The sequence below is a fragment of the Mustela erminea genome, chromosome 3 (assembly GCF_009829155.1).
Source record: "Mustela erminea isolate mMusErm1 chromosome 3, mMusErm1.Pri, whole genome shotgun sequence".
In the NCBI taxonomy this organism is placed as follows: domain Eukaryota; kingdom Metazoa; phylum Chordata; class Mammalia; order Carnivora; family Mustelidae; genus Mustela; species Mustela erminea.
The window spans coordinates 14533541-14676877 of NC_045616.1; the positions used below are offsets into that span (position 1 = coordinate 14533541).

A 143337-nucleotide genomic window follows, 5' to 3' on the forward strand; every position below is an offset into this window, starting at 1 on the left:
TCTCTCTCTCTCTTTCTATGTCCCCCCAAATGAATAATAAATAAAATCTTTTAAAAAAAGATTACATAGCTGTCACATTTAAAGAAAAAAGATAAAAGAAAGTAAAATAGAAAAGGTAAAAAAAGTATCCATGGCTTTGACTTCATCAAAATTAAAAACGTCCTTGTTTCTAAATATTAAAACAGGGGCTCCTGGGTGGTGAAGTTGGTTAATTGTCCGACTCATGGTTTCAGCTCAGGTCATGATCTCAGTCAGGATCATGAGACTGAGACCCGGGACGCCTGGGTGGCTCAGTTGGTTAAGCAGCTGCCTTCGGCACAGGTCATGATCACAGCGTCCTGGGATTGAGTCCCACATCGGGCTCCTTGCTCAGCAGGGAGCCTGCTTCTCCCTCTGCCTCTGCCTGCCATTCTGTCTGTCTGTGCTCGCTCTCTCCCCCCCTCTCTCTCTGATAAATAAATAAAATCTTTAAAAAAAAAAAAAAAAGATTGAGACCCAAGTCAGCTCTGCTCATCAGAGTCTGCTTGAGATTCCTTTTCCCACTCTCTCTGCCCCTTACTCATGCCTTATCTCTAGAATAAGTAAGTCTGAAAAAAATAATTAAAATAGGTAGAAGGTAGAATCTTCTAGAAGATAGAAGAAAAACAGGTTTTATTCTGTTTTTCTGAAGCAAACAAAAATATTTGGGGTAGCTGTGGCTGAGGGCTGATAGATTTAATAAAATCCAAAAGATCACTAAAGAAGTCAAACTGAGGGGTGCCTGGGTGGCTCAGAAGGTTAAAGCCTGCCTTCCGCTCAGTTCATGATCCCAGGGTCCTGGGATCAAGCCCTGCATAGGGCTCTCTGCTCAGCGGGGAGCCTGCTTCCCCTCCTCTCTCTCTGCCTGCTTCTCTGCTTGCTTGTACTCTATCTCTCTGTCAAATAAATAAATAAAATCTTTAAAAAAAAAAAAAGATTATTTATTTGACAGACAGAGATCACAAGTAGGCAGAGAGGCAGGCAGAGAGCAAGGGAGGACGCAAGCTGCCTGCTGAGGAAAGAGCCGGATGCAAGGCTCAATCCCAGGACCCTGAGATCATGACCTGAGCCACCCAGGCACCCCAAGGATTTTTGTTTTTAAAGTAATCTCTAAACTCAATGTGGGGCTCAAACCCACAAGCCCAAGATCAAGACTCACATGCTCCACCAACCAAGCCAGCCAGGTACCCCCATTCTCATTATATGGAAGAAAATCCCACGAAACTATATAAAAAAATAGGATAAATACCATCTTAGGAGTGTGGCCATATTGTCAAAAGGTCAAAACATGATTTTCTAATGCATTACCAAGGGGGTCAGGTATTCCTTGGTCATTTAGTTAAGACCAGAACTCTCAACAGCTATGACCTATTAAGAAGATACCTCCGGATGTTAATTATACCTCAATTAAAACAAAAAATTAGAAGAAGAAGAAACTTCTGGGAGGTGTCTTTGTGATATCCTGGAGAGACCATCCAGGAGCAAAAGTGTTGTCCTTACTTTTGAATCACGCAGAGATCCGTGCTGGACTCTCAGTCTGCTTGGGATTCGGGAGTCCCACATCATGGTGATTTCTTCTAGCTCTGTTTTCATCCAAGGGCAGGCAGCATGATTAACCCTGCCTGTTCCTTTACAAATAGCTCCTAGTGCTCCTTTGCATTTGGGAGTTAACACCCTTGCCCAGACCTAAATAGCCGGTGAAGAGCTTTTCAAGATCGGGCCCTTCCCTACCTCTGGGATCCTATCTTGGATCACCATCCCTTTTTATTTCCCCGACATCATAACTGTTTTCGGACTCCAGACCGTTGCACTTCGGCAGGGACACGCGGCGCCTGGAAGTTTCCATGGCGGCATTCAGAGAGGCCCTCGAGAACTGTCCCACGCTACCTTATTGTTGAGCTGTTTTAGGGCCCGTGTCCATCAGGCCTGAGCGGGAGAGGACAGGCGGGTCGTTTTTCCGCAGTGCTGGTGGGACTCGCGAACCTCACTCATCTTGTGCCACATGCGCACACGAGGAGACCCGGGGTCATCCTCCCAGTGTCTCCGCCCGGGAAACGGACCGGGCGGTACCTAGTTCGACTCGAAGAACTGAGCGGGAACCCGCTGCGGCGAGCGGAGCCTGGCGCTCACGAGGCGCAGCGGGACGCGGCATCCGGCCACCCCTTCTCGTGCCAGCGCCCCGCGGCATTTAGGGCCCGCCTACCCCGGGGCGCCGCAGCAGGAGTCGCGGGGTACGAGTTCGTTAGGGCAAAAGCGGGGTACAGGACTGAGGCACGGGGACCCCGCGCGGGTCCGGGCCCCAGGCCCGACGGTGGCAGGTAAGGGGAGTGGGGGCATACGCGGCTCGGACGTGCTCCTGGTGTTACAGGCCCCCCCCCACCCCCAAGGAGAGGCCCAAGTGGTCAGGGGCTGGCTCTGCGGAGAAATGGGGTACAGGCGGCGCCAGGGCCGGGAGCGGCTGTCTCTTCAGGTCCGCCCAGAGCGCGGGTAATGGGCTAGGGTAAGCGCAGGAACACGTCCTCCTCACCACAACCCAGAGCTGGGGACTGCCTTACATACGGCCGCCGCGGGGAACTGATTGCCGCCATTCCCCTCCCCCACTCTGGCGGGTAAGGCGACAGAACGGTTTGAAAGAAGACGCATGCGCATGAAACTAAATCCTAAACCGCGGAGGCTCCAAGTTCAATAATCGCGGGTTGGCGCAGGCGCAAAAAGGCCCAGCGGGGTTTATGGAGGTGGGAGGGGAATGAGCCCAAAACGCATGTGCAAAATAGTGCGCTGGCTGGAGGGGCCCGGCTCCTGAAATTACGCATGCGTCTCAGCTCTGTGTGACTCAAGGGGGCGGTGCGGGCACCTAGCTGCGCGTGCGCAGAGCTTGTTCAAAGGGCCTTATTTAGGTTGCGCAGGCGCTTGCTGGCCATTTCTTCTCAGCCACGCCGAAGTCGTGTGTTCAGGTAAGTGTTTGTCGCTCTGTGTTTGCCGGCCAGGGGTCCCCGAGGGTGCCATTTTTGCAAGGATTGCCTGCCCCCAGAACTCTGTAGAGCCTGGGGGGCCCTGGCAAGGTGAGGGCTGCCGCTTGGAGCCAGGAAGAGCAGGCTGAGTAGCGGCGGGGCCGCCGAGGCCTGCAGGCCGCGTCGACTCTATTGTGTGAGATGTCGGAGGAGGCGGAGCGGAAGCGGCCGCCGCCATTTCCTTGCCTCCACGCTGGCGCTAGGCCAGGGCCCCCTCGGCTTGGGGCAGCGGCCCCTGGTGTCTAGAGTGGCCTCGGGGGCCCGGCCGCTGGCCGGACGGGTGTTGAGTGTTGGTATCGCCGGGGTTCGGGCGTCCGCACGGGCTCGGGTCTTCGTCGGGCCCCGCGGGCGGGCGGGCGGCTCGAGGGCGGGGGCCAGTCTGTTTTGCCCCATTTCCCGGTCTGACGCTCGTCCCCCGGCTTGCAGTTTGTGTGGACGCCAGGACGCATTAGGAGACGATGATGTTGGGCACCGAAGGCGGAGAGGGATTCGTGGTGAAGGTCCGGGGCTTGCCCTGGTCTTGCTCGGCAGATGAAGTGCAGCGTTTTTTCTCCGGTGAGTTTGAAGCGGAGGCGGGAGTTCGCTGCTGGAGCCGGCCGGCGGGCGGGAGGTAGGGCCGGGGGGCGGGCGGGCGGGCCGGGCTCGGGGCGCCCCCTGGCGGGGCGCGGGCGGCAGACGTTCCCGCTGGGTGGCTCGCGCCTGGCCGTCCGCTGTTACGCAATGGAAATTGCGAAAGCCCCGCCCGCCCGCCCTCCGAGCCCTGTGGGGGGTGGGGGGAGTACGGCCTCTCCGGCGGATTTTTTGTCCTCTTTGCCTACCCGTAAGCACCCGTCTTCCTACGGCTGTCTTTTCTGAAGGATAAATGGGATTTTTCTCCATCTTGGGAAAGTTGTCCAGTTAACTGGGCAGATAATGCTAATAACCTTTTGCGAATCCTTAAAGTTCAGCAACTTTCCAGTTTATGTATGTACCCGAAGCGGGGCTTTTGACTTAAGTTGAAATGTTACTAATTTCAAAAAATTTTCCTGATCCAGGTAGGGTAATTGTGAAGAGTTCTTGCTCCACTAGTTCTTGATCTGGCTCACAGTTGAGGACACTGCAGCCCAGGGAAGTTCACTTGTCCACGTAGCTTCTTTCCAGTATGCAGGTTTCCTGAATAATTTTTACCAAAATGTCCTTGTCCACATTGTTAGTGTGAGTTTAGAGTGATACAGCTATATTTGGTAGAAACTTACAGGTTTTGGAAGGACACTTGTAGGATTGACTTACAATCTGAATTTAGCGTTGGTAACAGAAAACGACGTGTAAAACGAGAACCAGGTACACTGGAAGCCACCTTGCAGTGAGCAAGACTGGGTTTGGCTTCAGCTGTGCAGCTTGGAGCATTTTAGCTTGCTAACATTGATCCCCTTTTAGGTGAGTATGGGCCCTGTTATTTAGATTTGCAGGAGAGATTGTATGTTGCTGCTAGTACGGTAAAACCATCAAGTGCCCCAGACCAAAACTTGAAATCAGACTCAGAAAATGGCATAAAATGAAATTCAGACTTGGATGTTCAATGGAGAGGACTTGGAGATAACTTTGATAAGAAATTGTGTGAAGAAAATCCAATACAATGGGAAGGTGTCCAGGGAATAAGAACGTTTGGGGGAAGATACGGTTTAAGTACTGGACAGCGGCCCTGGGAGTTGGTACTACAGTCAATCTAGGCTTTGTGGTAGCTTGCTTTGTAGCAGAGAAGTGAACAGGCGTTTCATCTGTATCACCCAGAGGTGGTTTTTTAGTTTTAAATTCTGTATTAACGGTTGTTTTCTTTCCAGACTGCAAAATTCAAAATGGGGCTCAAGGTATTCGTTTCATCTACACCAGAGAAGGCAGACCGAGTGGCGAGGCTTTTGTTGAACTTGAATCAGAAGATGAAGTCAAATTGGCCCTGAAAAAAGACAGAGAAACTATGGGACACAGATATGTTGAAGGTTTGATTTATGTTGCCCTAGTAACAGTAAATAAAATATTAAACACATAGAGCTCTATCTTACCCCTTCTGAATTTTAGGTATTTGACCGCATGGAAATGGTCAGCTAAGGGAGTTTATGGCAGCTCTTCCTAGATTATCTAAAGACCCAGGAAGTCTGAACTTTGTTCTCTAACTTTCCAAAATTGACTAATTCTAAGCACCTTTTTCAGTATTCAAGTCAAACAACGTTGAAATGGATTGGGTGTTGAAGCATACTGGTCCAAATAGTCCCGACACGGCCAATGATGGCTTTGTACGGCTTAGAGGACTCCCCTTTGGATGTAGCAAGGAAGAAATTGTTCAGTTCTTCTCAGGTATGTAGTTGTGTTTGATGCTGAGCAGTGAGTTCTGGCTAGCTTCTGGCAACATGTGATTTAATAGACCTTAAAGTCCATTAGCTTAGATACTTAAACAGGTATGAGTATATGCAGATGAATTAAATGTTTTCTTCTTCCTGGAGACCTTCAAATAATTTAAGCCCATCTTAAAGGTGGAAATTAAGTACTTCCAAAATGCTAACTTTGCTTGTATTTAGTGTTTGTAGTTCAGAGTAGATCTTTGAGGATTGTCCTCAACAGCTTAACTACTTTCCTCACAATGCTGTTCAGCAAGGTACTTCAAGGTAAAGGTAAGATCCCTTAACGTTAGATTAGTATCAGGTTGTTACTTCTGGCAAGTGCCTGTGTCTTAGGACACATTGGGTCATGGGCCCAGAAATCTCTAATGGTCTGATTCTATTTGTGGGAGAAAAAAAAACTTTTAGGATTGGTTTAGACAGGGAATTATATGAACTTACTAAAAGTCAGTCTAATGTAGGAGTAGTTTGAATATAGTCTAAGTATCTGAAATACATTAAGTGTTTTGAAATTATTCTGGGCCTAAAGTATTTGAATGTTTTTATGCTGAAGAGCTGATAAAATTGCATGTTTAGCAGAATGTTAAATCTTATTTTAAGTAACTATATTAATGTGATAAAGTGGAATTAAGAACAAATCCTTTCATGGTTCAGTGTAGTATGTGATAAAATCTTAGATATGTATCAAGTCCTAATATTTTGCCAGAATTTTTGAAATCAAGTCTGTTCTGATTGTTTTTGTCTAAATTGGTGAGAATTGAATGCTATCTGTCAACGTTAAATATGAACATAATTTCATATCTTCTAGGAAAGTGCTTTAAGCCCTTTTTGTAAGCTTGGGAATGTATCCACGGAAAGGATTTTTCATAGACGGAATTTCCAGAAGTGAATCATAACTACTGTTAGAGCATAAGAGTGCATGATTGTGCTGTGTAGATCAGTTGTTTGTTGAAAAGTTTAGATTGTATGTTTGTCAATTATATGACTTAAAGCAATGTTTCAATTTGTATATAAAATGTTTAAATGTGTAATTTTTTTTAAAAGTTGAAGTTCCACTAACTTAAAACATTGAAATATAAAATGAGGTAAAAGGTGTGTTTTAAGTTTAGTAACTGTTGTATTTTAATGCTTGAAACTTGATTAAATTCTTGTGTAATTCTCAACATTATTTTGCATAGATTAGAGTGTTAATTGTTGAATTCTTAATGCATCCTGTGTTTCAAGTGTTTTTTGTTTGTTTTTTTTTTGTTTTGTTTTTACATACTATGCCATGGGGTGTGTTAAGAATTGAGTTATACTTTGTAATAATGGAACTTCATATTACTACAATGCATATGTAAAGAGTACTTGTTGAAAACATACCATTCGCCTAAAGTTAAAATTCTGGTTTATTTAAAGCTATAAGAAGAATCATTTCTGGGCTTGTGATGTTAATATTGCCCCCCTACTGGGGTTATTTGTCCTTGGGTTGAAGGGTTGGAAATCGTGCCAAATGGGATAACATTGCCGGTGGACTTCCAGGGGAGGAGTACGGGGGAGGCCTTCGTGCAGTTTGCTTCACAGGAAATAGCTGAAAAGGCTCTAAAGAAACACAAGGAAAGAATAGGGCACAGGTGGGGATGGATGGTTGGTTGGATTTGTCACTTTTCTTATGGTAAACAGTTAAATCCATATTCTCTCTGCTTAGAAGGAAGAACTCTATTTTCTAGTCCCAATTAATATTTTGCCACAATTTTCAAATTTTCTGTGTAAAGTCCCATAATGCATTGAGATGAAAGTTTAGGTTTTAAAATTGTCCCCAGTTAATTTGACCTCCCTGACAATATTGCAAGATTCCTAATTCTAAACAGTAGAGTTGAGAGACTATGGCTTTAAACAAATGTTAATGCAAACCTGGCTTTAGCTGTAATAACACCCACCCAGTAAATTAATATTACCATAAGAAAATGTGATACTTTCTGATCTTGTTTTTAAAGTTGAAATGCAACAAACTTTCTTGCTGTATAAATATTCTGCATATGTATTAATAAGCATAGCTTTCAAGAAATTGTCACAAAAGGTTTTATTCTCTTTGCTTGTGACTATTTTTCATTGAAGCATGCGCTTACCTATGCTGATTCCTACTAAAAGCATAGGCCTGGGGTATTATTGGCGAAAGGAAATGTGTAGTGTGGGCTAGACTGTTGGTGGAGGCTGGCTTTTTAGCCCACTTGCTATACATACGGCCAATGGATTTAAGACCTGAAATGTTGAAAGTTGAGTGGAATTCTTTCCCTCCTAAGAAATTTATTTCTAGTACTCCTCTACCCCTAAGGTTGGGCTCTCTGCCTCCGAGGAGTGAGTTTTACTCTATGAATTTTACGTTAAATCTTACAATTGAGTGAATTTCTGGTCATTGCCTATGCAAATATAAGAAATCTGGCTTTAAATATTAGTCAGTTTCATGGCTATGACTACATTGTTTTCTTGTGTAACTAAATACTTGTATGAAATGGACTAATGTTCTCTCTCCCTTCCCCTTCCCCTTCCCTCATGAACAATGCTTTAGGTATATCGAAATCTTTAAGAGCAGTCGAGCTGAAGTTAGAACTCACTATGATCCACCACGAAAGCTTATGGCCATGCAGCGGCCAGGTCCCTATGACAGACCTGGAGCTGGCAGAGGGTATAACAGCATTGGCAGGGGAGCTGGCTTTGAACGGATGAGGCGTGGTGCTTATGGTGGAGGTACGTGAGGACATGCAGGCATCATTAGATCTGTTCTCCTGTAACTGTTTTCATTTGGTTGATTGTACTTACTGTCTTTCAGGTTATGGAGGCTATGATGATTATAATGGCTATAATGATGGCTATGGATTTGGGTCGGATAGATTTGGAAGAGGTAAGGTAAGAATTGAATTTCTCAACTGAAGGATGCTTACACTCTCGTCAATCTAGACCTCAATTACTGTTTTTCAGGAATGTCTGATCACAGATATGGGGATGGTGGCTCTACTTTCCAGAGCACAACAGGACATTGTGTACACATGAGGGGATTACCTTACAGAGCTACTGAGAACGACATTTACAATGTAAGTGTAGGATAAATTTACCAGTTGTCTGGTTCAGGATAGCAGTAAAAATGTGGTTAATCTAAATCTAAGTAAGTGAAACAGTAGGTTATAAATTGTGCTTTTTTGTAATGGTAGATCTTTGACTTCGTTCTCTGAAATACCTTGTGTTTAGTTTTTTTCACCGCTCAACCCTGTGAGAGTACATATTGAAATTGGTCCTGATGGCAGAGTAACTGGTGAAGCAGATGTCGAGTTTGCGACTCATGAAGATGCTGTGGCCGCGATGTCAAAAGACAAAGCAAATATGCGTAAGTGTGGTTTTAAGTATCTTGGGGTCTCTGTAACAGATGGTTGAGTGACCAAGGTTTGTGATAAATAGTAAGGATATATGAGAAAAATGCATTCTCCAACAATGGATTAGTTTTTTGGTGTGTGTTGAAAAAGCATGTGGGTTTTAGAAATTAGTGTGATTGTGAAAAGGGGTTTGTGATAACCTGGTCTTTGAAGTATATCCTTAATTGGCAAACTTAAAGCAATTTAGGTGAATGTTTAAATCAGAAGGCTGGTCTTTGAAACCAGTGTAATCAGCTGAGAAGCAGCTAGAATTATTATTTTTTTTTTTACCAAAAGTATTGAAATTCACATATTGTTTAAGAACTTTAAGTGCTTATCTTCTCTTTCACCAACAAACACTTTCAAACTTTTTTTTTTCTCATTTCAGAACACAGATATGTAGAACTCTTCTTGAATTCTACAGCAGGAGCAAGCGGTGGTGCTTACGGTAGCCAAATGCTAGGAGGCATGGGTTTGTGTAAATATCACTTTAGTGTCTTTTTTTAAGCTAACCTTGTATGCCTTTTCTCTCATTTCAGAACACAGATATGTAGAACTCTTCTTGAATTCTACAGCAGGAGCAAGCGGTGGTGCTTATGGTAGCCAAATGATGGGAGGCATGGGCTTGTGTAAATATCGTTAGTTTTTTTAAAAACCAAAACGTTTATATCTATATAAGTCGATTATGTAAGTTAAGTTAATTTATATTTTAATGAGTTTAGCATAATTAAGTTAAGCAAAGAGGTTTCAATTTGAATTTTGTGTCTGGCTTATTTAAATTTTTTCCAGTTAAAACTGTTTAGATAACTAGTGTTTTGGGGGAGGGGACTGCAGAAACTAGTGAATTGTCTTAAGTATGAAGTAGAAGTTTAAAATGAATATTTAGTTAAAAGCACAAGGTCAGTAAAGTTTTGGGCATGGTTAATTGGGCATAATTAGGTATTCAGTGATAGCCTGTGTATGACCTTTCAAATTATGGGGGGAAAACCCCACTAAATCCATTTAAGCAGTATCCTAAGGTGTTCTCAAAATGCCTCTACTTAGAGAATTGTGGATTTAGTCCTGCTGATGTGCATACTGTTGGCCTTTTGGTTTATAAATGTTTGTTTAGTTTATATGGGTAGAAAGGTAGTTTGGTCATAGGCAATAGGCAGAAGGAGGCAGAGGGTTGTAGTGATATCAGGTCAAGACTGGAAAAATCATAGACTTAGAATTAACAAGCCCGGTACCACCAGGTACCACATTACATATGGAACAAGGTCCTAATGTTCTCTTAACTTAACAGCAAACCAGTCCAGTTACGGCGGCCCAGCCAGTCAGCAGCTGAGTGGTGGTTATGGAGGCGGCTATGGTGGCCAGAGCAGCATGAGTGGATATGGTAAGTGTGTTTTTTTGTGTACTTGAAATAAGTTTTAGGGAGGTTTCTTTAGTTTGGGGAATATGCAGGCACCTTTTTGGCGAAACTGGGTTAATGTTTGCTTTTCATCCAAATGTAACTTTTGTTCTTGATAGCTTAATTTTCAGCACCAATCATTGGGAGGGGGAAGTGTTCTATATATTAAAACTAGTCATTGCAACTTGGAATAATGTCGAGCCAGCAAACATCTGCCTCCATTTATTTAAAAATTAAACTGTTGATTTTTTTTTTTTCTGTCTTTTGATTAGCATTAAATCCATTTTAGATGGAGGGAGACTTTTAAATAGTAGAATGGTGGTTGGGTTTAGGACCGTATTTACTAGTCAGTTTTATCCTAGGATTGCTTTTACTTTTATTTTTTTTTTCAATTGGTCTAAAGAATGGTGATTTTGGTATTATAGTCTTACCCTACAAAATCCTTTTGCAGACCAAGTTTTACAGGAAAACTCCAGTGATTTTCAATCAAACATTGCATAGGTAAATATTTTCTCAAAAAATATAATTTAAATTCCCAATAGCAAATACTGATATGTTGTAATAACACTATTTCTATAGCAGTCAATGGCTCTGACTTAACTCCATGGAGGCTGCCATTTTGGGCACAGTGAGTTGCCTTTAGTCCCAACTTTTGTCGTCTCACTCCCTGCCCACCATCAGTAGGAAAAGCAAGAGACTGCCCCTGTCCTCCCTATTCATATATATGCCATTCGATGGACACATTGTGAATGTTTATGGTAAATTTTTTTTTAAAATGCCTTGCTTAGCTTTAAAAACAACATGAAGTAATTTTGCAATTTTTGAAAAACACTAGTTTTCCTTTAAACTTAATTTTCTATGTTGATCCTGAAGCATCCAATTAAATGGTAGCACAAGAGTCTGGCAAGTTGGTACTGCAGAGAAAAGGGGTTAATTGAGACTTGTTTGGAGTCGGGAGTCCCCTTTCCCAAACATGCTTCTCGCCACTTGGACAGCAGCCATTTGTACTCGTATACTTTTTAAACTTTTTCTTGGAATGCTATATTTTATTTGGCTGATGATCTGATGGTTCTGCTGACTTGTCGCATTGCTCTCTCTGCAGGCAGCCAAGGAGCAGTGAACAGCAGCTACTACAGTAGCGGAAGCCGAGCATCTGTGGGCGTGAACGGAATGGGAGGGATGTCTAGCATGTCCAGTATGAGTGGTGGATGGGGAATGTAACTGATCCTGATCACTGACTCTTGGTCACTGTTTTTTTAAAAGAAACAAAGTTTAACAGTTTTGCAATACAAGCTTGTGATTGATGCTTACTCTAAGTGGAAATCAGGATTGTTTTAAAAGACTTAAGGTTCAGTATTTTTGAACACATCTAGGATGTAACAGCTGAGTAAACTATAACTGTTAAACAATTTTCAGCTTTTTCTCTAGTTCTATTGTAGGATGTACTTAAGCAGCAAGTGTATTTAGGTTAAAGCAGTTGAATTATGTTAAATGTTGCTCTTCTACATTACATTGAACACTGTTGGGATGCATGTTGAAAGACATGCTTTTTTTGTAAAACTCAATATAGGAGCTGTGTCTACAATTAAAAGTGAACACATTTGGCATGTTTGTTAATTCTAGTTTCATTTAATAACCTCTAAGGCACGTAAGTTGAAGTTTTTTTTTTAAGTTAATGGGGGACTTTGAGACGCAACACCATACGTTAGGATTTTGGTCTTGGTGTTTGTATGAAATTCTGAGGCCTTGATTTAAACCTTTCCTTGTATCGTGATTTCCTTTTAGGTGTATTGCGCTAAGTGAAACTTGTCAAATAAATCTTCCTTTTAAAAACTGCACTTTGTCTTGTCTGTGCTTCAGTGTCATGTGGACTGTTTCTTGGTGCTCTCTTCCTGCCTGGGGCATAGGTGACAGTGGCCCACATCTCTGGCCGTGGCAGAGAGGCTCGGCAGCCGAGGCTGTTGTGTAGATGTCGGCCGACTCCTCTTCCCTCCGGTGCGACTGAAGGTAAACGTAGGTTTTAGGGGCCCTTGTGGAAGGGCTGTGTGTTTGGCCTGGCTGCACAGGACCTAACCCAAAGTCCTTTTGACTGCTAAGCGCTTGCACAAAACCCAGGGAGAGGTGGCACTATTCTACTGCATGATCTGCATGTCCCCAGAGGCCCGTGGCAGGCATGGCTGAGAAGGGAGTGCCAGAGGCAAGGTGGGGGGAACTCACTAGGTAGGTGATCTTCCCACTCCAGTGGCGCCTCTGAAGTTTTGCTTACATGGAGCATGGGGGAGGGTTCTAGGAGCTAGCTTATAAATGGCTTTCAAATAGAGTCTTTTGGTCCTATTTTTACTAAAGAACAGGTCTACTTCGGGCAGAATTCATTCCTTACAGTGTCTGAGGTAGACTACCAAGTTGCATTTCTGAGCAAGGACTAGTTTAATTCAGTAATTGAAATCCATTTGTTTTGGTAGACCTCTGAGTAGCTGGCATGAAGCACCTTTAAAAGGTCATCTCCAAAGTCCCTTCAGTAGATCTACTAAAGACTGAAGCTTAATAAGCCAGATTAAGGATCTGAATCCGTTTTTCACTTGGACAGTACTCGGAAGATTCTCCCCTTTGATCTTGGGTGAGATTTCTACGTGTCTGTACATGGCAGTGTTGCACAAGCATGTGCCACAGGGGCCCTGCAGACCCTGCCCTGCTTCATGGCCTCGGCACGCCTGGGGGCACTGCTCTCCTGCGTGGTGGAGGGGAATGGCCTGCAGTGGGGCTGGGGGTACAGGAGGGTTAGATTTGGCACGTGTCCTTCTGGTTTAGAGCACCCGTTTTGGGAGGCACATCTGAGCGTTTGGTCTTCAGCTGTGTTCTCGACCTAGAACTGCCCCTGGGATCTTGGCAGTGTTGCTCAGGGTCTGTGGAACTGACATGTTGCATGTTGAGAAGGCCCCAGGAGGTTTCCTTACCTGGGTCCTTCAGCTTCTTTAATATCTGTGTTGAGAAAAGGCCTGTTGGTGGAAGAGGAGAAGGGACTGTTAACTAGAGGCGTGGGGAGGAAGACTGAGTGAGAGCAGAACCATGCGGCTTCTGCAGAGTGAGTCTTGGGGCCATTCTGGTGCATTGGAACCTCGTGCTCTGTGGACCTAAGAACCTCCTGGGCGCGCTTGCTAGCCAGGACCAGAACCTCCAGATGCTGCTGGGAGTTCATGTTCTCACGTGATCCCTGTCCCTGGGTAATGGCCCTGTGCATGTCCACTTGAGCAGCACTGCCCCTGGCCATCTGTGGTTCCTCAGTACTCAGAAAGATTGTCAGACCACAGCCTGAGGATTCCAAAGTCCAGGGGCATGTCTGATGTGTGAGGAGAAAAGTTCTGTCTCAAGCAGCTAAATAAATACTTGGTTCCTCGAGGCAGAGGGATACCTGTTGGCCATCTGTTGCTTGTGGGTGGGGAAGGGAGGGGAAAAGAAAACTGGTTATGATACAGGGAAGAGCACTGAGCACAGTGGTGGAAACATCCCACTTACGGAGTTGAACAGTCTAGGAGTCAGGTGTCTCCTGCTTGCTTTTCTGTGTGCAGATGAGCGCTAAGGCCCAGGGGTGAAGTGACCTGCCTAAGGCTCCCCAGCAAGCTGGAATCCAAATTGGGTGCACTGAAAACAAGGTACTGACTTCTACTGCTAGACCAGCTGGGGGCAGTGCAGCAGCACGTTTAAGCATTTTTGGAAAAGCTGGGTCCTGGATGAGATTTAAAAAGCTGCTTAGAGGAAGTGACGGAAGGGGAGAGGGGGCCTCTGGCAGCTGCTCTTAATGCCATGTTCTTCCTGCTTCGATGGGGAAACCAGCCCAGAAGGAAGATGGCTTTGGAGCTGGGCCTACAGATCCTGGGACCTAACCTTCCTGAGCCAGGCGGTGGGTCAAAGCCCACGAAGGGGTGAGGCACTCGGCAGTGAGCAAGGGGAGTTCACCAAGGCTCCACAGACGGACAGACAGACTAGTCTGGACAGCACTATGGCACTAGTTTTGGTTCCTTCACCTGAACATTCAAGACCTGGACCCATCAGGTGGGGGTGAGCATGCGTGGAGTCGGTTTCCACAGCTGACCAGTGCCTGTCCCAGCACTGCTTGGAAAAATGGCTGCCTGGCAGGTAGCTTCCCACAGGTATCTCCACCTGGAGTGCGCCAGACGAAGCTCTGTCGTCCTCTGGGTCAGCTTCCTGTGGCTAATGGAACACCTGAGCCGAGTGGAGGTAAGCTCACTTCCTCTGTGCCTACTGGTGGAGGTAATGGCCTGTCCTGACATGGGGGACATGGGGTAGGTCTGAGGCCTCCTGCAGAGACTGATATTTTCTGCACCAGAGTGAAAAATAAAGGATTTTATTGCAGATCTTGAGATGCATTCACAAGGGTGTGACATGGCCAGACTTGGAAGCAGGGAAGGCACAGTGTGTGGGGGGGGGGTGGGAAGAGGGGCACGGGGTGCTCACTACACTAGTGCACCTGCTGGAAAACCACTCAACTGTGTGAAAAATGACAGTAGCAAAATCCTGAAGTTACATGGGAGCCAAAGCTGGTGATGCGGCCAAGGGAGAAGGAAGAGTTTCGATCCAGATGCTCTGGAAGGGTGCATGCCTCCCTGGCAGACCCTGCGAGGAGTGGAGTCCTTCCTGCGATTCCCTCTGGCAGCAGACTTGCCCAACCCCGTCAGTCCCCGTCAGCTCCCGGGGACCCCTCCCACGCTCAGGAGCCAGTGGAGGAGCAGCGCTGCAGAAGCAGGGTGTGGCAGCTGTCGCAGACGCGCACGGGCCTGGGGTAGGAGGGCAGGGCCAGCTCATTGCTGGAACACGTGTTGCAGAAGATGTGGCCACAGTGGCGGCAGTGGTGCTGAAGGACATAAGACAGGCAGTCAGAGTGGGCCAGGTGCCTCTGTTTGCCTAACACCCTTAAAATCCTTCCCCAAGAAGCTGGGGTCCATTGGTAAGAGGTCCTTGTAGACTTTGGCTCCTCCATGTAGAGTGTGGGTAAAGGATGTGCAGTTAAGGCCCTAAAATGCTTCTTATCCAAACTGCTGCACAAAGAGCCCTGCTTCACTCCCTGTCATCCCTGCCCTTACTGGAAACTCAAGTTTCCGTGGCCAGTGCCTCCTGCAGGGCGAGGCTGGTTTTGTGCAGGCAGTGCAGAAGCCTTAGGCATGGAAGAGACCAGGTGGAGGCAAGCATCCACATAGCTTCTGCCAACTGGCCAGTAGCCAACAGGCAGGACCCTGGCGAGGCCATTCAGGTGCAGGGACTGTGAGGCCCCAACCTCCAGAAGCCCTTGGGCACACGCGCCTGATCTCAAGAGGCCGCCTCAGGAGGCGGTTTCCACCTCTGGACCTTCTGTGAGGCACAGGCCAGGATCGTGGAGTCTTCCTTCTTTTCCAGAGAGGCCTGACGAGACGCAGACAGGGAGAATGCACAGCCACATGGTGCGGGGTAGGGTACTTTGTGGGCTGTACAGGTTTCCAATTTTGCTAGGTATCTGTGTCCTGCTCCTGTTCTGCCCAGCTGGTCCATCAATGCCCCAAAGCCAGGTGCAAGACCTGCTCTGGAACCGGAAGGCAGAGGCTGAGGCCCTGGGGGCACGGGATCTGCCCAGGTTGCCAGGGAGCTCTAGGTGCCACATGGATGCCTGTCCTGAGACCTGTCAACCACAGTTTCTCTGGATTGTTTTTGCCTAATTTAACCAGGTTTTGGTCCTGTTGCTAACAATGAACCTTCATATTCTGTACGTGAGCAGCTCCAACTCCCAAAGAAATCTGCCCATCCTTGAAAGGACGGACAAGCTGGGAAGCCATCCATGTGGGCCGGCAAACCAGTGAGTGCCATGGTCATGCAGTGGCCCTGGTCCCACGGGAAAAGGGAAGGGTGGAAGGCCTCCCCAGAGGCCGTGTGGGAGCTGGTGCAGGGCCACCCCATGTACCTTCCTCCGGGAAATGGAGAACTCCTTTTCACACTGCTTACAGTGCGTGGCTTCATCATCCTTCAGCCAGGTATGGCCCTGTGGGGGGAAAGACCACAACAGAATTCCATTTTCCAGCTTGGCTCTTGATGGCCCCATAGCCATGTTCTGATTGCCCACCATCAGGGTCTTTGGAGGGGCTGGAGCTCTGGTGCTGTAGATCGCATGGGGGGGGGGGTGGGCTGGGAGGCCCTGGTCCACATGCTAAGCCCCCACCCCTCAGCACAATGTGGGGAGGTGGGACCGGAGGCTCTGGAGAGCTTTCTAAAGGACAGGATGGGCCATTTACTCAGCCGGAGAGACTGGGCGCCCAAAGGGGCCAAAGGCCTGATAAGCTTTTCTGGCTCCTTGGCATCTGGTGGCCATGGTGACAGAGTGATCTTAAAAGCTGTGGCACAAAGCCTGACAGCTTATCCCTGTGGTGCTGCTGGCTGTCGCTGTCTGACACATCTGGGCAGGGCAGGGATGGAAAACATGCTGCTCACAGCAGTTCCATTCAAGTTTTCCAGATACAAGGCAGGGGAAGTGAATGCAGCCAAGTTCACGTCCAGGCTGCTGCAAGTGGCTAGGACAGTCTGCTGCAAGTGGCTAGGACAGTCCACCATCCCCGACCGGGCGGGTGCTAGGGTCTCCAATCCAGCGGAGAGCGGACTTCCCTATCGCAGGTGGGCTGTCCCTCCTCTCTGAACTGCCCCCTCCTCTCCTGTTTGCTTCCCCAGCAGGCCAGTCTGGTGCCCGCACCGGGTGACCTAGTCCACACGTTCCTGCTTTCCCTGGGTGGCAGGCATCCTCACGAACGGGCCCCTCACCTGCAGGGAGAGGTCTCATGCTCCCTGCTTAAAAATCCCTGGGTTTCTTCAGCCACTTCTCGCTCCCTTCACTTGGGCACCTGTGACCTAGGCCTACTGTCCCAACTAGGGCCGAGAGGCCGGAATCAGCACCAAGGCTCCTGGCTGGGCCCCGCCGCCGTCAGTGTCACCCGTCCCCGGGTCCCATGGCTCTGAGCAGCATTTTTGGATGCCTCTGGGGCACAACCTTCCCTGACTCCGGAGAACCTGGGCACCCAGGGCATTAGCGTGAGCTCTCTAAGCCGGGGGCAGGGGTTCTGAGGCTGACAGGGTTAATAGTCCAGTACCTTTAGCGCCTTGTTCACTTCTTTGATGTCTTCCATCTTGAGCTTTGACCTTATCAAAAAAAAAAAAAGATAAAGATGATTTATGGCTGTGAGAGGCTCTCGAAATCGGCAAGCCCACTGCCACTGCCTGACTAGCTGGCTTGGGGAGGGTGACCGGGAGCAGGACAGAGCAGCCCTGCACAGGAGCTGTTCCAGAACATGCTTTCTGCCTTTTACCATCCCAGAGTCACCTCATCATGTTGGCTCACGTCTGCTGTGCTCTGAGGTGGAGCCTGTGGACCAAACAGGGTCCCAAGACAGACTGTTGAGCCTGCAAGGTTTAAAAAGACTTTGAAGTAGTTACAACCATTTACAAATTGGAAGGGATGCCTGGGTGGCTTTGTTAGGTGTCTGCCTTCGGCTTAGGTCGTGATCCCGAGGTCCTGGGATGGAGCCCCGTGTCAGGCTCCCTGCTCCGTGGAGAGTCTGCTTCTCCCTCTCCCTCTGCCGATCCCTCTGCTTGTGTTTCCTTCTTGCTGTCAAATAGGTAAATAAAATCTTTAAATATTAGGAGTAATTTCCTAAAAATCAGGTTCCTGGCTTCTCTGGGCCACCATTCCTGTGTGGGGCATGTGCCCAAAGGGGCCGCGGGGGCTCCCCTACAGCAGGCACCCGAATCTGCAGGGCTCCCCCCACCCCTTCTGGACTGCGTGCTCCTTCTAGAACAGTCCTGCTCTGACAACAGGCTCACTTGTTCTTGCTCCATTCTTGTTAGGGGAAGAACTTACTTGTCCACCTAGAACACAGGCCCGAGCATGGTCTACACTGGTGGAATTAAACCAGAGAAAATGAAAACTTTATGTATTTGCAGTCTGGGTGATGTCAGCCTAAACTGTCACTGGATCAACCGAAGGGTCAAAGTGGCAGGGGTCTGAGACACAGATGAGATTTCCAGGTGAGGACTGGGAAACTGAGCATGGGGGCCTTTGGTCCACCCCAAGCAGCTCAGAGACAGGCCTGTGGCCTGACAGGACTAGGAGCTGCCCGGGGGGAGACACTGGAGGACCCCAGGTCGAGATGGCAGCCTGAATGTGCAGGCAGGTACCTGGAGAAGAAAACCTGGGAATCTGGATGCTGCCCAGAGAGAGAAACTGGGCAGCTGCGTCTAGCTGGTGGAGGGATCTGAGGAGAGCCCTGTCCTTCTGTCACCTGGTGTTGGCTTGCAAGATCGAGAGAAGAGAGCAGGAGGCAGGGAGGACGCACCAAGAAAGCTCGTTGGGGATCCCCGCCCACGTCACAGTCCTCAACACAAGCCCAGCCCAGTCTGACTGATATGCATGCTGCTACATTGTGTTTCTAGCCACTTCTCTGTTGGTCCCCGTGTCTGGACCTCTTCTGGTCACAGGCCCCACGGGACCCCCATCTCCCTAGTCACTGTGTTTGGGGCAGAAGCCAGAACAGACTCTGCTAGGGGCCAGCCACCAGTGAGGGGGCAGCAGACAAGATGGCAGAGGAGGAGGGAGAGACTGAGTCCCGACAGCTTTTTTTGCCTTGAGACAGTCTGAGTTGGATCTCTGTCCCTCTGCAACTAGGACTCCTGACTCCTAAGGAGAATAAAGCTCTCCAGTGGCTCTGAAAACACAAGCATCAAACAAATGAGCAAATTCTACAATCTGCAGTGTGACCTATCGGACTGGCCAGAGCAACCTGGCAGGACGGGAACCCCGGGGAGGGCTATCAGGTCAAAGTAGAGACAAGGACCGAGGTCTGTGCTCCTTCAGTAGCACCCAGCAGGACAGACAGACAGATGCTGGTAGGCACAAATATCCAGAAGGGGAGGTGGTGACTACTTCCACTACAGCAGGTGGAAGCCCCCTCGTCTGACTGTGGGCTCAGCGAGCACCCTGCTGCCGTCCCCCTGACTCGCCTAGGTCCTAGAGGCTGATCTAGTGAACAGGAAGGCTCACTAGAAGGGACTTCCTAATTCATTAGTTCAACTGGCACTGTGTCTCCAAAGCCTCACTTCCCGGGGGGTGGCCCTTGAACACTTGGCCGGCCTCCTGCCTGACCACAACCCCCCACCACCCTGGAACAGCAGAACTTGGTTTGGGCAGGTTGATGTGATTCTGGCCAGGGGCCAGGTCCCGTGGTCATGACGCAGGTGGCAGGGGAGGGGGGCGGGCTTCTTACTGGCTGAGGTGCAGGCCCATTTCCTGGAGGGCTTGTTCCTGCTCCTCGCAAACCTTCTGCAACTCCACCTTCTCGTCCTGGAGATCCCGCAGCTCCTAAAATCAACCAACCAGAGGCCTGACACACTCATGTAATTGTAGCAACAAGCAGGTCAGAATGTTTTTCAAGAGCAAAAAGCAGTTTTTGTTGTGTTAATCTCATTCAAGCCAGGGTTATTTCATGGATTACTTCTCACTAGCATGTTTCTCCAGAATGGGCACCTGCAGAAGGGACAGTGACATGGGACAGGAGAACAGCTATGTGCAAAGCAGTCACCTGCACAGGACGACGAAACCCCTGCCCATCTGAGTTGCTATTAAAAGGCTGTGTAAACAGAGAACAGCTTCAGAACACACACAGAAGAGCCTTATGCAGAAGTGGGGGACACCTGCACAGTGAAGGCTCATTTGAATAAACGTTTTGGAAAGGACTGGTTGAAACTTCTTGAGAATGAATGAACGAGGCTGATGAAGGCCAGGATGTGGGAGCTCATGCACTGAGACCAGGAGCGTGTGTGGGAAGTGAAGCTCGCATGCTGATAAACACTGTAATCTGGGGCCAATGACCCTTGAGAACACAAGCTGGCAAGGGCCCTGACAAAGACCCAGGACAGCGATTTGGGGTTCAGGGCGGATGACGGGTAGCAACAGGGCTTAGGCCTGAGTGGTGGGCGCATCTCTCCCAACTGCCCCCTAAGCCTTCTGCCCCAGAGCCTGGAGACACAAGAGCACAAGGGCACCCTGACCATGTCACATGTGTTGTTTCTCGTGTGTACTTCAGAGCGGAGGCGGGGTGGGGGGTGTGTGTACAATTCAATTTGTTGACCAAAGTGGAATTTTGAAGTGGAATAAAGAAGGCAAGATGCAGAGCTTTCTAGAATTCCTCTTCTGCCCTCCATTTTTCCTCCCCTCTCATAGACTGAGAGCTCTTGAGGAATGTCTCCCCTCCCCAGTGGTCTCCACCCCTGGCCCACTGGGCTCTCCCGGGAGGGGCTATTAGACATGTTCCCACACATCTAATCATGTGGATCAAAGGCTCTTTGTGCACCCATTCAGACCACGCAGCAGTACCCACCACCATGTTCAACACAATGTAATCTCCAGCCTCCACAGGTGTGTGGATGGTGTGCCGGTCCTACCGGGAGAAGCTGCGGAGGCCAGACACACCCGGGGCAGCCCAGGCCTTAGCTGGCTCCCACCAGCACTGTGGGCACCTCCTGCCTTCAGGGGAGACCTTGCAGCCTGCCTGGGTTCCCCGGGAGGCCTAGTTCTGTGAGAAGACCAAGATCCCACTCTGGGTCCCCAACCCCCTTGCACTCTTTGAAGCTTTGCCACTGGTTCCAGGCCTCGCCTTCCCCAGAGGACTGAGGTGACTCCAGGGAGAGACAAGACTCGGGTCTCGTCTAGGGGAGAGGTAGGCTTTTGGTTTACTTGGCTTCCCAGGGGTGGCCCAGGACCAGGACTGGATGGCTCTGGGGAACCAGGATACCTGACCCTGGGCAGAGTGGCCAAGCCACTCTGAGGGAAGGTGTGGACTGGCACTCGGAAAGCGCTCGTGCTTACCGCTCCCCTCTTGTGAGCCCCCCCCCCCCACCCCCAGGAGCTGGTGGACTGTCCTAAAATGAACTGGCTCCGCCAGCTTCCTTCTGAGTTCCAGAGCAGATCCAAATCCCTTTGCATGTCTTCGGGGGTCCGCGATCAGTCTGCCCACCTGCGGCGGCAGCTCCCAATGCCTTCCTCCTGTGTCTGCCACGACTCAGCCTCACAGCCCTGCTCTTTGCTCCTTCACCGTGACAGACCCTCATGCTTCCTGCAGTCTGCCTGAGCCGTCCGTTGCTCGCCTCTCCGCACAGCTGGAGAGCTGGTCCCTCGACTCAGTCTCCCTGGCATGGTTCCCGGGCCACTGCCGCCACTGCGGGGTGTCTCCCTGTTTTATTCTCCCCATTGCACTGCTCCCTGAGTGGTTGGTGTGCACACACCATCTGCCTCAAGCAGAGGCCCACAGGGTGGCTTTGGCTGTGCTGAGGGGCCTCCATGTGGCCCGGGGCTCCTGGAGACGCCAGCAGCTCTTTCCCTCTCCCGACAGCTGCCTTACCTTTTTTAATCCTTCCACTTGCTGTAGTTCTGCTCGGAGTAGAGAAGAAGTGTCTTTCTCCTGCTGTAATTCTCGCTGAAGAGCCTGTCTCTGTTCTTTTTCTGATTTCAACTCTTTCTCTAGACTCGAGCTGTTTTCCCAAAATGAACTCGAGTTAGTCTTAGTGGGAGAGGTGTGTGGAAAATGCACAATGTCCAACCCAGTTCTCTGCCCGGGAAATGGGGCATTGACAGGAATCAGAAGTGCCACACATGCACCTAAACCTGTCACGGGAGCAGGGAACCCACACACCCTCTCTGGCAGGGCCACCTGCCCCTCCAGAGGGAAGACCAGGACCCCATCAGGGGGAGCAGTGGGCGTGCACTCGACAGCACGTGAGCAGACAAAGGAGAAGGGTCTCAAAACACTAGGTCCACAGCAGGGGGATCCTCTACCAAGGTGGAGACCTGAGGGGAGAGACTGCAAAATGTCTTCTACTTTTTCCAACGCAGGGGCGGCTCCCACTGGAAGGCCGGGAGTGGGGGCAGGAGAAAGCTCCCGCACTCCTCTCACCAGCTGAGTGGCCCTGGGACATTCCCGAACCCCCTGAACCAGCACTCTCACTTAAAAAAGGGGGACACAGGCATTTCTCTTCACAGGGCCTGACACACCCCCTGATTCCAGCCTCTGTAGGGGTAAGCTCAGGAGGGACCAGGCCTGTGCCCAAAAGGGAGCTGCCCCCTCCGCTCCCCCAGGCCCGGCCCCACCTACCACTGCTCATGCAGCTGGGAGAGCTGCTGCTGCAGCGTACACGTCCGGCTGCCCAGCTCCTGCTGCAGCTTGTGGCTCCGCTCCTCCGCCCCGCGACGCGCCCTCTCTGAGAGCTGTAACCTGCACCCCAAGAACCAGGTCTGCGTGAGAAAGGAGCTACCCTCGAGGCTGAGGACAGCACACATTCTTGTGGCTGGGGTTTGAAATACACACACAGTAAAACTGTTCCGAGTTTTTAGCGCACGGAGAGACTCGTGTAACCACCGCAGTGGTCAGGAGCGATCTGGGGACAACGGGGACAACAGCGCCAACAGCGCCGTTAGCAGGAAAGCTCCCTAGTGCTGCCCTCTGGAGTCACCCCTAAACCCTGGCAACCACTGTGATGCTCTCTGATACCATGGCTTTGTCTGTTCAAGAACGTCCTAGAAATGGAATTATGCCTCATACAACCTCTTGAGCCTGGCTTCTTTCGCTCAGCACGGTCTCTGAGGTCACTCCAGGTTTGTGTTGGTGGCTCATTCCTTCGGATGGCTGAGTTCTACTCCATGGTATACGGTGCCAGGTTGTTCTTCCTTCAGCGATGAAAGACATCCAATTCGCTTCTAGTTTTGGTAATTCAATGAAAAGACCTGATCTAAACCTCTGTGTGAACATCAGCCTTCACTCTTCTCAGGCACACACCCAGGAGAGGGGCTGTGGGGTCCTCTGGTAAGGGGATGTCTAGCTTTAAGAGACTGTTCTCCCGGGTGGCTGTACCATTTGGTAGTCCCGTCGGTACTGCAGGGGTGTTCTGGTCACTCTGGAGTCCCATCGGCATTCAGTGCTGTCGCTGAAGAGATACTTAGCTGTTCTAATAGGTGCACAGCAGCACCCACCGTGACTGTAACACACACGTCCCCTGGCGGGGGATACTGAACGTTTTTGTGTGCTGGTTTGCCATCCGTATGTCCTTTTTGGGGAGGTGTCTGTTCAAGCCTTTTGTCCACTTTTAAACTGGATTGTTTGTTGAGTTCTGAGAGCTCTTTATACCTTCTGGATACAAGTACTTTGTCAGATATGTCATCTGCAAAAGTTTTCTCCCAAACTGTAATAGGTCTTTTTATTCTCTTAACCATGTCTTTCACAGAACAAAGGTTTCACATTTTGATAAAGTCCAATTTATCAAAATTTTCTCCCATGGACCCTAGGCTTTCATGTCATGTCTAAGATCTCTTTGACTAACCCAAGGCCACAAACATTTTCTCCGACATTTTCTTCTAAAAGTTCGAAATTTTAAATTTTCCATTTAGACCTATGATGCATTTCCAGTTAATTTTTGTATAAGGCATGAGGTATAGAATGAGATTCATATTTTTTTGCTTATGAATGTCTGACTGTTCCAACATCATTTATTAAAAAGACTTTCCTTGCTCTGCTGAACTGCCTTTGCACCTTTTTAAGAAAATCAGTTGCCATATTCATGTGAGTCTGTTTTCAGACTCTTGTGATCCACTACTGACTGATGTGGAAATGTGACTGTGATAAGGACCTCACTGTATTGGTATGATCCCACCTACAATATGATACAGGAACCCAAAATTTATTACGGGAATACACACTTAGCGCTGGGAATCGGCCCCTTTCAGCAAGACTAGGATCCCAAAGGACCATCACCCCAAGCTGTCTGTACTTCTGAGAGAGGTTCCAGGTCCAGAGAATATCCCTACCTTCTAGGGAGTATCTGTCAGGGGGACTGATTACCTTTCTTCCATCTGTTTCATGCTGGACATAACTTGGTTGTTTTTTTCTTCGAAAGATGTGATGGCTTCATCCTTCTGCTGTAAACAGCTCTCTGCACTCTGCCAAGGTAAGGAAAAGGGGTCACACTCTGCCACTCCCTCACCGCCTTACCTGCTCAGGATTATGAGCAGGTGTGATTTCACCCTGTACTTTCACAGCACTTTTAGGAGTATTTCATTAGTTGCTGCTCTTCCCCACAGCCCTGGAAGACAAACTGGGTTAAGTGCCCAGTTTTATCAACAGAAAGAAAGGAGCAGAAGGAAGTAGTGAGCTCTCCTCTATGAAAGGTCCATGTTCCTTTTTTTTTTTTTTTTTAAAGATTTTATTTATTTATTTGACAAAGAGAAATCACAAGTAGATGGAGAGGCAGGCAGAGAGAGATAGAGGGAAGCAGGCTCCCTGCTAAGCAGAGAGCCCGATGCGGAACTCGATCCCAGGACTCTGAGATCATGACCTGAGCCGAAGGCAGTGGCTTAACCCACTGAGCCACGCAGGCACCCTTTTTTTTTTTTTAAAGATTTTATTTATTTGACACAGAGAGGTAGAGATCATAAGTAGGCAGAGAGGCAGGCGGGGGATGGGGGAAGCAAGCTCCCTGCTGAGCAGAGAGCCCGACACAGGGCTCAATCCTAGGACCCTGGGATCATGACCTGAGCCGAAGGCAGAGGCTTAACCCACTGAGCACCCAGATGCCCCTCTGAGTTCCTTTTCAAAAAGGAACTTCAGAGTGGGATCTGACAGCGTCACTGAGCTGTTCCCACATGCCCAGCGCACATGTGAGTTCTCCAGCCGTGGCAGGGGTCGCTAGCCCCCCTTCTCTAGGCAAAGGGAGGGTCAGAGAAAACGCCGGGTGGGGAGACTGGCGCACATGCTGGGGCAGCACGTTCACACCTGCGACAATGTGACTTCTGAATCCAGGTTTTAAGCCCTGCAGGTACTGAGGGACCAGGCAGGGCAAAAAGCACCATGTTCCTGTGTGACTACAAGAGACTCTTTTAAAAGAAAAGAGTACAGAAAGGCTAAAGACAGAAGGAAATCCTAATAAATTCCCAAGAAAACGTATTCTTGGACAGTAACGTGATACAATTAGACATTAACAACGAAAGAATGACTAAAAACAACTCGTATCTTGTTAACAAAACTAAATGGCATATCACTAAAGCTATTAAGCTAAAAACATAAACTAAAGGAAGGATTATGAAATACTCAGAAGTAAAAGCTAATGAAAACACTATGCAATACTGTATGGTACTGAAGACGCACGTAAGGTGTGTCTTAACTTTCTACACCACTAAGAAAGAAAAACCTGTTACCTGGAACATGTCAGGCATTGACTGTGAGGTGTACCTAGATTTTAGAGATGCGAAGATGTGAAAAATGTGCTTCTTAGATGATATTTTTGTTAGAATTTGAGGACGACATCTAAATTAGCATCTGTAGGTAATTTTTAACTTTAAGTAGCATTTCTGTTATTTATTTTTATTTTTATTTTATTTATTTTTTTTTAATTTTTATTTTTTTTATTTATTTTATTTTATTTTTATTTATTTTTTTAAAAGATTTTATTTATTTATTTCACAGACAGAGATCACAAGTAGGCAGAGAGGCAGGCAGAGAGAGAGAGAGAGAGAGAGGGAAGCAGGCTTCCTGCGGAGCAGAGAGCCCGATGCGGGGCTCGATCCCAGGACCCTGAGATCATGACCCGAGCCAAAGGCAGCAGCCCAAACCACTGAGCCACCCAGGCGCCCCTTATTTTTATTTTTTAAGTAAACTCTTCCCCCTGGCATGACCCTGAGATCAGGAGTCACATGTTCTACTGAGCCTGCCAGGCATCCCCAAATGACATTTTTTATTTTTAGGGGGGAAGCTAACACAGATGAGCTAAGCATGCATTTCAACAGCCAGAAAGGAACTAGAGAGAAAACCCAAAGAAGGCTCTCCTGGGTGGCTCAGTGGCTGAGCATCTGCCTTCGGCTCAGGTCATGATCCCGGGGTCCTGGGATGGAGTCCTGCTTTGGGCTTCTGGCTCAGCAGGGAGCCTGCTTGTCCCTCTCGCACTCCCCCTGCTTGTGTTCCTTCTCTCACTATATCTCTATCAAATAAATAAATAAAATCTTAAAAAAAAGAAAACCCGGGCGCCTGGGTGGCTCAGTGGTTAAGCCGCTGCCTTCGGCTAAGGTCATGATCTCAGGGTCCTGGGATCGAGTCCCGCATCGGGCTCTCTGCTCGGCAGGAAGCCTGCTTCCTCCTCTCTCTCTCTCTGCCTGCCTCTCTGCCTACTTGTGATTTCTCTCTGTCAAATAAATAAATAAAATCTTTAAAAAAAAAAAAAAAAAAAAGAAAACCCAAAGAAATCAGAAAGAATATAATAAAAGGAATGCTGGAAATCAACAGAAGACATGGATCAACAGTGCAGAGTATTAGGGAAAAAAGGTGGTTCTCTTAATTACTAGAGAAGACACACTTCCGGCAAGAATAAAGATAACAAAATGCAAGTAAGGAAACCTTGCACGAAAGAGTTTTAAAAACATTGTAAAAGAACATTATCAACAACCATGAGCTAAAACATTTGAGAACCTAAACAAGATGCATTTTGGGAAAAATACACCAAATTCTCCTGAGAAGAGAGAGAATGCACAAGTAGGTCAGTGAGCATTTAATAACCAGAAATGCTCATCAAAGACTCCCTGCTCCCAAAGCCTCAGACCCCAGTGAATCCTATAACATTGGTGGGTTCTCCAAACTTTTTGAGACTAAACCCTTGCTACCTTGTATGAATTACTCCACAGAAAGAGAGCTTTGAGACAGCATGAAAGCTCACAGTGCCAGCCCACCCTTGATTCTGAAGGCAAATAAGGTTAGTAAGAGGAAAGGTAACTAGAAGTCCATCTCAAATATAAACTAATGTATTCTAGGGCGCCTGGGTGGCTCAGTGGGTTAAGCCGCTGCCTTCGGCTCAGGTCATGATCTCAGGGTCCTGGGATCGAGTCCCGCATCGGGCTCTCTGCTCAGCAGGGAGCCTGCTTCCTCCTCTCTCTCTCTGCCTGCCTCTCTGCCTACTTGTGATCTCTCTCTGTCAAATAAATAAATAAAAATCTTTAAAAAATAAATAAATAAATAAATAAATAAACTAATGTATTCTATAAAATATTAGCTAATAGCATCAAGAGTATATTTAAATATGTCGTAATCAAGTAGGATTCCAGGAATGTTAATCAATATAAACTACAATACAAATATAAGGAAAAAGAAAAAAAGAATATGATTATCAAAGTAGATACAGTGGGGCACCTGGGTGGCTCAGTCAGTTAAGCATCTGCCTTCGGCTTGGGTCATGATTCCAGGGTCTTGCAATCCAGCCCTGCATCGGGCTCCCTGCTCAGTAGGAGTCTGCTTCCCTCTCCCTCTGCCATTCCCCCTGCTTGTGCTCTTTGTCTCAAATAAATAAATAAAATCTTAAAAACAACAACAAAATAGATACAATATAGGGGAAAAAAAGCATTTAATAAATTCAACACTCATTCATGATAAAATTTCTAAGCAAACAAGAAACAGAAGTTATGTTCCTTAACTCGCTGAGGATCACATAGCAAACATGGAGCAAGCACACAGCAAATGGAGAAACTTAGATGCAATTCTTTGAAGAGCAGGACCACAAGTTTGGTCACTGTTTCTGCCACTGTGTAATGTAGTCTTAGAAAGCCTGGCCAATGCGCTAAGGAACAAAAATTGAGCGTAAAGAGATTAAACTCTATTTTCCAATGATGTGATCAATTATACCTAAAGGCAGCAGGATCAAGTGAGGAACTGTCAGCCCCAGTGGTGTGCAAGGCAGCTAACAGAAGATCAGGCCTGCAAACACACAAGCTCTTTTCTATACCAGTCATACCTAACCAGATGATGAAGCCAAAATAAGGCACTGGTCACATGAGCAAGAAGGACTACTACACAGGAACTCACCTGGAGAAAATGTAAGACTCTTACCCAGTAAAAAGGACAAAAAAGAGAAAAAGGAATTATTTGACTAAACGAAGATCCACCCCATTCTCTTGGAAGGAATGACTTTATATGCTATAGAGGTAAACTTTTTCTCAAGTTAACCTATAAATCCAATGTAACCCCCATTTAGGAAATCCATTTGTGTTTTGTTTTGTTTTAATAAATTTAGCCTGGGACCTCCCACCCAGATCCCAGCCTCTGCTCCTGTCTGGCCTTTCCCCGCTGCTCATATTGCCCCTGTCTGGGGCCTGATCCCAGCTTGGTCCAGCTGGGTTTTTATTTTTAATTTTATTTTTTTTAAAAAAAGATTATTTATTTGACAGACAGAGATCACAAGCAGGCAGAGAGGCAGGTGGGGGAGAAGCAGGCTCCCTGCTGAGCAGAGAGCCCGATGGAGAGTCAATCCCAGGACCCTGGGATCATGAACTGAGCCAAAGGCAGAGGCTTTAACCTACTGAGCCACCCAGGCGCCCGTTTATTTTTAATTTTTATTAAAACTTTTATTTTAGGGGCACCTGGGTGGCTCAGTGGGTTAAAGCCTCTGCCTTCGGCTCAGGTCATGATCCCGGGGTCCGGGGATCGAGCCCCGCATCGGGCTCTCTGCTCAGCAGGGAGCCTGCTTCCTTTCCTCTCTCTCTGCCTCTCTGCCTCCCTGTGATTTCTGTCAGTCAAAATAAATAAAATCTTAAAAAAAAAAAAAAAAAACTTTTATTTTAGAGAGAGTGAGAGAAAGTGTGTGCCAGCCAGTGGGGGAGGGGCAGAGGGAGAGAGAGAGAATCCGAAGCAGACTCCCTGCCAAGCATGTGACTTGATCCCCGTGACCCTGAAATCACGACCTGAGCCAAAATCAAGTCAGATGCTCAACCAACTCAACCACCCAGGCTCCCCTCAGCTTGATTTCTAAAAGGAACCTTATGAACTGTTCTAAAATTTTCAACAAGAATAAAGGTTTATAAACAGATAAGTCGATCTTAAAAAGAGGGGACAAAACAGGGGGCAAGGAGGGCAGGCTTGACCTCCGTAATGGGTTGAGTTCCATCCCTCCCAAATCCGAATGTGGAAGGCCTAGCCCTGAGTACCATGCAGTGTGACTGTATTTGGGAAGTGGGCCGCTGCAGACATAATTACTTAAGATGAGGTTAGGGTGGGCCCTTAATACAGTATCACTTGTGTCCTTATGAGAAGAGGAAATGTGGACACTGTCATGCACACGGGGAGCACAGCAAGTGAAGGATTGCCAGCGGTGGCCAGCAACCACTGGGAGCTAGGAGACAGACATGCTACCATCTTCCCCACAACCCTGTGCTGACACCCAGCTGCAGTCGCCTGGCCTCCAGACTTCGAGACAATGAAGCTCTGGCAAGCCACTCAGTCTGTGGTACTTTGTTATAGTTAACTAATAGACTAGACATAAAACACACTACAAAGCTATTGTGATTAGATAACTTAAATAGACGCAGAGAACAGACCTCAGACACAGGTCCACCTTACGGACAAACGATCTAGGATCAAAGTGGCACCACATACGAGGGTAAGAAGAGTGGACTAGTTTTGAAGTGGTGAACTAGATGGAGAAAGCCACACCTAGATCCATTGGTAAGGCTGTAAAATAAATTTAACTCTAGACATGGAAATCCTGTGTCAGGTTTATAAAACTAGCGTAGAATGTCTTTGCCACCTAAGCTTGAGAAAGGGCTTCTTAAAATCCCCAAACCACAGCCCATAATCTGAAAAGTCAGCACATATGACTACACCAAAAATAAGGACTTAAGGATTCCAGAGAAAAGGGACACCTGGGTGGCTCAGTTGGTTAAGCATCTGCCTTTGGCTCAGGTCATGATCCCAGGGTCCTGGGATGAGTCCTGCATTGGGCTCCTTGCTCAGCGGGGATCCTGCTTCCCTTTCTGCCTGCTACTCTGCCTGCCTGTGTTCTCTTTCTGACAAATAAATAAATAAAATCTTAAAAAAAAAAAAAAAAAGGATTCCAGAGAAGAGAGGAGATCTACCATAGGTGAACCAATAAGGGCCCAGTATTCATGGTATACATGTAATTACTGTTATCTCACAAGGACAAGGCAAGACAAAGAGAGGGTCTAAGATGGTGACATTGGAAGAACCTGAACTCTCCTCCTCCACAGACATACCAAACCCACATTTGCACCTGCAGTGACTCTCCCCTAAGAACTGAGGGCAGTCTCCACCCCAGCAGAGGGACCACCCAGAGAGGGATAGGAGAGGTGGAGAGACAGTGAGGATGGGAACCCACCGGGGCTGCTGCATGTGCACAGGATGGGATGGCACTGTGGGGCCTGTGTGCAGATGTGTCTGCCCTGGGGCATGGGAAGAAGCTGTAGTTTAAAACGGCAACTAGACTGTGGGTGAACTAAACCGAGTGCATTTGCCAGGCGTGGGGGTAGTTGCTGGAATGTTTGCCTGGTAGGGAGGTGCTGGTGATGACCACTGTTGATGGACCCCCTCCACCTTGACAGCACAGACAGGAGCACGGTCTGGCCATTCTAGCCGGCCTGACACCTCAGTGAACCTCAGTTCCCTAGCTTTCATCAACCCCAGGCATTCCCTTGAGGCAGCCCTCCCATCTGAGTCCACGCAAGCTCCAGCTGTCCCACCAAGGTGGACCCAGTGCACCACACACTGGGAAACCCTGGATGGTGCCTACTACAGCTCCAGCTGTCTTGCCCACACAGCATGGGTGCAGAGCACCTTGGGACACTCCAGGCCCACACCTGCTTCAGCTCTACACAACCTGCCAGGACACCCGCTGCCCACCCCAAGTCTGTGCCCACTTCAGGTATCCCACCAGGCCCTCTACCACATGTGGAGCACCTTGGGAGCCCCGGCCTATACCCACATAAGTTGCAGCCATCCCACCAGGGCTTCCACTATGCAGAACACCCTGGGACCCACTAGCCTGCACCCCCTTCTCCAGCTGTTCTGCCAGGAACCCTCTGCTTTATGGAATACCTTGGGACCCCCTGGCCCCTGTCTCCCTCAGCTCCAGACTCCCATGAAGTGCCCTGGGAACCCCAGCATGTGCCTGCTACAGCTCCAGCTGAAGACACCAGGCATATGCAGACTACAGAGGGCACAGTCCTACACAGGCTACTCACTCCTTTAAGACTGGGAGAGGTAGCTGCTCTGCCTAATACACAGAAACAAGCACAGAAAGTCAAGCAAAATGAGGAAACAAAGGAATATATTCCAAATGAAAGAATAAGACAAAATTTATAGAAAGAACTAAATGAAATGAAGGTAAGTGATCCTCCTGAGAAAGAGTTCAAAGTCATGGTCATAAAGATGTTCACTGGACTTGACAAACGAGTGGATGAACTCAGTAAGAACTTCAACAAAGAGAAATTATAGAAAAGAATAAGAGTTGAAGAACATAAGAACTGAAATAAAAAATACACTAGAGAGAGGAAACAGCAGATTAAAGGATGCAGAAGGTCTGGATCAGAGATCTGGAAGACAGATGGAAAATGGAAAGCACCCAAGCTCATTAGCAAAAAGAAAAAAGAATCCCCCCCACAAAAAAAATTTTAAAAAAGAGGTTAGGTCAAGGAACATTTGGGACAGCATCAAGCATCCTAACATCCACAGTGTAGATATCCCAGAGGGAAAAGAGGGAGAGAAGGGGGCAGAAAACCTGATCTGAAGAAATAACAGCTGAAAACTTTCCTAACCTAACTTGGGGGAAGGAAGAGAGCCCCAAACAAGCTCAAGCAATAGAGGTCCACACCATGATGCATCATAGTTAAAATGGCAAAGATGACAGAGAGCTATCTTAAAAGCAGCAAAAGAAAGGCAAATAGTTACATACAAGGGAAACCACATGAGGCCACCAGTGGATTTTTCAGCAGAAACTGCAGGCCAGAAGGGAGTGGCAGGATGCATCCAAAGCACTGAAAGGCAGAATCCTATACCAAGAGTACTCTATCTGGCGTGAGAGAGAAGGAGTCTTCCAGACAAACTGAAGTGAAAGGAGTTCATCATCCCTAAACCAGTCTCACAAGAAACCAGTCTCACAAGAAATATTCTTTAGTGGAAAAGAAGAGGCCATAACTACACTAAGACAATTATGAAATGGAAATACTTTACTGGCAAAAGCAAACATAAAATAAAGGTAGGAGATCAATTACTTATAATGCTAGTAAAAAGAGTAAAAGACAAAACAGTACAATTATATTAAAAAGCAGTTAAGGAATACACAAAATAAAAAGATATAAAATATTACATCATATATAAAAAAAGGAGTAAAAATGTAGTACCTTTATTTATATATTTATTTTTAAAGATTTTGTTTATTTCTTTGACACAGAGAGAGAAAGAGCACAAGCAGGGAGAGAGGCGGAGGAAGAGGGAGATGCAGGCTCCCCACTAAGCAGGAAGCCCAATGTGGGGCTCAATCCTAGGACCCAGGGATCATGACCCGAGCCAAAGGCAGATGCTGAGCCAACTGAGTCGTCCAGGTGCCCCAAAATATAGTGCTTTTACAATGTGTTCAAATTTAACAGACCACCAACGTAATATAAACTGTTATATACTCAGAATGTTATACATGAATCTCATGGTAACCACAAATCAAAAACCTACAAGAGATATACATACAGAAAGTAAAAAGAAAGGAACCTAAGCACAACACTACAGAAAGCCATCAATCACAAGGGAAGAGAGCAGGAGAAGGAACAGAGAAGAACTATAAAACAACCAGACAACGAACAAAAAGGCAGTAAGTACACATACCTGTCAATAATTTTATTTTTCATTTTATTTATTTATTTATTTAAGATTTTACTTATTTGAGAGAGAAACAGAGTGCACGTGCATGAGCAGAATGAGGAGTGACGGGCAGGGGGAGAAGCAGATTCCATACTAGCAGGGATGCCTGACATGGGGCTTGATCTCAGGATCCTGGGATCATGACCTGAGCTGAGGCAGGTGCTTTACCAACTGAGTCAGCCACGCACCCCTTTATTTATTAAGTTTTATTTGTTTGAGAGAGAGGGAGCATGTGTGCATGTATGTGTGTGCAAACGTGCAAACCAGGAGAGGTGGAGGGAGAGACGGAGACTCTCTGCTGAGCAGGGAGAGTGACTTGGGGCTCCATCTCATGACCCTGAGATCATGGCCTGAGCAGAAATCAAGAGTTGGACACAACCAACTGAGCCACCCAAGTGCCCCATCTGTAGTAACTTTTAAATATTTTATTTGAGGGAGAGAGAACATGTGCTTGAGTGCATGCATGCAAGCAGGGGGGAGGAGTGGAGAGGGAGGGAGAGGGAAAGACTCTCCAGCAGACCCATTGCAGGGACTGATCTCATGACCCTGAGATCATGACCTGAACTGAAACCAAGAGCCAGCTGCTCAACTGACTGAACCAGCCAGGCATTCTGTCAGTAGTAACTTTAAATGTTAAATGGCCTAAATGCTCCAATCAAAAGACACAGGGTAGCAGATGGATTAAAAAAACAAAATCCATTTATATGCTGCCTCCAAGAGACTCATTTCAGACCTAAAAACCTACAGACTGAAAGTGAAGGAAGTGAAGGAAGGGGCAGGAAAACACTGCAGGCAAATGGAGGCAAACAAAAAACAAAACAAAACTGGGGTAGCAGTACCTATGTCAGACAAAACAGTATTATATAATGATAAAGGGATCAATCCAGCAAAAAAAGGTAACAATTGTAAATATCTGTGCAACAACACCAGAGCACCTAAATACATATGGCAGCTATTAACAGACATTAAGACAGAAACTGACAATGATACAACAGTAGGAGACTGTAACACCCCACTTACATCCAAGCATAAAATCTATAAGGAAACAGAGGCTTTGAGTGACACAGTGGAGCAGATGGACTTAAGAGATCCACACAGAACATTCCATCCTAAAGCAGAATATGCATTCCCTCCTTGTACACATGGGACGTTTTCCAGGACAGATCACATGTTAGGCCACAAAAGGCATCTCAATAAATTTAAGAAAACTGAAATCTTATCAAGCATCTTTACTCACCACAACAGTATGTAACTTGAAGTCAATTACAAGGGAAAAGAACAACACACACAGAGAAGAAACACAAACATGTGGAAGCTAAACAACATGCTACTAAACAACAAATTCGTCAGCCAAAACGTCGAAGGAGAAATTTTAAAAAGTACCTGGAGACAAATAAAAAGGGAAACACAATGGTCCAAAATCTCTGGGACACAGCAAGCAGTTCTAAGAAAGAAGTTTAGTGATACCTCCCTACAGAAAAGAAAAATCTCAAAGAAACAATCTAACCTTAGACCTAAAGCAGCTAGAAAAAGAAAAGCAAAAGTCCAGAATCAGTTCAAGGAAGGAAGGAAGAGTAGATATAAATGAAATAGACTTAAAAAACAGTAGAAAAGAACACATGGAAACAAGAACTGTTGTTTGAAAAGATAAACAAAACTGATAAACTTTTACTCAGACTCATCAAGAAAAAGAGGACTCTTGGGGCACCTGGGTGGCTCAGTCAGGTTCCCTGCTTGGTGGGGAGGCTGCTTCTCCCTCTCCAGCTCCCCTGTGCTTGTGTTCCCTTCCTGTTATCTCTGTCATAAATAAGTAAAATCTTAAAAAAAAAAAAAAGAGGGGCGCCTGGGTGACTCAGTAGGTTAAGTATCCTCTGCCTTCAGCTCAGGTCATGATCCTGGGGCCCTGGATGGAGCCCTGTGTCTTCGGGAATCTCTGCTCAGCGGGGAGCCTGCTCCGCGCCCCCGCCCCACCTACTTGTGATCTCTATCAAATAAATAAAATCTTTAAAAAAAAAAAAAAAAAAAGAAAGGAAGAAAAAGCAAAAGAGGACTCAAATAAATCTATACAGAAATGAGAGAGGAAAAGTAACAATCGACACCACAGAAATATGAAGGACTATAAGATATGCTATGAAAAATCATATGCTAATACACTGAACAATCTAAAAGAAAAGGGTAAATTCCCCAAATCCTATGATCTTCCAAGACTGAACCAGGAAGAAATAACCAGTTTCTAGTGGTGAAACTAAATTTGTAATAAAAAAAAACTCCCAATGAACAAAAGTCCATGACCACTTGGCTTTACAGGGGAATTCTACCAAATATTTATTTATTTATTCAAAGATCTTTATTTATTTATTTATTTATTTATTTATTTGACAGAGAGAGAGAGAGAGAGAGATCACAAGTAGGCAGAGAGGCAGGCAGAGAGAGAGGAAGGGAAGTGGGCTCCGTTCTGAGCAGAGAGCCCGATGTGGGACTTGATCCCAGGACCCTGAGATCATGACCTGAGCCGAAGGCAGCGGCTTAACCCCACTGAGCCACCCAGGCGCCCTCTACCAAATATTTATTTAAACAGAGTTAATACTTAATCTTCTCAAACTATTCCAAAAAAACAGAAGAGGAAGGAAAACTTTCAAATTCATTCTACGAGGCCAGCAGGACCCTGATACCAAAACCAGAACAAAGGCACTACAGAGAAAACTACAGGTCAACGTCTCCGATGAAGACTGATGCAAGAATCCTCAACAAAATACTGGTGAACTGAATGCAATGATCCAAGAGAAGGATCACTCACCAGAGTCAAATGGGATTTATTCCATGATGCAGAGCTGGCCCAACATCTGCAAATCAATCAACGTGATACAACATATTAACAAGATGAAGGATAAAAACCATATGATCATCTTAATAGATGCAGAAAAATTACTTGACAAAATATAACATCCATTCGTGGTAAGAACTCTCAACAAAGTGGGTTCAGAGGGAATGGACCTCAACATCATAAAGGCCATATATGATAGACGCACAGTTAGCATCAGATGCAATGTGGAAACACTGAGAGCTTTTCCTTCATGATCAGGAACAAGACAAGGATGTCCACTCTCCCCACTTTCATTCAACATAGAGCTGGACATCCTAGCCACAGTAATCAGACAACAAAAAGAAATAAAAGGAATCCAAGTTTGTAAGAAAGAAGTAAAATTTTCACTATTTCCAAATACATGATACTTTAGACAGAAAACCTGAAAGACTTTACCAAAAAAATTTTAAAACAGATAAATTCAGTCAGGTTGCGGATACAAAATTAATATACAGAAGTCTGTTGTATTTCTACACACTAATAACAATGTAGCACAAAAGAAAAATTAAGAAAAAAACCAACCCCATTTATAACTGCATCAAAAATAATAAAATATTGGGGTGCCTGGGTGGCTCAGTGGGTTAAAGCCTCTGCCTTCAGCTCAGGTCATGATCCCAGGGTCCTGGGATCGACCCCCACATCGGGCTCTCTGCTTGGCAGGGAGCCTGCTTCCTCTTTTCTCTCTGCCTGCCTCTCTGCTTATTGTGATTTCTGTCAAATAAATAAATAAAATCCTTAAAAAAAACCCAAAAGCGAACAAACAAAAATCTAAAAATAAATTTTGCCAAGGGGGTGAAAGACCTACCCTGTGAAGACTATCAGGATATGAATGAAAAAAACTGAAGATGACAGAAAGACCATGCTCACAGACTGGAAGAATTAACATGATATTCGTACAAAAACAGATACCTAGACCGATGAAAAAGGATGAGAGCCCAGAAGTAAACCTAAGCTCATATGGTCAATTAATCTACCACAAGGAGGCAAGAATACACAACGGGGAAAAGACAGTCTCTTCAACAAATGCTGTTGAGAAAACTGGGCAGCAACATGGAAAAGAATGAAACTGGACCACTTTCATACACCACACATACAAAAAACTCAATATGGATTAAAGACCTAAATGAGACCCAAAACCATAAAAATCCTAAAAGAAAGCACAGATTGCAATCTCCTGGGACAATGGCCTTAGCAACGTGTTTCTGGCAAGGGAAACAAAAGTAAAAATAAACTATTGGGACAATATCAAACTTAAAAATTTTTGCATACTGAAGGAAACCATCAACAAAATGAAATGGTAACCTCCGGAATGGGAGAAGACATTTGTAAATGACATGTCTGATAAGGGGTTAGTATCCAAAATATACACAGAACTCCTACAATAAACCACAGCAATAAGTACTCTGATTAAAGATGGACAGAGGACCTGTATAGGCGTTTTCCTATGGAAGACATCCAGATGGCCAACAGACCTGTGAAAAGATGCTCGTCACTCACCAGCAGGGAAATGGAAATCAAAACCACAGTGAGGTGTCGGTGGACACTGGTGACAAACGCTAGTGTGGGAAAGACAGGAAATAACAAGTGCTGGTAGAAGACATGGTCTCAGTTTGCTGGCCTGGAGGCTGCATTAAGGATCAGTCACAGGTTTCTTCCGGCCTGACTCATGGATTCTTTGATAATAAAGTTCCCTCAGTCATTGTCTCTGGCTTATCTCCCCTCAACCCATGTGACCAGTTTATTGCTTCATTTATTAAACACAGTTCTTGTGCCTGTCTCATTGCACAGTTGGGGGGAATGTACATTGGTGCAGCCACTGTGGAAAATAGACTGGAGGTTCCTTAAAAAAAAAAAGTAAAAATAGAAATATTTTATGATCCAGTAATTTCACTGAAGCAAGTGAAAATATGAATTCAAAAAGATATGTGCACCCCTATATTTACTACAGCATTATTTCCAAAGGGCCAAGATATGGAAGCAGCCCAAGTGTCTATCGACAGATGAATGGATAAAGAAGATGTGGGGTATACACACAATGGAGTATTACTTAGCCACAGAAAAGAATGGGATCTTGCCATTGGCAATGACACCGATGGATCTAGAGGGTAACATGCTAAGTGAAATAAGTCACAAAGTGAAAGACAAAAACTATCTGATTTCACTTATATGTGAAATCCAGAACACAAAGCAAACCAGAAAAAGACTCAAGAATAGAGAGAACAAACTAGAGCGGCAGCAGATGGAAGAAATAGGTGAAGGGGATTAGGACGTAAAATTTCCACTTAAAAATTAAGTCAGTCACAGGAATGAAAAATATAGCATAGGTAATAAAGTCAACAATACTGTAATCACATTGTATGGTGACCGATGGTGCCTGCACTTATTGTGATGAGCTCTGTGTAACAGAACTGGATTCACTAATGTTGTACACCCGCAACTAATGCCAACTGTACTTCAATTTAAAAAAGAAAACAAGGACGGCGGGCCTGGGTGGCTCAGCTGGTTAAGCGTCTGCCTTCAGCTGGGGTCATGGTATCAGGGTCCTGGAATGGAGACCTGTATCGGGCTCCCTGCTTAGCGGGGAGTCTGCTTCTCCCTCTCCTGCTGCTTGTGCTTTCTCTAATAAACAAATAAAACCTTTAAAAAAAAAAAAAAAGAGAACAAAAATATGAACAGGCAAGAACAGGAAACACAGAAGGCTAACAAACATACGAAGGGATGTTGCTGACACTCACTAGGCCAACCAGTGCACATAAAACAAGCGCACTCAGAATACAGATGTCAGCAGACAGCACTGAAGGGGGCAGCGTGTGCTGGTGCAGCCCTCCCGGAAAGAGAAGTGGCTGGGCTTCCACAAATCAACGACACAAAAGGAGGGTCTGTCCAGCAGGTACTCCAGCTTCTGTCTGACAGAGAGACTCTCCTGAATCCCCGGGGAGGTGCGGGAGGATGTGTAAACCAGCCGCCACGGGGGTGTTTGTGCTGTGTGCTGGTGGAGTGGCAGGAACAGTGTCCCCCACAGGGGAGGGATGACCCCAAACCCCAGGACTAACCATTTTGAAGCCCAAACCAGGTACACCCCCGGCTATGCGGACCTCTGAGGGGGAAAAAAGAAAGAGAAGAGAGCCATGCACAAGACCAAGATGATACGCATTTTGGAATGACAAATATCCATACAAAAATAAACACTTTACAACATGGGCCCAGAGGAACAAGGATGGGAGCAGGCATGAGGAGAAAAAAAAAACAAGGGGTGTTTTATGACATTGGGCCCCACACTGAGGGGCACTCTTGAAGCCCCTGTGCCAAGAAAAGTCCTGTATGTAGCAAGGACTAGGCAGTCCAGGGCTGGGCACCGTCAGAGCAGGGGTGACAATCATGGCGAACAATAAGCAGAATTACTTGCCCAAGACTGGATTTGGAACCACACCAACCACACCAGGGCCCCGGGGGCTATGGCTGTAAAGAGCCGGAGTGCTGCTGTGGGGGCCGTGACCGAGGGGGCTGTGGGCACAGGAGCAGAGTGCAAGGGCAGGGGCCTGACCAGGTTAGGGAAGCCACCTGCTGCTTCTGCGCCCAGAAGGAAGTGAGAGAAACTGGCAAGTGAGCCCCGGAGGCCCCAGGCATCCTGCAGCAGAGGTCAGGGGTGCGGGAAAGCCCTCTGCGGGCTGCTGAGCAGCTGGCTGGCCACTGATGTGAGGGGGTGGGTGGGAGAGGCTGAGGCAGGCACGAGAACTGCGTTTAGTAAATGGGACAGTGAACTGTGGGCACTGACACACAGACCAAGGACAAACACACACACACACACAATGACCGAGGGGACCGCATTGTCAAATAAAATCAGTCAGGCCTGAAGAACATCTGCAACCTTTTGATCCTTAAGAAAATCTCCAGGTCAGCAAACTGACACCAGGAAGGAGCTGGCCACAACAGCCATGCTCCCACCAGGAAGTCCCCAACCCCAAGAGCCCGCTTCCCAAGGCCATGGGGACGGCAGACCTCTCAGGGACCATGGAAGTCCGCAGACAAGTTCTTCAATCCACAGAGGAAGGGTAGTCAGAGAGGCTAACGCCTCTGGCGCCTTGGCTAGCCTTCATGGCTCCTGCCCAGAGACGTAGTGAGTGCCATGGCCGGCTGGGGTCTGCCTTGCGTGTCCCTCGTTTCCCTTTGCAAACAGGCATTTGGCAATCCTGTTTTGTCTCCCCCATTTTATGCTGGGCGGGATGGGTTAACATGAAAGACAGTTGCTCTTGTGGTTTAAACAGGCCTTAGAGTGCTGCCCAGCACGCAGGGACTGCGGACAATGACAACTCCGGGACTGAACCGGACTTCTAGGAGATCGGTGGGGCTGATGGGGTAGCGACAACCCCGTCTATTAACCCATATGTTCCCCTTCGTTGGGCTGGCAGCCCAGAAACGCCAGCCCCAGGCTCCTCTCGCCGCCACACCTGGCCATGCCGCCTCACGTCGCCCTTTGCTGTGGAATCGAACGTAATGTGTTTAACTTCTCTCTCACTGTCTGGGAGGAAATCCTGCCTCTGGACTTTTGTTTTTCTCTCCCCTTCCACTGGCAAGAATGGCATTGATCAGAGTGGCCTGGGTCCCTGAGGGACCGTGGGGAGGAAAAGTGCTGGTCTGGAATGCTCTGTTTTAGGGTCGACTAAATTATTATGGCAGGATGGCTTCCCCTAACATGCATTAAGATTACGTTTACAGGGCACCTGGGTGGCTCAGTGGGTTAAGCCGCTGCCTTCGGCTCAGGTCATGATCTCAGGGATTGAGCTCCACATCAGGCTCTCTGCTCAGCAGGGAGCCTGCTTCCTCCTTTCTCTCTGCCTGCCTCTCTGCCTGTTTGTGATCTCTCTCTGTCAAATAAATAAATAAAATCTTAAAAAAAAAAAAAATTACGTTTATAGATGGACCCAAAGCAGAAGAAAACACGAACAAATTAAAAAAAAGAATGTGTTGGGAAGGAAAACAGTGAGGCTATTTTCCACTTTCTCCCTACACTTTAATTTCTAACTGCTGCTATTATGATAATGTCGGTTACACAACAGTTTAAAAACAGCCGGACAAAAGAACACGCGTGTCCGCCCTCACACCATTTCTCACACAGATGCATGACAGCTAAGGAAGAGGAAGTAGGATAGTCTGGGCATTAAAAACAGAAAACAGAATTTCAAAAGAAGAAAAGTTTTGAGAAGGTCTTGGGTGCTGCCATAGCTTCTTGGCAAGAAAGCTTTGCGATTTTTATTTTAAATATTTTTCTTCATGATGGAGACTGGGAGAGAGCGCACACAGGAGCAGGGGGAGGGGGAGAGGGAGAGGGAGAAGCAGACTCCCCACTGAGCAGAGAGCCCCGATGGGGAACTCGATCCCAGGACCCTGATTTGAGCTGAAGGCTGACACTTAAATAACTGAGCCACCCAGGTGCCCAAGGTATGTGACCTCAGATGTTAGCTTCAAACTGTGGCATGACCGTTTCTTTCTGGGCTAGCTCCCCTGGACCACTCCAACATGACAGGAGACACGGCAAGCTGTGCGGCTGGAGACTCGGCAAGATGAGTGTCACAGCAAAGTTTGAAAAGACAATACTAACTTATATCACTCCATACTCCATTTCTCCAACCCCTGGGGGCAGGGAGTTAGTCACTGAAGCAGAGGCGACAGACACTGGGGAGACAGCGAAGGGAACAATAAGTCGAGACTGGGTTTGGATTCAGAAGGCACAGTTGCGTTGTCAGCTCTACTTAGGGGCTGGGCCAGCCCCAGCATGTGATGCAGTCAGGGGGTTCTGCCTCGTTACTTACATTTCCCCCATGTTATACATTTTTCTCGTAGACTGCTGGGAGGCTCAAATAAAATAAGCACAGGAACGTGTGACAGGGCCTAGGGCCTAGGGTCTAGGCCTGCCTCATGTGAGTGCCTCACAGATGTGTCCTCTTTCTCCTGAAGGAAGAATGGGGACAGACTGAGAGGCAGCCTGCAACAAGCAGCAGGAAACCAGGCTGTGGGACACAAAGCTAACTCCCACCTGAACTTTGTGGAACATCTGTAAATTAATCGCTTTGACTTCTTCCAGCTGCTGGCGGAGGGCGACCAGGGTGTCCTGCTTCTCATGGGTGTCCTTTTCGAGCAGCTTCATGGCAATTTCCATTTCTGTCTTCATTCCAATCTGTAACTCCAGTTCTTTTTCTAGTTCCTTAAGAAGGTATTAATAAGGAAAGTATTACTGAAACAGCCGCAGAGATGTGTTTACCTGGGGCTGTATCCTGGGCAGTGCCAGAAATAAAAAACCGAAGTCAGAATAGGTTAGCAAGATTCAGCAGAGTTTGTCTGGAAAGGACTAGATTAAGTTTTTCCCTTTTTCTCATTGTATAATGAATACTGGCTCTGTGTGTCAGAAAGCTGGTAGGTGGCACTCAGCCTCACACTGCAGCAACCATGTTCTTTAAGCCTGAAGACCAGAACGCGGAGACTGAAAGAATGTCTGCTCAGCAATGTGACACTGCCATATGAGTTTTTGGAATGGGATGCTAGATTATGGCAACAGGGGTGTGACCATATTGAACCAGTTCCATCTTGGATAACTCAGGACACGTCTCCACATTGGTGCAAAGAAGCAAAGAAACAAAGCAGGCCCAAAAGCTGGGTCTAATAAAAAAAACACTGGCTGGGGTGCCTGGGTGCCTGGCTGGCACCCTCGACTCTTGATCTCAGGGTTTAAGTTCAAGCTCTACGATGGATGTAGAGCCTACTTAACACAAAAAAAACCCAAAACACGGTCACTGGCATGCAGACTGGGTAGAAAGAAAAAGACCAGAGGTTGTGGGTGAGGAAGTTGTACTGGCAAAGCAACCATGAATCTGATCTCATGGTGAACCCTGACAAAGGTTTATAGAGATGGAAAAAACTCAGGGCTTAGTAGTAACCCTTTAAAAAAAATTTTTTTTTAAAAAGATTTTATTTATCTGACAGGGTGAGAACACAAGCAGGGAGAGTATGAGAGGAAGAGGGAGAAGCAGGCTCCCAGCTGAGCAGGAAGACTGATGAGGGATTCCATCCCAGGACTCTGATATCATGACCTGAACTGAAGGCAAGCACTTAACAGTGAACCACCCAGATGCCCCCCAAAACGCATTTGTTTTTAAAAGTAGATCAGGGAACGTGTTTGAAACACACCAACAAAGAACCTGGCGGGCTACCAGGGAATACCTTCTCAACACACTCTGTCCTGCATACTCACCAAACGGACTTTCTTCTCTTCTTTTAGCTGCTTCCACACATCGCTATACATTTCATCCAGACCTTGCCGAGTTTGCTTGTAAGTTTCCAGCTCAACTTTCGTGTCTTGTTTTGTTATCTGTGGATAACAAAAGGAATGGTTTGTTTATGGAAGTGAGCTAACTACAAACTATTTTAAAATATACCACTGGGATGCCCAGCTGTCTCAGTCGTAGAGTGTTCATGACCCTTCATCTCAGGGTCATGAGTTCAAAGCCCCACCCTGGGCATGGAGCCTACTTAAACTAAGAGAAAAAAAAATATTTTCAATGTCACAATTTTTAAAGATGTAGGATAATTTCTATTTTTTAGGCATAATAGAAAAAGGTTAAAAGATATTCCAAAAATACCTTTGAGCTTGAAAGACGGAAGCAAGTCACCAGACTTTTGAAAGCTGGATTCGGAAAACAATTTCTATTTAATTTTCTTTAAAGCAGAGCTGTTGTTCTCAGTAGGAAAGGCCCCCATTCAGCGCAGACTTTCCTTACCCGGCACGTTCTTCAGCACCGGGGGATTTGGAGATGAACCAGATACGGTCTCTCCGTGCTCTCAGGTCATCAGGTAGGACAGCTGCCGGCCAGCAGCTCTGCAGCACAGGAAAGGGGTTCTCTATCGCAGGGAGGTGCAAGCATCTGCGGCGCCCGGGGTGGCATCCCACAGTGGCCCCGGTGACCCGCGATGGGGAGGGCGGATGCAGCGGCACCAAACGCCGCAGCTGTGCACTACGTGCGGCCTGCGTCACTGCCGCGCAGGGGGCTCGAGGTCCATCAGGGACGCATACGCGCGAGCGTGCCTGCGTGCGGCCTACGTGCGTGCGTGCGTGCGTCCTACGTGCGTGCGTGCGTGGTGCCCCCCCGCCGCCCCCGCAGTGAGGCCAGTGTCTCGTCTCACCTCCACGCTCTTCTCACTTCTTTCGCGAATTAACTCGTTTTGTTCTCTCAATTGTTGCTGCTCTTCTTGAAGCGAACAGATCCGGTCTGTCGCAGCTGAAAGCTGGTAAAGAAAGATGTTTATGTTTCTCGACATCAGCACTACTCTTACCGCTCAAATTTAAAAGCTGACGTCCGGCACCTTCGCCGGTGACGATGGATTTCCACGTATCTGATACCTTGTTTCTCGTTTCAGTTCTGGGTTTTGAATAGGTAACGCACGGACATAGTTTTGAAAACACGAGAGCAAACTAGTTCAAGGCAAACATTCGCGGACACAAACTGACAGACGCTTGAATGTCCAACCCTGGAGAAGTGGTTTAAGGAATGGCAGTGGGGGCATCAGACGAACACGTAGTTCCTAGAATGTCTGCAGAAGCTTTTAACGACCAGAGAACATACTTAGGGAAGAACAGCGGGAGGGGAAAAACGTGGGTTATGGAGGGTGTTCTCACCTCTAATTAAAAAAAAAAAAAAAAAAAAAATCCCCTAGGTGAAAAACGCCTAGGAAAATTTGGGGCCTACATAAACACCAATGATGAAAGTGGTCACAGTAGCTCTCACTTAGCAAAGGGATTGTGGGCTTTTGTTCTGATTCTTGGTTCTTTTCAGTTTTGCCAGCCATTAAGCAAAAGGATATTTGATCCCCGAAGGGAGAGTGAAAGCCTTCTGGGGGAGGAATCAGAAGACAGGCCCTGGAGAGCCTCTTCCTGTCCTTGAGTTCGTTCCCATAGTTTAGGGCAAAGTGTATTGGAACAGGATGCCTAGGGAGAGGCAGGCAGAGGCGTGAGCACACCCACCAACCTCTCCTTATCCAGCCTCCCAACACAGCCTGGCGAGAGAAGGGCAGGCTGGGGAAGGGGAAAGAAGAGGGACACTTGGCGGTGCTCTTGGCATCACTCACCAAAGTGGGGGAGGGCCTGAAGCACCCAACTCCTTGCTCACCTTCCTCAAAAGCATCTAAGTCAAAGAGGTCTAGGAACCCATGACTGGGGCTTCTAACCATGAACTGCTGCACCCAAATAAGGAACTTCATGGCTCTAGGATGTGCTAGTTGCTACAAGGGGAAGAAGCAGGCAGATGCTAATTCCCATCCGCTCTCTGAAGACGGAGAGCACACCCTGAAGAGGGACTTTTCTCTAAAGCAGGTTTTCTATTAAAACGGTTGGCCTTTGAAGAAAAAAATAACCCAGTTGTTTAGTTTCAAAAGCTAAAATTAGACCTTCACTGAAAGTATGCCACCTAGCCAGGGAGAGCAAAGAATCAATCTGTTTGATCTAAAATCAACTGATGTCTCCACACGCCAAGTGTTGTATTAGGCAAATTTACAGAATACTAATCTAATTTCTACAGCACTGTGAGGTATGGGTTATCATCCAATCTGGAGATGAGAACTGTTGAGTCCAAAGACCTGCCTACCTAAACTGAGGCCCAGAGGCCCACCCACCCCAGGGAAACGTGGGTCCTCTAATTCTAAGTGTGGTGAAGCTGCTCCCGGGAAGCCCATCTATGAAGGTCACCTCTGAATTTCCTTCTCTCACACAAATCTGACCTCCTCTCCTTAAAGCTTTTCCGGGCTGGCCCCGTGGGAGAGAGCAGTCAGTTTAAAGTGAGACTTAAACTGGGCCCTCCATACAAAAGCATGCTCTGTCTCTCTTTTGGCCGTAACCTGCCTCCACACCGAGGTGGGGGGGGGTCACGCCTTGGCCCCTATCACAGCCCTCTTCCTCCCCAGGGAGACCTGGTGGGGAGGCCCGAGCAGCCAGGGACCGCTACCTGTGGAAAGCCTCAGAAAGGCTGAGCAACCCCCCTCCTGCTAACAGGAGACAAGATGTGTCCACCAAGGAGACTGCCGGGCAGCTGGCAGCAAGCTTTCTTCCTCGGCCTCAGCCCTCCTTCTTCCTGTCCTTTCATTCTCTCTCTTCCTAGTGAGAAAGCAGAGAAAGACCACACTGTGGGGAGACTGGTTCCATACTCCTGAGAGGCCGAAACACAGAAGGGGTGGGCGAGGGTTACTTTTACCTCATAACGGTCTGTGCCTTCTGGGCAGCAGGGGGACAGACTACATTAGAGGAAGGTGGGTAAAGAGGAAGAGAAAAGCATCTTCACCTTAGGAGCTGGGCTTTCCCAAGGAGGCCTGGTCTTCCCCGGGTGCACTGTGCAGTGGTGAAACCTAAGTCACTTAGAACTGGCTCATGATTGGCTGCCTTGGCTATGGGAAGCGCCGGCAGGGCTGAACACAGACATTCTGAGGATGCAGAACTCTGAGAACACTGACCCCCCGTGCAGCTCAACCCGAGCTTAGCAATCCCATTCTGACCAGCGAGAAGCTCTGGTCAGATACACCAACCATACCATCTCTGCACCTCGGGCCACTCTGTTCTAAGAACTTCAGAAAGTTACAAACCTCTTCTTGAAGTTTTGAATTCGTCTTTTCCAAGCCATCTATCTTGCTTTGAAGATCCCCAACTGTGCAGCTAGAGAAAACAACACATTAAGTAACAGTGAGCTTATAAAGGTTGTCTCCCCAGCCTGTGAACAATAACAGATTCCTAGGTTTCCTGTGCAGTGGATGGAAAGCCGAGGGTCTCCAATGAACTGAGACAAGAATTCTAAATATGTATGTATGTGTGTGTGTGTATACATTTACTGAAAAGGCTTCAATGTCTTTCCCCCAAAATATGCTATCCATTTCTTTTTTAGCCAGTTGGAAAGGAAACAGTTTTTTTTTTCCCTAACAGGATAGATGGGAACCAAAATGTGCCAGTGGTCATTTATCTAGATCATTATCTGTAACAAGATATTGGTACTCTGGGGTTATAGGATCAAATGAGGTTTTTAAATTGTTTTTATACTTTGCTTCATTTTTCAAATGCTCTAAGTAATCTGTACTACCTTCCTACTGAAAACCATGTCAAACTGATGTAAATTTGATAAACAATAAAAACAATGGCAACAATAACAAGCATAGTAACTTCCTCTCTGGACCATGTGCCAGGCCCTGTTTGTTTTAAGCATTTCAGTGCATCAACTCATGTGACCCTCCCCATAATTCTGTGAGTAACTCTCACTGTTACCTGTTTCATAGCTGATGAAACCATAACTTTACATTGGAAAACTCACTCATGTTCATTCCCCACTGGTGGGGCAGCGGGATCTGAACCTAGGTGGTCTCGTTCCAGGCCCTGCTGCCCCTAACTGGTGCCTTTTGCCACTGAGGCAAGGACAAAGAAACAAACCCCCGGAGACTTGTGAACCAAGGTTCAAGGATTGCTAGGGGTGGATGGGTGGGGAATGGCAGCACGGTGAGAAAATTATACAATGACACAAAGCAGAAAAAGGGAACACAAAAGATATGGAGGTAATTACAAGGTTTTTGTTTTTGTTTTAAGTGGGTGCCACACCCAGGGTGAAACCCAGTGTGGGGCTTGAAGTCAGGACTTGAGATTGAGACTTGATCCAAGATAGGCATCAGATGCTTAACCAACTGAGCCACACAGGCTCCTTGAGAACTACAAATTTTGAAAGTATACCACTTTCAGTTCTATTCCAACTATCTAACTTAGAAAATGTCACTAAAATTTATACATTTCTTAGAAAATATAGATGACCAAAAGAGAGAGATCCTCAGAAGGAAAAAATCTAAACAACTTAGGAAAAATTGAAAAGCTGAAAAGCAAAGTACTGCCTCAACAAAGGCTTTGAGCTTCACATTTTCTTTCCTTTTTTTTTAGTAATTCCTACGCCCAACAAAGAGCTTGAACTCAAAACCCTGGGATCGAGAGTCCCATCTTCCACCGACTGAGCCAGCTAGGCATCCCAAGCTTCATGTTTTCAAGGAGCAAAGAATGCTCATGAACCAGAACTAATTCATTTTCTGAAGCTGCTTAACCCTGACACCACAATGGAGAGGAATAAACCGGAGAACAATTAGATCAGTTTACATATTAAAAAATGATTATTAAGTCTATAATTCAGGGTGCGCTTGGGTGGCTCATATGGTTAAATGTCTACCTCCAGCTCAGGTCAGGGCCCCAGGGTCCTGGGATCAAGTCCTGCTCAGCCAGGTGTCCATTTCTCCCTCTCCCTTTGCCCTTCCCCCTGCTCATGCTCTCTCTCAAATGAAAAAAATCTTTAAAAAGTAAAACAAAATACAACTACAATCAAGTAGGGTTTATCCCTGTGATATAGAAATGGCTCAATATGAAGATTTCTACTAATAAATACATCCCATCAACAGGTTAAGGGATAAAAGTCATGATTGCCTCAATGAAGCAGAGGGCACTCGATAAAATCTGACACCTGTTCCTTATAAAAATGCTCAATAAATAAGAATCTATCAAGAATGTCTCACAACAGCAGCCAACATCACACCTAAGGAGAACCTGGAGCAGTCTCCCCGTATGGCAACACTGTGCCAGCTCCTTCAGCTGTCTCACTGGCGCTTGGGGCCAGAGGGGCCACTCCTGTGAAGCGGGGCCAACATGTACCACACACCCTCAGAGGGGATTCAGAGACACAGAGAACAACAGGTCTCCCAAACCCCTGAATGAGAATCTGCCCGATCCCCACCACCACCACCGCCATTGGCTAGTGCTTCAGGAAACACAGCAGCAGCTTTCCAATTAAAATGAAAAAAAATCAAAGTACAAGACGCCTGCTTTTTGCTACCAAATTATCATCAAAAGTCTAGCCCTGAAGGTTTTTTCAACCCTTTTATCCTGCCCTGGCACCCCAGAGGGATGTGTGTTGACTGCCAGCTGGAACAGGGCTTCCCGTGGCTGTGACTTCCAACCAGGTGGCTGAGGGGTGAGGGGTTGAGATTCAAGGTATAATTTGGTTGCTTTCTACATTGTCTAACCACATAAAACAAAGAACCCAAGAATTCCCAAAGCTCCTTATCGAGAAATACTTCCCCACTCTGCGTACAGAGTGTGATAACCTTCTTTCTTGGTTTGGCAAAAGCATCAGTAATGAATATATGGCAGTTGAGAAATGTTCCATGAAACAATTATTGTGTATTGAGACCGAACTGTAACACTGGAGAAAGGAGTGAGTCCTACCTTAAGTGCCGGTTAAGTTCTTCCACGTAATTTTTTTGATCAAGGACATCAGTAATTCTTTCATGCCTTTTAAAAAGAGCATAAAAAGAGAGACATTCCTTTTATTTGTGGCTAATACTTTGTAACCATCCCCCAACACGCTGATCACCTTGAAGGAGTACCAAAGTCATCAGGAAACCTAGGGACAGTCAGACCTCCATAATAACGTCTGCCTGCTCCCAATCCCGGAATAAATAGAGAGCAAAGCTGGCCAAGGGTTGGGGTGTGGCAGGGACAGCAGCCAGGGTCTTGGGAGATGCACAAACATGAGCAGACCTCTGGCAGACCCCCTCCTTCTCTGGCAGGCTGGGCACCTGGGAAAAGGAGAGAAAGTCATCTGGCACAAGGTGCCCTCCCTCGAGGTGGCCGATGAAGCGGCCCGTCATGCTGAAGGGAAAGTGGGTGGCTCAAGAAAGCACACCAGAGCCCTTTTAACACATAAAGCTGACCAGTCTGGCTTAAAAATAAACAAACAAAAAACCCCCCAAACTTCTACATTTTGAAGTTACACTTTCCTCCAAACCCCAGCTTCTTTACATATATATGTATGTTCACACAGGTGCATGTCACAGGTGCTGGATTGTTCAGAATGGTCAGTTGTTTCTTTTACCTGTTCTGCCCTTCACATAGGTGTGCAGGTAACCCACGTGAATAGTCTGCTGAGCCTATATACATATGGTCCTAATATCCCTGTGTGTCATACACATAGGTACCTACGTATAGTTAGGGTATGTAACTGAAACATAAAAATATATTAGGGATTTCTTAGGTTTGTCTACAAACATGATATACGGTTGACCCTTGAATAATGCAAAGGTTAGGGCCCTAACCCTTATATGCAGTTGAAAAACTGCACGTTAACTTCTGACTCCTTAGAAACTTTACTAATAGCCTACTATTGACTGGAAGCCTTACCAATTAGGTAATCAACACGTATTTCGAGTGTTATATATATTATATACTTTAGTCTTACAAAGAAATAAGTTAAAGAAAATCATAAGGTTGGGGGGACCTGGATGGCACAGCTGGTTAAGCAGCCGATTCTTGGTTTAGGCTCAGGTCTGATCTCAAGTTTGAGAGACCGAGCCCCACGCCAGGCTCCGTGCTCCATGCAGAGTCTGCTTGAGATTCTCTCTCTCTCCCTCTCCTTCTGCCCCTCCTCCCCTTCTCTAAAATAAGTAAATAAATCTTAAAAAAAAAAAAAAGACAGAGAGAAAATCAGAAGGAAAACACATTTAAAGTACTGTATTGTATTTATTGCAAAAAAAAATCTGTATAAGTAGACTTATGCAGTTTGAACCCGTGTTGTTCAGGGGTCAACTGTATACACCTGTCAGTATCATACTTTTCTCACTCAGGAATACCTTGTGGAAATCCCTTGAAGTCTACTATATCCAGTAGGTGAAATTTGTTCTGTCTGCATAATATATCACAGAGTGGAATATTTTGAATGTTCCATAATTTATTCAATTATCCCCTTACTGATTAATCAGTTTATTTCCATTTCTTTACATTAATATATAGGTATATATAAATTTTATTTTAAAGTAATTTTATACCCAACCTGGGGCTCAAACTTGCAACCCTGAGACCGAGTTGCATGCTCTACTGACTGAGCCAGCCAGATGCCCCAAGAATCTATTTTTGTTTAAGTCTCAACTGGGTGAATCCATGTACCCCTGAAACATTAATGGGGTTCCCACTGACAGATATGGTGTGCTGCTAGGGCACACGACCGTGAGAACCCTTCTCAGAACACATTTGAAAGATACGTGGTAAAATATTCAAACACAACCCAAAGGCTTACAGAGAAACTACCCCCCATGCCTGCCTCCCAGTCTCTTCCCCGCCAGGCAGCCCATGTTAGCCGGTCCATATGCTACTCTAGAAGAGTCCATGTGCGGGGAAGTACAGCATGTAAATATGGATGTATATTCTTTATCATAACTCAAATGGCAGCATTTTATACACAGTGTTTGCTTTGTTTACTTCTCTTCTGTCCCAGAAAACCTCCTTTAAAAGAATGTTCTTGTTAACCAGCATGAAGGAGAGCTATGGGTGGCATGAGGAGACATCTGAGACACCAGGATCAAAGAACAAGTCCCAAGGGAACTTATGTCTATATAATAGTACTGTCCCACTTATATTCAAACAAACCATAAGGCAAGTTATACAACCAACAGATATGTCTGCAGCGTTTGGAAAAGCCGTCGGAGGAGACCTGAGCAGGGTCTCTCCACTGAGGGAGGGGCAGGCAGGGCAGTGAAGGGGGGATGTGAATGGGCACATTTCACTTGTCTTCTCTATTGTGCAGAGCTCAGTTCCTTGCACGAGGGAATATTACTGTATTACTTCTGTAACTAAGACACCCGATGAGAATGAAAATGGCACACAAAGCCAACGCCAATGTAGCCTTGTCTGCAGAATTTCACGAAACCATGAAGAGCAGCAGCACACAGGGCGGTACTTACTCTTTGCCACCATCAAGCTCCTGCACATCCTTAAGGTAGAGGGAAAAATCAATCACGCCAACCTGAATGACATGAAAAGTACAAGTTTAAATAAGAGAGACTTGTCACATTCTCCACAAACCTTTTATCTTTAAAATTCAGGGTATTTACGTTCCTGTCTCTTTCCTACAAACATCTAGTTGGCCTAACCTGCTCTATAAAAGCAATCGATGGAACCCACAAACCAAGAGAAAAATAACCCTACCCCCTTCTAGCATAAAAACATATTAAAAAACCAGAATTTGGGGGAGGGGAGTGCATCAGTGTGGCTCAGTCGGTTAGGCAACCGACTCTTGATTTTGGCTCAGGTCATGATCTCAGGGCGGGATTGAGCCCTGCACTAGGCTCCATGCTCAGCAGGGAGTCTGCTTGAGAGTCTCTCTCTCTCTCTCTGCCCCTCCTGCTCTCTAAACAAATAAACACATTTTTATTTATTTATTTATTTGACAGACAGAGATCACAGGTAGGCAGAGAGGTAGGCAGAGAAAGGAGAAGCAGGCTCCCCGCTGAGCTGAGAGCCTGATGTGGGGCTCGATCCCAGGACCCTGAGACCATGACCTGAGCAGAAGGCAGAGGCTTTACCCACTGAGCCACCTAGGAGCCCCAATAAATACATTTTTTAAAAAATCAGAATTTAAGGGAATTTTCTGAAGTTTTCCTCCCTTGTCAACGTTAGTTTTTTGTATTTATTCGACAATCAAGTTGCTAACAAAGATCAATAACAATAACAACAAAAAAGAGGCCTGGGTTGCTAGACCAAAGTGGTAGGTAACCTTAATTGATATCCTGCCTCCTTCCATCCCTAAATTGTGGGTGAAATGGTCCTATTTCATTTTCCAGGGGACATTCTCTGCTGCTGTGGAGAACAAGGGAGGAACCAAACCCCTCCATCTGGATGCTAAGGGCTTTGTCCAGAAATAAAGCACTTGGAGAGAATGAGAGCCTGGTCTGCCACTGTCCACTCCAGTGTGAGTAAATGAAACCACTCTTATTTGAAAAATGGGAAAACTGGGTCCATCAGTAGCTACTTTTCATTCATGTAAGAGCCCTACCACAGATCCTTACACAACCGTAAAAAAGAACGCCATGGAGGGATGTATAGTGACATGAAGAATGCTTCAGGAGAAAATGTTAAGTCCTAGAGTGATAGGTACAGCATTAACTCTTTATAGTAACACCATTTTTTATTTTAATTTTTAAAGAAGATTTTATTTATTTGAGAGAGAGCATAAGGACGAATGGGGGAAAGGCAGAGAGAGGGAGAAGCAGACTCCCTGCTGAGCAAGGAGCCTGATGGAATGTGGGGCTTGATCTTAGGATCCTGGGATCATGACCTGAGCTGAAGGCAGACGCTTAACCGACTGAGCCACCCAGGTGCGCCATAACACCATTAAAAAAAAAAAAAAAAAGATTTATTTAGTTAAGAGAGAGAACACGTGCGCATGGGAGAGAATCTCAAGCAGACTCCGTGCTGAGCACGAAGCCCAAGTAGGGCTTGATTCCACGACCCTGAGATCATGACCTGAGCTGAAACCAGGAGTCAGATGTTCAACCGACTCAGCCACCCAGGCATCCCTATAGTAATACCATTTATGTTAAAGCTAGAGCTACGTGGGAGGGCTTCTATAACTTCTCTGTCGTACCTCCTACCAATCTATATTTCCGATGCTTGAACCTGGGCAGCCTCAGTGTCTGTCTTCAGTCAAAAGTGTCAGAAACGTGGCCATGATTTCTGCAGCCACATTAATGAAGGCAACACAAGCTTCTTCCTGGCTCTCCCTATAGGGGTATATACCTCTGAGCTTCCACAGAGGAATTCTGACCACCCTGGAGACCAAGTGGAGAAGACCATATGAGGACAGAGGTGCCTGAGAGGGCTCTGCTGTTCCAGTCCCAGCTCACTGAGTCCCTTCTCAGCCCAGAAGACAGAAAAGCAAGACAGGAAGCCTCAGTGGTTGCTGCCCTGTCACAAACCCGACTGCAATCACAGAGCCCTCAGTCAAGAAGTGCCTGCCTCTTTCAGCCCAGTCAACTCCCAGCCAGAGATACAGTGATGACTGCTGGTTACCGGGCTGGGGATTCCTTACCCAGAAATAGGAGCAAGAAATGATTCACTTTGAAACAAAACCTATGTAAACATAAATGCAGAGAAAAAAGGAGAACTGGTTCTAGAAAGACTTTCCCTTCGGTTTTTACCGTTCTCTGTGGGGATGAGTGAGATTGACAGGGGAAGGGAGAAAGGAGTTTGAATTTTACTTTTCATTTGATATGCTTCTATATAAACTTTTTTCAACAAGCGCACATTTCTTTTGCAATAAAATTAATAATAAAAAGAAATAAAGGCCACCTAGCTGGCTCAGTGGGCGGAGCAAACAACTCTTGATCTTGGGTTGTGAGTTCAAACCCCATACTGGGTGTAGAGATTACTCAAAAATAAAATTAAAAAAAAACTAAATAAGGGGCGCCTGGGTGGCTCAGTGGGTTAAGCCTCTGCCTTCCGCTCAGGTTGTAGTCTCAAGAGTCCTGGGATCGAGCCCCGCATCAGGCTCTCTGCTCAGCAGGGAGCCTGCTTCCTCCTCTCTCTCTGCCTGCCTCTCTGCCTGCTTGTGATCTCTCTCTGTCAAATAAATAAATAAAAATCTTTAAAACAACAACAACAACAAAAAAAAAACCCTAAATAATAAAATTAAATAAAAAAGAAATACATTTTCAACTGCAAAAAAGCACACACACCCAACAATAGAAAGAAAGAGAGGGATGCTAGGGTGTCTCAGTCGGTTAAAATCTAACTTTGGTTCAGGTCATGATTCCAGGGTCCTGGGATCGAGTCCCGCATCAGGATCCTTGCTCAGCGGGGAGTCTGCTTCTCCCTCTCCCCTTAATCCTCCCCGCTGCTCATGTTCTCTCTCTCTGTCAAATAAATAAAAGCTTAAAAAAGAAAAAAGAAAGAAAGAAGGAAAGGAGAGAGAGTTAACACTCAAATAGACATTAATGGATCAAAAAGCAAATAAAGCCCTTCTCCCAAAGCAAAAGTGATCAATAAAAGCAAGGGCTGATTCTTCAAACTCAACACAACAGACAAATCTCTATCAAGTATGATTGGTATTTACTGGCAAGTACACAATATTGCAAATGAGAAAGTGAGATTTTAAGACGCTATAAAGGAATACTCTCATATAACTAATAGATCTGAATGAAATAAATGACTTTTGGAAAAATATGTGACTAAAGAATCATTCCAAGCCATAGGAAACCAGTACACATACCAAGAGCTAAGTAAAAAATTAAAGTGGTCAAAGAACTATGACCAGGGCGCCTGGGTGGCTCAGTGGGTTAAAGCCTCTGCCTTCTGCTCAGGTTGTGATCTCGGAGTCCTGGGATCGAGTCCCGCATCGGGCTCTCTGCTTGGCAGGGAGCCTGCTTCCTCCTCTCTGCCTGCTTCTCTGCCTACTTGTGATCTCCGTCTGTCAAATAAATAAATAAAATCTTTAAAAAAACAAAAAAAAACCCAAAAAACTATGACCAAAAGAAAAGCATAAAGCTGAAGAGGTCATACCAGGAAGAAACCTTCAAAAAAAAAAAAAAAAAAAAATTCCTGCTCTAATAAAGTTACAGAAAACAAGAAAAGAACATTAGCCGCCTTATTTTATGAGATTAACACAATTCTGACACCGTGAAGGGACAAAGACCTGTGAAATCTAGGCGTATGCTAGAAGAATAATGCGCGATGGCCACTTTGGGTTTATTTTAGGAATGCAGAGATAATATCACAACAGGTAATATCACAAACCTATGTATGAATTCCATTATATTTATGGGATAAAAGATAAGATGTTTCAAAAGACGCCCAAAAAAGGGTATGTGATGGCACTGCATGCTCATTTTTAATAAAAACAGGAAATAAATTAGACTGGAACAGTACTTTCTAAACATAAGAGGATCCCTCAGACACCAGCAGCAAGCCTTCACACCTCCTGGTGGCATATGAGAGGCACTGAGCTGAAGAACAGAGCACGGAAATGTACAGAAGCCTCGAGTCACTACACTGTCCACCTGAAACTAATATAATGCTACATGTCTACTAGAATTAAAAAAAAAAAAAAACTCTACCCTGAGCACAGACACACATATGGAAATTCTTTTTTTTAAGACTTTATTTATTTCACAGAGATCACAAGTAGGCAGAGAGGCAGGCGGAGCGGGGGGGGACGCGGGGGGAGCAGGCTCCCTGCCAAACAGAGAGCCCGATGTGGGGCTCGATCCCAGGATGCCGGGATCATGACCTGAGCCGAAGGCAGAGGCTTTAACCCACTGAGCCACCCAGGTGCCCTAACATATGGAAATTCTATTTAAAACTAAAAAATGAGGAGTGCCTCGGTGGCTCAGTGGGTTAAAGCCTCTGCCTTCGGCTCAGGTCATGATCCCAGGATCCTGGGATCGAGCCCTGCACTGGGCTCTCTGCTCAGCGGGGAGCCTGCTCCCCCGCTCTCTCTGCCTACTTGTGATCTAATAAATAAATAAAATCTTAAAAAAAAAAAAAAACTAAACTAAAAAATGAATGAAACAGCTGACAACTGTCATTTCAGAGGACTTTTCCTAGGTTTCCTCAGACTGTCTCTTAAATGATGGTAATTAACAATAAATAACACTACAGGGAAGGGTAGGTGGTTCGGTCAAGTGTCTGCCTTCAGCTCAAGTTCTGACGTCAGGGTCCTGGGATCCAGCCCCGAGTCAGGCTCCCTGCTCAGTGGGGCATCCTCTCCCTCTGCCCTCCCCCTCCCCCTGTGCTTGTGTTTACTCCCTCTGTCAAATAAATAAATAAAATCTTAAACACAAAAAAGGACTGTTACTGACATAAGATAAAGAGATTCAGAGACTAGGCCTTTGAATTTAGAAATAAACCTCAGTGGATTAGGGATAGTTCACACATAATAAAGGTGAAATCTCAGATTAGTAGAAAAATGTACTTGATACATGATACTGAGAAAACTGGTTTAGTGTTTGTAAATGAAACCCAGACTCCCATTTCACACTATGTCAAAATAAATGACAGGCATTACTTAAATGTAAAAAATACAGTTGATTTTAAAAAGTAGGTTAATTTTTAGATGGGGAAGGACTTTCTAAGCACAGTACCTTAGAAGGGATAAAGAAAAAGCCCATTAGGGGCACCTGGGTGGCTCAGTTGGTTGAGCGACTGCCTTTGGCTCAGGTCACGATCCCAGACTTCCAGGGTCAAGTCCCGCATCGGGCTCCCAGCTACTTGGGGAGTCTGCTTCTCCCTCTCACTTTCTCCTCTCTCATGCTCTCTCGCTCTCATTCTCTCTCAAATAAATAAATAAAATCTTTGAAAAAAAAAAAAGAAAGAAAGAAAGAAAGAAAGAAAGAAAGAAGAAAAAGTCCATTAAATGTGACTGCTGGCCCAGTCAGTAGAGCATGTAACTCTTGATCTCAGGGCTCTGAGTTCCAGCCCCATGGTTGGAGCAGAGATTATGTAAAAACAATCTTTGGGGAAAAGAAATAAATTTGACTGCAAAAAAGCCCTTTCTTTCCTTGCAGGGAAAACAGCTGGAAGAAATCAGAAAAAAAATTGAACCAAAATTCTGACAGTTAATATCATTAATCTATAATAAAGTAGAATCTATAATAAATTATATTCTTTATTAATCTATAATAAAGTAGAAAAAATGGAAGACTCAGAAAAATGGGAGGAACAGGAAGGGGGAGTCACAAAAATGGAACCACCAATGGCAAATAAAACATGCAAAAAATACTTGACCTCCAGAGTTTTCAAAAAGTAAATCTGGTGGGGCACCTGGCTAAATCAGATGGTAGAGCATGTGACTCTTGATCCTAAGATCTTGAGTTAAAGCCCCATGTTGGGCATGAAGCCTACTTTAAAAAATAAATAGGGGCGCCTAGGTGGCTCAATTAGTTAAGTGACTTTTTAAAATTAAATAAAAAAAAATATTTTATTTGAGAGAGAGCACACATGTATGTACTCACATGAACAGAGGGAATGGTAGAGAGAGAAGGGGAAAAGCAGACTCCTCATTGAATGGAGAGTCCAACACAGGGCTTGATCCCAGGACCCTGAGATCATGACTGAAGGCAGATGCTTAACTGACACCCTTCAACTGACTCTTGATTTCGGCTCAAGTCACGATCTCAGGGTTGTGAGGTCCAGCCCCACGTGGGGCTCCACGCTCAGTGGGGAGTCTACTTGAGATTCTCTCCCTCTCCTCCAATGCATGCACACTCTCTCTTTCTAAGATGAATCTTCAAACAAAAAACAAAACAAAACAAACCACCAAAACTAAACATGCTTTAAAAATATGAAAATTTGAGAGAAGCTGTTTTGGTCTGTGAGGTTGAAAAAGATCAAGGTGCTCATCATAACATCGTCACACTGATGTAGGATGTTTACTTTAACACAGAAATTCCATAATTTATCCTAAGGAAATTAATGGACAACAGTGCAAAGAGGCATGAGGATGTTTATAGTACTGTTGTAATACGGAATCAACCTCCGTTAATACAGCCCTGGTTAAATAAATGATGGTACGCTCATCAAATGAATCCAGGCATACATTGTTTTATTACCTTTTGCTTTACTGCACTTCCTAGACACTGCATGTTTACAAGGGGTAGGTCTGTGGCAGCCATGTGTTGAATAGCACCGTTTTCCGAACAGCATTTTCTCCCCTCTGTGTCACATTTTGGTCATCACCAAAAGTTTGGATTTCAAACTTTTCCTGTTACTACATTTGTTATGATGATCTGTGATCATTCATTAGGACTTTCACTGGAAGCTCAGATGATGGTTAGAATTTTTTTAGCAAGAAAGTAATTTAAAATTAAGATATGGGGCACCTGGATGGCTCAGTCAGTTAAGTGTCTGTCTTCAGCTCAGGTCATGATCCCGGGTCCTGGTATTGAGCCCTGCTTTGGGCTCCCTGCTCTGCAGGGATTCTGCTTCTTCCTCTTCCTCTGACCTTCTACCCTGCTTGTACTCCCTCAAATAAATAAATAGAATCTTTAAAAAACACTTTACATTGACTTTTTGTTTAATTTACTTAGCTTAATTTATTTTTATTATTTATTTAAACATTGATTTTTTTAAAAGATATGATGCTATCCCACACTTGATAGGCTACAGTATGGTGTAAACATAACTTTTATATGCACTGGGAAACCAAAGGAGATCATGACTCACTCTACTGAGATATGTGATTAATTGCAGTGGTCTGAAACGCAAGCCACACACAGTCTCTCTAAAGTATGCTTCTACTGTGTAGCCATTTAAATAGCACATATCTCGGGACGCCTGGGTGGCTCAGTTGGTTAAGCGGCTGCCTTTGGCTCAGGTCATGATCCCAGCGTTCTGGGATCGAGTCCCACATCGGGCTCCTTGCTCGGCAGGGAGCCTGCTTCTCCCTCTGCCTCTAGCCTGCCACTCTGTCTGCCTGTGCTTGCACTCTGTATCTCTCTCTCTAACAAATAAATAAAATCTTAAAAAAAAAAAAAAAAGTTTAAATAGCACATATCTCTCCTGACATTGAGAGCCACGTGGGACACAGTGTCAAATAAAAAATTACAAAATGGGTGTGCCTGGAATAATCATATTTTTTGGTTGAAAGAAAGAAAGAAAGATCCAAATACCTCTAAAACCCCCCCCCACACACACACCTTTATTCATGTGTTGAAAGGATAGGTATCAAAATGTAACATTAAATCATTCAGCTGTCTCTTGAGGACTAGGATTCTGAGCCGCTGGTTCTTTTCAAAAACACTTCTCTGTATTTTTTGAAACATTTCAACATGCAAAAACAAAACCATTGGGGGAAAAATAGGAAGGAGTGGCTTGGGTACAGAGGGATTAGGGGAAGCTTTAGATTCTACGGATCTGAATTTTAACTTGCGGCAGGAAGAAGGCCGGGCAGTGGCCCAGCCATAGCTACATGTGTCTCCCCCACCACTCACTCACTGTCCCTGCCGCTAGGAGTTTAGGCCTCAGTCCTGGTCACCCACTCCTGGGCAGGTAGAAAGGAGAGCGGTCCTGCTCTGCTCCTTGCTGCCTGCTTTCATTTCATGCCCCCTGCACCTACTCCCTTCCCCAGCCTCTCCCAACTCTATCCTCTGGTCCACACCCAACCTTGGGGACTTGTCTGCTCCATGTTTTTGATGTCTCCACTCTTGGCCATGTCTAATTCATCTCCTGGATTGTTGCTAGATTGCTCTTTTTCAAACCCGGGCCTGATTATGCCGGCACACTGCTTAAAAACCTCTAACAGCTTCTCAAAGCTCCAGGGACAAAAGCATGGCCGTTAGCATGGTATGAATGGCCTGAAAACTGAGGCTGGCCTCTAACTTAGTAGGTCTCCGTGCCCTGGCCCGGACCCCACCCCAGCACAACACCCGGCACAGCCCTGGAGCAAACACCCTCTGCCATCTGCCCCCAAGAAGGTTGGCCACGCATACACAGACCTGTGTAAAATCCCAGGCCCAGAGAAGGAATTCCACCGAGAGCCAAGACTCCCATCCTACCTGAGAATCCAAGTCTTCACCTTTCAAGCAGAGATTGGCATCAAGAACATTGAGTCCCACCAGCAGACCGACAATCACCATCCCTTCTTCCTCCATCATTAATGCTTCGGGCTCATAGAACTCACTGCAACAGATTGACACAACAGGTGGCCGGCTGGTCAGGAAGGGAGGTTCACCACGCCTTCTCCCCAACCCGCCCTCCCCTTTCACCCCTCAGTGGATGGGCCAGGCTGCCAGCTTCACCAGGTACCCAGCAACTCTCTGGTGCCACTTCTTGTCCCCGCTTCAAGTGCTGCTCTTTTTTCTCTGGCCCCTCTTCTCTTCCTGTGGTTGAGGATGCGCTCCTCCCGCCTCTAGTCCAAGGCTGACTCCTCTGTCTAGACCCCGGACCTCATCCCCCCCATCTCCTCTTGGCTCCCGTGCTTCTAACCATCACTCTGCCCTGCCTGTCCCCACTGGCGCCTTCTTCCACACTGCAGTGTACTACTATGCCAGCAGGAAGTGGGAATCCCACAGCCCCTCACTTCCAAGAATAAAACCCCTCCTTCTTCCCTGTGTCCCGCGGAGCCACACTGGCTCGTTTACTTCCTTACCTCCCAGTCGCGTCCGCCCTTCGCAGGGGGACTCCATTCCCCATCTACTACTGCTCCTGGTCACCAAGGATGTGCTCATTTACCCACTCTGTGTGTGTGTGTGTGTGTGTATGCACGAGAACTCCGTGACTTAAGAATTAGGGTATGAGGTCATGCAGATGAAAGGTACAGAACGGGGAATACAGCCAATGGTACTGTCAGAACTTTGTGTGGCGACAGATGGTAGCGCACTTGTGAGCACAACACAATAGTGTAGACTTGTGGAATCACTCTGTTGCATGCCTGAAACTACCTTAACATTATGTATCAATTCTACTTCAATTAAAAAAAGTTAGTTCATCAGAACAAAATCTGCACCTCAAAGTTACTCAGTGTAATTGTACTGAAAGCACAAAGTACACGAAGTATTTGAAATCCCTTTTTATCATGTAAAGATATGTGCAATAAGCCATGACTTGCAAACAATGAAAAATTCTGAGTGGCAGGCCATACTTTTCAAAAAACGCTAACTCTAGGGAGAGTCTCCCCTTCCAAATTCCCAGGTTCTAGGAAAAAATTCCTTTGTGAGGATTATTTGTGCTTACATGTGAGTATCAAAAATGAACCAGTCATCAATTTCAGGGACAGCCAGTTAGTTGTTATTGATGCTAAGAGATAGAAAATTTTATAAGATGATATGGAATCCTAAAATAGGTAACAAAGGTATTCTCTCTTATAAAAGGCAGGTTTTTATACTTTAAAATTGTCCACTGTCTCTAGTTTTAAAGGCATTTTCCCCCTATTATCAATAAATCTAATACATACCGTATCATTGAAGTTTAATAGAGTGGGTTGCCTGCTTCTTAATCTTAGGTATTTCTGAAGAATTATCTTTGAAAAGGCTTTTCCAAATGAAAAGCAGTAGGAATCTTCATTCGAAATGACTTTCAGATACCCAAGTTCGAAAAATGAAATACTCTTTAAAAACTAAGCCACAGGGGACACCTGGTGGCTTAGTCATTAAGCGTCTGCCTTCAGCTCAGATCATGCTTCCAGTGTCCTGGGATCCAGCCCTGCGTCAGGGATCCCTACTCAGCAGGCAGCCTGCTTCTCCCTCTCCCACTCCCCCTGCTTATGTTTCCTCTTTTGCTGTGTCTCTCCCTGTCAAATAAATTAATAAAATCTTTTAAAAAATCTTAAAAAATAAAAAAATTACAATTAAAATCTTAAAAAGAAAAACCCTAAAACCAAGCCACAGGATGTTAATGATGAACAATAACTCAAATAAAAGCGGTGTACATCATATACTCCTGTTTTAATTCCAAATCATTTCCAGAACGATGTTCTAAGTATTTACAGAGCAAAAGACAAGCAAAGACAGGAGGTAAAATACCTTAAGAGATGTTTATTGTCTATGAGCACTTTCAGATAATCTGCCAGTTTCTTCTGCATGAGTGCAAGATACAGCCAGGCTCTACCTCTTCCCACAGCCGTCCTGGAATTCAGTGAAGCAGCAAACTGTTAAAGCATGACATCAAAAACCCCCAAGTCCCCAATTTAGCTGAAGAGAGACACGTATTCCCGCATGTACGTGCATGTGAACACAGGGAAGACCGTGGGAATAGCAGCTTTGGGGCCCAGATGCAGCAAAGTCTGGGAAGGCCCAGAAAATAGCTTTCTGCAAACCTCTGGGTACAGTTCGAATTTTGTATCACGGACATGTATTTCTGGTTTGTTTTGAGGAGAGAAAAAAACTCTCAAGCCACAAAAAAAATCCGGTTTCTGGAATAAATACAATTAGATAAAACATGGCACAGATTCATAAAATTTCACATGGGGCCAGGAAATAGCTGATTAGTATATTGCATAAACATTTCTTCAAAAGATTAATATATAGGGGTGCCTGGGTGGCTCGGTTGTTAAGCGTCTACCTTCAGCTCAGGTCACGATCCCGGGGTCCTAGAATCGAGCCCTGCATCGGGCTCCCTGCTCTGCTGGGAAGCCTGCTTCTCCCTCTCCCATTCCCTCTGCTTGTGTTCCCTCTCTCACTGTGTGTCTCTGTCAAATAAATAAATAAAATCTTAAAAAAAATTAATATTTGGAACATAGTGTTTGTTGATGTGTTGAAGTTTCACGTCCCTAGGCATTAGCTCAAAGGTGAAACTTTAATTGTGGCAAAATACACAGAACATAAAAATTCACCTTCTTACACGTACACTTCACTAGCATTTAGTATGTTCATGCTGTTGTGCAGCCAGTCTCAAAGAGGTAATTTGGGAAAGGCCTGCTCTAAGCATCAGAAGAAACCCAAAAGCCTCCCAGCTGTGGACCTAACACTGCTTGAGGAAAGAAAGATTCTGTTCCAGGCAGAGTGACAGCACCTGTGACCTCCAAGAAAGTAGTCGAGGCGCTCCTGTAATCAGTGTCTGCACCAAAGAGAGCTATGGGGGCCGCTTCCAGGAGCCAGGCCCGTAAGGGTTAATCCAACTCCATCAGTACAAAAGGCTTTGAAGTCCTCCCCTCCCCACTCCCAAATAAATGAGCTTAAATTGGAGTAAAAAGGAAAGAAGTAAAGAAAAAAAAGATACTGACTGTTGGCAATGATGATGCACCACACTTCCAGCCAGTGATTTGATTAGGGTATCAAAACTCAAGATCTAATAATGTGTGGTAAGGAAATAATTCAGAATGCACATAAAAATGTATGTGTGGAGAAAGTCTGCCACACTCCTCAGATAATGAAAAACTGAAGAAAAGCACAAGGCCCAAAGGGGAGTTAAGAAGATGAGCTCCATAAAGGAATGCTATGTGGCAATTTCAAAAATGATGTTGTGGGGACACGTGGGTGGCTCAGTCGATTAAGCGCCTGCCTTTGGCTCGGGTCATGGTCCCAGGGTCCTTGGATCCAGCCTCGGGTTGGGCTCCCTGCTCAGAGGGGGTGTGTTTGTCCTCCGCCTCCCCCTCCACCTTCCCCAACTGGTGCTCTCTCTCTTAAATAAAAATCTCAAAACAACAACAAACAAATAAACACCACCCATGACTTGAAAACAGTGAAAAACCTTGGGTGACGGGGGTCATACTATGTAAGATATTTTCATTTCAATTAGGGGAAACTGAACTTGAGGGAGACTCCTCAGGATACAAACGCACCCTGCCAAGTTTCAAACTACGCTTCCACCCCCCAAATTTTAGAACTTTTTAAACTATTTAATGAAATAGGAAAAAAGAAAAGTCCTTCCCAACACGGCCCCTGGTGAGGCTACTTCTCTGCAGGCATCAAGAGAAGGGAACTATTGTGTTTTCCCATCTCGGGAAGACAGGGGAGGATTTCGGACAGCCTGTCACCTCTTTATAGCCAAAGAGTTAAGAAGGGAACAGAGGTAGTGGGTTTGGCAGACAGTGAGCTCTTTGTTAATACAAGACTTCAAACCTGCCTCTCATGCTGAACTGGAAACAGAGGTCTGAGTGTGGGAGAAGGGACAGCCCCGGTCTGGCAATCTGAACGCACTGGGACTCCGCAGCGGGACTCCATCAACCACCCCCCCCACCCCCGCCTCCCTGCCCCACCGCCCGGGCCTCACTCAGAAGGAGGGAGCAGGATGGAAGGGGTGGGCAGGAGGACCACAGAAGGAGCTGCTGAAACAAAGCAGACGTGGAAAGCGCCTGAGAGCTCATCAAATAGTATCTGAAAGTTGTCATGGTGCAAAAGGCTTTCATCTTCTGTGGGCTAGGCTCCAGGGCTGAATTAGGGACAGGGACTGAGGCTTCAATTTCACCTTGAGAAGACCGCACGGGGCTCTGCAGCAATGGAAGTCAATGGGACTTAGAGGCTTCCAGAATCCCACAGACCTGTGTTCTCTTCGTGGCTCCACCACTCACTTGCCAAGGGGCCTTGGGCAGGTTACTTAGCTGCTCAACCGTACTCAACAGCTTTCCTGGAGGCTTTGTTGTGAGGAATTCAATGAGATCCTGAAATGTCCTTAGCACAATGCCTGGGACATGGCAGGCCCCTGGTAAATGCTGGAGATTATTATCTGAAAACAGAACAGGCTGCCTCCCCAGGAGAAGCATCTGAGGCTGGACAGTGGTATCCCCCTGCAGGAGACTGCACAGTGCTCATCTGAATGGGCCTAGGGATCTCTAGGTCCCCTTTTAAATGTCAACTTCATGATGATGCCTTGTTTTTATTCTGTCAAGTTTTTAAATTTTGAGCCTATGCATGGGGATCCCAAGGGCGAACTCCGATATGGTAAATGATTTGTCTCACCTTTTCACAAATGTGCCATATCCCAGAAGCTAAAATCTGGCCTGAACTATATTCTGAAAACCGCCCAGATGCATCCAAAACTCAGATTCCAGGGGCCTGATGATGACCCTTTTACTTTTGTAACTGCTTCTCAGGTAACAGTATCTTTTCTCCCTCTCTCTCTCTTTTAAGGTAATCTCTATGCCTAACATGGGGCTTGAATTCATGACCTGAGATCAAGAGTCACGTGTTCTCCTAACTGAGCCAGCCAGCTGCCTCATAACACCTTTTCAAACTACATGACCTAAGTGTGACCTACAGTAATCACAGTCCCCATCTTAAAGATAAGGAAACTGAGGCTTAGGGAGGAACAAATCTTGCTCAACATCTTGAGGATAACGAGTAGCAGAGCTGAGACTAAAGTTTAAATGGAGTGTGGCTCATATTACCATTTGTTCTAAATCAGAAAAAGTTTTAGCAGCAAGGAATTGAGAAATGGGTAAATATGAGGGAACTGGCTTTTTTAAAAAAAAAAAAACAACAACATTAAATCAGGGCACCTGGACGGCTCAGTGGGTTAAAGCCTCTGCCTTCGGGTCATGATTCCAGGGTCCTGGGATCGAGCCCCGCATTGGGCTCTCTGCTTGGCAGCAAGCCTGCTTCCCTTCCTCTCTCTCTGCCTGCCTCTCTGCCTACTTGTGATCTCTATCTGTCAAATAAATAACAAATAAAATCTTAAAAAAAAAAAAAAAGAAAAAACAAATAAACATTAAATCAGTGTTAGCTACTTCTCACTCACTTTAATTCTGGCAGGTTTCTGACGCTAGTGGCTATATCCGATGCTTCTGGGCAAAGTTTCTCCACCAGCTCCAAAGGACCGAAGAAAGATTTATTTTGGCCAATAAAGCTCTTCTTAACTAAAAGGGAAAACAAAAGTGTTATTCACAAGAGCGGGTTGCAAAATGTCCTCAGGCGCCCACAGTTTCTCTCCCAAAAGCCAAATGGACAATGCAACACAGCTCTACTGCTTAACCCCGATTTAGTCCTGGGGACTCAGAGATGTCAGGTAACAAATGAGCTCTCCCTTCCTCTGGTGACAGGGTTTCTGTGATACCCTGACTATATATGCTTACTCTAAGTATTTATTGCCCATGAAATCAAACAAATAAATTTACACACACATATACGATATATATATACACAGTAGAAATCCTTCCCCTTTCTCCCTTCTACCTGATGTCAACATCAATGCTGGATTTCAAATCATCACCAGCATCCCTCATCTGAATTGCTGCCAATAAGCTGCTAATGGGTCTCCTTGCTCCTAAGAGGGACACCTTGTCACCCTCCACTCCCTCACAATCTCTTCATACACATGGAAGTTCTTCTAAAGGTAGCTCAGTTGGTTAAGTGCCAGCCTTGAGCTCAGGTCATGATCTCAGGGTCCTGGGATCGAGGCCCGTATCGGACTCCCTGCTCAGAGGGGAGCCTGTTTCTCCCTATCCCTCTGCTGCTGCTCCTAATTGTGCTATCAAATAAATTAAATCTTAAAAAAAAAAAAAAAAGGAAGTTCTCTTAAAAATGTTAAGTCAGGCCATATTTTTCACTTTGCTTAAAATCCTCCAGATACACTTACAACACAATCCACCTCCTCACATGACCTACCAAAGGCTATGACCCAACCTTCTCCTGTCCCCCAATCCATTTCCCTGACCTCATCTCCTCCCATTCTCACTCTGAGCCCACTGGCATCTTCCTCAAACCAATCCTCATCTCACCCGGGGCTTCTGCCTATCTGTTTCTTCCCCCACTAAGGAATGCTCTTGCCCCAAATCTTGGCACAGCTAACTCTTTCTCCTTTAGGTCTCAGCTCACAGTTCACCTCCCCAGTAAGATCTCACCTCTCACTCTAGCTGAAACGCTTGCTGCGTCCTTGAATTTGTGGCATTTTGTAATTTCATTTCTGCGTTCATCGTCTGTCTGGTCCCCTAGACCTGTGCGGTCCCTTAGAGTCACTGAGTACTGTGTGCTCTTAAGCACCTGAAATGTAGCCAGTGCAACTGAGATGTGGTATAAAACACCTGGTGGGTTTTTAAGCCTCAGTAGAATAAAGAAGAATGTAAAATACCTCATCAATAAGGATTTTAATCACTGACTTTGTTAAAAATCATAATATTTTGGATATGCTGGGGTCAATAAAATGTGTTCTAAAAATTTATTTCACCTGTTTCTTTTTACTTTTCCTTTCTTTTTTTATTTAACAAAGATTTTTATTTATTTATTTGACAGACAGAGGTCACAAGTAGGCAGAGAGGCAGGCAGGCAGAGAGAGGAGGAAGCAGGCTCCCCGCTGAGCAGAGAGCCCCGATGTGGAGCTCGATCCCAGGACCCCGAGATCCTGACCTGAGCAGAAGGCAGAGGCTTTAACCCATTGAGCCATCCAAGCGCCCCGTCCTTTTTTTTTTTTTTAACGTGGCTATCAAAACACTAAAAATTGCACAAGTACCTTGCGTGGCATTTCCCCTGGCCAGTGCCGCTCTCCGGGTCGGGTCTGGCGTGCTGGGACCCCCCCCCCCAGTCTGTTTTGACCCCGCCGCTACTCCAGCACCCAGAACAAGGCTCGGCACTGATGAATACGTGCGGAGCAAACAGCTGGCCCGAACTCCCCCGCCCCGAAGGCCCCCTCAAGCTCACCTTTCAGCCCGTGTTTGAGGCAGTGCTCCATCACTACGAAGAACTGCTGCAGGGGGGCATGGTCCGCATCCAGGCTGCGGCCCAGGCTCAGGGCGGACTGCAGCAAGACTTTGACGCTGAGTTTCATCATGTGCATCAAGTTGGCACGCTCCTCCATCATCTGGCACCTGGAAGCTGTGGGGGCACAAACAGGGACAGCCTGGTCAGTGGACTGAGGGTGGTCCGGGGTGAGGAGGCTGGAAGATCCGCCTGGCGCGGGGCCAGGCGATCAGCTCCGAGCGCGGACGTGTGGTTGGACGGATAAATGGACTTCGTAGTCAACCGGCCTCTGAACCCAGGAGGTCACGGCTACACCTGTGCAGCCTGAGCCGCGGGCCAGTCTCGGGAGACCTCTCCCAGGCGGCTCCGCGCGTTGCCAGGGCGACGGCTCTACTAAGACTCGTCGCGATTGGCGTTTTCCACACCTTTTCGACCAATGGAAGGGGGCATACTCCAGGAAGCCCCGCCCCAAGTGTTCCTCCCCCGGACATTCCGATTGGACGGACTCAGTCAGAGGCCACGCCCACGAAGCTCACGGGCGCCATTTTGCGTTCTCGGCGCGGGTGGCCTTGTCCTGAGCCTCCCTAGACGGCTCTCTGAGCTTGTTCCTTTGTCCGACGGTGTCAACCCAAGTGCGTTTGGGAAAGCGTCTGCCCCTGAGCTCCAAACTCAAATTCTCACTGCCTAGCTTTTGCCCACAGTGGGTGGGCAATACGAGTTCGACGCTTTTTTGTGGTATGTGAAACCGCTACAATCAGAACTCAGCTACGTTTCCATTTCAACTCCTATTAACGCTATCTTGGTTTTTTTTTTTTTTAAAGATTTTATTTATTTATTCGACAGAGAGAGATTACAAGTAGGCAGAGAGGCAGGCAGAGAGAGGAGGAAGCAGGCTCCCTGCTGAGCAGAGAGCCCGATGCAGGACTCGATCCCAGGACCCTGAGATCATGACCTGAGCTGAAGGCAGCGGCTTAACCCACTGAGCCACCCAGGCGTCCCGCTATCTTGGTTTTGAGAGTAAAAAGTTTGTGGGCCGTCGGCATCAGATACCCATGACAAATGTTTGCCACGTGTCCCCCTCATGCCAGAAAGCTGCCAGCCTAGAAATTAAAAATGCATACTCCACGCGATTAACCGCGTCCTGGGAGAAAAAACCACCCCGCGCACGCCCCTCCGCACCTGCCCAACATCTAGTCTGAAACATTGGCCGGCCAGATGGTGGTGGTGGTGGTGGGGTGGGGATCGTAGTGGCTTTTCATGTTTATTGTCTCCTTGGATTCTGTGAATCCTTGTGATCTGTATATTTTGTATAAATTAATATTGATACTAATCCTTTGCTTATAGCTGTTTGATTTCACGGTCATTGGTTAATACAACCATAAAGAGTTTAAAAGAGGGCACACATGGGGGGAGGGGGGGTTGGGAGAAGGGGGTGGGGTTATGGACATTGGGGAGGGTATGTGCTTTGGTGAGTGCTGTGAAGTGTGTAAACCTGGCGATTCACAGACCTGTACCCCTGGGGATAAAAATATATGTTTATAAAAAATAAAAAATTAAAAAAAATAAAAATAAAAGAGGGCACACATGGAGAGCTGAATCGAGAAGTAATGTATTATGGTGAACTGATAATAAAGGTATTAAGTAAACATTACTGAGACCTGAGACAGCCTGGGACTAAAAATTCTAAAAAATCTGAGACACCCACAAAGACAGATACTGGGAAAGAAAAGTTGGTGGGAACATTTCATCAGAGGAAAATGGGTTGATTAAAGAGGTGGGGGCGGTATAATTATTTTTAAATTTAGAGAGAATCCTATATATTAAATGTATAAATTTGAAAGCATTAATGAGCGGGAGATCGGCATAGAAAAGAAAAATTGTAAAAGCCTCATCACGAGGAGGGAGAAACCCTAAACGGACCAATAAAGACCTGCAATCTGCAAAGATTGACTGCTCAAGAAGCCACCACACCCAGGTCTGCAAACCACCGCTCTGCTCCTCGGAATGCAGAGCCAGGATTATGCGGAGCCAGGATTTCGCAGCGCCCTGCAAGCCCAAATGTTTGCGGGAGATGCGTTTCCAGCCCCCGAGGTTTCACCCTCTGAAACAGGGTTTCAACCAACTCTATTTTCACTTCATTCTGTACTTTCTAATTAAGTTGCTTCCTGCTTATCTCCCCGCAAGAGTCTGCGGGCCAGGCGTCCCCTGATGGGAACCAAACTACCATATGGCCTGTTCTGAGCCAGCAAGACTTCGTGTGTGATTGACCCCAAGACAAGGATGGACACGGCCTTTACTGCCCACCGGCCTGTACTCACCGACCTCTGCCCCCACATTTTCCTTACAGAAATCTAGAGTATTTTCAGCACTTTGTAGCCCACCTTTGAGATGCTACTCCCCCTCACTGCAGTAAATTCGTTTCTTGGCTCACCACCCCTCCTCTCTCCGCCAGTGGCTGAACCTGGTCTGTTTGGGACCGATCCCCCCGCCCCCTGCCCCCCCCCCCGGCCCCCCAAGGTGTTCTTGCATTCCTGCGGCCTGGTTACAGATTCACTCCCTATCCCACATCTTCCTCTTGATGTGCCTGATGACAGAGCAGAAGGAATGCTGAGGACAGGACACAAGCTCATACCCTGCCCCCAGCAGGCTACCCCCCCTCCCCCACACTCCAGGCTGCCCTAAAACTAAGGAAAGGGAAAAACAAATGGTTAACTGATAAAGATCACAGTCCTTTATAGGACAGGGGTCTTGTCGATCAGTTTACCACTGTCCTAGAGATTTACAAGACAAAAGCATCCTGTTACTAACAGCCTAATATCCAGAAACCCAAAGATTCAATTTCCTGGAGCCCTAACATCACCCTCTCCTCCGTGGCAATGTGGGAAACAAAGGCAAAAGGGAATGTAAATAAAATTAAATTTCCTCATTACCCGTAGCCCCACTGACAAACACTAGAGGCAGGCACAGTCTAATACTCCTCCGGGAAACTCCCAACTGTCTCAACACCACTGCTTTCCTAGAGGGAAAAGCAACCTTAGTTTGACAATAGCAAGGCCTGCAGTATCCCGAGTCTTCTTTAGCATATGGAAGTCCTTTTGGACACCTCCCTTTGTCCTCCCCCGCCCCCCCCCCACATATGTTTCAGCCACTCAGCACAGCCCCAGTGCTGCAGCTCTTTCAGCCTACCTGTCCTATCCCATGAAAAATCACCTTTTTGCACCAAAGTCGTCTCAAGAATTCTTCCGTGGTCGTTGGCTCCAGGCCTCACCAACTACGCTACTCAAAACCACATCACACCCACTTGGGATCCAGGGAGTCCCACACAGCCAAGTGGAGATTAAGCCTCCTTTGATGATTCAAGTCACCCAAAACATGAAAGCCTTCCAACCTCTTGTTGCTTTATTGTACTTAGTTAAGGAAAGCTGGTCTTGAGGGAGGGGGACGGTTTCTAGCTCTCTGCTGGCTAGCCTGAATTCAGAAAATTAAACACTTTTTTCTCCCACAGATATATGTAATCAATCAGCCCATCTCAATACTCCTCCCTGAGATGCACCATTAACTTGAAGGATGTGTTCCATAAATTAGATGGGCTCTAATAAATTACAGCTCTATGTTTTTTAAGAAAATGGATTTGAAGTACACATAAACTAAATCCTTTTGTCAAAAAGTACTGTGTTGGCAAAGGTATAATGAAATAAGCAACATACACATGTCGCCAACTGTTCTGAGTGTTCTGGGTTAAACGGTAGCTACTGAAAGAATTACAAGTATAATTTCCATTTGATAAGTCTTGGTAAAGGCTTTTTGGGGGGAACATTTTGAGGCTGGGAAATTTAATATGATTGGGTAGCATCTTTTTGAAAGTCAGGTGATTTTCATTTGTTTTAAACAAAAATAAAGGAACAAAAAATAATTTTTGACAATAGATCAATGTGACTTGGGGCATATAACTTGGAAGGGATTCAAAAGCTTGACAACGTCACTAAAACAAAACTATCCATTTCTATTTCCTGTTTATATGAACCAGAGTTCTCTATTTAAAAAAAAAAAAAACAGGTGTTGGGAAAATTGGACAGCCACATGCAGAAAAATGAAATTGGACCATTTCCTTATACCACACACGAAAATAGACTCAAAATGGATGAAGGACCTCAATGTGAGAAAGGAATCCATCAAAATCCTTGAGGATAACACAGGCAGCAACCTCTTCGACCTCAGCCACAGCAACATCTTCCTAGGAACATCGCCAAAGGCAAGGGAAGCAAGGACAAAAATGAACTACTGGGATTTTATCAAGATCAAAAGCTTTTGCACAGCAAAGGAAACAGTTAACAAAACCAAAAGACAACTGACAGAATGGGAGAAGATATTTGCAAAGGACATATCAGATAAGGGCTAGTACCCAAAATCTATAAAGAGCTTATCAAACTCCACACCAAAGAACAAATAATCCAATCAAGAAATGGGAAGAGGACATTTCTGTGAAGAAGACATCTAGATGGACAACAGACACATGAAAAAGTGCTCAACATCACTCCGCATCAGGGATACAAATGAAGTGTTTGTAAAGATACAAACGCAGTGATCCGAAGGGGCATGTGCACCTGAATGTTTACAGCAGCAATGTCTACAATAGCCAAACTATGGAAAGAACCTAGATGTCCATCAACAGATGAATGGATAAAGAAGATGTGTATATATACACAATGGAATACTATGCAGCCATCAAAAGAAATGAAATCTTGCCATTTGCCACAACGTGGATGGAATTAGAGGGTATCATGCTTAGTGAAATAAGTCAAGCAGAGAAAGACAACTATCATATGATCTCCCTGATATGAGGAAGTGGAGATGCAACATGGGGGGTTAAGAGGGTAGGAGAGAGACAAACCAAAAGTGACTCTTAATCTCACAAAACAAACTGAGGGTTGCTGGGGGGAGGGGGGCTGGGAGAAGGAGGGTGGGGTTATGGACATTGGGGAGGGTATGTGCTATGGTGTGCTGTGAAGTGTGTAAACCTGATGATTCACATACCTGTACCCCGGGGGATTAAAAATATGTTTATAAAAAATAAAAAATTAAAAAGAAAAAAAAACAACAAAAAATGGGAATAAAATTGATGCTGAGTCCCATCATATTTTATCTGTGAATCATATATGTTCATCTCTGGATATATGCTAATGAAAAAACCAAAGCAGCCCATTAAGAGAAACAATAACAAGAAAAGTTTATAGTATTTATGTATAAAAGTTATATCCTTATGTCAACTTTGTATTTCTTATTTTAATGATAATTCATTCCACAAGAAAACTTTTATAAGATAGAGCTTTAGTTACAAAAAAAGTTTATTGAATTTTACTTTTTTTTAAGGAGTAAAAGGGAAAATGTACAGTTTTCAGGGGCTCCTGGCTGGCTCACTTGGTAGAGCATGTGACTGGATCTTGGGCTTGGTTTGAGTTGCACGCTGGGTGTAGAGATTACGCAAAAGAAAAATTTTTTTTTAAAAAAAGTAAAGTTTTCAGGGGCACCTGGCTAGCACAGTGGGTTAAAACCTCTGCCTTCAGCTCAGGTCATGATCCCAGGGTCCTGGGATGGAGCTCCACATGGAGCCCCGCAACGGGCTCTCTGCTTGGCGGGGAGCCTGCTTCCCTTCCTCTCTCTCTCTGCCTGCCTCTCTGCGTACTTGTGATCTGTCTGTCAAATAAATAAAATCTTAAAAAAAAAAGTAAAGTTTTCAAATAACTTATTTATATTTAAGATGGATGGTAGTACTTATCAAATCATTTAGGTATTTATATACCACTTAAAAAATGATGTAATGCTCTTATTTTAAAAAGCTAATATTTACAGTATACTAGAAAACAAACTTTAAAATTATGATGAAGAATTTTATATGTTAACCTTAAAAGCTGATGACTTCTTGTAGGGGGTCATGTGAGCAAAAAACATGAAGACTAGTGTTTTAGGTCACCAGAAGTAGGTGGCAGTGGCTTCTGTTGATGTAGGAAAGACACTGGGGTTCAGAGCCAATGGCCAGGAAAGAATTCCTGATCCATCTTTGATGCAAAATGGTGGTTTTATTAAAACATGGGAACAGGACCCATAGGCACTGGGGTTTTCTACACTTTTAAGTTGGGAGGGGATTAGGGATAGTGTAAGTTTGTAAGGAATTTTAGAAGCAAGGTTTCCAGGACCTTGAGTGGGCTAGCTGTTCTTGGGAAAAGGTCATTTATTACCATCTAATAAAACCTTAGTCATGAGACCCTTCAGATGTATATCATGGGCCTTATGCTTGGGGGGATGATTGCCAACACGTATCTTGGGTGGGGGTGGGGAGCGGGTGGACATAAACGAAGCTTCCAAAGGAATTTTTGTATTTTAAAGTAGACTTACAGGACAGGGGGTTGGGTTAAGACGGTCTTTTGTCCTTAGCAGAGTATCAACATTGAGACAGCAGAGTTCCTAGAAGAACGTCACTGGGCCTGTTTCAAGGACTTGTCTATGGGCTTCAGGTAGGAAGGAAATTTAATTTTTCTTTGTTCCCCACATCACTATCACCGTTCCTGGGTACATGGCTGTGTTCTGCAGTCATCCCACACATCCCTCTGCTCCACGACTCACCTGTTCCCATCCATGCTCAATTTAGAGAGCTATGGAATGGATCTTTGAGCCATTCCATCTCTCAAGTTTACTGGCTTTGTGACTTTGGCCAAGCTATTCACCTCTCTAAGCTTCATTAATAACAGTTCAGCATGGGGCACCTAGGTGGCATAGTCATTAAGCGTCTGCCTTCGGCTTAGGTCAAGATCCCGGGGTCGTGGGATTGAGTCCCGCATCAGGCTCCCTGCTCAGCGGGGAACCTGCTTCTCCCTCTCCTCCCCACTTGCGCTCTCTCTCACATCTCTCTCTCAAATAAACAAGATCTTAAAAAAAAAACAAGCACATCAGAACACACACATGACATCACCAAGTTCTATACTTCCTAAATTGTCAAACAAATGGTCTATCCAGGGATCTCAATCTTGACTGTTGTGCAGGGGCCAGGCCTGGAACAGAAATGAGGGCTATTGTGGGAGGATGAGCTGGAGGGTACCAGGGCCCTATGAATATCCAGGGAGCAACCCTGCTAAGTATCACCCTCTGGTGAGAGGAATGCTGGTCAACAGTGTCCGATGCACAGTTTTCAGAAGCTGGACGTCTGGATTTCTATGTAAAGCCTGCTCACTAGCTTAAAAAAAAAAAAAAAAATCCTTTTTTTTTAATGTTATTTTTTTAAAAAGATTTTATTTGTCAGATAGAGAGAGAGTATGCATGAGCAAGGGGAGCAGCAGGCAGAGGGAGAAGCAGGCTCTCCGAGGAGCAGGAAGCCTGATGCGGGTCTCGATCCCAGGACCCTGGGATCATGACCTGAGCCAAAAGCAGACACTTAACCATCTGAACTTCCTAGGTGTCCCAAAATTTGCTTTAATGCTTTTACACTGTGCAGCATCTACAACGACCAGGAGCATCTTGGTGGCTCAGTTGATTGACCTGCTGCCTTTGGTTCGGGTCATGATCCTGAAGGCCCGGTATCAAGTCCTGAGTTGGGCTCCCAGCTCCACAGGGAGTCTGCTTCTTCCTCTGACCTTCTCCCCTCTCATGTTCACTCTTTCTCTCTCTCAAATAAATTAATAAAGTCTTTAAAAGAAGAAAATTATATAAGATGCAATGACCAGACACAAGCAGCTCACAGCTTGTTGTCACCTCTATATATAGAGGTACAGAGAGTGAGTACACAGGATGGGAAGTGGGCCATAGGGTTTTTTTGTTGTTGTTGTTGGGTTCTCAATTACAGAGGAGTAAGGAGATTCTTGATAAATCTGAGTTTTAGTTTTGAGTAGCCCTTTGGTGTCTTGAAGGGTCTTACAATACAATATTCCCCTCTGTGGACAAGGAGGAAAACTTTAACACTTTCCTGTCAGGAATTTTCACTTAGCATCTCAGAGGCTAATGTGAGTTCAGCAACATAACTGGGAAAACATTACTGTGGTTCATTGTGAAATGAGCTGCACCGGCTGTGGAGGGCCACTTGGACACATGGAGAATAAAGTTTCCCATGGAAGAACAGAGAAAGGCGTAACACATACCCCCTGTCTGATGGGAAGGAAATATATATCTGAATAATTCTAAAATGGGAGAATGCCCTTGGGATGCCTGGGTGGCTCAGTCGTTAAGCATCTGCCTCCAGCTCAGGTCCTGATCCTCCTGGGATTGAGCCCTGCATCGGGCTCCCTTCTCGGCGGGAAGCCCGCTTCTCGCTCTCCCAATCCCCTTGCTTGTGTTCCCTCTCTCACTATATCTCTATCAAATAAATAAAATCTTAAAACAAAACAAAAACCAACGAAGATAACAAGGATAACGTGTACAGCACCTCTGAGTACCCAGGTAACCACCTGGATCAAAGCCTGCACTGATGCATAGCAGGAAGCCAGTGCTGCTACCACCCAGGGTTATTCTGAAGGTTAAATGAATTACTGCAGGCACAGATCTAAGACTAATACCTGGCATCTAGTAAGTCAGCAAATATTTATTATTAATTATTCTGTGCTGGTGCTATTTTAGGCACTAGCATGGCATTTTTCAGTGAACAGCTCACATTATTTGCTTGCTACACAATCTTGGAGGCCTCTACTTCACCCTATGCCTTGACTTTCGGGACTCGCCGCCCATGGCTGGTTCTCAATCAAACACCCACAGGTGTGTGCACAGGCAGTGAACCAGTGGAAACTAGAATCCTGTGTGAACAGGCTGCCTCACTGCCTGCTAGTCCTACTTGCCACTGCCAGAATCTCAAAACAAGTCCGTGTGTAAACCTTTCTCCACTCACTACTCCATCTTCACCACCGAAATTCTCACATTTCACAATGCTGTGTCAGCGAGGACTTCCAGGCAGCAAAGACACCGGTGGGAGGGAATCAAGAAACCTCAAAGACACATTATGGTTCTTAGCACTACAGTCTTCCATCACCTCTGCCCCACAGCACTCTATGAAGACGGAACTGAATTTTTTATTTTTATTTTTTTAAAAAGACGTTATTTATTTGACACACACAGAGAGAGAGACTTCGAGAGACGTAATACAAGGAGGAGAAGTGGGAGAGGGAGAACCAGGCTTCCCGCCGAGCAGGGAGTCTGATGTAGGGCTGGATCCCAGAAGACTGGGATCATGACCTGAGCCCAAAGGCAGGCAGAAGATTAAGGACTGAGCCACCCAGGCTCCCCGGAATTTTAAGTTTTAACATTTGAACATCACATGCGTGTCGTGGCTACTCTATTGGTGAGCACAGCTCTCAATATCTGGCTTTACAGGGCTTTCCAAATCACACTCTTAATATCATCATTTAGTATTTCCATTATTTCCATTCTTCTAACATGCTGAAACTCTATTCCGGATAACAAGGGCTGAAAAGAACTAGAAGAGCTCACGGGTGAATCAAAACACTACTGCACAGCCTGAGAAACGCGGTGACTGGCGCGCCTCACCCAAAAGACTTGGCGGCTCCGCTCGCCTGGAACCACCGCCTCCTGACTTCCACCTCCGAGCTTGCACTCCTGGGTGGGCGGGGACAGCCCAGGCGCGAGCCGACCTGGCATCTGGAGATTCGCGGCAGACAGCGGAACTGCATTCAGTTCTTGAGGACTTTTAAACTCCTACCCTTACTTCAAGTCCCCCACTGGGAGTCAGGACATTGTCTGGGGCACCCAATTACAAGGGTCGGCTAGAGGAACCGCCCCAATCTCAGCCTGTGCAAACCCGCGCATTTACCCTGACTCGGCTTGCACGGCACGACGAAAAGCGCACGAGTACGGACGCGTGCTAACAGGTTGGTTCTGAGCAACTCGTCTGACAGGCTGCGAAGGTTCGACGCCCTCGCCAGTCCGGCTCCCACAGCCAAACGGCCACCTGTCCCGCGGACGCGCGCGGGGCGTGCCCGGCCGCAGCCTACCTGCGCGCGCCGCACCGTCCGTGCCGCTGTCCGCGCCGCCTAGCCCCGCGGCCGCGCGCAGCGCGCTCCCGCAACTCGCCGACAGGTTGCCGGTGGCCTTTCGCGCTAGGGTCAGGATGGGCGCCGACCAGCCCTCCGGCCCGGTCCGCGGCTTCGCTGCGCTGCGCAGTTCGCCAGGGCTAGGCAGCTGGCTCCGGTCCACGATCTCGAACTCTTCTCCCGGCTCCGGTCCCGGCTCCCGCCCCGGCTCCCGCCCCGCCGGGCAGCCGTCTTCCCCGTCGGCCATGTTGGCCGCGTCACGTGGCCGCGACGGGCGGAGGACTCGGCGCGGGCGGGCGCGCAGGCGGGCGCGCGGGTGGGCGGCGGGTTCGGCGTGGGCGGGAAGAGATTTTTTTTTTTCCTGTTCGCGAAGTTCTCCCTTCCTCTTGACCACTCTATACTCTCCTTTCTTTAGCCTCCAAAAGGTTCAGGAAAGTCATAACAACAAATCGTAACATAAGACACACCCATATTCCCACTAGTAGGGAAGACTCGTGTCCAGAAAATTACTCTTGGGCTTGCCCCCTTCCCCCCACCGGTGTTGCCCGCAGCCTGGCTTGGAACACAGCCCCCTCGGCTTTAGTTTCGGCGTGACTCAATTTCCTCTTTTTGATTTTAATTTCATGATGTGCTTTTTCTACTTCGCCTCCTTCCGGCAGCACGCTTCGGAGCAAGCCCTAGAAGGGCGGCTGAGGGAACTGGGACGGGCGAGGTAGAAATCAGGATTTTTTTTTAAAAATATATTTTAATTAGTTTATTATTTTTTATTTAAAGATTTTATTTACTTATTTGACAGAGATCACAAGTAGGCAGAGAAGCAGTTGGGGGGGGGGGAGCAGACTCCCCGCTGAGCAGAGCGCCAGACGTGGGGCTGGATCCCAGGACCCTGAGATGAAAAAAACAAAAACAAAAACAAAAACAAAAAAAACCCCAAAACAAAAAAACCCCTACAGACACGACAGGTTGGCAGGACTGGGAATCAGAAGGTCCGGATTCTATGAATTAGTTAAATGGGGATAATAAGGGAACCTACTTCATGATGAAGTTAGATTTTGCAGGAAGGAGCGCATGGCAGACGTTAGCAACGTGAGGACTGTTACCGCCATGGGTCGTTTCCACACGGCAGGGTCCACTTTGCAGGCAAGCACTGCCCGTCTGTTTCCTCACTTGGAAAAGAACGGAATCTGACTAACTGGAAGCTCACATTTCATTTGCATTCGACACTTCCACTGCAAAGTGCCACGCAGGGTCCTCATAGAACTAGGAGAACTGTTGTTTGGCTCCCAGAGCGTTTAAATCTTTTTTTTTTTTTTTTTTTTAAGATTTTATTTATTTATTTGACAGACAGAGGTCACAAGTAGGCAGAGAGAGAGAGGAAGCAGGCTTTCCTCTAAGCAGAGAGCCGGATGCGGGGCTCGATTCCAGGACCCCAGGATCAGGACCTGAGCCAAAGGCAAAGGCTTTAACCCACTGAGCCAATCAGGTGCCCCCATAGCGTTCAAATCTTAAAAAAAAAAAAAAAAAAATTGTTGCAGATATTTAGAAATTGGAAGATTTGGTATGAAAATCTGGATTTTGGCCCTCTTGAAAGAGTGGAAGCTTTGGCAACTCAGAGTCTATTCTGTGGTGTCAACAAATTGGTAAGTGGGCAATGGCGGTCCCTTTAGAAGCTCCCTGGTTCTCCAGGCATTTTGGTCCAGCTGTCTCCACTCCACTCCCTGTTTATGAACCGTGTGGTCCTTGAAGGTCAGCTGTTTTCTATGGGGAGAGTGGGGTGCAGAGGTAGTAGGGGAGCTGTGGGATGGTGTTTGAGCTGTCACCGTGATGGAGGGGTTTGCTGCCCGTCTCTACTGAAATTCAGTGAGCAGGGAGTTAGATGCCCTGAAATTACCAAGCAGCGGACCCAGATCTTTCATGACTTTTCAGTGCCAGTGGACATTCTTGTAGGTGAAGAGCTCATTTATAATGGCCAGAGCCTGGATCATATTCCAATTTGCATAGAAATATAAACTCCTTTTAGAAAAATAGTTAAAAAAAATTTTATTAATTTATTTGAGAGAGAGAGAACACAAACGGGGAAGGGGCAGAGGGAGAGGGAAAAGTAGGCTCCCTGTTGAGCAGGGAGCCCGAGGTGGGGCTCTATCTATCCTAAGACCCCAGGATCATGACCTGAGCCAAATGCAGACGCTGACCCGACTGAGCCACCCAGGTGCCCCAGAAAAATAGTTTTAACATTATATCAGACTAGGTTTTGCTGCAGTAACAAAGAACCTCCCAAATCTCAGTGGTTTAATTTATCGGAAGTTTGCTTCTCATCGTCCTCCTCTTGGGGACCTAGGCCATCGCAAGTTCTATCATTTGGAGCAGAATTTTGCATCACCACTAAGTGCCACAACCCTGATGTGACGATGTTCATTTATATACATTTCTTTCTTTCTTTCTTTTTTAATATTGTATTTATTTATTTGTCAGAGAGAGAGAGAGAGAGAGAGGAACACAAGCGGTGGGTGCAGTTGCAGCGGGCAGAGGAGGAAGCAGGCTCCCTGCTGAGCAGAAAGCCTGATGTGGGATTCGATCCCAGGACCTGGGGATCATGACCTGAGCCAAAGGCAGATGCTTAACCGAATGAGCCATCTAGGCCTCCCCACTTACATACTTTTCACTGGCCAGATTAAGTACCTGCTCCTTTAACTTCGAGAGAGTTCAAAAGTTCAATCCTACCAGTGTCTGGAAAGGAGAGCAGGGAATACTGGTGAGCAAAATGACTACCGTAAATGTACTCTGAACCTCCCAGAATGCAGTGACAATGATTTGTTCAGAACCGAAGAGCTATTATCCATTTCAGAAGATCACATCACCTACAATATTGTTGCTTTTGGTATTAAGACAATACCTGTGCTGTTTGTCACAGTCATGGGGATTTTAGGTACAAGTGTCTGGCTACCTTATTTCTTTTAGTGTTAGTGGTGACTTATTTACACATTGAAATGCATTTTAGAGACTTATTTCTCCTTTATATGATAGTTAATTTTTTGAACTTTTGGGTGTTTGATAGGTTTATTATCTATGAACAGCTTTCACAGTAGACAGTGTGGCATTATAAAATATGTATTTTCTAAACGGTGTGATGGGCCTAATTGGGTAGGCGACTGAGTTTGCATGTAACTATGTCAAGTCTAGCAACAGACATGACAGTTCTGAATTCTTTCTAATTTTACTGTATATGAGGTCAACTTTGGAGAAAACTTGGTAAGAAAGATCTGTGATTTGGAGCACTCTTGTGTATACTTATTTTCTGTACAAATAGTAGAATTTAAAAGACACCTTACCGTGTTTGTCATTTTCTATAACTTCTCATGTGCTTGAAATATGCTATAATAATTAGGAAGTCCCACCCCCAAATATGTAGTCCAATCCTCCCTCCCTGTATTCTCCCCTCCTCCCCTACGTCCTCCCTGTCCTTCTCTCCAATCTTCTTCCGACCCACTTTTCTTTTTCCTTTTAAAGATTTCATTTATTCATTTGACAGAGAGAGAGAGAGAGAGAGCGCGCATGAGCGGGGGAGTGGCAGGCAGAGGGAGAAGCAGGCTCCCCAGTGAGCAGGGAGCTCAGTGTGGGGCTCCATCTCAAAACCCTGGGATCATGACCTGAGCCGAAGGCAGATGCTTAACCGACTGAACCACCCAGGCACCCCCGGACCCGTTTTTCTTTTATTTTCTTCTCTTTTTTTAATGTTATTATTATTTTTTAAAAGATTTTATTTATTTATTTGACAGAAAGAGATCACAAGTAGGCAGAGAGCCAAGCGGGGGTGGGGGGTGGGGAAGCAGGCTTCCTGCTGAGCAGAGAGCCCAATGCTGGACTTGATCCCAGGACTCTGAGACCATGACCTGAGCTGAAGGCAGAGAGGCTTTAACCCACTGAGCCACCCAGGCGCCCCCGGACCTTTTCTATACCTTGAGTTTCACCTGCTTGCTGCTTCCTCCTGAGTGTGATTCTACCCTCTGCCCATTGCCTGCACATTCTCCTTTCTAATCATCCAAAGGTTTCTCACTACATTTCTCAGACTCGGTCTCTGACTTCTGGCCCTGCCCTTTGCCCGATCGCTGCCCCTGCCTGTGTGGCATCTCGCCTCATTTTGCAGACACTCTCCAGGACAGCTTGTGTCTTGGGACTTTTCCTTCCTCCCTTCTGTTCTAGACACTTTAGCCTGAGAACTTCCAAAGACCCAGCACTGATCCTTTCATCTTCCTGCTTGCAGCTCTCTCCTTGCTTCCCGTTACAGGACACTTTGTCTCATCTGCACGTCATACTTGCTGATGGCTCATTCTCTCCTTGATGTGCACTTTAAATTGAGTTAGGCAGGGGCGCCTGGGTGGCTCAGTGGGTTAAGCCGCTGCCTTCGGCTCAGGTCATGATCTCAGGGTCCTGGGATCGAGGCCCGCATCTGGCTCTCTGCTCAGCAGGGAGCCTGCTTCCCTCTCTGTCTCTCTGCTTGCCTCTCCATCTACTTGTTATTTCTCTCTGTCAAATAAATAAATAAATCTTTAAAAAAAAAAAAAATTGAGTTAGGCAGCATCCCAGATGGGTTTGGTGATTTGCCTGATCCCAGAACAGTATCCAGAGAGGTGGAATCTCAAGGTTTCGTTGGTTTTATATGTTGGCCCAACAGCTGAGAGTCCCTGTATCTCCCATGCACACGTTTCACACTTTGGCATTTCAGAATCTTTAGTATCTGGACATAGTTGGTACTTTGTTTCCAGGAATGGCCAGTTAAAGCCAAATCACTCGGGATACTAGGGTGGCTCAGTCGGTTAAGCATCTGCCTTGGGCTCAGGTCATGATCTCAGGGTCCTGGGATCGAGCCCCGCATTGGACTCCCTGCTTAGCGGAAACCTGTTTCTCCCTCTCTCTCTGCCCGCCACTCCCCCTGCTTGTGCTCTCTCTCTCCTTCTCTGACAAATAAATACATAAACTCTTAAAAAAAAAAAAAAAGCCAGATCACTCTTCTGAATGATGAGACATGAAGCACTTACAACATTCTGTAAGGTTGCACCTCCTAAACTTTTTTTTTTTTTTTTTGCATACTGACCCGCCTAGAACATGATAATGATTACTGTATTACACAGCTTTCTGAATGGACAGAAGTAACACTTGGGGAACTTGGCTTCCTCAGACTTTATTAGGTCACCCCAGGGCCAAGAGCATCAGTATCTCTGCACAGCTAATAGTCCAGTAGCCTCACTAGTCAAGAAACTCTGCTCTGGTTTAAGGGAAGTTGAACCCCCCCTGCGTTCCAGGCAGGAATATCCTGAAGGCTTTTAAATTTCTGCCAGACTGAACAACTAAGTAACAAATATCAATGTTTGGCTCCACCTTGTGGTCCAAAGTGGACTTGCGTTTCTAACCGTCCAGGATTTGACAATTTCCTTCCCTCCATCCATCCTCCCATCCATCCGTATCCCTTCATTCTCTCACCCATATAGCCATCACAGCCTACAAGGTCCTGTGTGATCTGACCCCTGCCAATCTTTCTTACCCTATGTCATATCATCATCTGTAGATTTCTTTCTTTCTTTAAAGATTTTAAAAATTTATTTGACAGAGGGAGAGCACACAAGCAGGGGGAGTGGCCGGCAGAGGCAGAGGGAGAAGCAGACGGGAGCCAGATGTGGGACTTGATCCCTAGATGCGGGGATCATGACTAGAGCCGGAGGCAGCCACCTAACCGACTGAGCTACCCAGGCAAATCTGTAGATTTGTTAAGTCCCACATGATTTCTTCTGTTTCTTAAACACACCACATGTATTCTTTCCATGTATTTCCCCCTCTTTGCTTGGAATGATTTTCTCCTAGTCTTAGACCAATCAATTTCCCCCCCCCCCCCCAGATATTTATTTATTTATTTGACAGACAGTGGGAGAGAGAGGGAGAACAAGCAGAGGGGAGCAGCAGGCAGAGGCAGAGGGAGAAACAGGCTCCCCACCCCCCCCCTCCTCGAGCAGGGAGCTAGACACTGGACCCTATCCCAAGACCTAGGGATCATGACCTGAGCTGAAAGCAGATGCGTAACCTACTAAGCCACCCAGGCGCCCTCTGATGGACTTTTTTTTTTTTTTTTAATATCAACATCTTTCACATTCAAGTTCAATTCAAATTTCCAAAGACACGGTCCCTAACTGCTCTAAAATATGCACCCCTCCCAGCCTCCCGTCCTTGGTCACTTCACCCGGTTTAATTTCCTCCATGGTTCTTAACAGTTCCTGACATTTTCCAGTTCCAGTATGGTTGCCTCCCCATTCCTGGAATGGAGCTCAGAGGGAAACTTGTCCCTGTGGGTCACCGTTGTATTCTCAGGGCTCAGATCTGCACCCGTGTGTCAGTGACTTTAAACAACAGAGGTTTACTAAGTTTATTTCGTGATCACACCGCACAGCTACCTTCATTGCCAGAGTTCCCCCATTTCTCCCCACTTAGAGACTGAGCCAGCAGAGCCCCCATCCTGTGGAACTTCTTTATCATCCCAGCAGAGGGAAGGGACAAGGGGAATAGTGATTGCTGCTCCTACAGGCTTCCTCTTGGAAGTCACCCAGACTCTTCTGCTCACATTTTGTTGACCAGAGTGGACATGTGGCCATGCCTCACTGCACGGGGGTGGGACATGCAGCCCTACCATGTGCCTAGGAGAAGAATCAGAACTGCTTTAAGCTCTAATAATCCAACAGCTGGGTCATCGTGAAGTTGGGGCGTTATTTGCCATTTCTTTTGAAAATTGATCACAATGGCCCGGGTTCTTCATATATTAAAGAGGCCTGGGTCCTGGTTGTTTGGCTAACATGTCATTCAGTCCTCAAAGCCTTTGGTGTTCTGATTGGGGTAAGAGCCCACGGGCAGGTTGGCTGTGAGGCCAGGAGTCCAGAGATTCATTTATTTATTTGTCAGAGAGAGAGAGGGCACAAGCAAGGGGAGAAGTAGACTCCTTGCCAAGCAAGGAGCCCAACACGACACTCGATCCCAGGACCCCAGGATCATAACCTGAGCTGAAGGCAGACACTTAACCAACTGAGCCACACAGGCACCCACTTTTATGTCCTTTAGAAGAGTGTTGAAGTCTCTCCACAGTGGCCGTGTACAAACGGGTTAATCTATAAATAATTTTTATATTTGCATATATGTTTGCCATTGTGTCTGGTATCTTATTTAAATTAATTTCGTGTTGGTTCATGCTAGTGTGCACCAATGTCATTAATTTGGTTGTTTTCACAGGAAATACATCATGTGTATTTAGATTTCTTAAATTTACAGTTGAAAAAGTAGATCCGCATCCCCGAGTTGTTTCAAACATCTGGAAAAATTTTCAAGTAAATACACCCATAAATTGCATACTTAGGATTCCGTTTATAATGACATCCTGGAAAAGGCAAAGCTCTGGGGACAGAGAATAGATCGTTTGCTGACAGGGGTGAGGGGTGGAGGGAAGATTTGGCTAAAAAGGAGAGGTAGGAGGCACAGTTGTGGAGCTAGAGAACTATTTTTTTTTTTTTAAAGATTTTATTTATTTATTTGACAGACAGAGATCATAAGTAAGCAGAAAGGCAGGCAGAGAGAGAGAGAGGAGGAAGCAGGCCCCCTGCGGAGCGAAGATTCCCGATGTGGGGATTAGGGCAGAGGCTTTAACCCACTGAGCCACCCAGGTGCCCCTAGAGAACTGTTTTATGTCCCAAACATGATGTCGGTTACACGGTCTAATGAATATTACCAAAACTCACAGAACTGCACACCAAAAGTAGTGAATTATAACTTACTTCATGACTGAATAGGTTTAGGAAGTACTGAACTGAACAGCATCAAAAAACTTTCCCAGCAGAGCATGGGTGGGTCAGGTCATGATCCTGGGGTCCTTAGATAAAGCTCATTGTCCCTGCTCAGTGGGGAGCCTGCTTCTACTTCTCTTTCTGCCCCTCCCCCCACTTGTGTTTTTTTTCCTCTCTCCCTCTCTCTGTGTCAGAGAAATAAATAAAATCTTAAAATTTTTTTTTCCCAGTAGTGGAAATCAGTATTGATTGTTCAGTTAAACTTAGAATTAATGAAGGTAAACTAAAAATAAAAATTTGCTTTCCCAGTCCTGTTGACCACATTTCAAGGGCTGAGGGCTGATGGATACTGGGTGCAGTTCAAGAGGACGGCTCCTATAAGAGAACTAATTCTTGCTTGAAAGTCTGGAAGGATTCACATGTACAATAACTGGACCAGGGCCAGGCTTTTTTCTTTTTGTCTAGTCTTGGGTGGGAGGGAGATCTTTGACCACCATTTCAATGAAGACACAGTTATTAATCTAGTCAAATTATCTTTCCTTCTTGTTCAATTTTGGTCTTTTAAGTTTTGTCTGTGAATGTCTCATTTTGTTTAGGTTTAAAAGTTATTAGCATTTTATAATTTATGAGTGTCTTTCATCTTTACTAGTCTTTCCTAGTATGTTTTTAAAAAATTTTTAATTTTTTTTTTTTTTAAAGATTTTATTTATTTACTTGACAGAGAGAAATCACAAGTAGACGGAGAGGCAGGCAGAGAGAGAGAGAGGGAAGCAGGCTCCCTGCTGAGCAGAGAGCCCGATGCGGGACTCGATCCCAGGACCCTGAGATCATGACCTGAGCCGAAGGCAGCAGCTTAACCCACTGAGCCACCCAGGCGCCCAAAAATTTTTAATTTTTTATTAACACATAATGTATTATGAGCCCCAGGGGTACAGGTCTGTGAATCGCCAGGTTTGCACCCTTCACAGCACTCACCATAGCACATACCCTCCCCAATGTCCATATCCTATTATTATGTTTTTCTCTGTAATTCTCTTTGTTATGTTTCCCTTTCTCATTTCCTTGGTTTTGGTATGTTGTTCTTCCAGTTTTTTTTTTTTTTTTTTTTTTAGTTGAATGCTTATTTCATTTATTTTTAATTATTTCTCATTTCTCAATAAGTGTCTGTAGAGATACACATTTTCTTTCAAGTACTGTTAGTTGCACCCACAAATTTTGACATCTCTTCGGTTCAGTTTTAAATATTTCGTAATTTAAAAAAAATAAATATTTCGTAATTTGCTTTCTACTAAGTTATTTAGCGATACATTATTTACTTTCTAAACTTTCTTAGTTTCTCTCCCTCCATCCACCTCCCTCCCCTGGTCCTTTTCTTTTCTTTCTTCTTCTTTTTTAAATATTTTATTTATTTATCGCAGAGAGAGAGAGAGAGAGAGAGAGAGCACAAGCAGGGGGAGCGACAGACAGAGGGAAAAGGAGAAGCAGGCTTCCTGCCGAGCAGGGAGACTGATGCGGGGCTTGATCCCAGGACCCTGGGATCATGACCTGAGCCAAAGGCAGATGCTTAGCCAACTGAGCCACCCAGGTGCCCAGGAACCTTTTGTAATTTTAAGTAGGTGTTCAGGGTAGGCTTCTTGGGAAAGTGAGATTTAAGAAAATAAGGTGAGGGATGACATTTTCAGAACCTGGAGAAGGAATGTTCTAGAACAAAGGTCCTCAGAAAGGAGCATGCCCTACGTGTTGGATGAAGAGCAAGGAAGCTGGTGTGACTGGCCCAGAGTGAGTGTGGGGATTCTGACGACTAACAGATATAGACCCTGTAGGGTCTTGAAGATACAGTAAAGACTTTGGTTTTACTCTACCTAAAATGGGAGGCTGTTATAGGGTTTCAGGAATGAAGAATGACTTGATTTGACCTGGTTGTAAAAGGCTCTTTTTCACGAAGCTGCTAGGACGAGATTGTGCAGCTATAGAGTGTGCAGACATAGATAGGAAAGGTAGAGGCAGGAGCCCTCCTAGGAGGAGAGCTATACTAATAGCTGGGGTCAGGTTGGAGAAAGTGGAAATTGGTCCCTCCGGACAACGGTGGTCTGGTAGAGTTGCCACCAGCCAAAATGAGAAATGCTATGGGGGTAAAATCAAGAATTCGGTTTTGGATCCATTACGTGTGAGATGTTTCACACCTCAGATGGAGTGTTGAGTAAGTAGTTGTGTATTTGAGCCTGGAGTCTAGGGGACAATTTGGCTGGACCTATAAACCTGCGCATTATGAGCATACACATGGTATCGAAAGCTGTAATACTGGATAAGGTGACTGTATTGGTCAGGAATGGTTAGGGTTCTGTCTCGGTAACAAATAGCCCCCAAATCCCAGTGGCCAGACACATGAAAGCCTATTGCTCAATCATAGGAAGCCTGACGCCAGTCTGGGCTCATGTCCAGGACATCTGTCTTTCATAGAGTGACTCAGGGATCAGGCTGCTTTGGTGTTTTGGTCCCACATGCCAACAAGAAGATTTCTCCATGCTGCTGCAGCAGGAGAAAAGACAGCTGGAGAGTAATGCGGAAGGCAGGCTTTGCTGGGAAGTGACCTGTGTCTTCTGCTCATGGCTCACCAGCAAGAGTCAATCCCATATTGTCTTCCCCTTGCCGGGAAGGGCTGGGAGGAGCTCTGGATGAGCAGTTCCCAGGGGAAAAGAAAGTCATGGAGAAGAGGAGGAGCCAGCAAAGGATCCAGGGAAGGAATGTTTTGGTAGGCAGAAGGAGGACCATGAAATAGTATGAACCCAAAGAGGAAAATGTTACAAGGAGAAAAGAGTGGCCAAGATGGGGCAGTGGGTGGTGACTGAGGACTGGCCGTGGGATCTAGGTGAAAATGATCTGTAACCTTGGGAAGAGCAATTGGTCAGCTCTGTGTGCAAAAAGTCTGGCTGAAGTGAGGTAAAGAGAGATGGTGAGTGGGGAGGAATGAGAGATGAGTATAAACCAGAAATGGGGTGGATACTGGCAGGGGGAAGTAGGTGCAAGCCAAGGGTGTTTTCTTTCTTTCTTTCTTTCTTTCTTCTTCTTCTTTTAAAGATTTTATTTATTTTAGAGAGAGTGAAAGCGATCACAGAGGGAGACGGATCACAGAGGCAGAGGGAGAGGCTGACTCACTGCTGAGCAGAGAACCCGATGCGGGGCTTGATCCAGGACCCCGAGATCACCACCCCAGCTGAAGGCAGACGCCCAACCCACTGAGCCACCCAGGAGCCCCACCAAGAGTGTTCTCATTTGTTCTTCTGGGATGGGAGAGATAACACCCTTTTTATATGTTGTTGAAGAAAATCTTACAGAGTGAGAACTGATGATGTAGGAGAGAGGGAAAGAGTTGTCGAGCTGAGCCTTGAAGAGGAGAGGAGGGACCCACTGGGGATGTCCGGTAGCAGGTGGGAGGTAGAGAAGGTAGGCCAGATTATGGGGGAGGGTGGAGGAAGTGGGAAACGGTCTTCTGCACATGGGGTAGTGGACAGAAGAGGGAAGCATGGTGTGGGCTGGGCAGGAAGTGCCTCTGGATGCTCATCAGGCTCACGGTCAGGGACAGAAGTAAGGCCCATGAGGTCCTTGTGGCTTGTGATTTTCCCAGCCCCCTTCTGCGGGAGAGTTGGATTTTACCCAGTTGGGGTTTCAGCAAGAGAGTTCAAGGAAGCAAGGGGGCGAGAATGTAAGGCATGTGCCCCGGATGATAATGGGGATAATGTTAGCTCTTGGTTTTTTTTTTTTTTTAATTAATTTTTTTGGAAGATTTTATTTATTTATTTGACAGAGAGAGACACAGCAAGAGAGGGAACACAAGCAGGGGGAGTGGGAGAGGGAGAAGTAGGCCTCCCACCGAGCAGAAAGCCCGATGCGGGTCCTGATTCCAAGACCCCGAGATCGTAACCTGAGCCGAAGACATACGCCTAATGACTGAGCCACCCAGGCACCCCAGCTCTTGTTTTTGACCTTTTGGATCATGAGTTATGTTACTAGCAACATCCAATTATTTTTTTTTTTACCACCTCTACTGAATTTTATAACCTGACTGTATGCTTGTGTCTATTATGTATAGATGGGTGTGTATAAAATATATAACTGTAATAAAAATAAATATAAATAGACTATAAATATAAAAATATGTAAAAGTGTATAAATAAATGAAAAAGTTAAAATTGTAATAAAAATTTAGAAAGTAATTATAACGAGAACTCTTTTTTTAGAGATTTTATTTGAGAGAGAGGGAGAGAGCGCGCTTGCGCGTGTGCCTGAGTTGGGGGAGGGGCAGACGGAGAAGAAGAAACAGACACCCCCACCCCCACACAGAGTAAGGAGCCCACCACCCAGAGATCACGACCTGAGTCAAAGGCAGATGTTTAACTGACTGAGCCACCCAGGCACCTCTGTAGTGAGAACTCTTATGGAGAGTCAAGAACATAGTACCAAGAAACAATAAGAAAAAACAACGATTTTGGGATGTAGTTGTTTCACGTTTATATCTAATCTGTCTCTAATCTACATGTGTATGTCTGTATGTATATCTACCCGATCATACCCATCTACATTGGTACATCTATCTCATTCAGGGTTCTCATCACAACTGCTTCTCTCAATGCTATCTTTTGGTTCTTCTCTGAAGTCGGCCCCTCCAGGAGCCTGTGTCCCCCTCCCTCAAGGCACAGGATCCTTCACACCAGTGTGGTCCCAGGCTTTCTCAGGGTTCTTCCTGGGCCCAGCCAAGGGAGGACCCTGAGATCTTAGACTCAGGGAGGATAAAAATCCCTCAAGTTTCTAAATGGCTTTTAGGAGCTCACAGACAAGGGAACATTAGTTTGAAAATCAAGATCTTTTTGACTTGGGTTTGACTCTTGAGGGGCAGATCCTGAAGGACTCTATGTAAATGTATGTTTGTTTGTTTGTTTCTTTTTTTTTCTTTGAAGATTTTATTTATTTGAGAGAGAGAGAAAGAGAGAATGAACGGGGGTTGGAGGGAGAGGGGCAGAGGCAGAGGGAGGAATAGATCCCCCATTGAGCAGGGAGCCCGATGTGGGACTCCATCCTAGGACCCTGAGACCATGACCTGAGCTGAAGGCAGACGCTTAACTGACTGAGCTACCTAGGTGCTCCTGTCTAAGACTTTTTCTGCATGAGGAACAGAGTGGGGAGGAATGGAGGTTGATGTAGGAGCTGGGAGATGGCCTCGCTGGCTGGAGAACCCCCAGTGCTGGGCTATGGATGTGTTGAGAAGGGCCCTTGGCCTGGAGAGCAGGTGGGCCAGAAGGTCGAAGGACCCCAGGGGCTGCTAAGGGGAGATCAGCAGCGTGTCCCTGGATCTCTCTCTCTTGAGAACCTCAGGACTCCTCACAGTGTTGACAAAAGCATGCGGAGAGTATCCCCTTCCAGCAGGTGGCCGTGGCTGGGAGTGGGCTGGATTTCAGTGGATGCTGGTGGGCACAGGTGCAGGAGACTAGGAGCGGACTGGGAGCGACATCCCTCTCCCAGAATCCTGGCTCCACCCAAGGAAAAGGGTGAGGATGGGGTAGGATGATGCCGCCCTAAGTGCTGAGTGACCATGAATGGAGCTGAGTGTTCCTGGGAAGGACTAGATTATGCTTACAGGAATTGGAATTAGAAATTAAAATTGAGTGTTGAAAAACAGAGTTGCATTTTGTGCATGTGCCTTTTCAGATTGAGAACGTGTATGTGTTTGGTCTATACTTGAACGTGAAAATGTCTTGCACGTGGCTGAGCGTCTCGTTGGTGCCCCGTAGGTGACAGTCCATGTCTTTCCAAATCTGCATGTAGCCTAAGCATATGCACACACACCAAGTGTAATGGAGCAGAGTGGATGTTTTATTATTTTTATTCAGAAATCTGTCTGCCTTTTAACATATTGTTTGATCATACCATACTGAGGATTTTTCTAAACTAGAGGCAATCTCAGTACAGGTGATTGAATGCCATGGTGATCAGAAGACCCGGGTCGGAGGGTTGGGCCCACCACTTATGGCTTGTGGAACCTCGGGCCTTCTGCATCTCCAAAAGTCACCCAGACACGTACACACTCAATGTTGGTAACCATAGTTGCAATAATCAGAGGTGATCACGAGGGGGCACCATGACACTTTTGTTCAGATATTTTTCAGGCTGTTTTTCCAAAGCTGTGATTACACTCTATACTAGCAGTTCTCAAAGTGTGGCCAAAACTATTTTCATAACAACGCGACGATGTCATTTGCCTTTTTCATTCTTTCTCCCTTGAGAGTGCAGTGGAATTTTCCGGAGACCACATTCCCTGTGACATTGTAGCAGGTTGAAGGATGGAGCGGATCTGAGAATCCAGCGGTCTCACTAAAGCTGGGCATTAAAGAGATTCCCAAGTGCTAGCAGAATGCCACCTTCCTCACTCCGGTGTCCAAAGACACCATTATTTTTCACGGAAAGGCTACTTATGTTAACATGCAGTGGGTTTTTTAACTGCCATTTAAAAATAAATAATTGGGAATCGCCTCTGTTTTAATATCTAATACAGTTAGAACTGATAGTTGTAACTCACATAAATAGAAGATTTTTAGGGGATTTGCAATCCTTTTTCAAGAGGCGGATGTGTATGTGTACGAGTGTATGCCTCCAGAATGTCTATGTAAATAGATGTACTAGACTATATGAAGCAAAATGTTTGACCATCGTGGTTCTATATGTGATCATGTGTCCACAGATACATTTCAATGTTTTTATTTATTTACTTATCTTTATTTATTTTTAAAGATTTCATTTATTTATTTGACAGAGAGAGATAGCGAGAGAGGGAACACAAGCAGAAGGAACGGTAGAGGGAGAAGTAGGCTCCCTGCAGAGCAGGGAGCCCGATTTGGGACTCAATCCCAGGACCCAGGGACCCTGGCTGAAAGCAGACACTTAATGACTAAGCCATCCAGTCGCCCTATTTACTTATTTTTTTTTTTTTTTAATTTTTTTTTTTAATTTTTTTTTTTTTTAAGATTTTATTTATTCATTTGACACAGAGAGATCACAAGTAGGCAGAGAGGCAGGCAGAGAGAGAGAGGAGGAAGCAGGCTCCCCGCGGAGCAGAGAACCCGATGCGGGACTCGATCCCAGGACCCTGAGATCATGACCTGAGCCGAAGGCAGCGGCTTAACCCACTGAGCCACCCAGGCGCCCTATTTACTTATTTTTAAATTAAGTATTATTTGTTTATTTATCTGAGAGAGAGTGAGAGCATGAGCAGGGGGGAGGGGCAGAGGGAGAGGGAGAAGCAGACTTCCTGCTGAGCAAGGAGCCCCATGTGGGGCTCAATCCTGGGACCCTCAGTTTGTGACCTGAGCTGAAGGCAGATGCTTCACCAACTGAGCCACCCAGGTGCCCCACATTTCAATATTTTTAAATTATAAAGTTATAAAGAACCAACAGGTACTGAGAAGGGAAAAATCACTTGTGATCTTACTGCTAGGAGATTAAAGACAGTTGCTACTGACATTTTGTCGTGTTTTCTCTCAGTTGTGTTTCTGCACCTCTTTATCCGCCGCTGATGCCTTCTGAATACAAGCGTGGAGTCCCAGGTTGGACCAGCCTGCGGGTCCGAATGCGGTCTTGTGCAGTCTGTATGTGAACTGGGCCACTGTAAGGCACCACGCATTCACCTGCTGGAGCTGCAGCCCAGGCTCCTGCGGCGGGGTTGCCTCTTTCTACTATCCTTTCCAGGGCTTTCCAGGAACTCTACCTGAGTAATCCCAGTTGCCTCTGTGTTGTTACCTTGAGGGCTCTGGCTAAGGTATGTGTCCAGGTGCCCCTCCCCACCATGCGGCAGCCCTCAGTCCTTCCTCCTTGGTCCCTTCTCGCCTCCCTGGGGTATGGAGGGTACCTCTCGTCCCCCTCTCATGCCCTGACCTCTGCTCGCCCTGCCTTCCTGGGTCAAGGCCTCTGTCCCCACCTGCCACCCTACTGACGCTATTTTTAAGCTCTGTGTGGGTCCCCATGGTGTCCACTGCTTTAACACCTGTGGCACGGCCAGTTCTGTTGCAGTGACCCAAGACCTCCGCGTGCATCTCTCTCCTGTGAGAGCGCTGAGGAAGCTTTCGTGGTCCACATTCAGCTCTCAGAATGGACCGTGGAGTTGCATAAGACCCTTGGCGAGCCAAGGTGGGAAGGGAATCCTTGCATAGGGCACCCAGTGTGGGGGCTCTCTGCCCTGCCTCCCCAGGGCCTCCTCCTCCAGGAGGAGCTTCCCAGGTGGGTTTGGGCCAGCCTCCTGCTGCTTTGGTGTCCAGCTGATGCCTCACTGTCCCTGCTGCTCACCTGCCTTCCTTGGCCTCCATCCCCACCATCTGGCGGACAGGTTTGACTGTGTTCGTGCGCCCAGCTGAAGTTCTTCCCCAGGGTGTGGGTGGGCCCTCAGAAAATCTAGAGATGTAGCTAGATCCCACGCTCCAAGAAGAACATTCCAGAATGCCCGTGAGAGCACAGAGCTTGGTCTGCCCAGAGCCCACTGGGTCTTGGGGGTTGCCCAGCTCCACAGAATGGCTTATCTGCCCCTCAGCTTAGCTGGACACTGTATCCAATTCCACTGATAGGCATTTTATTTTTTATTTTTTTACTTTTTTTTATTTTTAAAGATTTTATTTATTTATTTGACAGACAGAGATCACAAGCAGGCAGAGAGGCAGACAGAGAGAGAGGAAGAGAAGCAGGCTTCCTGCTCAGCAGAGAGCCCGATGCGGGGCTTGATCCCAGGACCCTGGGATCATGACCTGAGCCGAAGGCAGCGGCTTAACCCACTGAGCCACCCAGGCACCCCATAGGCATTTAAAAATTGAGGAACAGGGGTTCTTCGGTGGCTCAGTCAGTTAAGCCTCTGACTTTGGCTCAGGTCATGATCCCGGGGTTCTGCGATTGAGTCCCACATCAGGCTCCTTGCTCCTCTCTTCCACTCCCCCTCCTGCTCTCTCTCTTTCTGTCAAATACATAAATAAAATCTTTTAAAAAATTGAGGTACAGTTCAGCGAAATGCACTGATCTTCAGTGTAGGGTTCAATGATTTTTGACAAATACTTATGTATCTGATACATACACCATGATCTAGATACAGAACATTGTCATCACCGCCAGAAAATTCTATCCTTTCTCTTTCCACTCTATCTGCTCTCCCTCCCCAAGAAACCACTATGCAGAGTTCTCTTCCGGAATATTAAGGGGTGTGTGTGTGTGTGTGTTTTCTTTCTGGTTTTCAACTTCATATTAACATATCTTAAATTATGTACTCTTTTGAATCTGGCTTCTTTGGCTAAAAAACACTTTTTGGAGGTTCTTCCTTGGTTTTGTGCTTATCAGTAAACCATTCCTTTTTAAATTGTTGAGCAGTTATTGTATCAGCTAGCTATTGCCACAGTTTTGCTGGCTAACAAATCATCCCCAACTGTCAATAACATACAATTATGACTATTTATTTCCTACTTGTGTGTTTGTAGGTTGGCCGGTGTGGCTCTGCTCCATGCTGGGGTAGGACAGGATCCTCATGTCTTTCATTCTCGTCTGAGGATTGGCAGGGACATGCTCGTCACTGGGTGATGGCAGGGAACTGGGAGAGGGCACCCTTGACCACACAAACACATTTCAGATTTTTACTTGTATTGTATCTGCTCTATTGGCTGGGTCAAGGGGTGAGAAAGTACATCCCACCCCACGTGAGGGTATGGCAAGGATGTGGGTGTAGGGAGGATTGAAGAGTCAGGACCAGTAATTCAGACTCCTACTTCTGCTTTCCATTGTTATAAATTAAAAAGAGGATTCTTTTTCCCTCTTTTTAAAAAAAATGAGGTATAATTGACATATCACATTATATCAATTCTAAGTCTCCAACATAATCATTTGATATTTGCATACACTGCAAAATAATCAACATGGTGAGTCTGTTAACACTGTTCACCACACATTGTTACAGTTTTCCTCTTATGATGAGAACTTTTAAGAAAAGAAAAAAAAAAGAAAATTTACTCTCTTAGCAACTTTCAAATACATGATACGGTATTATTAACTAGAGTCACATGACGCTGTACCTTACATCCCAGAACTTACTTATTTTATTTTAAAAAGATTTTATTTATTTATTTGAGAGAGAATGAGAGAGAGCACGAGAGGGGAGAGGGTCAGAGGGTCAGAGGGAGCAGCAGACTTCCCGATGAGCAGAGAGCCCAACGCTCTCTCCCGGGACTCCAGGATCATAACCTGAGCCGAACGCAGTCACTTAACCAACTGAGCCACCCAGATATCTCAGAACTTACTTATTTTATAACTACAAGTTTGTATCTTTGGACCGCCTTCAACCATTTGGCTAACTGCCCCCACCCCACCTTCCCTGCCTCTGACAACCACCAGTCTGTTCTCTGTATCTACAGACTCAATTTTAATTTTTTTTCATTTGTAGATTCCACATATAAGTGAGATCATATGGCATTTATCTTTCTCTGCCAGACTTATTTCATTTAGTGTATGCCCTCAAGGTCCTCCCATGTTGTCCCAAATGACAGGGTTTCATTCTTTTTTTATGGCTGAGTAATATTTCAGTGTGTCTCTATATAACCACTTTTTCTTTAGCCATTCATTCACTGGTTGTTTCCATATCTTGTTTGTTGTAGATCATGTGCAATGAACACAGGAGGGTACCTATGTCTTTGCAAATCAGTGTTTTTCTTTTCTTCAGATAAGTCCCCCAAAACGTAATTGCTGGATCATACGGTATTTCTATTTCTAAATTTTTGAGGAGTCTCCAAACTGTTTTGCACAGTGGCAGTGCCAATTTACATTCCCCCCGACAGTGCACGAGGGTTCTCTTTTTTCTACCTTCTCACCAACACTTGTTATTTCTTGTCTCAAAGAAATTTCTTTTTTTTTTTTTAAAAGATTTTATTTATTTATTTATTTGACAGAGAGAGATCACAAGTAGGCAGAGAGGCAGGCAGAGAGAGAGAGTAAAGGAAGCAGGCTCCCCGCTGAGCAGAGAGCCCGACTCGAGACTTGATCCCAGGACCCTGAGACCACGACCGGAGCCAAAGGCAGCAAGCGGCTCAACCCACTGAGCCACCCAGGCGCCCCTCAAAGAAATTTCTTTTTCTTTTTCTTTTTTTTTTTTTTAAAGATTTATTTATTTATTTGACAGACAGAGATCACAAGTAGGCAGAGAGGCAGACAGAGAGAGAGGAGGAAGCAGGCTCCCCGCTGAGCAGAGAGCCGGATGCGGGGCTCAATCCCAGGACCCTGGGATCATGACCTGAGCCGAAAGCAGAGGCTTTAACCCACTGAGCCACCCAGGCACCCCTCAAAGAAATTTCTTGATTGGATTCGAATGGATGAAAGAGATTGCTGTTTAACTCAATATGTTGATATACGAGGAATTCTTATTTTTCATGTTGCATCAACTCAATAGTCTTTTTAAGAGACCCTGTCAAGGTTCAGCTTTTTCTGCTTGGTTCCTAATCATTTGTGTTCTCTCTTCCACCCCAGGGGGCTCTCTGCGTGCATGACCTGATGTCCTGCGGCTTGGAGGGTGCTGAAGATGATATGTGATAATTGAAAGGGATCTCCAAGATGAGCTCCCACCTTACCCTTGCCCTCGAGTAAATTCAAAGGCAAACATTTATACCTTCATTAACTTAGAAGAGCGAAACTGGCTTTCTTTACTAGTCCAATTATTTAGTGAAGAAGTGCGGTTTAGTAAAAATCTCAAATTAAGTTATTTTCAGAAGTAGCGCACTTCTAATGGGGTGATTTGCAAAAAAAATCCGTTCTTGCAGTGGGACAGTAGGGTGTGGACCTTGAGCACGGTTTTGCTTCTTTTCTCCCCTGCTGCTCCCATTATCCCTACCACATTGAGCATGTTTAAGATTTTAATTCCAGACTAAAATGAAACTTAAAAAAAAAAAAAACTTATGCATCAACTCTATTTTCCTCCCTGTTATTTCTTGGATCCTCTATCTTCTACTTTCTTGGATCCTCTATCTTCCACTATTCTTAAGGGCAGGTGACAGGTTGTATGAACCTACCCACGCTCAAAAACATCTTTATTTTGGGGCGCCTGGGTGGCTCAGTGGGTTAAGCCGCTGCCTTCGGCTCAGGTCATGATCTCAGGGTCCTGGGATCGAGCCCCGCATCGGGCTCTCTGCTCAGCAGGGAGCCTGCTTCCCTCTCTCTCTCTTTCTGCCTGCCTCTCCATCTACTTGTGATTTCTCTCTGTAAAATAAATAAATAAAATCTTTAAAAAAAAAAAATCTTTATTTTGATCTTCACTTGAATGCTAGTTTGGCTGGGTATTAGATCCTAGGTTAAACATGTTTTTTGTTTATTTGTTTTCTGTTTTGTTTTGTTTTTGCCCTTCAGAGTGTTAAAGGACTTGCTCTACTATCTTCCAGTGCTCAGGGTTGGCTGATGATAGAGATGTCCAATGTCAAGCTGATTTTCATTCTCTTGTGATAATCTATTTCCTGTTTTGGGAAGTTACTAGGATTTTCCTCTCATCTATGGTAATCCAGACTCTTTCTTTTTAAAGTTTTATATATTCATTTGAGAGAAAGAGAGCATGAGCAGAAGGGAGAAACTGAGGGAGAAGCAGAATCCCCAGTGAGCAGGGAGCCTGACATGGGGCTTGATCCTGAGACCCTGAGATCATGACCTGAGCTAAAGGCAGAGACTTAAACGACTGAGCCATCCAGGCATCCCTGGTGTCCCAAACCCTTACCACGATGTGTCTAGATTTCTGAAATTTTATTTCACTTTTCATTCACTGCACTTGGTATTCAGTGAACCCTATTGGTCTGAAGGCTGGTGTCTTTCTTCAACTCTGAATCCCCACTCACCAACCCATTCTTTCTTTGGGTACTTCTTCACTCTCATTTTATCTGTTTTCCCTCTTTGGAACTTCTGTCATACAGATATTGGAATTTCTGGGCCTATCCTCCACGTCTCATGACTTTCAACTCACAGTTTTTTATTTCTTTGTTGTTTCATACTAAGGCCGAGGGGAATTATTATTATTATTTTAAGATTTTATTTATTTATTTGACAGACAGAGATCACAAGTAGGTGGAGAGGCAGGCAGAGAGAGAGGAGGAAGCTGGCTCCCCGCTGAGCAGAGAGGACCCAGGACGATCAGAACCTGAGCCAAAGGCAGAGGCTTTAACCCACTGAGCCACCCAGGCACCCCAGGCCGAGGGGAATTCTTTACTTGATTTTCCATGTTATGAATTTTTCCTTAACTGTGTTGGTGTTGACATTCACCCCAACTATTGAGTGTTGGAAGTTAGTCTTTGGTTTTGATTAATTACAATTAATTTTTTATGGATGAAATGTAGTCTTCTGTCTCCCCGGAGACAGAAATTATAGTTATTAGAATACCTTTATTTTCTCTATTGATTTCCTTTGGTTGTAATTCTTCTAGGTTATGTTTGATGTTACTCTACCGTGGTGTTGGTTTTCTCAAATGTCGGGTGATTCTTGGCCATCTGCCATCCTTGTATCAAGAAATCCCTGCTGGCTTGCTTATTCTATTGATCATACCTGCTTCTGATGACTATTGGGGTAGGGTGGTGTCTACTCTTCTGAGAGTGTAGAGGTGACCTGTCCTTCGTGGACGATCAGTCGTCACTGGGGTAGTCTCTGCTTTGCCTCTCTGGACAAAGTATTCACACCTTCAGATTTAGCTTAGGGCAAACACTATGTTTCAATGATGGTGCTCTTATTTTCCCATGCCATTATGAAATTTTTTCCTCTCCTTTTCCTTCTCTTTTCTGCCTTTTCTAATTAAGCAAGAATTTTCTGTTATTTAATGGGATTTTGGTTAGGAGGGAGGTCAAATGGGGGTGCTCAGTCCTCCATCTGGCTCTGATCTGCATTTTTAGCAAAACAACTAAGTTTGGAAGTTTGAAACTAACGACATTAGGGCTGAGAGATTTCTTAATGTAAATATATTTCAGCAGAGTTAATGAAAACTTGGAGTGCTTACAAAGTTGGATATATTACATGTGTGACAAATTATATATAAACCAGATTTCATTTCCTGTTTTTTTTTTTTTTTCAATCAGCAAAGAAAAAATGGCAAGAAAACCAAGTCTTCTGTATTTTAGCTACACATTTTAAGGGATAATGCATATTTAAACATTTTCAGCATTTGCTGTTAAAATGAATAAAACTTTACAATAAAATCCCCCCAAAGCATAAAGTTCCAGCCGGCAATGAGCCCCTCGTTCAGATATGGTCCAGGCTTTGCCTCACAGGGCCCGTCGGCCTGGAGCTGCTGCCGTTAGCAACCACGCTACCATTCTTCTCACTTGCCTCTCATCACTATGGTGATTCTTGTTAAATAAAGTGAACAGTCCTGATCATGTGCCCTGACGCCTTGTCATTTTTTTTTTTTTTCCTCTGTGGCTGTCAGTTTCCACAAAACAGCAGCCATCTAGTCAAGAGCTCTTTCCTGAATGCCTACTATGCACTCATTCCTGGAGGCACAAAGATGAAAAGGACAAAATGCTTTCCCTCAAGGACGCTCACTCCAGGGAAGAAAAGGCAAATGATGTAGATTCCGTGGGTCACAGTGGACCCCAGCTTTACGTATTGTGGTAGTTATTGGACTTAAAGATGTTTCATGTTTATGAAGGAATAATCCTTTTCCAACCACTTTTAATTTTTGAATGGGAGGTAAGTTACAGGGTTCAAGAATCAAGAGATAATGAGGAGTTATTCTCATCTGCTGTTTTAACTCGGCTCACACCCTCTGGGTATTAGATTCTTGTTTCTACTTCTAATGTTTCCTTATGCAATCGTATATGAATATGTATTTTAATTTTCCTGTCCTAAAAAGGGTGCCATGCTATGTATGTGCCAATATATCCTGGAGATCTTTTCTTTTTCTTTCTTTCTTCTTTTTAAATGATTTTATTTATTTATTTGACAGAGAGAGAGGGAACACAAGCTGGGGGAGTGATAGAGGGAGAAGCAGACTTCCCATTGAGCAGGGAGCCCGATGTGGGGCTTGAACCCAGGACCCTGGACTCATGACCTGAGCGGAAGCCAGGCGCTCAACGACTAAGCCACCCAGGCGCCCCCTGGAGATCTTTTCATGTGGGCCCACAGAGACATCCTTTGCTGCCTCTCATTGCTCCTTCGAGTCCCCTAGGTGGATGTCATAGGACATTAGCCAGCTCCTTATTGAGGTCCTCTTGGGATGTCTCCAATCTTTTGCCATTACAACGAATGCCCCAATGAATAATCTTGTACATCTTCCATTTGTATGCAGGCTGGGGTGTTTGCAGAATCGATTTCCAGAAGGAAGATTGCTGCCTCAGAGCATAGTGGCATCTATAATTTTGGCAGATTTTTTCAGCTGTCCCCTTGCAGCGGTTAAACCACCTTATCCTTTCCAGCCATGTCTGAGAGCACCTCTTTCTAATCCTCCCTTGTCTTTGGGTCCCAAGGAACCCTACTTGCACCTTCTCCTCACGGTGTTACCTCTGCTTCCAGGTCTTATCCAGGTTCGCATTAGCACAAGGAAAGCTGCCCCTAAGTAGACAGTGTGTTTTTCTTGCTTCCTGGAGCACCTGGTGAGGAACGGGTGAAGGGAACCCAGACTGTTTAAGGGATGCTGTTGGAGCACCGGGTGGCTGGGGGCCAGGTCCAAGCTGCTGAGCAGTGGGAGGGAAGATAGGGAACAGATTGTGGGGAACTTGGGTGGCTATACACCAAGAGGTTTGGATTTTTCCCGCAGGCCATGGGCAGCCGCTGGAGGTTTCCCAGTGGAGGGAGGAGACGGGGCAAGCCATGTCCAGGCAGATGTTAATTTTAGGGGCCTGTGCTGGATGGGGAGGAGACTAGAGGCTAGACTTTTTGATTCTGAGCACAGACCTGCTGTGGTTTGCTGTGGGAATAAATGTGTAATACTGCCGTTTGGCTGTTGTCTGTTGCATCACATGGACGGACAAGGAGCCATGGAGGGGTCATGTCCCTATTATGTGCTCTGCCTGGAAGCCGTGAGGGGCCACTTTCCCACTTGGCTTCTCAAGAGCTGTCCTCATCATCACCGTTCAACACATCGTAATTGAAACACTGAGTAACTTCAAGCTCCCCGAGTGGCTGGAGTCTTTGAATCAAGGTTTCTTCTCCCCCAATCTTGTGATATTATCTCCCGTCTTTGAGGGAGAGGCCGGCCACCCCTGGTCCCCGAGTGCCGTGAAGAGCAGGTGTCAGACCCGAGACAGGAAGGCCAGCCTCCTGAAGTTTTGCTTAGCTGTTTTCTACCCACAGAGTGGCCTTGCCAAGCCCCGTGGCCTGCCTCCTCAAGGGTGCCGGGAGCCGCGATGCTGTGTGCGGTTTCCATGGCAGTTGGCCGCAGGGACAGGCAGCCAGGTGGCTCGCTGGCTCAGCTCGGTGCTGGCTCACCTGCTTTGCTGTTGGCAGCCGCCCCCTTTGCTCCTCTTGGCTCCTGGAGCTTTCGAATGTCTTTTGTTACCCCCCTTTATGAGTCTCTGTGTGAGAAGACCTTCAAGTTCTGAGCCTATAAAAAGTGTGACTTTGTCTCCAAGTGGATTGAAGAGCAGGAATTCAGAATGCCAGGGTGGAAAAGTACTGGGGACAGCACGTCTCTCTCACTCTCTCTCTCTCTGAAGCGAACCTAGAAGTTGGGGATGAGGCTGAGCTTTGGGCAAAGGGTGGCGGGAGGACCCCTCCATGGTGGAAAGAGAGGCTCGCTCCCCAAAGGACCCTGGGATCGTCCTTACTGATGCGATGGGCACCAGGCTCTTAGAATTCAGGGTCTGCCTGTCTTTGCTTGTCTGATCTCTTTATTTAATTAAGTGCAGGTGACTGTGCCTTGCTGCAGCCCAGAGATGCTGATTTAGTCATTGTCCCTGGTTTTCTAGTGAGGACACGTTATCACAGGATCCCAGGGATTGAGGGCCAGGGGAGGGAAAGGACAGATCTCCAGTGGAGAAGGAAGTCTAACTGGGGAACAAGTTCATCTGTGTTTTTTCTCAGCTGGTGCTGCCTGCTTCAGCAGGCTGGGGCTGGTGTTCCTGTGAGGTTGGGACTGGCCAGCTCCTCAGACAAGGGACCCCATCGGACACCAGGCTCCGGGCTCTGTCCTCTGGGGGATTGTGGAGGACCAGAGATCTCTCTATCGAGTGAATGTTTAGAGGAAACCCCAGGCAGGGACGGAGGCAAAGGCTCAAGGTCAGGGACAAGGACTCCGTCTTGGGAAGGGAAGCTGCTCTAAGCAAATTCTGTCTGCTACGGAGACAGAATTTGTGTCTTCAGACAGACACCATCACGAAGGCATCAGGGATGGGGGCTGTTGGAACCCGGAGCTTGAGGTCACATGTTCTTCTTGGACATCGTGAAGAACCACCAAACAGATTGGAGTATCCCGGACCACTGGGAAACAAACAGAGAGAGACTCCACTCAAACCTGCATGGGAGTCAAAGAAGATTGATTTCGTTTTCTTAAGGGGCGAAATGGTCTTTGTCCTAATCATCTGCAGTTAAGTCATGAACGGAGACAAGGAAATTCCCTTTGGTAAACCCCCAAACTAATTAAACGCGTTGCTTTGGTTTGCATTCTGACTAGGAAAAAGACAAGGGAAGAAGGGAAGCGTGGGTAAATCATTCATCCTATTAGTTCTTGAGCCAGTGTTTCTGAGCACTTAATTGCATTTTTTCGGCCTGGGAGGAGGCTCTGAGGGAAGCTCAGTTTGCTGGTGACTCGAGAAAGCAAGCAGCCAGCCAGGGGCAAGCTGAGGCCCGAGGACCTGGCCTTGGTGACGTAGCTGGGCAACTGGCAAGGAGGGAAAATTGAAGCCAAGGTTCGGAGGTCAGAAGAGAGGGAAGCCCATTCCAGGCCCAGAGCTAGGGATGAAGCTGCTGCAGTGAGAGGAGTGAGGAGAGACGGGCAGAGCCCACCAGCCTGGGAGGAGGGGTGGACGCCGTGCTGCCTATGCGGGAGGCCTTTAAACAGGGGAAGGGCCTTCTCAGAGACCCTGCGGCTGGCGGGTGGGATGGGAAGACAAAGCTGTCACGGGGACAGGGAGCCCCGTGAGATAGTTGAGCTGAAGCCAGAAGGAGAAGAGGTAGGGACACAGGCTGAAGGGCTGGCTGCAGATTCGAGAGATACCCCTCCCCTCAAGGATGGGTCAGCTGACTGGGAGCAGGAGGGAGGAGACCCGTAGGTTTCTGGTATGGGCAGATGCAAGGCAGGCCATGCGGTGCCCCAGGATGAGGACCTGGTGGGAGAGCCCTGGGGGGTGGGCACGATGATGCAGGCATCTTGAGTTTATGAATGGTGTTAGGTAGAATATCAGTCAGGGCTTCCCGGGGAAACAGAATCAGCCTATACATGAAAACAGAGAGAGAGAGAGAGAGAGAGGAGATTGATCTATTTATTGCAAGGCTTACATGATTCTAGGCTGCCCAGGCTGGTCTGAAATCTGCAGGAGAAGCCGTAGGGATGGGCAGGCTGGAAGCATCAGGGAGAAGCTGACACTGGAGACCATGGGCTGGATTTCTCCTGACTCAGGGAAAGTTGTGCTTTTAAGGCCCGTCCAGATTATTGAGGATAATTTCCCTTCCTTAACATTGACTTGTTGTAGGAATGAATCACGTCTGCAGAATACCCTCAAAGCAACATCTAGACTGGTGGGGGGTTGAATAAACGGATACCACAACTTAGCCAAGTTGACACATAAAGCTACCCATCCCTAGGGACGCCGGGGTGGCTCCGTCTGTGGGGCGTCTGACTTCGGTTCGGGTCCTAACCCCAGGGTCCTGGGATCGAGCCCCTCATCGGGCTCCCTGCTCAGCAGGAGGTCTGCTTCTCCCTCTCCCTCTGCCCCTCCCCCTGTTTGTGCTCACTCTTTCTCAAATAGATAATAAAATCTTTTAAAAAAACAAAAACAAAAACAAATGGGGTGCCTCAGTGGGTTAAGCCTCTGCCTTCGGCTCAGATCATGATCTCAGGGTGCTGGGATCGAGTCCCGCATCGGGCTCTCTGCTCAGCGGGGAGCCCGCTTCTCCCTCTCTCTCTCTGCCTGCCTCTCTGCCTACTTGTGATACCTCTCTATCAAATAAATAAATAAAATCTTAAAAAAAAATAACGAACAAAAAACTGACCATCATAGTGGGAAAGTCCTAGAATTGTGAAATATTCAAGTAGTCATGGATGAATTAAGTAGAAAATGTGTTCTTCCCATCCCAAATTCAACCATGGGTAAAAGTCTCCATCCAAAGAAGGGAGGAGGTCTTGGGCAGGGAATAGGCAGTGGGGGTGCCTAGTGTTTGTGTGGGATGGGAAGCCATGGGTCTCAGGAGTACCTAAGGACAGTGTGAAAGTCGTGGGCACAGAAAGAGAAGGGCAGCTTCTGGGGACGCCACATACAGGGGATAGGACAGACAGGGAATAAGGAGTGAGAAGACAGGTTTTGCCTTTCGGAATCCCCGAGAGCCTGTGCAGGGGCGAGTCCAGGCAAAGCGCCCAGGAAGACAGAAGTGGTCAGCAGCAGAGGGACTGATGACAGGCTTGGTTTGGCTGCTAAAGCAGGAGGAATTGCCTCACCCCTGCCCCCCTTTCCAGTGAGGGCTCTGCCAACAGGAGTCTCAGGGGATATCGAGGAAGGAGAGGTCAAAGCTTCGGCTCTAGAGGCCAGGGGTCCCTGGCACTTTGCTCAGCATGCGCCTTAGTGGGTTTCTGGCTGAGTAGGGTTGTCCTGGAGTCTCAGGACTGGGGGTTGCATATGGGAAATTGAGGCAAAGAGGCTGGTGCTATGGGAAAAGAACCAAGTAGACCAAGCCCACGGCAAGAGATGTGAGGAGGAAAGATGAGCAGTGAGCTCTTCCCAGACAGCCTTTTCAGACTCTGTCTGGGAGTCGATTTGATGCTGCATCCTGTGGTATACGAAGGTGGGCTCCCTGCTACTCCTCCATCCCTCCCACCACCCATGACATACCAAACCTCGAGGGGCAATGACACAGACTCTATGGTAACTGCACGCGTGTGTGTGCGTGTTGAGGTCTGTTGTGATTTTCTGGGACCCTTGGGGGTCACCTGGTCCTTTCCCTGCAACAAGGTTCAGAGCTTCCCTTTAAACAGGAACAACATTCTCCCCAACGAGTAACTTGTCTCCTGGACCCGGAATTGCCTGTTTCTGGCTTGTCTTCTGAGGCCAGAGGAACAAGTCTCAAGAAAGCTCTCTTGGGAGCTCTTTATGGAAACAGCCCTCCTGTCTGCCGTCCTCTTTTTTCCGGGGCTCTTCTTTCTTGGTCTCTTTGGCTGCTCTGATGACAGGTTTTAGCCTCCCACTGTTCTGGGCACACTTACCCGAAAGTCCTTATGTGCTATAATAAAGAATTTGTCTGCTTTTGTTCTTGGGTTCCTGGGATGAAGCTTCTAAGTGCTGGGAATTTTCTGAGTGGCAGGAGAGCTGTTGTTCATGGTGGCCCTTGGGCCATACCTGAGTTTATGCTAACGGGATGACTCAGGAAGACCAACCATGTGATTAGAGGCTTAGGGCTTTGAGCCGGGGGATGTCAGCCCAGGCGCACCACCCCGGGATAGAAGAGAGGGTGGAGATTAAGTTTAATCACATGGCCAATGGTCCAAGCAACCATGTCTATGTCATGAAACCTGGATAAAAACTCAGGTGATTCTTGGTTGGTGAATGCCTTTACGTGCAGGGAAGGTGTTTTGTCCTGATGCTTGGGGAGAAGACATGGAAGCTCTTTCCATGTCTGGGAAAGGGTCTTTCCCAGACTTTGCCTTATGTGTCTCTTCATTTGCCTGGGTCTTTTTACAACTTTTTTTTTTTTAAGATTATATTTATTTTTTTGAGAGAGAGAGAGCATAAGCTGGGAGAGCGGCAGGCAGAGGGAGAAGCAGACTCTCCGCTGAGCTGGAACCCCCCTCCCCCGCCCCGCCGAGGTGGGGCTCATTCCGGGACCCTAAGATCATGACCTGAGCCAAAGGCAGACGCCTAACTGACTGAGCCACTCAAGCACCCCCTGATTCGTATCCTTTATAATAAAACTATAAGTCTCGTACTTTCCTGAGTTCCATGAGGCACTCGAGTGAATTACTGAAACTAAGGGGATTGTGGGAACTCCCCAATTTGTGACCATATGGCCAGAAGTGCAGGTGGCCTGGGGACCCCTGAACTTGCAGCTTGTGTCTGAAGCCAGAGAAAGCTTGTTGGGGTCTGTGCTTTTACTCGTGGGGTCTGATGGTAGTTCTGGACGGTTAGCATTCGAACTGCACTGCAATATTTTGCATCCTGGTTCAAAAACCCCAGAAAATAAGGTGGTACTGAGCATGCAAGGGGCAGCATCCTCTGTACTTGGTGAGAAAGCCACGTGAGTGCAGCCTAGGACACCCCACCCCCCCGCCAGCCAAGTCCCTTACACTGGGAGAGCTTCTTGTACCCTCATTGCCTGAGCTGTGGTCAATACTGAGTTACTTGTTAACAGCAGCCCAGAGCTGTCACAGTGGGGCAGCAGGACCAGAAAGGGGAGTGGGGTGGAGTCTAACCGGCAGGTCCTGGAAGGTGAGGGCCCCTCCTCACCTTCAGTGTTGAGGAAACACTGCTGTGAATAGGACTGAAAATCAGTGGGAGGAGGGGGAGAGAAGGGCCTGGAGGGGGCTCAGAAGTGGTCCATCTAGAAGGAACCCCTTTGGGAAGAGAATGCATCCCTGGAAGGTAGGTCCAACAACCTGAGGGGGCACCAGGGGGCCAGGATGCTGAAGGAGTTCAGGGCTTGGGAAAGGACCCTCTTTTTGTCTTACTTTGCTCGTTTATTCTAGTGTCTTAAGGTAGAATGTTAGGTTATTGATTTGAGATCTTTCCTCTTTCTGAATATAGGGATTTGCAGCCATAGATCTCCCTTTAAATACCATTTTAACTGCTCTCCCATAAGGATTGGTACATCGTGTATCTTCAGTCATCTCAGAGTATTTCCTGATTTCCCTTTTGATTCCTTTTTGGACCTGTTGGTCATCTAAGATATGTTTAATTTTCATGCATTTGTGAGCTTGGGAGGAGCCCTTCCAGACTGGTGGCTGGGCTCAGTAGGGCCATAGTGGAGGAAACCACCCTTCATAGCCGCAGAAGAGGGAGGCCTGGAGGCATGTCTCGCAACACCACCAATGCCCGGGATTCCCCTGCTAATAGCTGGTTTGAGATCATAGAATACACTTAAAGTATAAGTAACATAATAGGTATAATTGCACATTCATATAGAACACCAGAGGAAAAATCCTGAAAATAAATAACAGAATTTTTCTGCAGATGAAGAAAATGCATCAGAAATTTTTTTTTGTGGGGGGTAATTGCACCCTAATCTTCCAACGTAGTAATAATAATGATAATAATAATACCTTAGGTAGTTGAAGGTCTGACGATGACCACAAAGCAGAAATAATTTAGGACCTTGGGATAGAAATAGCCAGACAAGAGGAAGAGATGGATGGATAGTGGGTGGACATTAGGGACTAGGAGAGGTTAGGAAGTAGAAGAAAACAAAACAAAACAAAACAAAACAAAACAATTTCAGCAATGAACAGGGGCCCCTGACTGGCTCAGTCAGATAAGCATCTCATTCTTTTTTATTTTTTATTTTTATTTTTATTTTTTTTAAAGGTTTGTTTTTTTTTTTTTTAAAGATTTTATTTATTTGTCAGAGAGAGTGAGCGAGAGCGAGCACAGGCAGACAGAGTGGAAGGCAGAGTCAGAGGGAGAAGCAGGCTCCCTGCAGAGCAAGGAGCCCGATGTGGGACTCGATCCCAGGACGCTGGGATCATGACCTGAGCCGAAGGCAGCTGCTTAACCAACTGAGCCACCCAGGCGTCCCAAGCATCTCATTCTTGATTTCAGCTCAGGTCATGCTCTCAGGGTCCTGAGATTGAGCCCCATGTTGAACTCTGTGCTCAGCGGGGAGTCTGCGGGAGATTCTCTCCCTCTCCCTCTGCCCCTCCCCCTGCACATATGTGTGTTCTCTCTCTCAAATAAATAAATCTTAAAAAAAATGAATACTAAACTAAAGGAAGCCCAAAAGAGAATGGAGCAGGAAGCACAATAAGACATATAGAGGTTAGAAATGCAAAAAAAAACATGACACAGAAATAAAGGGATGAAATGAATTAAAGATACCAGGATGAACTGTGAAAGACTTTGAAATGGACCCAAAAGATTATTGAGTGTCTTTGATGGAAAACTCGGGAATGTAATGAAAAACTAAGCACCACCTTCTGGATTGTTTTTTCCTGGTCCTGCTCCTTTCACTGTCTTTGTGTTATTTTATAATCTTGTAAACTGCAGGAAACCTATAGAAATGCAAGTGATAAATTTTCTATGAAAATTAATTCTTTCTGATGGAAGGAGCCATTGCCCCCTCCCCCATTGTGGTGGGCAAAATCAAGTGTCCTCCCAAGATATCTGAGTCCTAATTTCTGTAATCTGTGAATACATTACTTCACATGGCAAAAGAGATTGTGCAGCTGTGATTAAATCAAGGGTATTGAGAGGAGGAGATTATCTCGAATTATCTAGGAGGGCCCAATGTAATCATGAGGGTCCCTATGATCAGGAAGGTCAGAAATAGGAAAGGAGCTATGACCACAGAAGTGAGGTTGTAGAAATGCTCAGTCACAGGCAAAAGAATGAGGGCAGCCTCTAGAAATTGAAAAGGGCAGGAGATGGATTCTCCCCTAGCAGTTCCAAGAGGTTCCAACACAGGCCTGCCAACACATTTTAGACTTCTGACTGTTAGAACTCTAAGATAATCTATTTGTTGTCTTAGGCCAGTAAAGTCGTGGTAACTTGTCATAGCAGCAATAGGAAACTGATACATACCCCACCCAAAAAAGTCAATTTAATATCTCTTTGTTTTTTTTTTTTTTTTAAAGATTTTATTTATTTATTTGACAGAGAGAGATCACAAGTAGGCAGAGAGGCAGGCAGAGAGAGAGGAGGAAGCAGGCTCCCTGCTGAGCAGAGAGCCCGATGCGGGACTCGATCCCAGGACCCTGAGATCATGACCTGAGCCGAAGGCAGCGGCTCAACCCACTGAGCCACCCAGGCACCCTTAATATCTCTTTGTATATTCATTTTATGTTCTATATAGGTCTCTGTTCTTTGAATTCTCCTTTGAATTGAAATGAATAATGTCTTATTCATTTCATCATTAATCAGTGAGTTAAATAAAATATTTTAAATGTTTATTTTATATTTTTATTAATTAATTTCACTCTTAAAAATTGTTTTTGACAGTGTTGCCATTCAATGGGGGAGGGGACATCTTTGCAATGGTACTATGAAATGGTGCTCAGAAAACTTAATGTTCACATGCAAAAGAATGAAGGTGGACTCTTATCTAGCACCATATGCAAAAATTAAGTCAAAATGGGTAATAGACCTAAATGTAAGAACTAAAATTATAAAACTCTCAGATGAAGCCACAGGGGAAATTTCATGACATTGGATTTAGCAATGATTTTTTTGGATATGACACCAAAGGAACAGAGAACAAAAGAAAAAAAAATGGACAAATTAGATTTCCATCAAAATTAAAAACCTGCCTACATCAAAGGATAGTATCAACAAAATGAAAAGGTAGTCCATGGAATGGGAGGAAATATTTGCAAATCCTCTATCTGATAAAGGACTGATGTCCAGAATATATGGAGAACTTCTAAAACCTAATAACAGAAAAATCAAACACAACTCAAATAAAAATTAGGCAAAGGGTTTGAATAAACATTTCTCTAAAGAACATAGGTAAATGACCAGTAAGCACATGAAAAGATGTTTAATATCTGTAATCCTAGGGAAATGCAAATAAAAATCACAATGAGGTACCACTTCACATCCATTAGGATGGCTATGATCAAAAGACCAGAAAACAATGTGTTGGAAGGAATGGAACCCTTGTGCATTGCTGGTGGGAATATAAAATGGTGCAGCCACTGTGGAACTCAGTAAGATGGTTCTTCAAAAAATTAAAAATGGAAGTATTATTTGATGCAGCTATTTCCCTTCTGAGTATAAACACAAAGAATCCAAAGCAAGAACTTGAACAGATATAGGTGCACCCATGTTCATAGCAGGATTACTCACAATAGCCAAAAGGTGGGAGGAACCCAAGTGTTCATCAATGGGTGGATGGATCACCCATTGATCAAACGTGGGTATATTCATACAATGGAATAGTATCAGCTTTAAAAAAGAAGGAAATTCTGATACTTGCTATAACATAGATAAATTGTGAAGCTATGTGTCTGCTTCACTCTGTACACCCAAGCTATATCCTTTTTTTAAATAGATATATTTTTAAAGACTTTATTTTATTTTTTTAAAGATTTTATTTATTTATTTGACAGAGATCACAAGTAGGTGGAGAGGCAGGCAGAGAGAGAGGAGGAAGCAGACTCCCCACAGAGCAGAAAGCCCGATGTGGGGCTCGATCCCAGAACCCTGGGATCATGATCTGAGCCAAAGGCAGAGGCTTTAACCCACTGAGCCACCCAGGCGCTCCAATCAATTATCTTTTAATAGAAATTGATAGGTAGAGAAAACAGGTAAGGGAGACCCAATAGATACATAATTGGACTCTATAAGGAAGAATCCAAAGGAGTGAGTCAGAATAAACATCTAAAAAATTATTTACAAAAGCCTCCCTGGAAACACAGATTTTACTCTATACATTGAGAAAGCGCAATGCGTTCCAGGGAAAACTGACGTAGAATGTCAATGCTGATACCTATCTTAGAAAATGATTGGACTTTTTCCTATAGAAAAAGACTTTTTAAAGATAAAGACTCTTGCACAGTTAGGCAAAAATGTTACTTGAGGGAAAGGAAATCAGTTGGCATCACACTTTTCTGTCGCTCAAAGTCAACACGAAGTCAGAAGACAGTGGAGTAACAGCCACAAGATTGCCAATAAGAGAAAATGTGAGCCAAGGCTTATCTAGCCAAGTTCAACTGGATGAGGGCTAGAGACAAGTGTTAAACATTCAGTAACCAACCACAGGGTTTCCTTGAGCACTTGCCTAAGAATCTATTTGAGGACGAGTTTCGTGAAGCATGAGATGACAGGAAATTTTGGCTAAAGGTCTGATGGTGAGCACTGGATGGGAATAATTGCAGAGCAAATACTAAGGTCTTCTGTCCTGACATCTTACAAGAAATGAGGGGAAAGGGGAAAGTAGAATTTAAAAAAGCACAGCAGGAATTAAAAAAAAAAAAAGTAGAAAGCAGAGAAAGTTTGCAGGTTGCCCTGTATGCAATGCAGTTAAAGGTATTTGAACATTTTACTTATTTATTTTTTATTTATTTATTTATTTATTTTTTATTTTTTTTTTAAAGTCATAACATGAGTGGATTTTTTATTTATTTTTAAATTAAGCTTTTTATCTTGATTCAGGTTTAGTTAACATACAGTGTAATATTGGTTTCAGGTGTACAATATAGTGATTCAACATTCTATACATCACCAGTGCTCCTCTCAAGTGCTTTCCTTAATCCCCATCATCTTTTTACCCATCCCCCACTCCCATTGCCCCCGCTAAGCAGGGAGCCTGATGCCGGGCTCCATCCCAGGATGTGGGGATCATGACCTAAGCCAAAGGCAGTCACTTAACTGACCGAGTCATGCAGGCACTCCAAGAGTTAAAGATATTTTTAAAACGAGCAAACTTAAGCACACTTAAGTCAAAGGTAAACAAAGATAAAGAAAGCATTAGGTGCGCCATGGTAAAGAATAAGAAAATGAATGTCCTAAATTGGGATGTAGAGGACAGGGAGGGAATAGGAAAGAGGGAGCCAGAACCACCCCCTTCCCCCTCTCCCAGCGCTGTTCATAGTAGGGAAATAATGAACATTTGAAAAAGGAGAGGGCAATCATATATAATTATTATATATTAATATATATAATACATATATTATATAATACATATAATGTATTATGTATAATATGTATGTATTATACATATAATTATACATATAATACATATTATACATATAATTATACATATAATGTATATTATACATATAATGTATTATGTATAATATGTATTATATTATACATAATATAATATTATATTATGTATAATATACATACATACATATTTTGTATGTATGTATATTATGTATACATACAAAATAGATATGTATACATAAAATAGCAACAACTGTTGGGAAACATGGGTAGCCATTTGGAAAAATATAAAGTTGGATTCGTATCTCACAATGCTGAAGAAGATAAGTCTCAAATAGATCAAAGACTTGAATTCAGAAAATGAAATCATAAAATTACTAGAAGATCCCATGGCAAACTTCTTTATGACCTTGAAATGGGGACATCCTTTCCATCAGTCAAAGTGAAAAGCCATAATGTAGGTCTGATAAAGTTTTATAAAGATTTAACCTATGAGGGGCGCCTGGGTGGCTCAGTGGGTTAAGCCACTGCCTTCGGCTCAGGTCATGATCTCAGGGTCCTGGGATCGAGCCCCACATTGGGCTCTTTGCTCAGCGGGGAGCCTGCTTCCTCCTCTCTCTCTACCTGCCTCTCTGCCTGCTTGTGATTTCTCCCTGTCAAATAAATAAATAAAATCTTAAAAAAAAAAAAAAAGATTTAACCTATGAGCACTGTTTATGGCCTGTTAGTCTGGCTGTGGCTAATGGACCCCATTCCAGTTCTCCAGCATCTCCAGTGACATGTGACTGACTGACTCATGAGTCTCTCCTGGGGGGGGTCACAGAGCCAGGGGGAAAGAAAAAGATTTAACATATAATCTTATACATAATTTTAATTTATTTTTTATTGTTTTTTAAATTTAAGTAATCTCTACACTCAACGTGGGGTTTGAACTCACCACCCCAAGATCAAGGATCACAGGCTCCTCCAACCGAGCCAGCCAGGCGCCCCTTATGCATAATTTTAGTAATCAGTAAAATAAAAATACAAACCCTGCCAAAATTAGAACAATAATAAAATAATTTCATGTATACGTAATAGGTAAGTACATTATATAATAGAACTAAGAAGACACATATTTCATATCAATAAATGTAAATGCGGTAAACTCATCTTTTATTTTTTTTTATTATTTTTTTAAAGGTTTTATTTATTTATTTGACAGAGAGAAATCACAAGTAGATGGAGAGGCAGGTAGAGAGAGAGAGAGAGAGGGAAGCAGGCTCCCTGCTGAGCAGAGAGACCCATGTGGGACTTGATCCCAGGACCCTGAGATCATGACCTGAGCCGAAGGCAGCGGCTTAACCCACTGAGCCACCCAGGCGCCCTAAACTCATCTTTTAAAAGAGATTTTCAGATCAGATCACAAAGTAAAATCTAAGTCTGTGTTGCACACTAGAGACAAATGTAAAACAAAGATTCAGGAAAGTTAAAAATTAAAGAATAAGCAAGGCATAATAGCTAAATGCAAAAAAAAAAATAGAGATGTACTCTGAATATAGAAAAGATAGAACTTAGATAAAAATTCTTAAATGAGCCAAAGAAGAATATTTTATGATACTGAAGTTTATAATTCTCAACAAAGATATATCTATACATAAAATAGCAGCAACTGTTGGGAAACATGGGTAGCCATTTGGAAAAATATAAAGTTGGATTCATACCTCTCAATGCTGAAGAAGATAAGACTCAAATAGATCAAAGACTTGAATTCAGAAAATGAAATCATAAAATTACTAGAATATCCCATGGCAAACTTCTTTATGATCTTGAAATGGGGACATCCTTTCCATCAGTCAAAGTGAAAAGCCATAAAGTAGGTCTGATAAATTTCATTATACTAAGAATGAAAACATTCTGCTTCTGGAAAGATAGAGGAGATACACTTTTCCCTATTCCTCCTAAGTACCACTAAAACTCCTGGAAAACAAATAAAAGGTAGAGAGATAAGGGTAGAGCGACAAAAGCCTTCAACAAAGCCAGCTGTCTGTGGCCAAAGGACCAGGAGAGAGACAGCCTGCCAAGACAGAAAACTTTTAGACAATAACCACTCTGTGTCACCCAGACTCCACAGGGAAAATGACACCCTCTCATCATCAAAGCCTGTGTGAAGAGCCTAGACTTCCACACTTGCTAATGCGGAACCCCAATCTATGGCTTCATCACTGGGTGGTGTCAGAGAAGGCCAAGCGAGGAGCCTGGACTTGGATCCCAGAGGGGAAAAAACAAAGCAATGCTCCTCCACACCCTGCTGTGTCAGTGGAGACTGTGTGGGATCCCGGACCTCCACCTCCACTCAGCGATAATAGGGCACCCCCTTGCCTCCTTGTTGGGGTGCAGAGGAGACTTGGACAATCAGGAATTTAACCACTGCTCAGCAGGAATGAGACCATCCCCTCAATGCGTCAGTGGCGACCTGTGGGGAGCACTAATAAGGCACCCCTCCTCTTTGGGGCTGGATGGTACCTGCAGAGGCTTAGTTAGGAGCCTGAACTCCCAACCCTAACCAGCAGTATCAAGGAGTCCCTTCCTACCAGGAAGACATATGAGGCTTAAATGTGTATGCATCAAATAACAGAACCATAAAATATGCAGAAACTGGGAAAAAAATTGAAAGAAGAGATAGACAAGTCCACAATTCTAGTGGGAGACTTCAACACCCCTCCTCAACAATAAATAAGACAAATTAGACAGAAAATCATCAACACCAAGATAAAAAAAAAATCAACAGTACTAAGATCGACTTGACATGTACACGACATTCCACTCAACAGAGCGGAGCACACGTTCTTCTCAAGCACCAACAGATCATACATGAACGTAGACCTCATCAGATGCCATAAAACAGACCCCAACAAATGTTAAAGAACTGAAATCATACAGAGTGTGTTCTCCAACTATACTGGGATCAAACTAGAAATCACTAACAGAAATATAACAGGAAATCTCCAAATGCTCAGAAACGAAGCAGTTCTCAACAATCCATGGATGAGAGAAGAAATCTTCCTTCCTTCCTCCCTCCCTTCCTTCCTTCTTTCCTTCCTCTCTTTCTCTTTCTTTCTTTAAGGAGAGAGTGTGCGAGTGGAGAGCGGCAGAGGGAGAGGGAGAATCTTAAGCAGGCTCCATGCCCAGCACGGAACCCCACATGGGGGCTCGATCTCACATCTCTGAGATCAGGACCTGAGCCAAAATCAAGTCAGGCACTTCACTGACTGATTCACCCAGGCGCCCCAAGAAATCTCAAGGGAAATAAAAAAATACATTGAGAATGAAAATATAACATGAAAATTTATGGAATGCAGTGAAAACCATGCTGAAAAAGCAACTTATAGCACTAAATGTTTAGATTAAAAGAGGGGGAATGTCTTAAATCCATAATCAAGTTCTCACTTAAGACCCTAGAAAAAGAAGAGAAAACTAAATGCAAAGCAAGCAGAGGAAGGAAATAATAAAGATAAGATCTGAAATGAATGAAATTGAAAACAAAATGATAGTAAAAGTCAATGAAACAAAAAGCTAGGAATGTGTGGATAAAATGGACAAAGGATTGGCAAAGCTGACAAAGAAAAAAGAGAGATGACATGGATTCCTAATGTCAGAAATAAGACACACCAGGCAGAAACATTGGAAAAAACAAAAAGGAAATACTTTGAACTCCTTTCAGGAATATTTGACAACTTAGATGAAATGGACCAATCCCTTGAAAACACAAATTCCACAACTCATCCAATATGAAACAGTTAATGTAAATAGCTCTATTGCTATAAAGGAAATTAAATTCATAATTTAAAAACTTTCCCAAAAGGAATCTCCAGCACCAGACAATTTCACTGGTGAATGCTACCAAATATTTAAAGAAGAATTAACATCAATTTTACACAGTCTCTTTCAGAAAATAGAAGAGAACACTTCCTCATTCATTTAGTCAAGCCACTATTTCCCTGATAACAAAACCAGACAAAGACAGTGCTAGACAAGTGACAAAAGATTAAAAAAACTGCAGACTAACATGTGTATATATGTAATATATATTATATGTAATGTATCATTATCATAACATACATTTAGATACAATGTAGATATCCCACATGTATATAGATGCAAAATTCTTTTCTCCCTGCTAATTTAAATTCATTTATGTTTCTTAATTTCAGGTTTATTGAGCTATAATTGACTCATAAAATTATAAGATATTTTTTAAATTATTAAAACAAAAAGCAAATAGAATTTGGCAATATATGGAAACAATTAGATACCATGACCATGTGGGGTATGTTCCAGGATGCAAAGTTGGTTTAACATTCAAAAACCAATTAATGGGAGTGCCTGGGTGGCTCAGTGGGTTAAAGTCTCTGACTTTGGCTCAGGTCATGATCTCAGGATCCTGGGATCGAGCCCCACAACGGGCAAGGGGGCCTGCTTCTCCCCCTCCCTCTCTCTGCCTGCCTCTCTGTCTACTTGTGATCTCTGTATGTCAAATAAATAAATAAAAATACACCCAAACTCTGGATCCAATGGGAAAAGTAATAAAAGATTAAAAAAATAATTAATGTGGGGTGCCTGGGTGGCTCAGTTGGGTAAGCATCTGCCTTCGGCTCAGGTCATGATACCAGGGTTCTGAGATCAAGCCCCTCATCAGGCTCCTTGCTCAGCGGGGAGTCTGCTTCTCCCTCTCCTTCTGCCTGCCACTTCCCTTGCTTGTGCACATGCACACTCTCTCTGTGTCAAGTAAATACATAAAATCTTTAAAAAATCAATTAATGCAATGTGCCATATTAGCAAACTAAAGAAGAAAAATCGCATGAGCATATCAGTTGATACAGGAAAAGCATTTGACAAATTTGAACATCTACTCATGATAAAAACTCTCAGGTAACTGGAAATAAGAAGAAAATTTCTTCAACTCGATAAAGATCATCTTCAAAAACTGGATAGCTAACATCATACTTAATGGTAAAAGATGAGATTGCTTTCCCCCTGAGATCCTTTCTCAGCATTGCTATTCAACATAATACTAGAAATCCTAGCTAGTGTGACTCAAGAAAATAAAGAAAATGTGTACCATTGGAAAGGAACAAACAAGGCTTTGCCTGGATGGCTCAGTTGGTTGAGCATCTGCCTTTGGTTTGGGTCATGATTCCATGGTCCTGGGATCGAGCCCTGACTCAAGCTCTCTGCTCAGCAGAGAACTTGCTTCTCCCTCTCACTGTGCCTACTGTGCTCTCTCTCTCTCTCTCTGTCAAATAAATAAATATATATATTTTTTCTTAAAAAAAAAAAAAGACTTTCTATTTGTAGACAACATGGAGGGCTTACATAAAAAATCTCAAGGAATCTACAAAAACCTATAACTAAAAGTGATTTCAGCAAGGCTACAGGATACAAAATCAATTGTATTTCTATATAGTAGTAGTGAACACATGGGCACTGAAATTAAAATTTAATACCATTTATAATTCCTTAAAAAAAGAAATACTTAGGTGTAAATCTTACAAAACATGTGCAGGATTTATGTGCTGAAAACTACACAGTGCTAATGAAAGACATTAAAGTAGATCTAAATAAATGGAACTCAACAGAGTAAAGATATTAGTTCTCCCCAAATTGATATATAGGTTTGGCGGAATCGCTATCAAAATCTTAGCAGATTTCTAAAAACTTTTATTTATTTATTTGTTTGTTTGTTTGTTTATTTATTTTTAAAAAGATTTTATTTATTTATTTGACAGGCAGAGATCACAAGTAGGCAGAGAGGCAGGCAGAGAGAGAGGAAGGGAAGCAGGCCCCCCGCTGAGTAGAGAGCCCGATGCGGGACTCGATCCCAGGACCCTGAGACCATGACCTGAGCTGAAGGCAGTGGCTTAACCCACTGAGCCACCCAGGCGCCCTTTAATCTTAATTTAAAACAAGATTTTATTTACTTGAGAGAGAGAGAGAGAGAGCAAGCAGGAGTGGAAGACGGGGGAGGGACAGAGGCAGAGAAAGAAGCAGACTCCCTGCTAAGCAGGGAGCCCGATGAGGGGCTTGATCCTGGGACCTCAAGATCATAACCTGAGCTGAAGGCAGATGCTTAGCCAACTGAGCCGCCTAGGCACTCCTCGATTTTATTTTTCTGATGTAATTTTTATACCCATTGTGGAGCTTGAACTCACAACTCCGACATTAAGAATTGTATGCTCTACCGACCGAGCCACTCAGGCACCCCAGATTTTTTTTTTTAATAGACAAGATTATCCTTAAATGTACATGGAAAGGAAGAGGAACTATAAGAGCTGAAACAATTTTGAAAAAGAAGAATAAAGTATTCGGTGCTTGTGTGGAGGTGATCAATGGTGGAGGGATCAATGGAACAGAATCCAGAATCCAGAAATAGCCCCAAACAAGTAGGGCCAACTGATTTCTGATAAAGGTGCAAAAGCAATTAAATGAAGAATAGTTTTTTCAACACATGGTGCTAGAATAATTGGACATGCCTATGTTAAAAAACGTTCTTTGACCTAAATCTTATACTTTACATACAAATTAACTCAAGATGGCTTGAAGACTTAATTGTTAGATGTAAAACTATTCATTTTTTAGAAGATAACGTGAGAAAATCTCCAGGACATAGTTTTTGGTAAAGATTTCTTGAACATGCACTAAAAGCACAATCTGTTAAAAAAAAATACGACAGATAAATTGGACTTCAACCAAGTTGAAAACTTTGCTTTCTGTAAGAATCTGTTAAGAAAACGAAAGGACAGCTATAGACTGGGATAAAATATTTGTAAAAACCATGTATTTGACAGAGGATTTGTATCTAGAACATATACTCTCAAAGTTCAGCGGTGAGCAATTTAGTTAGGAAATGGGCAAAAGAGATGGGGAGACATTTCACTTAAGAGGATACACAGGTGGCAAGTAAGCACAAGATAAGATGTATTTCCACAGGCAATATGGAAATGCAAATAAAGAAGGTGATGAGATATCACTATGGCCTATCAGAGCAGCTAAAATAAAACATAGTGACAAGTCCAGAGACACAGCCGCAAAAATTTTGCTAACTCCAATGTTCAGGAGATTACTATGCATGTTTTCTTTTAGGAGTTTTATGGTTTCAGGTCTCACATTTAGGTCTTTAATCCATTTTGAGTTCATTTTTGTGCATGATATCAGAAGGTGGTCCAATTTATTCTTTTGCATGTGGCTGTCCAGTTTCCGCAACATCATTTGTTGAAGAGACTTTTTCCCATCGCATATTCTTGCCTCTTTTGTCCGAAATTAATTGACTATACAAATAAGGTTTTATTTCTGGGCTTTCTATTCTGTTCCATTGATCTATGTGTCTATTTTTGTGCCAGTGGGTAAAACATATATGTTTTTAAAAAAGGATGCTGTCCTTAGATTTAGGGCTAACCTTAACTCCTGAATGACCTCATCTTGAGATCTTTATTTTATTTATTTGAGAGACAGCGAGAGCAAGCATGAGCTGGTGGGGTATGGAGAGCAGAAGAAGAGAGAGGAGCAGAGTCCCTGCTGAGCAGGGAGCGCAATGTGGGACTCGATTCCAGAGCCCTGGGATCATGACCTGAGCCAAAGGCAGACGCTTAATCGACTGAGCCCCCCAGGTGCCCAAGATCTTTCATTACAATTGCAAAGTTCCTTTTTCTAAATAAGGTCATAAGCAACGGTTCTGGGGATTAGGAATTGGACCTAGCTTTTTGGAGGCCAATCCCCTGTGGAGATGGAAGACAGATTTGTGGTTGCCAGGGGTCAGTATGGTGGGAAGAGGGCAGTGGGCATGACTACAAAGGAGGAGCTTTAGAGGGAGACATCTATGGTGACGGATAAGTTCTGATTTGCCTTGGTGGTTACATGAATCTCAACGTGCGATAAAATGACACATATCATACCAATGCCAATTTTCCTGGTGTTGATGTCATCCTGTAGTTACATAAGAGGAGATCCTTGGGAGAATCTGGGTGACAGTCACAAGAGGACCTCTCTATATGCTCCTTGCAACTTCCTGTGATTCCATAATGGTTTCAAAATAAAAAGCTAAAAACCACTATACATATACACACACACGTAAACAAAGTCCAAAGGCAAAGGATACAGTGACAAAAATATTTCTAACTAATTTCAGAAAGGGAAAAATTGCCTAAAAGAGATTAGATGGCAGATGGTCTTGAGATGGCCACCACTAATTTTTTCCTTCTTTGTACTCCACACCCCTTCTCCCAACCAGGGGTAGAGTCTCTTTCCCATCCATTGAGTCTGGCCTGGCCTGTGATTCTCTATGACTGATAGAACATAGACATGATGTTCTATGACTTCTGAATCTAGTTTTTAAGGGGACTGGCAGCTTCTTGTGTCCTCCTTCCTGACAGGTAGCCATCAAGCATGAAAGCTGACTTCCCCTGGCATGACCATACCATGAAAAAGCCCAAGCCAGCCCCTTGAAGGGGCCACACAGAGAGCACCAAGACACATGGTCATGTGAGTGAAGTCTCCTTGGATTGCCCAGCTCAGCCCAGCTGCCAGTTGAATGCAGCCAGGAGAATAAGCCCAGCTGGTTGCAGTCTCAGGACAACTACCCAGCTGAGACCATTCGACCCCAGAATCCAGAGGAACAATAAATCATTGTTTTTTAAGCCACTAAGCTTTGGAATGGGTTGTTACAGATCAAGGGTTCTGATCCCTAATTCCAACATGAATGGTTTTCCCACACCACCAAGCAAGCAATTCTCTGACAGCAGCTGGGTGTTCTACAGTTCGACCTGACAAGTGACCTTGTTTCCCTGGAGAGAGCATCAGATCCCACAGGTTAGGGACCTTGCCCTGCAAGATTGCTCTCCCCCCACCATGGGCTGGTGACAGATCCAGGTTATCACCTGTGCTTCTGGTCTACTAGCTATTCATTGGAGGTTCTGGCAATCCCCTCTGTGGATGTGTTTAATTTGCTAGAATAGCTCACAAAACCCAGAGAAACACTTACCTAAAACACTGGCTTGTTAGGAAAGGATAGAACTCAGGAACAGCCAGGTGGAAGAGACACAGCGGACAAGGTATGGGGAAGGGGCACGGAGAGTCCGTGAGCTCTCCAGGAGCGCCTCTCTTCAAATCTCCATGAGGTCACCAACCCGGAAGTTCTCAGAACCCCATCGTTCTGAGTTTTTTTTTTTTTTTAAAGATTTTATTTATTTATTTGAGAGAGAGACAGTGAGAGAGAACATGAGCGAGGAGAAGGTCAGAGGGAGAAGCAGACTCCCCGTGGAACTGGGAGCCCTATGCGGGACTCGATCCCGGGACTCCGGGATCGTGACCTAAGCCGAAGGCAGTCGTCCAACCAACTGAGCCACCCAGGCGTCCCCGTTCTGAGTTTTTAAGGCATGACTGATTAAGTCGTTGGCCACTGGTGAGATTGTTTTCAATCTCCAACCCCTCTTCCCTTCCTGGAGGTCAGGGGGTGGGACTGAAAGGTCCAACATTCTCACCTCTGGCTGCTTCTCTCTGCAGCCAGCCCCCATCCTTAGGTGGGGGTCCAAAAGCCACCTCATTAACATAACAAAAGACACCTTTGTTATGCTCGCTGATCTCTTAAGAAATTCAGGGACATTTGGGGAATTCTGTGTGCCAGAAATGGGACAAAGACCAAATACATGTTATAAATCACAACATTGTCCATAGCAATAGATAACTTAAATAGAGCTTTTTCTTGAAAATGAAAAAGACCAAAAGCTCAGTAAAAAAATGGGCAGAGGAAGTAGTTCATAGAGAAAGGAATGCAGATGGTCCTTAAACTTCAAGGGTTGCTCCCCCTCACTCCTAAGAGAGAGCCACATTAAATCACCCAGACACCATTTTTCACAAACCGGTTGGCACCAACCCAGCATTTGAAAGGACATAGTTGTTGTGGCGGTGAGGAATTCGCTCTGGTGGTGGAGAATGCAGAATTAAACAGCCCTTACGGAGAGCAGCGTGGCATCGCCTATGAAAAATTCGAATTCATTTATCTTTTGACCCGGCTGTCCTGCCACTGGGACTCTGTTGTACAGATAGATATGCACAGGTATGACATGGCCTGTGGGTGAGGTTGTACACTATGATATTGTCGTATTGGCAAAAGGACTGGAAAGGAGCCAAGGGCCTGTCAAGAGGGAACTGCTTATGTAAACATGAACCACCACTGTAAAAAGGAAGGAGGATGTGCCATAGGATATCATAAGTGGAAAAGAAGGTGCAGAATGATGTGCTAATTTTATTTTCTTTCCATAAGGAAATGGTGGAAAACAGGAATAAATATAATATTTCCTGGTATTTGCAGAAAGAAATACAGAAAAAATAAACAGAAAATGCTTATGGAAGAGGGGTAGGAGTTAGAATTTTCTGTGTATATTTTGATGCCTATTTTATACCTGTTAATGTCATTTTGACTTTAAAAAAAAATTTTTTTTTAAGTAGGCTCCACACCCAGTGTGGAGCCCAATGTGGGGCTTGAACTCACAGCCCTGAGATCAAGCTCTGAGCTGAGATCAAGAGTCAGATGCTTAAGTAAGGGGGCAAGGGGAATGGGGAATAACTTTGATGGGGATGGGGTTTCTTTCATTTTTTTTTTTTTTAAGATTTTATTTATTTATTTGTCAGAGAGGGAGAGAGCAAAGTAGGCAGAGCAGCAGGCAGTGGGAGAGAGAGAAGCAGGGTCTCCACTGAGCAGGGAGCCAGATGTGGGACTCAATCCCAGGACCCCAGGATCATGACCTGAGTTGAAGGCAGTCACTTAACGGACTGAGCTACCCAGGTGCCCCAAGGGGGATGGGGTTTCTTTTAAAGATGTTGAACTTGTTTTAAAATTGGATGGTGGTTTGGGACACCTGGGTGGCTCAGTGGGTTAAGCCTCTGCCTTCAGCTCAGGTTGGGATATCCAGGTCCTGGGATCGAGCCCCGCATCGGGCTCTCTGCTCAGCGGGGAACCTGCTTCTCCCTCTCTCTCTGCCTGCTGCTCTGCCTACTTGTGATCTCTCTCTGTCAAATAAATAAATACAATCTTAAAAAAAAATAAAATTGGATGGTGTGATGGTTGCATGACTGTGTGAATATGCTGAAAACCACTGAACTATGCATGGTAAATGGTGAATTTTATGCACTGTGAATTATATCTCAGTAAAGCTGGAGAAAGGGAAGGTACCCACGAAAGTTCAGGAATGAGAAGACAGCATATGCAAGATACAGCGAAGATGAAAATGATAGCAGGAAAATAATATGGATGAGTTGATGCCCTTCTATTGAAAACGCTCTAAAAACACCTAGAAAATACAATTAAACAGACTGCCTCAAGGAGAAATAGAAAACCTGAATGAATAGTCCGGTAATGTTTAAAGGAACTAAATCATTAGCAAATAATCTTTCATACAGGAAACAATAGACTGAGGTAAGTTTAAAAAAACCTTAAGCTATTCATCTTTTTTTAAATATTTTATTTCTATTTATTTATTTAAATTTTATTTTTTTTTCAGTGTTCCAAAAATCACTGTTTATGCACCACACCCAGTGCTCCATGCAATACGTGCCCTCCTTAATACCCACCACCAGGCTCACCCAACACCTCACCCCCCCTCAAGATTTTGTTTTTTAAGTAATCTCTACACCCAGTGTGGGGCTTGAACTCACAACCCTGAGATCAAGGGTTTTGTGCTCCACAGACTGAGCCAGTCAGGTGCCCCTAGATCATCATAGTCTTAAACTGTTCTGCTCATAAAAGAGGAATTACTCTTCAGCACATCTTATAATACTTAAAATAACCAAGATACTAAAACTAGAAATGAAAATGAGGAGAAATATCGATTATGGGCCAATCTGCTTCTGAAGACGGACACAAAACCTTGTAAGTCGAGGATAAGCACCGTGAATCCAAGCGATATGGATAAGAATATCAACAGTTCAGGTCAGAGACTCAATGTTGATTTGATATTGGAAAGTCCACTAGTGGACCCAAAGCATCAACGGGCAGAGGGAGAAAACTACAGATGATATTCTGAATAGTGGCAGAAAAATAGTTAGATACAACTGAAAAGCCACTCATGATGAAAACAAACACACACACACACACACACACACACACACACACACACACACCCCTATACTCTTGGCAGATTAGGAGTAAGATAGGGTCTGTACTAACGGGCAGCAGCAAGAGTTACACTTAAGGGTGATGGGCTAGAGGTAATCCTTAGCCAATCAGGAATAAGGCTGGATACCCAGGGCACTGTTTTCATTCAATACGGCCCCAGACATCCCAGACAGTGCAGACAAAAAGAAAAAAAGAGATTCCGCTTAGAAAAATGGAGACCAGGGCGCCTGGGTGGCTCAGTGGGTTAAGCCACTGCCTTCGGCTCAGGTCATGATCTCAGGGTCCTGGGATCGAGTCCGCATCGGGCTCTCTGCTCAGTGGGGAGCTGCTTCCTCCTCTTTCTCTCTGCCTGCCTCTCTGCCTACTTGTGATCTCTCTCTGTCAAATGAATAAATAAAATCTAAAAAAAAAAAAAAAGAAAAAAGAAAAATGGAGACCAAATAGTAATGATTGGCTGATACCTGATACTGTCTGATATATGATATCATTATATAAATAGAATCCCCCTCCCCAATTACAAACAGAGAAGAGAACTGGAATTAATAAGGTGGTTTAATGAGTTACTGGATATATAATCAATACACAAAATATCGATAGCATTTCCGTGTTCCAAAAAACGATAGGAAATCAATTTACTGAAGCAATAAAACATATGGGGTGCCTAGAGTTCAAGCCAGCAAATGTCTTGCCAGGGACTTGTGCATATCATGGTTCCAACAGCCTTGGGTGGCCCCCAAACGCAGGAGTAGGAAGAGAGTAAAACTGGAGATTGGGGCTGGGGGATTTCCCGGCATCAGAATTTCCCGACTGTCAGAATGCCCAGAGTTAAGGAGAATGTTAGATAGAGAGCATTCTAAAAGCTGGACTGCTTCATCCTGCTGTCCCTGAGGTATACAGCTGGTGGGGTTGACCCAACTGGGGCACCTCCGATCACTCCTGCCTGCACACCCTCACCAGACATGCCTGCGGGGCCCCAGGGCAATAGAGATGTGGGCATCCTGCTTGGGATGTTCCCATCTCATGCTTCTGTTTTTTTTTTTTTTTTTTTTTTTAAGATTTAAAAAATTTATTTGGCAGAGAGACACATTGAGAGAGGGAATACAGGCAGGCAAGGGGAGTGGGAGAAGGAGAAGCAGGCTTCCCGCCAAGCAGGGAGCCCGATGTGGGGATTGATCCCAGGACCCTGGGATCATGACCTGAGACGAACGCAGATGCTTAAGGGCTGAGCCACCCAGGTGTCCCACGTTTGTACTATTAACAAGACACAATGCCTCAGTGGCCAAATGACAGATGGGACCCAGAGCATGGAGAGGGAAGCAGCTTAGGGTTGCATCGCCAACTGAGCATTGCCAACAGTCTCAGGCACCTGTCGCAGGATCCCTGTCCTCTGTGGTTACCTCTTGCTCCGTTCCTGGGCCTGCCCTCCTGTCCCCTTTGTCCTTTGGCTCTGTCCCCCGCAAAAGATGTGTTCTCTGGCCATCTCCTAGAGGAAGCAGAAAGAACCAAGATAATGATTCCTTGAACAGTGTTCCCTGGTGGAGGCTCCTCCTGTTCTCTGAGCCTGCTATGACCACACGCCCATAGTGGGGCTTCCTAACCTCCAGAGGAGAACTCCCTTTACGCTCCCTGTCCCAGTCCCATCCCTGAGCCCACACTGCCTTCCCTGTATGTGGGGACAGGCCAGGCAGACCCCATCATGGCTGTCTGTGCCAGAGACAAAGGGATCCCAGAAGGGAGGTGGGCGATCTTCCTTGGTTGGTGGGGTACAGGTGAAGGGAGACACCATGAGGAGGGTGATCCTCGCATAAGGGTGGCTGGTGAGGGGCATTCTGGTTGAACTGTGGTACCTGGAAAGGCATGACGGGGAAGTATACTTGGGGCTCACATTACAGACACGCTTCAGAACCACCCTGGGCAAGAATGCATGGTTCTTGGATCCTGTCTGGGGACCCCCAGACCCGGGGCAGAGATGGTGGCCAGATGCCACCGCTGGCTTGGGGCTGGAGACTTTGCTCACCCAGTTTCCTGATCTTGTATGGCCTGGATCATTTCTGAGCTGTAGGCTGGTCAGATGCCAACTGGCCCATAACAGTATCCCAAATCATCCAAAGCAAAAAAGGTGGTTTCTAAATGTCACTGCCTCAGATTTCAGGAGCAGGCAGGAGGCCTTGGGTTGCGATGGCCTTGTCATCCCAAGGACAAGGGAAAGGGGCTGTTCCTCTGGATGCTAATGGATTAATGACAAACCTTGGGAGTTTGGGTGTCTTTGCCCTTCAAACCGAGCCCAATGCAGAACCTCGCATTTTCATTTGATTGGAATTTGTGGCTTAGGATTGCTCCTAGCACCATCCCAGCGAGGATGGCTTAAATGTCAGGATATATTTTTCAGGTACATAAGACACCAAAGATCACAGCTGTCTGGGAGAGTGAATTTTAATTAGCACAGGGATCCCATAAAACCTCCAGAGCCCTGACAAGGCAGCCTGGCTAGGCTTTGTTCAGCCCTGGGTGTTGATTACAGACCCCGATGGCTGGCGATAGCATCCAAAGGACGTCGGGAGAGTGTTAGTGGGAACCGGTTTTAACTTTCAGACCTTATCTGTTTAGTCCCTCCTGCCAAATACCTCTGGAGAAAGAAAGAGGGCTACATAAAGGCACTTCATGAATAGCTAAGAAGGTGGTGTTCCCTCCAGCCCACCACGTGCTGTTTCCTGAGCAGCTAATTTACACGTGCTGTTTCCTGAGCAGCTAATTTACCAAGTGTAGGGGGCATGGGCTATGTCCCATGGGAAGGCTTAAGGGGCATTGTGCACAGGTGGAAAGGTGCCCCCTTACCAGTTCTTTCCTTCATGCCTGCTTTCTCCACACCCACTCTCTGCCTCCCAGGCACTGCCTGAGAAAGCCAGGACTTCACTTCACTTCTCTTCTCTTCTTTCTCTTCTCTTCTTTCCTTTCTTTCTTTCTTTCTTTCATTCGTTCTTTCTTTCTTTCTTCCTTCCTTTCTCTCTCTCTCTCTCTCTTTCGTTCTTTCTTTCTTAAGATCTTATTTATTTATTTTTCAGAGAGAGAGAAACACAGACAGACTGAGGGAGAAACAGGCTCCCTTTGGAGCAAGGAGCCCAATGTGGGACTTAATCCCAGGACTTAATCCCAGGACTCTGGGATCATGACCCGAGCCAAAGGCAGCCACTTAACCAACTGAGGCACCCAGGTATCCCCAAGGACATTTTTCCTCTCCTCCTCCTTCTTCTGCCTCTTCCTCTTCTTCTTGAAGATTTTGTTTATTTATTTGACAGAGAGAGACAGTGAGAGAGGGAACACAAGCAAGGAGCTTGATGTGAGGTTCGATCCCAGGACCCTGGGATCATGACCAGAGCCAAAGGCAGATGCTTAACAACTGAGCCACCCAGGCGCCCCAAGGACATTCTTCTTTGAAGTCAACACAGACTCATCCAATTTGGTGACAGTCCAGCCAGCCCCACCCTGGTGACCTGGCACTCAGACAGGAATGGTGAGGTCTTGACGTTTGGAAAGCTCACAGCCTGGCATGGAAGCAGGCTGTGACACAGAGTGGCAAGGTGGCCCCAGTGACGGTGTAGTTGAGGCCATTGAGAACATGGGAGAACATGGTGAGGAAGATTGATATGGACGTTGTAGAAATGAAAGATTGTAAAGGAATAAATATTATTTATTTATTTATTTATTTACATATAATGTATTATTTGCCCCAGGGGTACAGGTCTGTGAATCATCAGGCTTATACATTTCACAGCACTCGCCATATCACATACCCTCCCCAGTGTCCATAACCCAACCACCCCATCCCTTCTCCCACACCTCAGCAACCCTCAATTTGTTTCCAGAGATTAAGAATCTCTTATGGTTTGTCTCCCTCCCCAGTCCCATTTTTTTCATTTTTTTCCCTCCCTACTCCCATAAGACCCCCTGCCCTGCCTCTCAGATTCCTCATATCAGAGAGACCATATGATAATTGTCTTTCTCTGACTGACTTATTTCACTTAGCATGATAACCTCTAGTTCTATCCATGTCACCGCAAATGGCAAGATTTCAGGTTTTTTTCTTTCTTCTTCTTTTTTTTAAATGGTTTTCTATTTCTTCCTGGTTCAGTTTTCTATTTCTTCCTGGTTCAGTTTTGGTAGTTTATATGTCTCTAGGAATGCATCCATTTGTTCCAGATTATCTAATTTGCTGGCATATAGTGACTCATAATATGTTCTTATAATTGTTTGTATTTCTTTGGTGTTGGTTGTGATCTCTCCTCTTTCATTCATGATTTTATTAATTTGGGTCTTTTCTCTTTTCTTTTTGATAAGTCTAGCCAGGGGATTATCAATCTTATTAATTCTTTCAAAGAACCAGCTCCTAGTTTCGTTGATTTGTTCTACTGTTCTTTTGGTTTCTATTTCATGATTTCTGCTCTGATCTTTATTATTTCTCTTCTCCTGCTGGGTTTAGGTGTTCTTTGCTGTTCTTTCTCCAGCTCCTTTAGGTGGAGGGTTAGGTTGTGTACTGGACACTTTTCTTGTTTCTCGAGAAAGGCTTGTATTGCTATATATTTTCCTCTCAGAACTGCCTTTGCTGTGTTCCAAAGATTTTGAACAGTTGTGTTTTCATTTTCACTTGTTTCCATGATTTTTTTTCAATTCTTCTTTAATTTCCTGGTTGACCCATTCATTCTGTAGTAGGATGCTCTTTAGCCTCCATGTATTTGAGTTCTTTCCAACTTTCCTCTTGTGGTTGAGTTCTAGTTTCAGAGCATTGTGGTCTGAAGATATGCGGAGAATGATCCCAATCTTTTGGTACCAGTTGAGACTTGATTTGTGATCCGGGACGTGATCTATTCTGGAGAATGTTCTATGTGCACTACAGAAGAATGTGTATTCTGTTACTTTGGAATGGAATGTTCAGAATTTATCTGTGATGTCCATCTGGTCCAGTGTGTCATTTAAAGCCTTTATTTTGTTGTTGAACTTTTGCTTAGATGATCTGTCCATTTCAGTGAGGGGGTTGTTAAAATCCCCTACTATTATTGTATTATTGTCAATATGTTTCTTTGATTTTGTTATTAATTGGTTTATATAATTGGCTGCTCCCATGTTAGGGGCGTAGATATTTAAAAATGTTAAATCTTCTTGTAGGAAAAATCCTTTAAGTATAATATAGTGTCCTTCCTCATCACTTATAATAGTCTTTGGCTCAAAATCTAATTTATCTGATATAAGGATTGCCACCCCAGCTTTCTTTTGATGTCCTTTAGCATGGTAAATGGTTTTCTACCCCCTCACTTTAAATCTGGAGGTATCTTTGGGTCTAAAGTGAGTTTCCTGCAGGCGGCATATCAATGGGTCTTGTTTTCTTATCCATTCTGATACCTTGTGTCTTATGATTGGGGGATTTAGCCCATTTACATTCAGGGTAATTATTAAAAGATGTGAATTTAGTGCCATATTGCCTGTAAGGTGACTGTTACTGTATACTGTGTCTGTTCCTTTCTGGTCTGTTATTTCAGCCTCTCTCTTCTCTTAGAGGACCCCTTTCAATATTTCCTGTAGAGCTGGTTTGGTGCTTGCAAATTCTTTTTGTTTTTATTTGTCCTGGAAGCTTTTTATCTCTCCTTCTATTTTCAATGAAAGCCTAGCTGGGTATAGTATTCTGGGCTGCATATTTTTCTTTTAGTGCTCTGAATATATAGTATCAGTCTTTTCTGGCCTGCAAGGTCTCTGTGGATAGATCTGTTGCCAATCTAATATTTCTACCATTGTATGTTACAGACCTCTTGTCCCAAGTTGCTTTCAGGATTTTCTCTTTTTCACTGATACTTGTAAGTTTTACTATTAGATGACAGGGTGTGGAACTAATTTTATTGATTTTAAGGGGGGGTTTCTCTGTGCCTCCTGGATTTTGATACTTTGATTTTGATACATTTCCCTTTGCCAAATTAGGGAAATGCTCTGCTATAATTTGCTCCAATATACCCTCTTCCCCCCTCTCTCTTTCTTCTCCTTCTTGGATCCCAATTATTCTAATATTGTTTTGTCTTACAGTATCACATCTCTTGAATTCTCCCCTCATAGTCCAGTGGTTGTTTCTCTCTCTTTTTCTCAGCTTCTTTACTCTCCATCATTTGGTGTTCTATATCACTAATTGTCTCTTCTGCCTCAGTTATCCTAGCAGTAAGAGCCTCCATTTATTTATTTATTTATCTATCTATCTATCTATTTATTTATTTATTTAAGAGAGCGAGACAGTGAGAGAGAACATGAGAGAGGAGAAGGTCAGAGGGAGAAGCAGATTCCCCCTGGAGCTGAGAGCCCGATGTGGGACTCAATCCTGGGACTCCGGGATCATGACCTGAGCTGAAGGCAATTGCTTAACCAACTGAGCCACCCAGGCACCCAGAGCCTTCATTTTTTATTGCACCTCATTAACAGCTTTTTTATTTCAACTTGGTTTGATTGTAGATCTTCTATTTCTCCAGAAAGGGATTCTTAATTATCTTCCATGCTTTTTTTGGAGCCTGGCTAGCACCTTCATAATTATCATTCTGCACTCTAGTTCTGACATGTTACTAATGTCCATATTGCTTAGGTCTCTAGCCTTCAGTACTGCCTCTTGTTCTTCTTTTTTTTTTTTTTTTTTTAGGTGAGTTTTTCACCTTGTCATTTTTATCCAGATAAAAATAGATGAATGAGAGGGGCGTCTGAGTGGCTCCATGGGTTAAAGCCTCTTTCTTTGGCTCAGGGTCCTGGGATCATCAGGCTCTCTGGTCAGAGAGGAGCCTGCTTCCTCCTCTCTCTCTGCCTGCCTCTCTGCCTACTTGTGATCTCTGTCTGTCAAATGGATAAATAAAATCTTAAAAAAAAATAAATGAATGAGAAAAGAAAACACTAAAAGGGTAGCCACGACCCCAGAAAAATATACACTAACCAAATCAGGAGGGGAAGAAGAAAGGAGAAGGGGGAAGGGGAATATATATATATATATATATATATATATATATATATATATATGGTGAATAGAACAGAGCTACACACGTGACTTGGGGTGTATCTTGGTCTGTTAGAACAAACTGCCTCCCAAAATTATAAAGAAAGAAAAACTTATATATATACAAAAATAAGGGTAAACCTGATGAAGGGATGTAATGAAGGGATGGAATAATGGAATATGACTGTAAAGATGAAGATTAAAAAAGATTCTAACAAAGGAATTGATAAGAGAAGAAGTTGGTTGAAAAAAGAAAATAAAGGGGGAAAGAATATGATCTGGCTGGAGAGTATAACAAAGCCATGTGCTAGATTAAGGGCATATTTTAATCTGTTAGAAAAAACTGTATCCTAAAATTTTAAAGAAAGAAAAACCTATATGTATACAAAAAATAAGGTTAAATACAATGAAGGATAGAATATAACAGTGAAAATTAAAAAAGACTTTTAAAAAATGTATTGATAAGATAAAATAGTTAAAAAACGTTAAAATAAGAAAGAGGAAAAATTTAAAAAATAGAATAAGAAAAAAATAAAATAAAAAAAAATTAACTTTGAAAGACTAAAGAATCAGGAGGGAAAAGCCCTGAATTCTATGCGCTACATTCCAATAGCTCTAAAGTTCTGTAGTTCTCATTGATCGGTGAACTTGGACTTGGCTGGATGTTCTTGCTGATCTTCTGGGGGAGGGGAGTGCTGCCAGTTATTCTCAAATGTGTTTGCCCAAGGTGGAATTGCCCCACCCTTTCCAGGGGCTGGGCTAAGCAATCGGAACGGGTTTGGACCTTTTGTTCCCTGAGCACTTTTCGTAGAGCTCTGGAGGATGGAATGAAGATGGCAGCCTCCCAATCTCCAGCCTGGAGGAGTCGATAGCTCGGGGCCCCACTCCTCAGTGCGCCCTTGGAGAAAAGAGCTCAATCACTCCCATCTCCCTGGTCTCTGACCTTGCTCCAAGCCCACCCAGCCTGTGACCAAGTGTTTCTGTCTCTGGCACATGGCCCCATTTGGAGTCTCCAAACCCAGCAGATTCCTTCCATTCTTCCAGGGCGGTCTCCCCAGATCTGCTACTTGTGGGTTTCTGCTTGAAGAGCAGTGGCCTGACTCTGCATCAGATCACGGGTTAAGGTAACCCCGAGGTGAGAGCCCCCCTTGACTCCATCTTTGCCGCTGGCTTCCCTGCTCTGAAACCTGGGAGTTCTGCCACACTTGGCACCCCTAGTCTTTCTGTGACCCCATGGGTCCCGAGACCACATTGCCCCCCCAAGGGTTCCACCCCCCACCTAGCCTTTGGAGTGATGTCCCTCAGTGGAGCAGACTTCTAAAAGTTCTGATTTTGTGCTCCGCTGCTCCACCGCTTGCTGGGAGCCGGCCCCTCCCCCTGCAGTCTATCTTCCCGAGTATCGCCTTGGATACACTTCTCCACACGTCCTACCTTCCAGAAAGTTGTCACTCTTCTCTTCCTAGACTTGCTGTTCTTCTTCTCTTCGATCTCCTGTTGATTTTGTTGGTGTTCATAACGGTTTGATAACTATCTAGCTGAACATTTGGGACCTGATGATATTTAACTCTCCTACTCCTCTGTCATCTTGCTCCATCCCTATTTTATTATTTTTTAAAAGATTTTATTTTTTTTATTATTTGAGAGAGAGAGAGTATGAGCAGGGAGAGCAACAGAGGCAGAGGGAGAAGCAGGCTTCCCACTGAGCAGGGAGCCCAATGGCAGGACTGGATTCCAGGACTCTGAGATCATGACTTGAGCTGGAGGCAGAGGCTTCACCGACTGAGCCACTCAGACGTCGCTAGTCTTTCTATCATTTTAAGGCCCCATTCCTTTCTGTTGTGCTAATATGCCATTATTAGTGTTATTATCAGAAAGTTCAGTAAACCCTGTGTGATAAGCTGAGGCTATGTCTAGTTTTGTAAGGATGTACCAAACATCTCTGTGTTGGGTCCCCGTGGCAGTCAGAACTCTGCGATTGCAAGCAACAGAGATGACCTGAGTAGATGAGGGACATGGGGAGCATCCCGGTCCCAGGCTCTGGCCTTGGGGAGGGTCAGGCTCAATAGATCTGTGTGTAGGAGTGGGCCTGGCTCATTACACTCTTGCTGGAATCAGGGCCTGTCACACAACCTTCCTTCCCTTTGCTAACTCAGTGGGTGTGAAATGAAACTTTGATGTTGCTTTAATTTTAACAACAAGGGGGGATGACGTCTCCAGGTTTGTCTGCTGTGGCTGTTTCTGCTGTGGCGACCAGCTGTGTGTATTCCTTAGCCTGCTGCCCATGGGATGAGGACCGGGAAGGGGGGTCTGGCCTCCCATTTCTCCAGAACATGGAAAGCCCGTCTCCAACAGTGCAGCAAAGGGCAGCGTGTTTGACTCCCACCTGGCTAGCTCTGTTTCTGCAGGTCGCCCGAAAGGGGCCAAGGAAGCAATAAGTGAAAAATCCCTCACAACTTCTGGAACCAACTCAAAGCACACACCAGCCTGCAGGAACATCAGCAGGACTCGGCCAGACTCAGCGATGTTGTCAGGATGATGATTCCATTTTTGCAGAAATGCTCCTTGCGGGGGAAGGTCTGGAAGGAGAGCTAATCAAAAGCTTACAAACTCTCTGAAAAGTATGTGTGTAGGAAGAGAGGAGAAGGGAATTTGGGCCTTGTCTGACTTTAGTCTGGCGTCCTTGGATCTGTCTTTTGTGGGGTGTCAGGGCAACCCTGCATCCTCCCTGATTGTTTATTTCCCTCTTGGAAAGAGCTGGGGGCATAACGTGGTGTGCGGTACATGGTGGGGCTTGAGTATATACTCAGGGAGCCCTATGGTGGTTTACCTGGTGTCTCGTAGGACATAGTAGGTCTTCTCCATTAGTTTGTTTGGACAAAAAGCCTTTGGGTTTTAGAAATTCCTGAGTGTGCTTCAGTTTTGTAAAATCTTCACAAGTGGAAAATGGCTTAGAAGATGGAAAGAAAATTTTATTTGTTAGTGGTATTTTTTTCTTATTAGAACACTGGATTTTATCTCTGAGAATCCTTTTTTTTTTTTTTTTTTTTTTAAAGTAATGCAAGGCTCAATCTCATGACCCTGAGATCATGATCTGAGCTGAGATCAAGAGTCAGATCCATAACCAAATGAGCCACCCAGGCACCCCTTCGGAGAATCCTTGGACTTGGGTCTCCTACAAATTTGAGTGTTGGGGATCCCCTTGCAAGAAGCACCCCGGAGGTTTGGAGAGAAAATAAATTCTCCCCTCACTGTGTCATGGTTCTGTTCTGATTTCTCTTGCAAGTGGGAGCCCCCTTGCCTTCTTGTTTCCCAGAAATTCCTCAACCTATAGGGTCCACCAAGAGCATCAGACTCCTTTTCTCTATTTTGTTGTTGGGGGACACTTACACATTTGAAAATGCTGTTTTCTCCTGCCATTTCTTAACTCTTTGGAAACTAGGAGGTATGAAATGAATATGGCTCACCATCTTGAATTGGACATTTCTGTTTTAATCATTTATCTTTAAATGTTTGACCCATCAGGACTTCATTTTAAAGAAAGGAGTACTGCTCTGCTAGGCATTAATTTTTGTTTGTATTATCTTTAGCTCGTCCCCTTTCCAGGTGTCTCAGTGCCTTTTCTTGAATGATCTGGATTTGCTGACTGAACCGTAAATGTACATCCTACCTGTACTTTGGACTACTTATGACTTTCCTCCTCTGCCTCCCACCCTCTCTCTTGCTAGCAGTATCCCACACAGATTCCTCACATCCCTGAGAGCCCGTGTTGGTCCTGCTTTGTTACTTTTGCTTTTCAAGAATTTCCTGGGTAAAACTTAATTTCTATTCTGATAGATTGACTCCCCCCATCCCTGCCTCCCCAGCTTTTATGTTATTTTATTTTAAAATGGAAGTGTAGTTGATAGCCAATATTGCATTAGTTTCAGGTGTGCAATAGAGTGATTTGACACCATATTCTATAACGTGTCTATGTTATGCTGTGTTCAGTTTAAGTGTATTCCTGGATTGGGGTCCTTGGACCCAGCAGCTGTAGCAACTAGGCTGGACCTCCAATATAGAAGCCCAGGCAAGGTTTTATTGGAGCAACAGGTACAGCTGAAGGGAGACAAAGGCGTTGCGCTGGCTCCCCAAACAATTGTGAGGGGACGTTTTAAAGGCATTGAGGCAGGAAAGGAGTGACGTATAAGCATGAAGGGCGGGGTGGGGTGGGGAAGCCCAGGAAGTGGGTGCGCAGGCGCAGTCTACAGAACATGCTGCTTCATACATCGTATTTCATTTGCATGTGAAATCTCCACCCCTGGGTGTGAGTTTTAGTATTATAATGAGGGGAAAGTCGGTGAAAGTTCAGTGCTGGGGTCCCTCTGGGCATACACTGGGTTGGTCCAGGCTTTGCCAGTCTTTGTAGTAAGCATCTTCCTCTCAGTAAGCCCCATCCCTCTGCATTTCCCCGCAATGTACTACCCAACAGGCATGAGCTATAGCTTCTGTTGTTGCTGTTCTTGTGGTCAGGGTTGAGGGGACCTGAGTCCAGTCCTTGCTGTGTTTCAAGTGTGGCTGCCATCTGTCATCATAGAACAGTATTACATTGATGATGTCCCCTATGCTGTACCTTTCATTCCTGTGACCCATTCATTCTGTAACTGGAAGCCTGCCGCTCCCACTACCCCGCCATCCACTTTTCCCATCCCCCACTCCCTTTCCCTCTGACAGCCATCGGTTTAACCCCTGTATTTGTGAGTTTGTGTCTGTGGACCCACTTTTATTAATTAATTTATTCATTTTATTGTATTTTTTTTAGATTTTATTTATTTATTTGAGAGAGAGAGCACAAGTGGGGGAGAAGCACAGGCAGAGGGAGAGGCAGACTTCCCATTGAACAGGGAGCCCCATGTGGGACTTTGTCTGGAGACCCTGAGATCCTGATGTGAACTGGAGGCAGACACTTAACCATCTGAGCCACCCAGACGTCCCTGGGCAGACTTTTAAATATCTTCCTTTCCAAAAACAAAGTGAAGAAAAAATAAAGCAAAATACTACCATGCGCCTGTCTTCAGTTCAGGTCATGATCCCAGAGTCCTGGGATCAAGTCCTGCATGGGGCTCCCTGCTGAGCAGGGAGTCTGCTTCTTCCTCTGCCTGCCACCCCCCTCCCCCGCTTGTGCTCTATCTCTGTGTCAAATAAATAAATAAAATCTTAAAAAAACAAACAAACAAACACACTACCCTAAACAAAAAACAACAAACAAACAACCGAAAAAAGGAAAGCACACCCAACCCAACCTGGAGCCTAACCGAATCCTGTTGGGACCTTGACTGGGATTGGGTTAAGCTTCAAGTTACTATGGGGGAGAATGGATATCTGCGTTAGTTTCCTAGGACGGTGCTAACCAATCACTACAAACTATGTGGCTCAGAACAACAGAAATTTATTCCCTTGCAGTCCTGGGGCCCAAAGTCCAACACCAAGATGTCAGCAGGCACTGTCCTTTCTCAAGTCTCTAGAGGAGAATCTGTTCCATGTATTTCTCTTAGTTTTTGGTGGTTACTGGCAATTCCTGGCATTTCTTGACTTGTAGATACATCACTCCAATTTCTGCCTCGACTGTCACATGGTGTTCTTACTGGGTGCATCTCTGTGTCTCTTGCCCTCTTCTTATGAGGACAGCAGTTGTTTCATATTAAGGACCCACCCTACTCTAGTATGACTTCATCTTCACTAGCTACAACCGCAACGATCTTATTTCCAAATAAAGTCACATTCTGAGGTTTTGGGGAGGATGCGAATTTTGGGGGGCTACTCTGGAATCTGGTAGAACATCTTTAGACTTTGTATCAATATTGTGTTCAAGAATAAGATATGTCCAATCAGTCAAGCCTTCTTTCATGTTAATAATTTCTTTTTCATATAGTTTATTCCCAGCTAAAAAAATTTTGGCCTTTTTTGTGAATGATATAGTTTTTTTAATTGCATAATCTAGCTGGCATTGTTTCTATTTCCTGTAACAAATTATAGGACAGAATTTTTGGATATAAATTTTGGATATAAATTTTATAGCTCACTGAATAGCCTTGCTATGTTTCTTTCTTTTTTTTTTTTTCTTCAGTCCATTCTCTTGAGTGTTCTAAGTCTGTAATGGTGTCATATACAAATACCATCAACTCTTATTGAATGTTTAAACTCTGTATTCTGTTCTCATGTCTGATTGCATGGTCTTCCACTTCTAGAATGATGTTGCATGATGGTGATGTTTGTGACCCTCCTTAGTTTCGACTTAATGGGTTCTGGTTTTGGAGGCTGGTGGAGGGTAAGTCAGGAGAATGCATAGAAAGTCCCATCACAAGTGAGGCCAGAGTCTGCTTAAGGGGATATTTGACATGTTGACTATCTCACATACCTCTTATCTGGATGGAGCCTGGGTTGGTGAGAGGGGAGCTCTGGTATATTTTTTTTTTTGGGGGGGGCGAGACAGGTCATTCTTCAGGTTCGTGCTGTCAGCACTGGGATTGACCAGACTGCCTGGGGGCTGTTATGCATAGGTGTGGACAGCAGCTCATGCCTGCTCAGCATCTGTGGCCCCTACTGATCACAGCTTGTTCTCCATCTGACTCCATGTGGTTCAAGCTGACTCCAGCGCGCCAGGCCTGTATTCCATTCCCTGAGCATGACAATTGGCTCAGGGTGGGGGCTTAGGGGATGCTGTTCGCCTGATTTAAGCCAGGCCCTGCAAGGGACTTTAGGGTTATTTAAAGAGTAACTCCCTCGTGGGCTTGAGCAAGGAGGGAGTTGGCCTGAAGTTGTTGGGATCACACATGAACAGCCTCACTGAGGTTCAAGCCAGCGCTGGCAGGATCTAGCAGTGACAGCCTCAATTTGTTCATCTGAATCCAGCCAAGCCTTCAGCCAGTTACTCTTAGATTTTTCAGTTACATGAGCCAACAAAGAGGTTTTCTTGTTAAGTCATCTTTTTTTTTTTTTTTTAAAGATTTTATTTATTTATTTGACACAGAGAGAGCATTAGCTGGAGGGTGGGGCAGAGGGAGAATGAGACGCAGGCTCCCTGCTGAGCAGGGAGCCGGACGTGGGGCTCGATTCCAGGACCCTGAGATCATGACCTGAGCTGAAGTCAGACGCTTCACCACCTGAGCCACCCTGGCGTCCCTTGTTAAGTCATCTTGAGTTGAGTTTGCCACTTTTGACTAGATGACACCCTGTTAATCTGCCTCCTAAGTCAAGCTTGGGGAGTTGGTTAGACCCTGTCTGTACTCACCTGGTGTGCATTACAAGGGAAGTCATGGGACATTTCATGTTCACTCACTGAAAGAATATGCATTATATTTAGTACGTAACACCATGTAAAAGTGCTATTTAAGGCAGTTGGGACACATCAGAGATCAAATTGACCAATGATCCCTTCTCTAATGGATCTCACGTTTTATTGGGGGAGGGCAGGTAATAAACATTAAACAAGATCAATGAATATATTATTTAATGTGCTAGAATGTGATGAATGCAAGAGAAAGACAAAGGAGAGTAGGCGAAGGGGAATGACGAGGCAGGTTTTGGTATTCAATGGGGAGGTCAGGTTGAGTCTCATTGAAAAGATACATTCTGGGCCAAGGGAGGTGAGGGCTTGGGGTCCATCACTGGGATGTGCCCACGCTGGGGGCAGAGAGGAGGTGGTAGAGATGGAGAAGCATGGGGGCTTGCTGAGATCATAATTAGGAGCTGGGCTGGGGGAACGTTGGGGTGGGCAGAAATGGGCATGGGAGAAGGGTAAGAGAGGGTCTGAGAAGATCCCCAGATCTGGACCATCTGAGAGATGGGGCAGGGAATGGAGCAGGGAATTCCTATCCTGGGGCAAGGCTGAATATGTTGAGTTGTGTCTTGGAGATGTCCGGGAGATCTGGACAGGCCCTGTCTGCACCCTGGTGGTTTTTTCCCTGGCCCCTTGATGACTGTCTATGCCTGACCAGTGTCCATTCATATGCTGGGGTCGCTCAAGCTGCTGGATCTGGGCTAGACATTTGTGTGCCTGACCTCCCCTCTGTCTGGTTCTAAGTGCCCTCCCGGTCTCCCCTGACAGTCCTCTGTCCCTGGTGGCAGGTCTGTCCAGGACCAGCCAGTACCCTTGTGTTTGGCCTTGGATGGGGCCCTGGAGGCCTCAGTTTCCTTCTTGAGTGGCCTGGGCAGGCAAATCCAGAGCACTGGAGCTGAGAGTGCCTAGGGGCAATCCTCCGAGGCGTGGGTGGGGGTGGGGGTTACGCAGGACATTTCCCAGCCTCTCCTCTCTCCTCTCTCCTCTCAGTGAGGACCCCCCAAGTCCACGCTCCTGATCGTGTTTGTTGTTCACATTTCTCTGATGGATTTATTTGCCCTCATTTGCATAAAAAATACCACGCTCCCCATTCTAATGAGCAGGCCCATCTGGCAGTACAGGCCTGCTCTCTGCTGAGAGCTGTGCAGGCCAGGAGCTGTTATAATTAGGCTGTTCCCTTCCAGGACGGAGGAAGGACTGTCGGAACAGACTCTTGATGCCGTCCCTGGACCAGGGCTCTCTGCAGGGGGCTCAAGCCGGCACCCTGGGCTGCAGGTTGTTTGTCTGCGCGCCCATCTGTGCGAGCCGTCTGGGCCCGCCTGCCTTTCCCAGACTGTCCCTGTCTGGGCCAGGGTTTGGTCACCACGGAAGAAGGCATTTCATAGTAAAGACTGCAAAATCACGATGGGAGCAGCCTCATGGCTCATGGTTGGGCTGGTCCCAGACTGGAAAGAGTTGAATCCTGTAATTTTGTGTCACGGAAGGCATCTTCTGGACACTGAGCTCTGGGCAGTGTTTTGTGTTTTGTTCTTTTTTAAGATTTTATTTATTTATTAGAGAGAGAGAACCCAAGCGGGCGGAGGGGCAGGCAGAGGGAGAAGCAGGATCCCCGATGAGCTTGATCCCAGGACCCTGGGATCATGACCTGAGCCGAAGGCTGATGCTTAACTGACTGAGCCACCCAGGTGCCTCCCTCACCCTGGGCAGTGTTTAGCAGGGCACTATTAGAGGTGGGACTGCCAGCAATGTGCCCCACTCACTCTGCGGTCACTCTGATGATCCCCATGGGCACGCCTCACTCACATTCTGCTTCAGTCCGCAGCGGTGACTGCCCCCTCCTCTGGCAGAGGTGTGGGGAAGAGGTGAGGGGCTCTGGCCCCAGGCGGGAAGCTTGAGGGGATCAAGAAGAACAGTCGCTGGGGATGGTGGCGGTGGGCAGAAGTGCCTTTTTTTTTTTTTTTTTTTTTTTTTTTGCTTTCCTATGGGAGCACTTGGGAGAATTCGTAAGTGGAGGGAGAATTCGCTAAGTTCTACATTGGCAGCAGGAGAGAGACGGAGGCTGGCATGAATGGGCGTTGCCCAGGGGCTGGCAGGGAGGCAGTGTGCGGGGGACCCCTGGGACTGCAGTCCAGGCTCGAGGAGCAGGATTCTGAAACTGGAAAGCACACGACGGGTCTCTGGTGACTGGCGAGAGTTAGCGAGTTCCTTTGTCTTTGGGTTTCCTCCAATCTATTTTGATATTGGAATTTTTGAAAAAACGAGGTATCATGTAACAAAGTGCATCTTGATATCCAGCAAATGTTTACATGACTCTTACCAGCAGCCTGTAAGGCTCCTGTATTAATCCTGTTCTTAATTTTCTGTCTCTTATGATGTTTTCACTTCTTCCAACGCTTCGTTGGCTGGAGCATGCCTTTTCTCTGCAGACCAGCCAATCCAGAGCCCATGACCCCAGCCACCTCCTTTAGCTGACTCTCACACAGCAAGAAATATCTTTTCTGTCCTAAATCACCCCAGAGCCAGTTACCAGACCACTAGGACCCATCCCTAGGGGCCAGAGCCTGCCGAAATTATTCATACTATCTAATTCTAAACTTGCTCAAACCTACCCTCTGCTTCACCCCTTCCTTCCCTCAGAAACCATGATATGGGTTCTGGCAAAGCATCCCCTCACCACTCATCGTCCTCCCCTCCCTCGCCCCCCCATCCTTCTTCTTTTTCTTTTTCTCCTTCTCCTTCTTTTAAAGATTTTATTTGTTCATTTGTCAGAGACAGAGCATGAGCAGGGGGAGAAATAGGCAGGGGGGAGAAGCAGGCTCCCCACTGAGCAGAGAGCCTGATGTGGAGCTCGATCCCAGGACCCTGAGATCGTGACTGAAACAGAAGGCAGCCGCTTACCCAACTGAGCCACCCAGGCGCCCCTCCCCTTGCTCCTTCTGCCTCCTGACTAACCCTGGTGCTTCTCCATGTGCCCCCCCCCCCATGCCCTGGCATACCCCCTTCTCTTGGGAATTCCAAGTAGTAACTTTTATTTCAAAGAAAGCTATCTTTGCATTGGTTACCTTACCATATCTGATTAAAACAAAAGCTCAGGTACATTTTACCATGGCCCCCTTTTCCCTTTCTTAGTCCATATACTCCAAGTCTCAAGAGGTAGCCACTGTTCTGATTTCTATCACAACAGAGTTCTGCCTGTTCTGATTCTCTAATGGACTCATTCAGTATTTTCTGTTTTGTGTCAGGCTTCTTTCACTTGGCATAACGAGATGCGTCCATGTTGTTAAGAATACTTCTGTCTCTGTCTCTCTCTTTGGGGTAGTGAGTATTCCATTATAGGTATAGACCACAATTTGTTTAGCCATTTCTTTATTGATGGGTTTTTGGGTTTTTGATTATTTTACTACTCAACAGCTTTTTCCCTCTCCATAACCTGTCTCTTGTCGTTTTACATTTCATTGTCAATAGAGTCTTCTGCAATTAACAAATAAATTGCAGGTATCTTACAAGCTGTGACTGGACTGTCTTGTATTCTGTCTCCTAGAACCCAAGGCTCAGGCTCAGCAGCAAGTGGCAAGCGTCCTCCATCTGTTTAGTGAATAGTTCTCGTGAACCCTCACCCTCTGGAAAGGTGGTGTCCTAGGTGCTAGACTCCCTCCCACAAAAACTGTTGTGTTCCAGCAGTGATGGCGGTGGTAGGCGGAACAGATAGTAAACACACAGGGGAATAAATCATATCATTTCAGGAAATGGTTTGCACTAAGGAGAAAATAAAGTAGGGTGAGGGCATGCAGTGTATGCGGGGGGCAGTTACTCTAGGCCAGTTAGTCAGGGCAGGGTGCTCTGAGAAGTCGCTTTTAGAAATAGATTATTTGAATGCAGTGGGGGAGAAAGACTTTTGGGGAAGAGCATTCTAGATAGAAGGAAACAGCATGTGCAATGGCCCTGATGCAGAAATGTACTGTCTTAAGGAGCAACAAGAGACCCAGAGGGGCTGGAGAAGTAGAAGTGAGGGGAAGAGCAGTAAGGATGTGATCTTGTGGCCTGGGGTAGTAGTTTTCCCACCTGCCTCAGTTTCCTCATCTAAAGAATAAGGGGTAGGGGCACCTGCGTGTCTCAGTTGGTTAAGTGTCTGACTCTTGATTTCTGCATAGGTCATAACCTTAGGGTCATGAGATCGAGCCCTGTATCGGGTTCTGCACTGGGCGTGGACTCTGCTTAGGGTTCTCTCACTCCCTCTCCTTTTGTCCCTCCCCATCCCTCTCTCTCTCTCTCTTTCTCTGAAAGAATAAAGAATGAAGAATAAGGGATCATAGCGGTTCTTAGAG

General features: G+C 45.4%; 2 protein-coding genes and 1 long non-coding RNA gene across 13 annotated transcripts; 2 read left to right on the top strand and 1 right to left on the bottom strand.

Moving 5' to 3' along the window:
• Positions 1–2229: 2229 nt before the first annotated feature.
• On the top strand, positions 2230–12016 carry HNRNPH1 (heterogeneous nuclear ribonucleoprotein H1). Of its 9 annotated transcripts, none has more exons than XM_032335315.1 (14): positions 2848–2972; positions 3456–3584; positions 4850–5005; positions 5217–5360; positions 6876–7014; positions 7950–8128; positions 8211–8282; positions 8339–8472; positions 8627–8762; positions 9176–9235; positions 9327–9416; positions 10073–10165; positions 10632–10681; positions 11283–12016. In XM_032335315.1, exons 2-13 carry the CDS (start codon positions 3488–3490, stop codon positions 10679–10681), a joined length of 1350 nt encoding a protein of 449 aa, XP_032191206.1. In that variant the 5' UTR covers positions 2848–2972; positions 3456–3487; the 3' UTR covers positions 11283–12016. The 9 variants fall into 9 exon arrangements, with proteins under 9 accessions (XP_032191203.1, XP_032191206.1, XP_032191207.1 ...); XM_032335316.1 differs by having other exon boundaries at positions 9327–9386; XM_032335312.1 differs by lacking the exons at positions 2848–2972; positions 10632–10681 and adding an exon at positions 2230–2336.
• On the bottom strand, positions 11790–78022 carry RUFY1 (RUN and FYVE domain containing 1). 3 transcript variants are annotated; one of them, XM_032335308.1, is made up of 19 exons: positions 77701–78022; positions 67676–67849; positions 65781–65898; positions 62129–62230; positions 60164–60287; positions 51578–51639; positions 49068–49133; positions 46412–46481; positions 43967–44068; positions 43038–43154; positions 41826–41993; positions 24094–24191; positions 22354–22473; positions 21604–21733; positions 19471–19565; positions 17302–17350; positions 16128–16205; positions 13135–13176; positions 11790–12181 (listed from the first exon to the last, which is right to left on the bottom strand). In XM_032335308.1, exons 1-18 carry the CDS (start codon positions 77984–77986, stop codon positions 13153–13155), a joined length of 1983 nt encoding a protein of 660 aa, XP_032191199.1. In that variant the 5' UTR covers positions 77987–78022; the 3' UTR covers positions 11790–12181; positions 13135–13152. The 3 variants fall into 3 exon arrangements, with proteins under 3 accessions (XP_032191199.1, XP_032191198.1, XP_032191201.1); XM_032335307.1 differs by lacking the exons at positions 11790–12181; positions 13135–13176 and adding an exon at positions 14531–15050; XM_032335310.1 differs by lacking the exons at positions 11790–12181; positions 13135–13176; positions 16128–16205; ... (3 more) ...; positions 22354–22473; positions 24094–24191 and adding an exon at positions 41180–41740.
• Positions 12647–14705, top strand: LOC116585918. The gene is made up of 2 exons (XR_004283802.1): positions 12647–13830; positions 14012–14705. It is a non-coding gene; the product is annotated as an uncharacterized LOC116585918 (long non-coding RNA).
• Positions 78023–143337: the final 65315 nt, after the last annotated feature.

What these genes read in the sequence shown, in the direction of transcription:
- HNRNPH1 (XM_032335312.1), top strand. Translation starts at nt 3,488, where the DNA reads ATGATGTTGGGCACCGAAGGCGGAGAGGGATTCGTGGTGAAGGTCCGG. An exon ending in GGGACACAGATATGTTGAAG is followed by an intron (nt 5,006 to 5,216) that starts GTTTGATTTATG and finishes CACCTTTTTCAG; the next exon opens with TATTCAAGTCAAACAACGTT. An exon ending in AATTGTTCAGTTCTTCTCAG is followed by an intron (nt 5,361 to 6,875) that starts GTATGTAGTTGT and finishes CTTGGGTTGAAG; the next exon opens with GGTTGGAAATCGTGCCAAAT.
- RUFY1 (XM_032335307.1), bottom strand. Translation starts at nt 77,986, where the DNA reads ATGGCCGACGGGGAAGACGGCTGCCCGGCGGGGCGGGAGCCGGGGCGG. An exon ending in GGACGGTGCGGCGCGCGCAG is followed by an intron (nt 67,850 to 77,700) that starts GTAGGCTGCGGC and finishes GTGCCCCCACAG; the next exon opens with CTTCCAGGTGCCAGATGATG. An exon ending in ATGAAACAGATGGAAGAAAG is followed by an intron (nt 22,474 to 24,093) that starts GTAATCAGTCCC and finishes CTTGGGGTGCAG; the next exon opens with GTTACAGCTCTCAGAGAGGG.